This window comes from Arachis hypogaea, chromosome 20 (genome assembly GCF_003086295.3).
Source record: "Arachis hypogaea cultivar Tifrunner chromosome 20, arahy.Tifrunner.gnm2.J5K5, whole genome shotgun sequence".
NCBI classification, from domain to species: Eukaryota; Viridiplantae; Streptophyta; class Magnoliopsida; order Fabales; family Fabaceae; genus Arachis; species Arachis hypogaea.
The window spans coordinates 130,778,737-130,922,915 of NC_092055.1; the positions used below are offsets into that span (position 1 = coordinate 130,778,737).

A 144,179-nucleotide genomic window follows, 5' to 3' on the forward strand; every position below is an offset into this window, starting at 1 on the left:
CGGGAAAAGGCAGGTTACCCGCTATCTGTACGTGTCCCATAGCAGCCTGGATGTATCGGGGCAGGTTGAGTGCTTGCTCTGTCAGGATGCACCAGATAAGGACAGCCATGTCTGCTGTGAAGGTCGACTCGTGAGAGCTCGGAAAGACATGGTGGGACATAATTTGTGCCCACACGCGAGCCTCCAGGGTGAGTGACTGGGCTGAGATGCTCTTAGGTCGAGTCCCATACTGTCCGTAGATCCACTTGCTGTCAGGTTGAGCTATGACACCAAGGATGCTATTCCAGTCGAACTGGTATGTCTAGCGCTTGAAAGAGGCCTCTTGATAGGCGTCTCATCCCTCTGGGTTAGGTGGAAGATCCAGTGCTCTCTGTATGGTACTCTCGGAGATAGGGACTTGCTGATGACGAACGTAGACAGTCTGCTGAGTAGGCGAGTGGAAGTTTGAGTAGAATTCAACTACCCATGATAAGTTGGCCTCTCGCGGCTGCCTCCTCAAAAATCCCCACTGTCTCCTCTCAATTCGGGGCTCCACAAAATCAACAAAATGTGTTGTGACAATGAGCAGATGCTCATTATTGTAGTTCCTCTCAGCTAGGATGGGGAACATCTGTTCGCAGTAACGGTTAGCAAACCGTGTGGAGTCTCGAGCGGGAAAAGCTTTTTCTGATTCATCAACTTTAATAATCCTCTTCACCCGCTTTGTTGGTGGCTTGACACTGGTAGATGGAAGTGTCTTTGCCAGTGTTCTCTTGGTTCCTCTCATTGCTGGTGTCTTGTCAGTGGCTTTCTCTTTTCCTTTCTTGGTATCCATGTCTAAAGAAGAAAGAAAAGGGAGAATATTAAATATAGATAACTAAAGAACCGAAAGAGAGAAATTCCAGGTGATAATGAATGTCAAAGGAAAGATGTTAGCTCAAATACATGGTAGTTACAACATGTAGGTGAGACCTCAATTAAGATAAAAAAAAAAGGCAATTCATAATAATTAGATGCAAGAGGTTAAAAGCATGCAAAAAGGGGCATGAGAGGCATAACTCAAGCATCAAGTAATAAATGTGCCAAATTAAAGAGCATGTGTAATGATGACAATTGTGAATGATATTCCCAAACACATGTGGGGTGCAAGTGATGTGAAAAAGAGACATTCAAGTAAAAGAGTAAAACAAAATAGAGTTCAAGATGCCATAGGTATTTTTTCACAAACACTTGGTGAGCAAGTTAAAATTGGAATGAAAATAATGTAATCCAAATGTATATGAGAGCCAAATTAAAATATCAATTGTCAAATCACTCCTCATAATATCCACAAGTTTCATTATAGTAAGGTAATACCCAAATAAAACTCTAATACCAACATAAGAATGCATGAAAAAGAAAAAGAAACCATAAATAATGAATTTAAGAGAAAAATAAAGAAGAAAGAAAAATAGATACAAGAATGGACGAGTAGAAGGGAAGAAGAAAAGAACCTTGATGAAGAAGATAAAGAGAGAAAGAAGAAAGTAGTAGAAAGTAAGAAAGAAGGAGGAAGAAGAAAGAAAGAAAGAAAGAAGAAATAATGAGGATTGAAAAGAATTAGGATTGGAGGGGAAGTGGAATTGAAATCAGGCGCTGAAGTGGATTAGTTGTGCGTCGCATGCGACGCGTACGCGTGGTTTGCGTAATTTCCAAGCAACCCGTAAGCGTTAGGAACGCGTACGCGTGACATGGGTGGTGCAATTGGCACGAAGGCAGCATCGCGCGCGCACAACTCTCTGTTTGTTGTGCGCATGGGACCTAAATCTCATATGACGCGTGCGCGTCAGGCACGCGCACGTGTGGATGGCGAGTTTGGGAAAAACGACACGCACGCGTCAGGGACGCGTACGCGTGATAAGGCTTGTGCTCCCAGCACAGTTCCAGCCCCACACCATCATAACTCTCTGGCCATACACCCATTTACGCCGATTTGCATGGTCACGCGTACGCGTGAGGGATGCGCACGCGTGGACTGGTGATTTCGCAAGCGACGCGTACGCGTCAGGGACGCGTACGCGTGGGCTTGCTTGTGCCTATAGCACGCTTCCAGACCTGCTCCCGCGCAACTCTCTATTTCATTCCACTTTATCTCATACGCACATATGACGCGGACGCGTCAGCGACGCTTGTGCGTTGTGCGTGTTGTTTTTTTTTAATATGCAGAATGCAAAATGTAGAATGCAGATGAATAGGCAGAAATTATGAATGACTACTGCGAAAATTAAAATAAAATAAAACTAGGAATGAAAAGGGACGATCATACCATGGTGGGTTGTCTCCCACCTAGCACTTTGCTTTTATGTCCTTAACTTGGACGGTGCACAAGCTCAATCTTCTTCTATTGATGGATCCTCCAAGAGGAAGATCTTTAGCTCCTTGTTGTTCTTCATCTTCTCACCATGATACAGCTTTAAGCGATGTCCATTGACCTTGATGAATTTGGAACTTTAAGGATGACTCAGGTGGAAGACTCCATATGGCTCTGCCTTCTCTACTCTATAGGGGCCTTCCCATCTTGATCTCAGCTTGCCTGGCATGAGCCTCAGCCTTGAGTTGTAAAGGAGAACTAGCCCCCCAGGTCTGAATTCTCTCTTCTTGATGTGCTTGTCATGTACAGCCTTCATCTTCTCTTTGTATCGCCTGGAGTTGTCAGATGCTTCTAGGCGAAGGTTCTCTAATTCTTGTAGTTGTAGCTTCGTTTCAGCTCCGGCCTTCTCAAATTCCATGTTGATTTCTCTTACTACCCAGAATGCTTTGTGCTCTACCTCTACTGGGAGGTGACAAGCTTTTTCATAAACCAGGCGAAAGGGACTCATCCCGATTGGTGTTTTGTATGCTGTCCGATATGCCCAAAGCGCATATTGTAGCCTGGTACTCCGGTCCTTCCTATGAGGCTTGACAATCTTCTCTAGGATACGCTTTATCTCTCTGTTCGATACTTTGGCTTGTCCATTAGTCTGGGGGTGGTAAGTCGTCGCCACCTTGTGAATAATGCCGTGTTTCTTCAGTAGTCCTGCTAATCTCCTGTTACAAAAGTGAGTGCCTTGATCGCTCACGATTGATCGTGGTGATCCAAAGCGACAGATAATATGATTTCTAACAAAAGAGACAACAATGTTAGCATCATCAGTACGGGTAGAAATTGCTTCCACCCATTTGGAAACATAATCAACAGCTAACAATACATATGAGAAACCATTAGAGTTTGGGAATGGACCCATGAAGTCAATGCCCCAAACATAAAAAATCTCACAGAACAACATAATTTGTTGGGGTATCTCATCCCTCTTGAATATATTACCAAACCTATGGCATGGGGAACATGATTTACAGAAGGCATTAGCATCTTTAAAAAGAGTGAGCCACCAGAATCCACAGTCTAAAATTTTTCTAGCTGTTCTTTGAGGGCCAAAATGTCCACCACTCTCAGAGGAGTGGCATGCCTCTAAAATGGACTGGAATTCTGATTGAGGCACACATCTTCTAATTATCTGGTCAGCACCATACCTCCACAAATATGGGTCATCCCATATATAATATTTGGACTCGCTTTTTAGCTTGTCCCTCTGATGCTTATTAAAATTGGGAGGGAAGGTATGACTAACTAGATAGTTAGCTATAGGCGCATACCAAGGAACTACTTCAGATATTGCATGCAAGCTATCAAATAGAAAAGCATCATTGATAGGAGTAGATTCATCCTTAATGTGCTCAAGGCGACTCAAGTGGTCCGCCACTAAATTCTGGGAACCACTCATATCCTTAATTTCTAAATCAAATTCTTGCAGTAGCAATATCCAACGTATTAGTCTTGGTTTGGACTCTTTTTTAGCTAATAAATATTTTAGAGCTGCATGGTCTGAGTACACTACCACCTTAGTACCAAGTAAATAGGCTTGGAACTTATCCAAAGCAAAAACAATAGCCAGAAGCTCTTTTTCAGTGGTGGTGTAATTAGATTGAGCAGCGTCTAATGTCTTAGAAGCATATGCAATTATGAAAGGATCCTTACCTTCGCACTGAGCCAGTGCCACTCCTACTACATGGTTGGAGGCATCACACATAATCTCAAATGGCTGGCTCCAGTCTGGTCCTCTCACAATCAGAGCTTGAGTCAAGGCGATCTTCAGCTTATCAAACGCCTCCTTGCAATCCGCATTCAGCTCGAACTCAACATCCTTCTGCAGCAGTCTGGATAAAGGCAATGCTACTTTACTAAAGTCCTTGATAAATCTCCGGTAGAAACCTGCATGACCAAGGAACGAACGGACTTCCTTCACGGAGGAGGGGTAAGGCAAACTAGAAATCACATCTACCTTTGCTGGATCTACAGAAATACCAGTATTAGAAACATGTCCTAGAACAATACCCTGTTTAACCATAAAATGACACTTTTCAAAATTCAATACAAGGTTTGAACTAACACACCTGTCTAATACTCTAGCTAAACTATCCAAGCAAAGGTTAAATGAATCACCATATACGCTAAAATCATCCATGAAAACTTCCATACAGCTCTCAATAAGATCAGAGAAAATGCTCATCATGCACCTTTGGAAAGTAGTCGGTGCATTACATAAGCCAAAAAGCATCCTTTTGTATGCATACGTTCCAAAGGGACATGTAAAAGTAATCTTCTCCTGATCTTCAGGAGCTATATGAATTTGAAAGTAGCATGTATAACCATCTAAAAAGCAGTAATGTGATTTACCTGACAGGCGATCAAGCATCTGATCAATGAATGGTAAGGGGTAATGATCCTTGCGAGTAGCTTGGTTGAGGCACCTGTAATTAATGCAAACTCTCCATGAATTCTGCACTCTAGTTTCCATGAACTCTCCATGCTCATTCTTCACTTTTGTGACTCCAGACTTTTTGGGCACCACTTGTACTGGACTGACCCATTCGCTATCTGAGATTGGATAAATGATATCAGCTTCAAGTAGTCTGGTCACTTCCTTCTTGACAACTTCTAAGATGGTGGGATTCAATCTTCTTTGAGGTTGATGGACAGGCCTTGCTCCCTCTTCTAAAAATATTCTGTGCTCACAAACTTGAGGGCTGATGCCTACTCTATCCGCCAAGCTCCACCCAATTGCTTTCTTGTGTCTTCTCAGCACACTAAGCAGTTGCTCCTCTTGTTGGGAAGTGAGTTCCCTTGCAATGATAACTGGGAGCTTCTGATTATCCTCAAGGTAAGCATACTTGAGGTGGGGTGGAAGGGGCTTTAACTCCATTTTCTGCTCATGGCTGGGCACTTGATCATTTGGAGCTAGTGATAATGGCAAAGTGTCCTCATTGTGTTCAGAGGGTTTCCCCACACTTGGACCATGCTCCACGTGCATCTCTTCTATTTCTTCTTGGTGGACTGCAGCCACAGTCTCATCAATGATGTCGCACTGGAAGATGGAATGATCTTCCGGAGGGTGCTTCATAGCTTCATCCAAGTTGAAGCTCACTGCTCTGCCATATATCTCAAAGGAGTAAGTTCCTAAGAAGGCATCTAACTTGAACTTTGAAGTCTTCAGGAAGGGCCTTCCAAGCAGGATGGATGATGGTCTTCCTGAGTCATTAGGGGGCATCTCCAAAATATAGAAGTCAATAGGAAATGTGAGTCCCTTAATGCTCACCAGCACGTCCTCAGCAATTCCAACCACTGTGATGATGCTTTTATCTGCTAAAACAAAACGAGCTACCGACCTTTTTAAGGGAGGGAGCCTCAAAGCATCATATACAGACAATGGCATAATACTCACGCACGCTTCTAAATCACACACGCGGTTAGAAAATATTACACCCCCTATGGTACAGTTAACCATGCATGGACCTGGATCACTACATTTTTCAGGTATATCCCCCATTAAAGCAAATATAGAACTACCTAAAGGTAGGGGTGGCAGGACTACCCGAACCCGCGGGTACCCGACCTGCCCCTACCCGGTCGGGGCGGGTTATTACCCGCCCCGGGTGCGGGGCGAGTTTTGTCGGGGCGGGTGCACTGGCGGGGCGGGGCGGGGTCGGGGTTAGGGTGAACCCGCCCCTACCCGCCCCGGAGTATATATTATATATTGTAATATAAAATAAAATATATAATATAAATATATAAAAATTATTAAATATAAAAAATATATAAATGACTTTTAGTTGTGCTAGGGTTCATTTGCGAAGTTTCACTCTTCACTCTTCAGATTCACAATTAAACCCAACTCTTCTTCTCCAATTGAGCTTCTTCTCCAAACCTGCCGGCTGCCATCGTTTTCAGTCTGAGAGAAGGGCTTCGCCTCCGTCCGAGAGCAGAGCTTCGCCGCCGTCTTTCGTCTGAGGGAAGAGCTTCGTAGCCATCCTCCACTTGAGCATAGAGCTTCGCCGTCCTTCGTGTAAGCTCGTCGCCGTCGCAGTGAGTCGGTCGCCGTTGCTGTTGTTGTGAGTCGTCGCTGTCTCTGCGTCCTGCGAATCACTGGATCTGTAAGTTTCTCTTTCTCTTTCTCTTCTATTGTGAATCTACAACTAAACCCTCGAACTAGAACACTAGATCTGTAACTAGAACTCTATAACTGTGAGTTAATTTCCCACTATTTGATATTGATGGGTCAGATTGTTGTGTTTATCTGAGTCATGTTAGGAAGAGTTTGCAACATTCATACTTATATTGTTTCTAACCTGTGGCTGGATATATAATGTTTATCCTGGATTTCCTAATTTTACATTAAAATTTTCTAGTCATATATGCAATGGCTGCAGAACACAGAGGGAGAGGGATGTCTCTACCCACACTCACACGGACAAAGAACCTTTTTCTTTTTTCTTTATTAATAACTGTTAACTTATCATTTCTATACCTATTAATGATTAATTAACAATATACATTATTCTAAATAAATAGCTGATGGATAGGGATGAACTACTATTATTGTTTTCTTTATATAATGAGCTCTGTTATTTTACTTTTAATTTATTAGTGTTCATCACTCTATTTTTTTATTTTTCCCTTTTGGCTTCAATTTAATTTTCATCTATCAATTATTTAAAGCAAAGTTTATGATGTACATTGAGACATCCAGTTTGCACAAGGGCCTCTGTTTTGTTATCTTGTGCCTTTTATCTCTTGGCAGAAAATCATTACCTTTTTTTTCTTTCTTTTCTTCTTCTTCAATGACATTATAGTTTCTTCTTTTAATAATTGTCACTCCTACTTCAATAACATTAGTTTTGTATAAATGACAATAACAATCATATTTTCATTCAAGAATGATATGCATCACAGGAAGAAAAGGTCCTTCTTATTATTGACAAATCATGTGCTTATGAATTATTATTATTCTATTTATATGATTCATGTGCTTATGAATTATTATTGGTAACTGAGTCCTGGTAGTTATTCATTCTAATAATTTAAAGTCTTATATTATAATAGCACCTAATTATGTTTTTTCCCTCTGCTTTACATTTACCACTCATGTGCTTGAATGACCAAATGCTTATAATCTATAGTACTATATAGTGGTGTGCTGTTTTATTATTTGTTTCAACTCATGATGGGGTGCTGTGTTATAATTTATAGTACTATATAGTGGTGTTCTGTGTTATAATTTATACTAAGTATTTATTTAATCTTTATTTATGTTCATTTTTAACATAGTACCAATTAATTTGTTAATTGTTATATCTTTTGATTTTCAGGTTTAAATCTTGATTTGCAAACTTTTGATGACGAAGAAGATGTGGAAAGTGATCAAGAATAATGATTGAAGGCTATTTTATATCTAATATTGTAGTTTCTTTATTATGTTGTTAAATTTGTAGTAATCTAACATTAGCTTTTTTTTTAAATTCAAGTTATTTTAGCTAATGACATTATTGTATGAATTTTATGTTTGTATTTTAATTTATCTATGAATTTTAAATTTTTGTCTTAATTTATATATGTAAAAATTAAAATAATATTTTATTTTTATAGGGGCGGGTACTCGCAGGGGCGGGTTAGGGTACTGCAGTTTACTACCCGCGGGTAGTGATGGGGCGGGTAGTACCTGAGTAAGAGGACGGCGGGGCGGGGTCGGGTAGGGCGAAAACCCGCCCCTACCCGCCCCACTGCCACCCCTACCTAAAGGAATAGTTTCTAATTCATTAATCTTATCCTTATGCATGCATAAATCTTTCAGAAACTTCGCATATTTAGGTACTAACATAAAAAAGGAGAACAGTTACCTCAACCTTTTTGAAGATTTCTACCATTTTGGGATCGAGTTCCATCTGCTTTCTGGGCTTCCTTGCAAGGTGTGGAAATCGGATAGGAATGGCGTCTCTTATGACTTCAGTTTCTTTTGGTTCTCCATTTCTTGGTTGAGTTGCTTCTTCTTCAACCATGTCTTGTACTTCATCTTCCTCTTCAACATCCTCCACTTCAACCATGTCCTCATATGGGGCGTTTTCTTGCAAGCTTGGCTCCTCATGATTCCTCTCTTGTAGTATGGTTCCGGACCTCAAAGTGATGGCATTGATTCCATCTTTGGGGTTGGGTATAGGTTGAGAAGGAATTCCATTGGAGCTTGAAGGTTGATTGTTGAAGACAATTAGTGAATCCATCCGAGAGATGAGAGCTTGTATGGTGGAGCTAAGACCATTTATGGAAGAGTTAATTGAATTCTGAATGTCTTGTTGCCCTTGCTTCATAGTGCGAAATATCTCATCATTAGAAGAAGAAGGGGGGGTAAGTGATTTGAGGGGCCTGCTGTTGGTTGTTCTGAGGCGCTTGGGATGGCCTTAGGTGAGGTGCTCTGTAAGGCTGGTTTTGGGTCTGCTATTGATAGAAAGGATTCTGCTGATACCGATTGTGCTGATTGTTATTATTATTCCATCTCTGATTTCCCTGGTTGTCTCTGCCTCCTCTGTTATAGTTGTCCCTCCATCCCTGGTTAGAGTTGTCTTGCCAACCTTGGTTATAGTTCCCACCTTGGTTATAATTGCCACCTTGCTGATAGTATCCTTGATTCGGGCGGTCATAGAAGTTATGAGTAGCTGCCAAGGTGTTGTCTTCTTGTTGGAGCTGCAGACACTCATCAGTGTTTATAATCGGCACATATCCCGCACACTCTCTGAAGAACCAGTTGTTGACTATGTTATGGTGAGGGAGGCTGAGATTGTTTACTATGTTGTGGTGAGGGAGGCTGAGATTGTTGTTGATTCAGTTGGAGCTGCTTCAATATGTTGGTCATCTCTCCCAGAGTCTGTGTGAGAGCAGCAGTCTCACTGCTAGAGGAAACCTCTGCAACAGCCTTAGGATGGTGGGTTCTATGCCTAGCATTCTGGGTAGACTCAGCTAGATCGACGATCAGCTACCACGCTTTTGTCACCGTCTTGTACTTCTTCAGAGAGCCATTACTTGCAGCATCTAATGTAGTCTTATCCTGAGGCTTCATGCCTTGTGTGAAGTAGCTGATCAACACCATCTCATCAATCTTGTGGTGGGGCACGAATCTAAGAGGTTCCTGAAGCATTCCCAATATTCATAAAGGGTTTCTGTTTCTCCTTGGATAATGCAGGAGATCTCTTTCCTTAGTCTGTTTGTAACTTCAGCTGGAAAGTATTTGTCCAGGAACTCCCTTCTGAGCAGATCCCAGTTGGTAACGACTGCTTTAGGTTGAGTGTAGAACCACTCCCTTGCCTTTCCCTCAAGAGAAAACGAGAAGGCATACAGCCAAATAGTAGTTTTTTCTGCACCATGACGCCTTGTAGTAGAGCAGAATGTCTGGAAATCCCTAATGTGCTTGATAGGCTCTTGAGCAGGTAAGCCATGAAACTTGGGCATTAAGTTGATTAGCGCAGTCTTCAGTTCAAAATCTGCAGCCAGATTTGGGTGACGCGCTTGATACGGTTGCAGGGTAAAGTCAGGAGCTCCTGCTTCCTGTAGAGTAATCCTTTGGGACTCCGCCATATGACCTGCACGTGTATCAATAGAATTAGCAGGAAAGGAGCTTGTTTCTTCCTCAGATGGCGCTTTAGATTTGCCCTCAGATGAGACTGGTGAATTGATAGTAATCACTTCACCACCCTCAGAGGCTAACCGACGCCGAGCTCGCCTAATACGTGAAAGAGTTCTTTCAATTTCAGGATCAAACGTGGCTAAGCTCGGATCAGGCAGCAAACGCGTCATTCAATGAAAGAAACATACAGCTCATGGTAATAAAATAAAATAAAATACGCAAAAATTAAAAATATGTGCACCAACTAATAATTTAGCACGCAATTACAACTCCCCAGCAACGGCACCAAAAATTGACGTAGCGGAAATTAGCCGATTAAGAAATTAATATAGAAATAACGTTGCGAGTACAGTTCTAAACCAGCAAAAATCCGCTTATCAATTTAGAAAGAGTTGTCACAAATTTTAGAATAAAATACTGGGAGTATGAATCCCAGGTCGTCTCCTAACGAGTTGACAAAAGAGTGCTATTTTATTAGTCAGGAATTTTTCGAGAATTTTTGAAGAGTTGGAGAACAGGAAATTAAATGATTGTAATTTAAGGCAATAAAAATTAACGAGAGAATTTATATAATCAAATAAATGCCTTGATCGGGGGAAGATTAATTGAAAGTTCTATCCTTATTGGAATTTCCCAAGTGTAATAGTAAAAGGTTATTGTTCTACTTGGTCATCCTTTACAGAATAAAGGAAAGTCAAGCAACTAACTAACCAACTCTGAATCCCAAGTCCTAATCCTCTCCTAAGGAAGGATTAGAGTCAGAGGCCAGAAAGTTAGCCAACAACTTCCAATTTAACTAATCACTTGAGCATTCCAACTCTAGGGTCTCCTTTCAATCAACCCCCAAGTCAAGTTGGGAGTATACTCCATTGACATGAAAATTACTTGCACATAATTAAAAAGGGAATAAAAGGAAGACATGATAAACAACAACTGAAAATTAATTAAAAGTAAAAATAGTTCTTTGCATTAATAAATCCCAAAATCATAAACATACTTATCTGAATAGAGTTAATGGACAATTAAAAGAGTAAAGGAATAAGAAAACAAACTAAAATAGCAACTTCAACGGAGATAGTGACTCTTCTCAATATCCAAAGCAAAATCATAAAACTAGAAATCTATGAATGTAAAGGAAACCTAGAGGAAGTAGTAATTTCTCTCTAATATTCAAAACTAAACTAAAAAATATGCGTAATGTGAATGTGTGTTGAGTCTCTGCTTGTCTCCTGGCTCTAGTCTGTGTTTTTCGGCCAAAAACTGGATCCAAACTTGGCCCAAAATCGCCCCCAGCATTTTCTGTGATTTCTGCAGGTCGCGCATGTCACGCGTACGCGTCAGTCACGCGTACGCGTCATTTGGCGATTTTCCTTGTCACGAGTACGCGTCAGGCACGCGCACGCATCGCTGTGCGAACTCCAATTCATGCGCATGCGTGAGCCATGTGTGTGCGTCGCTCCTCGCTGGTTGTCTCATTTATTTCTTGTGCTCCTTCCATTTTTGCAAGCTTCCTCTCCATCTTCTAAGCCATTCCTGCCCTATAAAGCCTGAAAACACTTAACACACAGATCACGACATCGAATGGTATAAAGGGGAATTAAAATACACAAATTAAAGCCTTAGGAAACAAGTTTTCAACCATAGAACAAAATTAGGAAGGAATTGTAAAAGCATGCAATTTGTATGAATAAGTGTGCAAAGACTTGATAAAAACCACTCAATTCAGCACAAGATAAATCATAAAATAGTGGTTTATCACACATTCATACCACAAGCATATGACTAGGAAAATAACTCCTTGAACTTTTAATCATATTTGACCTTCTTAGCCATTGATGCTCAAAGTCTTGGACCTTGTTTTTTATTTTCTTTTTCTTTTTGCTGTCTCTTATGCTTCAAGGATTAATTTCTTGTTCAGTTTAGAGAGTGATAAACCACTATTTTATGGTTTATCTTGTGCTCAATTAAGTGGTTTTTATCAACTCTTTACCCATTTATTCATACTAATCGCATGCTTTATGTTTTCCTTCCTGATTTTGTGCTATGATTGAAAACATGCTTCTTTGGCCTTTATATTGCTAATATTAATCCTCTCTTATAACCATTAGATGCCTTGATATGTGTGTTAAGTGTTTTCAGATATTACAGGGCAGGAATGGCTTAGAGGATGGAAAGAAAGCATGCAAAAGTGGAAGGAATACAAGAAGTTGGAGAAACTGCTAAGCTGTCCAGCTTGACCTCTTCGCACTCAAACGACTATAACTTGAGCTACAGAGGTCCAAACGACGCGGTTCTAGTTGCGTTGGAAAGATAACATTCAGGGCTTCAATTTGATATATAATTTTCCATATCTGCCCCGAAGTTAGGCAACGCGAATGCGTGAATGACGCGCCCGCATTGCATCTGCAAACTTCAATCCACGCCACCGCATGGACGATGCCTCCGCGTCACCTTCCCGCGACCTGAACGTAACAGAAATCACAGGGGGCGAATTCTAGGCTGTTTTTGACCCAATTTTCAGCCCAGAACACACATATTAGAGGCTATAAAGTGGGGGAATGCATCCATTCATAAACAAGCTTTCACATTCACAATTTTAGGAGTAGATGTAGTTTTTAGAGAGAGAGGTTCTCTCCTCTCTCTTAGGTTTTAGGATTAGGATTAGGATTTCATCTTCTACAATCATAGGTTCAATATTCCTTTTATTTATTTTCTCAATTTAGTTTATGAACTCTTTATGTTTGGATTGATTTTCTTAATTAATGCTATTTGAGGTATTTTCAGATTTGATTTGCTTTGCTTTATTTATATGAATGCTTTTAATTTAATTTAGATATTTTTCCTTTTGGCTTTGGTTAAATAATTGGTGACTCTTGAGTTATCCAACTTGAGGTGTTGATTGAAAATTGTAATTCTTCAAGAATTAATTCGAGTTCCACTAACTCTAACTTTTCTTAAGGAAAGACTAGGACTTGAGGAATCAGAATTAATTCATCCACTTAACTTACCTTCATAGTTAGAGGTTAATAAGGTGGAAGAAAAATCTAATTCTCATCACAATTGATAGGGATAACTAGGATAGGACTTCCAGTTCTTCATACCTTGCCAAGAGATTTTATTATTGTTAATTTATTTTACTTGTCATTTAAATATACCTGTGCCCATTGCCCAAACTCCAAAACCCCAATTTACAAACTCAACCAATAATAAGAACATACCTCCCTGCAATTCCTTGAGAAGACGACCCGAGGTTAAATACTTCGGTTATCAATTTCAAAGGGGTTTGTTACTTGTGACAACCAAAACTTTTGTAAGAAAAGGTTGATTGCTTGGTTTAGTAACTATACTTACAACGAGAGTTTTCTATAACTTCTAAACCATCAATTTTCAGTTCTTCAGAGAGTCCATAATATTTCTCTAAATTCTTATGCCTCAAGAATCAATAATCTCAACCTCAATATCAATTATGCACTATTCATTTCATGCATTCAGAACCACAGATAGCACCACCACTACAATGTAAATAAGACACTTCCAAAATATATAACTCAAATTTCATGCATTATACTATTTCTTTTCTTTTTCTTTTGAATTTTCAAGTTTAGTGAGTAATACATGAGACCTCTTTTCAAAATAAGCAAAAATTAAAGACAATTAAGACTACTAACTATAACTAGAACTAATGACTCTAAACATGATCATGCAAAGGATACTAATAACTAATAAAGGCAACATGAGACAATAATAATAATAAAGCTGAAATAGAGAAATAAGCATAAAAAGAACTGAACCACCTTAGGTGTCATGGTGGCTGCCTTCTCCTCCTGATGGACCTCTTATGAATACTTTCTGAAATCTGAAGTCGCTCCTCAGCTGTGAGAGCTCCTGGCACTGACTTTGTTGCACCTCTAAGATATGTTGCAATATGGCAGTGTGGCCCTCATGGATGACCCTCAGCTAATCAATAGAGGAGTTCAGCTGCTCCCAATACTCCTGCGGAGGAAAGTAATGTCCATGAGGCATCATGGGCTGCTCTGGCTGTGGTGGGGGAACAGGCTCCTCCCTCAGGGCTCTCGCATACTCGCGAGCATACTCCATGCTCCTCTTGGTGATGGGTCTCTCAACGGGGATGAGAGTGTCATGATCAATTCGCACCCTAGTGGCCTCGCACAGGCTGTAAATCAAGTGCTAAAATGCTAGTCTGGCATTGGTGGAGGCATTGGAAGCAACGCTGTAGATCTCCTGTGGAATCACCAGCTCTACCTCTACCACATAACCGAGCATGATACAGTGAACCATCACTGTTCGATCTATAGTCACCTTCGAGTGGTTGCTCGTCGAGATGATAGAGCGCTGGATGAACTCCAGTCATCCCCTAACAACCGATTTCAGGTCATGCCGGCCCAACTAGTAAGGTTGCCCTTTGGAGTCAAGCCTCCATTGTGCTCCCGGGAGGCAGATGAACGCTAATATTTGCTCTAGCCTCTTATCTCTGTTGACCCTTGCAGTGTATGACTCATCCTCCTCCTCCACCTGAGGAAGGCAGAGTGTCTCTCTAACGCTCTGTAGGCTAAAATCAATAACTCACCCCCGCACCATGGTTCTCCAGTTCTTGGGACTAGGGTTTACGCCCTTGATATGCTTGTATGTCCCCCAAGCATTCGCATAAAACTCTTGGACAATCAGCTGGCCCACCTCTGTAACTGGGTTACACGGTGTTCCCCAGCCCCTTCTTTGAATCTCAGCTGGGATTTCTGGGTATTCATCCGGTTTCAGATCGAATCGAACCTCCGGCATCACCTTCTTACGCCCGGTGATCTCATGAAAATGGTCCTCATAAATCTTAGAACTGAACCAGTTCGCATCAAAAGGACCGGTCACCAGGGCTTTCTCCTTTCTCTTCCTAGAGGAAGACTCTCCTATTTTGGATGCCATCATTGATGATAGAGAAGAAATAGTGGCGTGGCTACACCAAACTTAGAATTTTACTTGTTCCCGAGCAAAGAAAAAAATTGAGAATAAAGAGGAGAAAAAGTGGGTAGAGGATAAAGGGAAAGAAAGAAGGGGATAAGAGAACTATGTATGTGGAAAAAGGGAATGGAAGGAATATTTAGTGGGAAAAATAAAAGAGAAGAGGGGTTGGTAATATGAAAAAGGGGAGGGTGGGAAGAAGGGTTGAAGAAGGAAGAAGGATAAGTAATTGAGTTGTGGTGAATTTGGGTGGTGAAAGGGTGTATTTATAGGAAGGAAAGGGGAGTGGGTAGGTAAAAAAAAGTTAAAGGGTGGGTTAATGGAGGAGGGGTAACGGTTAGGAGGGGAGGGGATTTGGAATAGTGGGGTGAAATGGGATTGGTGGGTGTGGGTGGTAGTGGGGTCCACTAAAGATTTTGTTTCAAAATTTGAAACCCCATTCGAAGAATCTGTTCCGACGCAGCTGGCGCTAAATGCTAGCTTCGGCGTTTAACGTCGCAAGCACGGTAATTTTTTTTTTTGAAATTTAAATTTTCAATTTTTTCCTGCGCTAAACGTCGCTCCTGGCATTTAGCGCCACTGAGGCAATGACTTCTTCTTGAATTACGTGAACTTCGGTGCTAAATGCCCAGGTCCGCGTTTAGCACCAAGTGTATCGTGACTCTGCTTCGTTTTTCGTGTCCTCTGGCGCTAAACGTCCAGTGTGGCGTTTAACTCCACCTAAACAGAAATCTCCCCTTGAATTTGTGCCTCCTCCGCACTAAACGCCGCTCCTGGCATTTAACGCGACCCAAACAGAAAGCTTCTAGAGAATTGTGCCATTTTTGGCGTTAAACGCCCATCCAGGCATTTAGCGCCAGAGCACCCGAATGAAATGCTCTCCAGGGTGTTCTGTTCTTCCTCCAGATTCCTTCTGTTCCTGCTATAAACACCTTGAAAGACCACAAACACTATTAACCCAAGGAAAACTAAGAATAATTATAAAAAATAAGTAAAAAAAAAAACAAATGATACTGAGAGTTGGATTTCCTCCCAATAAGTGATTCTTTACCGTCACTAGCTTGACAGTCAGTTCTGCTAAGTAAACAGATGAGTGGACCTTTGGCAATCAATCTCACCTCCAAGATAATGCTTTAACCTCTGGCCATTGACTGCGAATTTTCTATCTGAGTTCTCTTCCTGAAGTTCCACATGACCATACGGTGACACTCTGGTTATCATAAAAGGTCGTAACCACCGGGACTTCAACTTCCCGGGAAAGAGCTTGAGCCTCGAATTAAACAATAAGACTTGCTGGCCTAGCTCAAAAGCTCTTGTGGATATCTTCTTGTCATGCCACAACTTGGTCCTTTCTTTATAGAGTTTGGCATTCTCACAAGCTCTTGTGGCACGAATTACGACGTCTTCCGCGCTAAACACCAGAAATGGTGTTTAGCGTCAGCTCCACAAAGAGCTTGCATGCAGTACGAGGCGTCTGGCACCAAACGCCCAATAGTGGCCTTTAGTGCTAGCTTGACAGCAATGAATTTCATCCTTTTTCTTCTGTACGATCTCTGCCAAACTTGCCCGGGTTTTTCCTGAAACAATTAAAACCATAATGCACCTCAAAGTAGCATCCAAGTAGGCTCTAAATACTAAAAACTCAGCAAAAACTCAATAAATTCATATCTAAAATAATAAGAAAATAAAGAAAAGATGCTCATGCATCACTCGCCAAGAATCACTTTTCCTCGAATCAATTTCCTTTAAAACCAAAATCCGCTTTTGGTAACATTCTCCATAAGCCCCAAAAAACTTCAAAATCATATCAATTACAAATCTCTTTGAAAAGACTAAAAAATTATTCATTCTTAAATCATTCGCTTAAATACTTTAAATAAGAAGTTATTAATTAAACTCCATGGCAAAGCCTCAAAACTTTAGGGGAGAACAGCCAATCTCATTTTTTTAAATTCATTAAAGATTCTTAAAATCATAGCTTCTTAATTTGAATCAATCAAAATAAAATTTAAACCAGAAGTCCCGAACCAGTTTCAAAACAAAACCAATTCATTTAAATCAAAACTAATTTCAGTTTCATTTTTAAATCTGAAACATTCCCAAAAGCTCGGAAATTGTTCCGTTTTACTAAATCAAGGTTTAAAGAATACTTTAACTTTTTTCAAGACGTTGCAAAACAAAATTATTCCATAAAAATTCAATTACTTGTAAATTCACTAAAACTCCTCTGAATGTAGTTTTGTAATCAAATTCAAAACATAAGTCTTTTCATATTTAAATCGACCTCAAAAACATAATAATTTTCTTCAATAAATTAAAATCAAAAGATAATTCTTTTCTAAATAAATCGAACACAAAATAGTATAATTCTTTCCTCAATTACTAAATTGAATTCAAAACATAATACTTTTCTTAATAAATAAAACTCAACTTAATGCCTTTCTCTATAACTCAAAGTCATAGATAATTCCTTCTTTTCTAAGAAAATCAAAATCAGATAATACAATTTCTCAAAATCCAAATTTCTCTAAATAACATTTCAAACAAAGTCTTAAATTTTATAACAAAATTTTGGCAGCACCTCCGCTAAAACTCAGACTTTGCTACCCTTCTTAGGTCCCAACTAAACCATTTCCAAATCAAATCAATTCCAAAATCAAATCAATTCCAATAGATCAAACCCATTTTCAAAACCCTAGAAAATCAATTCAGCAACCGCCAGTTTAACAAAATCAATCAGTAATTCAATTAAATAAACAATCATATTCATTCAAAACAGACCAAACAATCCATAAGACTTACATAATCACCAAAAAGGTATTTCTCACATCAATATCCATTTATAACAATTCCGAAATATAAAATAAGGTTTTAGAAAAATCCCTACCTCAAAAAGTCAAAACCCATAAATCAAATTCGTTAAAGAAACCCTTTTCTCTCAGTTTGAAATTAGCGGCAGCTGCAACCACAGCTCTACTTACTTTCGCAACAACAGAAACGGCTTTAATCGCAACATGCAACCTCAATAAATCAATCCTAAATCATCAATGTCGCGAAATCCTTAATAACATATAACATAATACTAACGACGAGGGTTTCCGAGACAGATATACTTACTGTAATAAAAAAAACGAAGCAGTAGTGACCTCCGAACCAGTCCGCTAGCCGCTCCGACAACTATCTCAAGCAACAGCGGCGACCAGAAGCTCGGTGATGGCAGCTATAACAACCATGCATCGACGATAACATTCATTAAATCCAAAAGAACGAAAGTCAAACACAAGACCCTTACCAGCAGTGGATCTCGATGATGGCAACGCGGTTTTTTGGCGACTCCTCTCCCATCTGTGACCAGCCTCGATGATGGTGGAAGCTGGCAGCGATGATGACGGTTCGAACGAGGACGACGCCGATGACTTGGACCTCTGTGAAGACGACGATGGAGCAGAATGCGGTGGCAACGACCAGATGCAGGTCTCCTCTCTCCTCAGTTGAGCTCCTTCACGCGTGCTCTTCCTCTCTCTCCCGGCGACCATGGCGATGACAACAAGCTTGGTGGTGGCGGCGGCGGTAAGACGCGACGGCAGTAACTCCTTCTCCTCTCTCACGCGCTCTCTCTCTTCTCCGTCCGTGCCTTTGGTGCACAACTCTCTCTCTCCTTCGACGGTAACACGACGGCTTGGCGTCAGAGATGTCCGCCGGTGCCATCCTCCTTCTTTTCTCTTCTCCCCCGTCGCAGCTCTCCCTCCCTTCTTCTTTCTCCCTTTTCTTTCTTTCTTTTCTTCTAAAGGGGGCGGCTAGGGTTTCTTTGGATAAGAACTCATGTCTTGGTTTTCTTAAGAGCTTGCTTAGTAATTACATTCCTCCAACAATCATGAAGAATAACATGTTCATACATTTATGGTTCTATGTGAGAGGAGATAGCTAAAGACAATACTTTGTGAGAAGGAGACATTTTTTCATAACTTACATAATTAGAGATTTGGTGAATTTTAAAATTGTGAGATGATGAAGTTGCTGACGTAGATAGCCAATTAGTCATTAACAAGCTCCAACAGCTACAATTTAGAGTTTAAGATCTAGAATTGGAGCTTGTTTGAAAACCATTTAACATGAGAAAAGAATTCTATTTTTTTAAAAAAGAATTTATTTTTATTTAAAACTTAATTTTATAATTTGGAATTACTATAATATATTAATGGAATATAATTCAAATTTAAAGAGTATGCGAGTGAATTTAGAAATTAGACCTCTTTCAGTCTGATTTACAAATGAAGAAAAAATGAGAATTGAAATTCTCAATGGAATTCAAATTATTTATTTTTAATTGTTCTAAAGTAAAAAAAAAAAAATTCAACTCTTGAGTGAATTCTAATTTCTAGTATTCCAAACAATCTCTTAAAGTTTAAGGTAGCGTTTGTTTGCAGAGACTAGAACTGAGACTGGGGGACAAGAAGTCAGTATTATATTTGTTGTGGTAGAGACTGGCACTTAAATTTGTGTCTCTGTCTCAAAAATTTCAGTATTTCAATACCTCCAAAAAGTAGGGACACTAGAGACTGAGATTTTTAAAGACAGAGACAGAAACTTTAATAATATTTTTGTACCTCAAATACCTCTATTGTAATTAACTAATGCCAACTTTACCCTTTCTTGAAATCATATTAGGGCTTCAGTGTGAGCAGCCCTCACTCCATTTTTATCGTTCGTGCTTCAAAGTGTGGCTTCCATCTTCTGCGTCGCCATTGCAAGCACAGCCCCGTTGTCACCGCCGTCATAACCACCGCAAGGTAAGTGAGTCGCAGTTGAAGTTCCTCTTCCTAGGCTGTGAGTTCTCATGCCTTCATTTGCTCCTTCATAGGATAACGTACGAGGAACCCAGTTGAGAGAGTCTTCGCTGTTGCTGTCACTGTCGTGTTCATCAGAATTTGTTGTTGTCATCACAATTTGCATAACCTAGGTTAGTTGGGATCAAATTTCTTTACTGGTTTGGATCAATTTTTTTATTTCGCGAGTTATGCTCCGTGGATTTCGTTATAGAAAGCATATGGGTTTTTCTCTCTTCACTTTGATTTGGATATTTGTTCTGATGTATAGATGCGTATATGTTTTCATGCCTTATTTCTTTAATTTCGTTTGTGATGTGCTTCTTATGAATTGGTTTTGGTCATGCTTGGTTATTTACGTTTTGCATTCTTATACATCTTTTGATTCTGAATTCTGGGATGCTCTGTTTGCTTAATTTATGTATGTTTGGTGTGAGAATGTGTAAATTATTTTGTGAAATCTATGATTGTTGTGGCTATAACCAGCGCACTTACTGTAATTTCTGAAATCGTATTGAAGAGGAATTTGTTAGTTTAGTATGGTAATATTAAATTTTGGCAGATGATTTGTTCTATTTCTTCATCCCCAATGTTTCTAGCTTGAATGATATCTGGTTGCTGAAGCTATATTTGTATCATATGTAGAGTTGAAAACCTAATGGACTTATGTACTCAGATTCTGATTAAGGAGGAAAAAAATACAATTAATTCTTTTGAATTTTAGCTCCTATGCACTTTACACCACTAAAATTTCAAAATCTGCGATTTTTGACACCTTGAGGTTGTCAAATAGTGCATAAAAAGCCTTTTTATTAATAAACTTCACAAGCCAAAGTTCAAAGGGGTTAATTGTATATTTGTCTTATTAATTAAACTAGGAAGTATTGTGGTTCCTACAATACCAGAGTTCTATGAGACTTCCACTGTGAGAATAATAAGTATCTGTGTCTCCTTAGCTTTTGTGTATTAAAACATTATATTGTACTTTATATTTTGAAGTTTGCCTTCTATGGCATAGGCCAAAATAATAGTATTCTGATGAAAAATAATAATGAGATGTACTGATTTAAAATCCAATCTTGCTCTGCAATTATCAAGAATCATCAATGCATGATCAGTTTGCAAATCAAAAAATGCTAGCCATAACTTTCCATTCATAGAGATTTGCCTTCTAGTGCTGGTGTTGCTTAAGTTCTATCTTGGTTCATAAGGTGTGAGAATTTTGCATTTAAGACCTACAAGATATTTTGGGTGGATATTGAGATTACATGCTATTTCAGAAAATTATTTGGGATCTAAAAAGGCCAGTTCCCATGAATCGGCTACTTCAGGTTGTGATTTTGATTAGCTTGCTTTTGTATTTGAATAATATTATATCCCGTTATAACTGTTTCATTTTTCATTTGCTTCCTATCCTATTAACACATTTTAAGTACCTTTCCTCTTTTCAAGCTGCCATAAAACTGATTTAGGACAGCAGAGCAGTGTAATTATGCATAGTTCCCTAGTTTCTATTCCATTTGTGTTGATATGTTCTGATTGGCTAGTTATTTTTGTTTTATCTCTGTAGTTAGGAAAATATTTACTTTCTGTACTTGGAGTGGCCTTTTATGTGTTAGGAGGTTCATTGTCTTGACATATTTTCTCATTTCAATATTTTCACCTACACTGAATCTCCTCAAACCAACTGTTGATTTTAAGTTGATAGTTCATTGTCTCGATTTTGAAATGTAACATTCTTTTTGAAAAATAAGTACATGTTAGACTATGAATGGTGTTTTCTTTTTTAAAATATTGTAATATCACATAATTTAACAGTTACATTGATCAAGTTGTAGGAGTGTGTGTAGCTCAAATACAATTATTATTATTGTTATATCACATTTTTCTATTGAGGCATTAATAGTTGAAATGAAGACTATGGCAGCAGCTCTTTTGTTAATTCAAGCCTTTTGTAGAAATTAGTAATTAGTTAAGGAGTATAATTTTTTAATTAATTTAAACATGGTCAGTTGACAGCACTTATCTTCCACTCCAAATCTAACACAAATCAAAAAATTTTTATATACATACTCTCTATGCAAACAAATGCTATATTATATCATACTCTCTTTATTTACATACTCTGTTATGATAAACTTCAATATATATGATTAGATCTAGATAGTGTTAACTGTCTTTTGGTTTCAGTTTCTTGATCTTGTTTTTGGTCCTAAGATATAGCAGATTTTGCATCAACTATTGTTAGATTTCTTTAAATGTTTATGTATTTTTTGATGTAATGATTTTGATAGGAAGAAATGGAGCGGTCGGAAATTATTAAGCGATGCGTGTCTTTTTATGAAGAGATGAGATCTAACCATGAAGACTTGATGTTGTTCTTTGTGCTTACGCTATTTGTTTACTTTAGGGATAGAACTAGTGGTCAATTATCGTTAGGTGGAAGAATTAATAGTAGAGTTAGACGTGAGGCTTTAGAGCGTATCGTTGGTGAGGGTGATAGGAATTGTATCTGGGAGTTGAGAATGAACACAAATGCCTTTGCTAATTTGTGTGAGTTGCTCCAAGTTCAAGGAGGACTTACCGAGGATGGTCATGTAAGCCTGCCGGAGCAGGTTGTGACTTTCTTAATTATCTTAGCACATCACAAAAAAAAAATCGTAGTCTGCAGGTTAGATTTTGTAGGTCCTGCGAGACAGTTAGTAAGTATTTTAATAAAGTTTTGAAGGATGTGATACGGATTCAAAGCATTTTGTTTGCCAAGGCTACACCAGTTGAAGAGGATTGTCTTGACCCCACATGGAGAAGGATTAAGGTAGAGCTTATTCGATGTTGTGTATGTTTGGGTATTTTTTGAAGGATTCAATATCTGAGTATCATAACTTTCTATGGATGATAGGGTTGCTTGGGAGCATTACTTGGCACTTATATAAAGGTGACAGTCCCCGAGTCGGAGAAGGCCAGATACCGAACAAGAAAGGGTAAAATCTACACCAATGTCTTAGGTGTGTGTAACCGGGAGATGGGTTTTGTCTATATACTCAGTGGATGGGAGGGATCGGTATCTGATTCACGGGTACTTCGAGATGCAATAACTCGTCATAATAGTCTTAAGATACCCCACTGTAATGATGCCATCTTTGAAGTTAAGCTTATACAATTACCTTGAGTTCACGATAGCCAACGTCTTACCTTGTTTACATTACTCGTCTATAGGTAATTACTATTTAGTTGATGCTGGTTACACAAATGGTCTGGGGTTTCTCGCACCGTATAGAGGCACTCGATATCATGTAAGAGAGTGGGCCCAAGGAGCACGTGCACCGCGCAATTACCAAGAATATTTTAATAGGGTTCATTCTTCCACAAGGAATATCATTGAGCGATGCTTTGGTTTGCTGAAAAAGAGGTGGTCCATCTTAAGAAGCCCTAGCTTTTACCCTCTAAAGACACAATCTCAGATAATTATTGCCTGTTGTTTGCTGTAAAATTTCATTCGAAAGAGTATAGAGATGGATCCGGAGGAGGAAGGTAGCATATTGGATGAATTTATGCCTGATGGAGACGAAGAACAAGATGGAATGATTGATGTGGTTGAAAACACGAACGAGTGGACTCACTGGCGTGACAACATAGCAACTGAGATGTATGAAGAGTGGCGTCCAAGTCGTATGGAATAGTTAGAGTAGTGTAAAACAAACCCTGTAAGGGATTGAGTATTGTTGTAATGGCCACATTTTAATTTGTATGACTTGTTGAGACCGGAAAATTTGTAATAGCACATCTTCATTTGTAATGGCAACTTCTTGTTTGTGATATTGTTTGCTGTTTTATTATCATATGTAATGCCAACTACCTGTTTTAGAATTTTTACTATTTTGTTATTTTTTGTTGTTTCATTTGTAATTGCAATGACCTGTTTTATTATTTTCACTATTTGTGTAATTTTTTGTTGTTTCATTCATAATGGCAACTACCTGTTTCATGTTAAGTAAATTTAATTTAGATAATTTATGCACAGTTTTGATTATCTTAATTTTGGTAGGTGAATATGGAGAACAAGCGCATTTGGAGTGATGAAGAGACTAATGTTGGGAATAATACACCATTCCCCCTTGAGAAAATACCTTTCACAGAGAAATAAAATAGACACAATCACAACACAGGAATTTAACGTTGAAACTCCAATTACTGGAGAAATAACCACGACCATTGTCAAATGACAACCAGAGAATATCACTATGTGAAAATTGTTACAACACATAGACTTCTCTAACACCGGCACCCCAGTACACCCACACTCTCAAAGCAAATATTTAACTACACCTCACAACACTCTCTAATCAAAGAGTATAGAGGAAAAGAAAAGTCAGATACAAGCTTTAAGTGTTTCCGACTGGTGCAAAAAATATGGAGAACTTAGCCTCATATTTATAGCCTAGGCCACCCACTCCATTTGCTATCCTAAGCAATGTGGGACTAATTCAACCAAATCCTAATAATCTCCATCTTGATTGAAATAGTCACACATCTTCAGCTTCCATAGTCAACACCGACAATTCTTTGCTGCCATTGTCTATACCGACAATCATAGTTCAGAGAACTATCATACTCCACCATGAAAGTATACTCACTTGGAATTAGACCACTCCAAGCATTTCGCCTTAGTACAGATTGAAACCTTGCTGAAAATTCATGGTGCAACTTCCAAATTGGCTTTTCCTGGAAGTTCTTCAGCCATCGACATAACTCCGCCACACACTTGCATCTCAACGCCAACCAATGCCCGTGTGCAATTGTGGACCCGATTGCCACAACTTATCCTTATCCATGGCAGTGCGGCAATACCATGAGGATACTTCTTGTCTTCTAGAGAACATCATCTTCTCCTTCAACGCCTTGTGCAAACCTGATTGTATCAACACATCCTTGACTTGTATTTGCCACAAGCCAAAATTGATTCTTCCATCAAATTTCTCTATTTCAAGCTTCACAGAACTTGAATATCCTGATATTGTTGCAATCGTATACTGGAATAGTATAACTCAACTGTAGACCGTGCACTAGAAAGGGTCCCCAGGAAAGAGAGGTGGGTCACAATGGACACACTTAAATACCAAGTCTTTCCTTAGCCAGAACCTTTCCAAACTGCACTCTCACAGTGTCACACTGCCTTCCAGCAACAACAACAGCAACCAAAGATCAACTTCAAGCCACAGGACAAAATTCTTTTCTGATGTGGAAGGTCAGACTAGGTTGCAACCACAGAGCATACTAAGAATAAATCCCACCGAACCAAAGCTCTGATACCACATGTTGGGAATAATACACCATTCTCCCTTGAGAAAATACCTTTCACAGAGAAATAAAATAGACACAATCACAACACAGGAATTTAACGTGGAAACTCCAATTACTGGAGAAAAAACCACGGTCGTTGTCAAATGACAACCAGAGAATATCACTATGTGAAAATTGTTACAACACATAGACTTCTCTAACACCGGCACCCCAGTACACCCACACTCTCAAAGCAAATATTTAACTACACCTCACAACACTCTCTAATCAAAGAGTATAGAGGAAAAGAAAAGTCAGATACAAGCTTTAAGTATTTCCAACTGGTGCAAAAAATATGGAGAACTTAGCCTCATATTTATAGCCTAGGCCACCCACTCCATTTTCTATCCTAAGCAATGTGGGACTAATTCAACCAAATCCTAGCAACTAGCACTTTTGTTGGCTTCATGGAGGAGTTTGTCATAGACGGTCAGAGGGCTGATTGTGGGCAGTTTAAACCTGGAATATTCGAGAAACTGGCTCTGAAGATGCTGGAGGCCTTCCCCGATTGTACACTGACCGTGAAGCACTGCAAGAATAAGCACAAGCAGTTAAAGGAGAAGTATCAGTACGCCGCTGACATGCTTGGTTGTAGCGGATTCGGCTGGAACCATGAGAAATAATGTGTGGAGGTTGACAGCAAAGATGTCCTTGATACATGGTTGAAGGTGAGTGTGATTCATATCTTTGTTTAGTCTGAGCCACTTTGTACTTCTTGAACAAGTCTAGTTGAATAATGTTGTAATAATTCAATCTATTATCAAGCTTTATGCTAGTATTCTTCTGGTATAGAGAACTTTAGACTTGGCTTATTTTGTTAACTTGATAATACATCATTTGTGATTTCCACCATTCAGTTTGAGTGTGTTCAAACATGTGTTAGTCTGATATTGAATTTCTATATATATTTAATGGGAATATCATTCTTTTATATTTGTTGTGTGAATAATACAATTTCACAAACTCTAATTACAATAAGATCTGGAGTCAATGGATCGAATTGACTGATGAATGAATTTACGTGACAACATAGGCAGAATTATTTCACTTTTGCATAATTTACCCGATCTAGTAGTTAAAATTTCCTGCAGTCTATGACTTGAATGAGTTTGTTGGTACTTTGTTGTTTCACTATTTATTTGGACACTTGTTCACAGGCAGACTTGTCCTAACTATGATTCACTCTCCTACTTTTTGCATGAGTCTACTTGCATGCTTTTTTGGAGTTTTTTTAATGAATTTGGAAAGGGTAAAAAAAGAAAAGAGAGAAATGGGTTCAGGTTCAAAGGCAGGGAATAGCAGCTTTGATTACTTGTATTAGGTGTTATTCATCGGTGACTCTGGTGTTGGCAAGAGCAGCCTCCTTCTCTTCTTGCTTTCACACTAAGCAATGGAACATGCTCTATAATATATACAAGCCTCAGCCATTCATGTTTTCCTTTTTTTTAAATATTAACTTCATAAAAAAATTGTTAAATGCGGTTTATTTTTTCACAGGCACATCCGACCAAGTTCTACAGTCCTGGCAAGCCATTTCCTCTTTTTCACCGGCTGGAGGGTATATTTGGCAGGGATAGTGCCACAGGAGCAGCAGCAGTTAGTGGTTTTGATGCGGAGGAACAGGTTAACGAAGAGACAGAAGACACTGCAGTTGGATTTGATGAGTTTGATATGTCTCAACATCCAGACAACGGCGGAAGGCCAGCAATGCAAGGACAAGCATCACAATCTGAAGCAGGTGCGAGTGCAGGAAGCACAAGGCAATATGGGAGAAAGAGAAAACAACTTGACGTACTGGAGAGGATGGCCGACCATATTCAGCAATTTTCAGCTGACCAAAGGAAGAATGCACAACTGATAGCTGATGCCATTGTTGGTGTGAACGAGAAGTGGAAGGTTGGCGAGAAGCTCACACAGCTTGGGTTCGGTGATGATGAGGTGGTGAGGACGATTTTGAAGTTTGCTGAAAGTCCTAACATGTATGCACACTTCTGGGGCTTGTCAGATTCACAGATGATTGGCCTTGTCCGCTCCATTATATGAAGTTGACTGTTGGTTAAGGGTATTAGGTTTGGGCTAGGGTATTAAGTTTTTCACTGTAGGGTTTTAGGATTTTGGGAGTTGGTTATGTTTAAGATGATATAACGTACAAACTTATATTTAGTATGCATTTTGGATAGATATTTTGGAAACGCCTTTATTTTGCCCTGTTCAGAATAGGTGTAGGTTCTTTGTACAGTTTTATTGGTATTGTGGTATGGCCTTTATTTTGGTAGTTTGAGCAGGAATTTGTTACTAAGTACAATATTTATGGTCATGATCTTGTTAATGACAATTATCTTTTAGTTTTTGGTCATCAACTGTCCCATTCTTATAATTTGTGGTTCTCAGTAATGCAGTTCTTCTTCTAGTCTTTGCTTTTGTTAATTACAGGATCACAACACCAAGAACAAGCCTTTTCATTTCTTTATGGAAGAAAAAAACTTATTTTTCATTAACTCTTTAAATATTGGTTTAAGATGAGAATGTCATCATCTCTGTTATTCAAGAAGAAGTAGTGGTAAAATAAGATAAATAATAATTTATTTACATAGAATGGTAGTTTTTTGTTAATTTATTTACATAGAAGTAGTGGTATAATAAGATAAATAATATGATTTCTCAAACTAGTTATTACAATTTCTCGTTTACCTATTTGAGTTTAAAGGTCATACTAAAACTTACACAACAATAAAATGACCAAGACAACACAGACTACAAAAACAAGAAGTTGAAGGAATGCTAACAATTTCAGATACACAACATGAGTATGAAGATTTTCCACTCGTTCGCTCGTCTTCAAATTAGAATTCACTTTCTACCCGGGTTGGCCATGCTATTCGAAACTTGTAACGGTGCTCTTAAACCACACGCACAAAATTATTCTCCCGTTACGTTGCCACTGACATACAAACCACTTGTGGATCTTCTACTTGTGGAAGCCATTGTTAACCAGGCTATACCTTTAACAGTAAGCAAAAATCATTTAGCAGGTTAACAACAAATAGTAACACAATACAAGAATGAATCAACTAATTGAAATAAAATGCATCAACGAATCTAATCAAAACAAATTTTCCAATTCAATATATCTCATTGCAATTGGCAAGAACGGGGAAGACCACTTCTGCCTACGTCCACCCTTCAATTCCTCCCAGAACCGCTAATGGAGAACAGAAATCCCAAATGGTAAATTAATACAAAAGCATAAAAGCTAAAATATTAAGAAGAAGCACAAAAAATGCAACAGACCCAACAAAGAATTACAAGCCTAATTAACAAATAACGCTAAAGTCCATGCTTTTAAAATGTACACGATGTCAGTACTAATAGCAACTTTTCAAACCATGTTTGTTAATACACAATAAAACAACACGTGTATTTAATACAACCAATTATTTGACAGTAAATAGCTATCAGGAACACTTTCGAGGATGAAGAGAAAGAAAATGTGATCAAGACTGAATGCTTGTCAATTCATTTAATGAAAAATAGTGGTTGTTACAATAAGAGCAGTACCTAGATTTTGTGAATTGTAATAATGCTATTACTGTGGATAGATAAAGTGTGCCTCCAAAACAAGGGAGAAACACACTAGGTGGTAACCATTAACATAAAAGCACTAGTGTATAAGAATCTGCAACTCTTGACAGCAAAAATACAATAAACAATTGTGAAAATCAGATTGAGAAGTCAAGAAGGAAATAACAAACTTCACTAACTACTAACTCAGGCAAGATACAATTAACAAACAAACTAACTAATGTCTAATCTTTTGTATTTAAAATCAAATATTGGTGCCTCTAGCTTTTCCAATAAATTTTCAGACACTCGTGAGTACTAATTTCGATAACAAAAAAGGGTCACAACAGGAACATAATTATGATATACAGCTCTCAAATCATCTTCTTTGATTTTCTATACAGTAATCGTCAAAAATAAATTTTAAAAAATAACAATCACAGATTTACAAATCAGCAATTAACAACCACAAGTAAGCTGAAAAAAATTTATGATACATAAATAATGGAATCAGCAATCAGCAATCACACATTTCCGAATCCTTAAAAAAGATGACACAGAATTTATAAATCTGCAAATGAGGCCAAATAAGAACTCGGATATAACAACTTCAGAAATCTTCAACATTTGAAGAAGCACAAATCATCAATTTTAAGCAAATCAGGGCAAATCTCAATTCATCGAACGAGGAATTTAAACGTTCTCATCAACATGCGGACAAATCATAAGGTAAGGGTCTCACAAATCAGAAAATGGGGGAATCAAAAATCCCTCTTGAACTTCACAAAATTAACAAGCAAATAACATAAATTGAAAGAACATACCAGCTCCGTTGACAGAGAACCAGCAGAGACCAGACGCACAGCTCCGAGACGGTGGCGACGCAGACCCACCGGCGTGGATACACCAGCAGCGTCACAAACCGAGGGTGGCAACTGGGGCCACGAAGATGAACCAACGAGAAATGGAGAGGCGCCGCGGTGGTTCCCACCATTGGAGGTGCTACCGGCGGCGGGTCAGGCTCCAGGAGTTCACGGCAGAGGAGAGGAGAAAGGGTAGAGAAGAGGAAAAAAGGGGTTAGGGTTGGATGCTGATGAAAATGAAATTGTATTTGGGGGTTAGGGTTCTTAATTAAAATTAAGGGCATTTTAGTAATTTTAAATATTTAGTCTCCAATTTTTATTTCGAACCAAACAGGATACTGAGACATAAATCAGTCTTGTACACTTTCACACCAAACACAATATTAATATTTATTTTTGTCTCTGTATCTTGATCTCTGTCTCTCTGTCTCTGTCTCTTGGTCTCTGTCTCGCAAACAAACGCTGTCTAAGAGATGATAAATTTTAATGATAACATTAAAAGGATGAACTAAAATCAAATTCTAATATTAGTATGTGTGGCATGTGTATTGAGGGCAATTTACATAAATCACGCCAATTTAGCTATAAATTCTATTTAGATCACTTGATATAAATTTATTTAATCTGTATGTCTATAACATGTCTTATCTATTTTAGAAAAGTATTATGATGATTATCAAAAAATAATTTTGTTACTCATTTTAGATATAATTATTTAATATTTTAAAATTATTATTATTATATTATATTTTTTTTGAATATGTTATCATATTTTTCTGACAAAAATTTTAGAAGATATGTTTCAATTTCTGTCGGGCAAAAAACCATATTAAGCCACATGCAGAAATGTTTAACCAAAATACGCCAAACAGAAATTTGTTTCAGCAATAAGCCAAGAGGCATATTTATATAAATCGAACCACCAAGGTTCGAACTCTATTAGCAAGTAATTCGAACCATCTAAGTTCGAACTACTACTGGAAAAATGTAAATAATTCGAACCGGTTAGGTTCGAACCAGGTGACCATGTAATTCGAACCGGTTGAGTTCGAATTATGTGGAGATTAGTTTAGTGTAATAAATCGAACCAGATTGGTTCGAATTATGGGGAGAGAGGTTGATTGTAGTAATTCGAACCAGGTTGGTTCGAATTACATGTATCATGGTTCGAAGCAGGTTAGTTCGAACCAGGTTGGTTCGAATTATGGGGAGGGAGGTTGATTGTAGTAATTCGAACCAGGCTGGTTCGAATTACATGTATCATGGTTCGAACCAGGTTAGTTCGAATTAGTAGGACTCAGAGCTCTATATAAACCCTGTAAACGTGATTTGCTCTCATTAGAGGACGTAAGATGGCTAGTGAGGAGGAGAGTTTTGCTGTTTTGGTACACCACAGAGGATACATCAAGAGGAAAACTCGGTCCGGAGTGAAGTTCACAGATAAGAATCTTCTCTATATTGTGGTGAATCGAACGACAAGCTATGATGACCTGGTTAGATCTGTGCTGATGAAACTTGGCCTGGAAGGTGCGAAGCGGATTAAGAAGTTTTTCTATCGCATTCCAGTCACGATCCTGCACGATACGGTGAAGTATGATTGTCTCACGATTGGTAGTGATGAGGACCTCCAAGTCATGTTTCTTTGTCGGAGGCAGTTTCCGGAGGTCCGCACACCAGAGTTGCTGGCAAAGCTGGTTGATGTGGTATCCAGCTCAGGGGGTTCGAACCGGAATACCACCAATGTAGCCACGGCAGCTGGCTCCAGTTCCATGGCTGCTGTGGCTTCTTCCTCCGTCCCAGTTTACGAGGCAGCGGCCCAACTTGTCGCCTCTCCGTCATTTGCTGTTGATTTGAATGACGGCGTCCGCGACGAGGTAGGATCCTTTGATGTTCTGCCAAACGCTTTACACGGCGTTCCACCGGTTGGCGTCGGAGACGGAGAATTGGGTGATCCTGATGAGGACGACGTTCAGCCCGAAACGATTGAGGATGATAGCGGGGACGAGGTTGTAGCGGCTGGGCCTGCATTGGCTGGCGGTAGTTCTAGCTCTGGCACACAGCAGTATCCACCATATTTTTCTTCGCTGGACCTGGACGCCATGACGCATGAGGGTGCGCTAGGGCACCCTGTTGGATTCGGAGCTAGAGATGCGGAAGGGAATGCTGGTCTCACAGAGTTCCAGGTTGGTCAGCAATTCCAGGATAAAGATGAGGCGCTGTTAAGTGTGAAGACTTACAACATCCGGCGAGGGGTACAGTACAAGGTGGTGGAGTCCGATCACCGCCGGTATGTGGGCAAGTGTTCCGAGTTCGGGAATGGGTGCACATGGTTGATTCGACTCAGTCTCCGGAAGCGCAAGGGCATTTGGGAGGTCAAACGGTACAATGGCCCTCACACTTGCCTGGCCACATCCATATCAAGTGATCACAGAAGTTTGGATCATTCTGTGATTTCGGCGTTCATTATGCCAATGGTTAGGGCTGACGCATCGGTTAGCATCAAGGTGCTCCTGAACACCACGGCAGCGCATTTTGGTTTTAGGCCGACTTACAGGAGGGTATGGATGGCGAAGCAGAAGGCCGTTGGCCTCATCTACGGTGACTGGGATGAGTCATACAGCGAGATACCTAGGTGGGTGTTGGGTGTCCAGCTGACGATGCCTGGTACTGTTGCGGTCCTCAGGACGAGCCCGGTTCTAGTTGGAGGACAGGTGGACGAGTCTCAAGCTTATTTCCACAGACTTTTCTGGACTTTCCCTCCGTGCATCGAGGCATTCCGGCATTGCAAGCCGCTAGTCAGCATTGACGGCACACATCTATATGGTAAGTATGGGGGAACGTTGCTCATTGCGATTGCACAGGACGGGAACTCCAACATTCTACCTGTCGCATTCGCACTAGTAGAGGGTGAGAATGCGGAGTCCTGGACATTCTTTCTCTCGCACCTTCGGCAGCACGTGACCCCGCAGCCCGGGCTGCTGGTTATATCGGATAGGCACAACGGCATCAAGTCTGCGCTTGAGGCCCCGGACGGAGGTTGGTTACCGCCATCTGCGTACCGTGCATTCTGCATACGACACGTAGCGGCTAATTTCGCCCTTACCTTCAAGGGCAAAGACGCTAGGAGGCTTCTCGTGAATGCAGCGTACGCGAAGACTGAGGTTGAGTTTGATTACTGGTTTGATATACTGCGGTCTGAAGACCCGGCGATGTGTGAGTGGGCGAACCGTATTGATTACTCCTTGTGGACGCAGCATCGCGATGAGGGAGGAGATTCGGTCACATGACGACGAATATCTCCGAGTGTGTGAACTCAATCCTCAAGGGTGTAAGAAATCTTCCTGTATCATCCCTGGTGAAGGCAACATATGGTAGGCTGGCCGAACTCTTTGTTCGCAAGGGGCGAGAGGCTGAGGCCCAGATGGGCACCGGACAGCAGTTCAGTCAGCATTTGGTGAAGTGTATTGAGGCCAACTTGAAGACGGCCAGGTGCTTCACGGTGACGTTGTATGACTGTGATAACTCCGAGTTCACCGTAGCGGAGACCACTCCGACTGGTACTTTCTCATTGGGTACTTACCGAGTATCGCTTGCCTCCCGGACATGTGACTGTGGGTACTTTCAGGCGCTTCATTTCCCGTGTCAGCACGCACTTGCATGCTGTGCCTACGCACGTGTGAGCTGGAGCTCCTATGTTCATAGCGTCTATCAGATTAGCTCGGTGTTCAATGTCTATCGGATGGGATTCACACCTCCAATCCCGGAGGGCTTCTGGCAACCCTACGATGGGCCCACCGTGATTCCGGACCCAAACAGAAGGCGTGCGAGAGAGGGGAGGCCTAGATCCACAAGGATACGGACAAATATGGATGAGGCAGATCCAAACAGGCCAAAACGGTGTGGCCTTTGTCGCCAACCCGGACACACTAGACGTAGATGCCCACAGGTAGTAGGATCGTCTCAGACAGGGCGAAATTAGCTTCCATTATGTTATTCTTAGTGTTATCTACATTTAAGTTGTCTTGTTAGATGCATTGCTTGACCACGTATGTAACTTGTTGAGATTAATGCATTGTACTTTGGTATTTGCGAGTAGTAATGAATATGTTGTCTTTCATTACAAGTAATGCTACAGGACTCGTTGATCCTCATTTTAATAACTAAACGAAATCATTATACCTTGTCATGTATCATTTAATACAAATAGTCAACGTCCCCGAACACAAGTTACGAATAACATACATAAACAGAGCACTACATAACAAGAAAAGTACACCTAACTATCATACATGACTGAAATAGAGGAAACAAAATACATGAAATGTGACTCATCTAAACAGATGCGAACCAGTACCACAGCGACGTGCTACCCGTGCCCTCTGACCTCGACGCACAAGCGACTCCTCATCCTCTATCTCATCCTCCTCCTCCTGCGGAGCAGGCTGTACTGGTGGCGCAACACGCAACGGGGCTGCCGACGATCCTGCGATAGACTCTGATGCAGCGGTGAAGGCGGATGTAGGGGTACCTCCAAGACGAAACTGCTGACCAGCGGATGAGGATGGAGGCTCGTTCAGATCAACATCTAAGGGGACCTGGATCCCTGAGGTCTGGCCAGCTCTGCGGGGGGTCACGTCACCCTGCATGATGGCGGTGATCTCATCTAGGAAGCGTGGACTCCCGAAGTCCCCAACAAGCGAGTCTGACCCAACAAAGTCTGCCCACTGTGATCCTGATATGCGCCAAGGTGTACCACTCTGCTCAGCCTGATCATCCGCTGGCACACCAACGAAGTAATCTCCAAGAGGGCCCGATCCAGGTCCAGCGTCACCAGTGTCAGCCCCGTCACCGAGCCCTGTGCCATACCACTCACCTCCATGACCGCCATCGTGTGTACTAGTACCTCCATCGTGTGTGCCTCCTCCAACGTGGCCAAGCTGGTCGTCATCGTCGTCCACATGGTCAGCACCCCTCCTCGCCCTATGATTCGGCCACCTCCACTGACGCTGGCTCCTCCGTGTCCCTACACCCATCCTCCTCTCAACCCTGCGCCTGTCAGGCACGTCATCCGGAGGATCCATGTCAGGCACTCGCCCCGGACCCCGCTGTGAGGACTCAACTGGTATAGGAACTGATCTCGGATCCCCCAGCTGAGTGTCCGGGGCCAAGAACCTCTTCCCATGCTGACTCCACCACTGAAGGAACTGATGAGACGGTCCAGGGTCGGCAACAACGTCGAACCTCAATACACTGTCCTGACGAGCGTCCCAGTATGCATGCCACTTCCGCATGGAAGAGGGGAACCATCGATCGCCGCCTCTCCCGTCCTTGGACATCAGAAAGTCGATGTTCAAGGCGGGACGCGGAGGGGCCTGTACCCCTCCAAACTGAGGAAGAACACGATCTATCTGATGCCACTCTATGACAGCAAAGTAGATCAGCGCGGTCACAGAGCGCCACACCGCCATGTGCCGAGGCTCCAAAACCTCCGGATGCAACACCTGAAGTACGTCGAGGCTACTGTACGGCATCCATATAAACTGCAGAACGAACCCACCCTTATCAGGGCAACTGTACGACCCAAGTGTAAAATATTTAACTAAAAGAGCATCAGTTATTAATTAGAATACTAACCTCCCTGGACTGTAACCGGTCTATCCTAAGCCTCCACGTCTGCACTCTCGGACCCTTCTCGTTACCGGAAGGGTTGTAACCTGTCCATCTGCACCATACACATGAGTTACATATACTAATATCTGTGTTTACATTATGCAATAGAGTATTAACATACACGCAATTCTGTAAGTTATATTGAAAAAGAATAGGCCCAGTATAGTACCTCGACGCCAACGGCCAGCTGAAAGTCTCATATCCTGCAGGCCTAAACTGAGAAAACCGCCAAAAGATCCAAGACTGCAGTAGCTGAAGCGGGCCCGCTAACTTCACAACATGTCTGTTTGCCACTCTGCACATGCACCGGTACAACCAGGCCAGTGCTGCCGAACCCCAGCTGTACGTACCCAGCTCCTCCAGCCTCGCTACATATGGAAGCCATCTAATGTGAATCCGGTTGCCAGACTTGTCCGCAAACAGCTGCGTGCCCAGCAACATCATGATGTACGCACGGACATATCGGCGAACAGTGTCATCATCTGCATCCTCAGGGCACTCACCAAAGGTCTCCTGAAACCAGCTGCAGTTCACTGCGTACTTCTGAACCTGACTGGGAGGAGGTATAACTCCTAGCAACTCCTGGAACCAGACCCAGGGTGGACGGCCGCCATCGATGTATATATGGAACTCTGACAGGCACCCGCTCACGTAACGGCCATCGACTGGCAAACCCAGCTGGTATGCCACGTCCTGGAGTGTGATCGTGCACTCTCCGAACGGCATATGAAAAGTGTGCGTCTCGGGACGCCATCTCTCCACGAATGCACTAACGAGCGCCTCGTCTACCCGGAACCACCGGTCGTTCAGCCTTGCAAGATGGTATAGCCCTGCCATCTGCAAGTATGGAACGTATCTGTCATCAAGACGCATGCCCTGTTGCCGCCTCATGCTCCTAATGCATCGCTCGGGCTGCGCATGAAAAGAACCGCATACTGAGATATATAACTACACAGGTTTTACAGTAAACCGGTTCACATAAATCGGTTTACAGTAAACCGGTTTACATAAACGGGTTTACTAAAACGGTTTACATAAACCGGTTTACATTAACCATTTTGCTAAATTAAACAGCATAACATTACATGAAAGATAACTAACTGGAAAACAAACCCTAAACCACACAACTAAACCGCTAGCATATACCACAATTAACGAGAGCCATTAACAAGAAACAAATTCAATAAACCGGCTTACTTAAACCACCTAGCATTAAACAACTACCCTAAACCACATATAAAAACCGCTTGCAAAAACCGCTAACAAAAACCGCTAACATAAACCACCAACATAAACCACTACCAAAAACCACTGACTTAAACCACTAACAAAAACCACTACCCTAAACCACCACCCTAAACCACTAACATAAACCACTAACTTATACCGCTAGCTTAAACCACTATCATAAACCACCTACATAATCCCCTCACCTAAACCACCTACATAAACCACTAACATAAAGTACCGTCTAACCAAGATACAAAACTACTAAGGCACAACTAACGCTTGAATCAAAAATATTTCCGTACTAACCTCGTCGTTGATGACCCCGGCTATATGAGCGACTCCGTCCAACCGATATAACCGTGCCGGATCGTCCCCCATCAGCAGAGTAGTCCGTTCAGGTCTTCCTCGGAGAGAATCTGGGTCGTTTTCTCTGAGATTTTGTGGGGTAGGGGGGAGGGAGAATGGTTCGAATGAGGGTGATTCGAACTCCTTATATAGTCGAATCACACCTAATTCGAACCAGCCTGGTTCGAATTATGAAGGAGTGCACTAGGAGTAATTCGAACCAGCCTGGTTCGAATTACATGGAATCGAGTTCAAAGCATAATTCGAACCACCCTGGTTCGAATTATGTATGAGAGAAGTTCGAACCTTATTGGTTCGAATTATTCAAAAACGTTCAACACTAAATCGAACCATGTTGGTTCGAATTATGAAGGAGTGCAATTCGAACCAGCTTGGTTCGAATTATATTAAAATACACTTTGGCTCATTGCTGAAACGAAATTGGATTTGGCGCATTTTGGTTACAAGATTCTGGCTTTGACTCAATATGGTTTTTTGCCCATTTCTGTCACCTTATAGTTAAAAGATAACTCTAGATATTTATAAGAATATTCATCAAATATTTCAAAAAAAATTTGATAATTGTAAATACACAATTTTTTATTTTTGTTTCACTAATTTCTTTTATTTTTAATTATGATCTTTAAAAATTAAAAGCTTTTGCTTTTGATTATTTAATCAAAACAAAAACTTATTTAAATCATCTGATCGTCAAAAAAAATTCATCCCTCAATCTTAAATTAAAAAGTTTTATAATTTGTATTAAAAATTTAAATTATTAGATAAACTTTAAAATAATTATATATATTTTGAATTTATATGAATTTTTTATTTTTTTTATTTCTCTTAGAATAAAGTTTTTATTTAAATTAACAAAAATTTAATTTTAAATTTTTATCATAAAATTTTTAATATTACATTATATAATCACTTATATTGTAGAGAAAAAAAGAGACAAGCAAAAAGTGATAGGGAGTAATTTCACATTGTATAGAGAGATCTGACTAAAGATGTCTTACTTAATAAATTTTTGACCCTGCCTTCTTCAGGAAACTCAATTTCATATTGCGATTTATTATTTTATTCTCTTTATTTATTGTAGCAGTTTATGGGCTCATTTTTTTCCATATGAAAAAATTATGGTCTAGTGCAATAAAATAGATGTGTGTTAAAAATTTTTTGATGTTATGGTGTCAGTCTAAATCGTAATTTACGTTTTACCCTTTTTATTTGTTTTTTTATCTTTTTATGTTTATCAAAATAATCAATGTAGCCCGTGTTTTAATCTTTTTAGATTTTTCAATTTTTTTTATTTCTTTTTGACCCAAACGTAGCCTGCATTTATGGATGGACAATATTTAAATTTTTTAGAAACTCCAAAACGTAGCTTGCGTTTTTAACTTATTAGAATCTTTTTTTTCGAAAGCTTCAAAACGCAGGTTGCGTTTTGTGTAGAAAAAAATATTTTAATCGAGAACCTTGCCTGTAAATACGAAATATGATTCATCCGAAGTTCCTCACTTCACTTTTATTCCTATTGCTCTTTCTTGCATATATGTCATAGTTGTGAGTTTTTTTGGCAATTAGTTGTGTCAAAAAAATCGAGTTAGGTGAAGTTGAGGTTATGGAAGGTATTGTAAATTTGAGAGTGTATTATAATGGTGAGATTATACCAAACACACACGAAGGAGTGACTTTTGTTTGTGAATGTCCCTTTTCATTTGCTATTCCATGCACCATGAGATTTGTAGAGTTGTAAAATAGTCTTTGTGAATTGTGAGAACATACAAAGTCACATTTCGAATATGGTGAGCAACATTTTGTACAGAAATCATATACAAGTATTTGGTGGGTTGATACAGATTCAACTAATGTCCATCACTAACGACACATGTATGCAGTAGATGTTCTATATTTATCAACAAACCCGATTTTCATGTGCCGATGATAGAGCTGTATGTTGAGTTTGAACAGCATACGGGACTGAACGCGGTTGGCGACGAAGTCAATGTTGATGAGCTTGGGGATATAGATTGGGAATAATATAACAACGACAGTGAAGAGGAGTTCGAAGGCAACTATGAAGTCGATGACGAAAACTTGGCAGGCAATTCGGCAGTGCATAATGAAACGGATGCGATTGTAAGCCAGCACCCCTTTGGTATTCTGTCTTTTATGCGGACTCAGGATCTCGAACCCATGCATTTTCCGGAATTTGCATGGGGCACATCAGACCCAATTTCTTAAGGAGGTTCAAGGCTTCGTATTTGCATAAATTCGTGGTTAACACATGTATTTGAATTCGATGTTATGGTCATATTCATAGTAATTTTGTGGTTTATGCTTATAATTACATGGTTTGTTTAACATGCTATTCTAGTGGACAAAAACTACCAACGACTTAAAGAGTGGGGTGAGACATATACTCAATAGTGCGATGAAATTGGTGTTCAGAGATGAGTGTTGGCATTCGACGGAGGTCATTGTTGGGGACATATGACGATAAACTTGATAGAGTGCATAAATTCTGTCTTGAAGGGTGCACGCAACCTTTCTGTGACTGCCATTGTTAGGTCTACTTTCTATCGGCTAAACGAATTGTTTACTCGGAAGAGCGCCGAAACTCATGAGCGTGTCCGCAACGGATTCACATATTCAAAATTTGCCACCAAAAGAGTTGAAGAAAGTTTTCGACGTGCAGGAAACATTGTGGTCAATCGGTTCGACAGGCGCAATGAGATGTTTGAGGTTCGCAAAATGTAAGATGGTTCCATTTACAATGTTAACCTTGCGCAACGACATTGCGATTGTGGTCATTTCCAGGTTGAGCAACTCCTATGTCGGCACGTCCGTGCATGTTAAACTATCGTCTTAATTGACAAGTATATGTGTATGACATGTACAAAATGTCTGAAATTTGCAAGGTCTACAGAGACGAGTTTGTTCCGATGGGTGACTTATCTACGTGGGTTAGATATAAAGGAGCGAAGGTAATCACGAATTGGACATTCAGGCGTGCGACAAAAGGAAGACCGAAGTCAACTCGCTACTTGAATGAGATGGATTTGCGGGATATGTGTGGTCCTCTCCTGTATGCTTTATGTAAAATTATTTTACACTGATAGTATATTAAAATTAATTTTAAAAAAATATATGAAAAAATAAAAATACTGTACGATTAAAAAAAAAAATCGAAAGTAAGGAAGGAAACTAGGAAAGAGTTCTAAATTTATAATCACGCTCTCTGACTTATTTTTACTTCAGGGCGAATTTAGCATAAACGCTGCCAAAATTATGCATTTCCAAGTTTCCGTCATCTTATGTTCAGAATTCACTTGCTTCTTCGGAGACAAAAACGCTAAAACCGTTCGCTTTCCCGCCATAAAAACAAAACATTAAACCCTCCTCTCCCAGTTCCGAAACCCTAGCTTCCCCATTTCACTGCGAAAACCTCTTCGATCAGCTTCGATTCTCTGCATGAGCACTCCATTAAACCTTCACAGTGCTCCGCGACAATGGCGACAATCGTCACTTCCAGAGATGTTCAAGAAATTGTGTTCAAGCTCACTTCCGATAAAGCCAAAGCTCGCGAAGTAACTTGATTTCTTTTTTATCAAACCTCTTTTAATCGCTGTTCGAAGCACATCATTTGGTGAAATTTTTGTGTTTGAAGAAATGTCTGGAATCTGATTTGGATTAAAAATAGAAAACAGAAACTAAAAGAAAAAGAAGGAAGTTAGTGTGTTTGCTGTTAATGTTGTGCATGAGGCGATGAGTTTAGTGTTTAGATTAATGTTGCTTTGACTGCAATGGATTTTGACAAGCTTATAGTAAATTGAACCGGAGTAAGCAACTTTGATGCTATGATGAGATCACGAGAATCCTTATATGCTAGTTAGAGTAAACTAAAAGAGTGATTCGCTGGTTGATTTAGAGTTCAACAGTTCAGCTATTTTTTAAAACTATAGTTAACGTGAGAAACAATAATGCCTATAAAAGAATGTGAGTATTGAGTTAAATGAGAAACAATAATGTATATAAAAACTCTGAGTATTGAGTTCCGAGTGAATATCATCCTTTTTTACTTTTTGGAATTATTGTTTGTGTTGTCAACCTAAGAAAAAGAGAAACGAACATTTGGAGCAGAGTAGTGTTGGATCATTAAATTAAAAGTTATATTTATTTATGTTTTGCCTCTCATGTTCTGTTCAACTGGTAAAAAAAGTCTGATACTCTGGACTGAATGACTTATATTAATAATACACGTGTGCAATGATTTGATGTTCTTTGTTCCTGGTTGCTGACTGAAATCAGTAAATTCAGGGATAACTAGCAGCCTGTTTTGTCTGGATAGAAATTGTGATACATTTCATTTATTCATTTTACGATATCATGCTGTGTTTTGAAATTGATCCAGCTACACTATATTCACCATTGGATTTCTTTTTATGTGCACATTCTCCAAGAATGATTCATTATTTACTTGGATTTATCATGAGTGTTGTTGTGTCAAACATTATCAGGAAGGGATCAAGTTGTTAAATACTTGGTTAGAAGGGGAAAGATCATATAACTTCTGCAAATTTATTGGATTGAATACTACAAAACTTAGACCTGATGAAGTTCCTCACTGTAAGTTCATTATTACTTGCATTTTGATGCTATACATATAATATTATTGGATCTAAGTTGTAATCTTACTTATGGAATTCTTCTTTTTATTTTTTTAAATTTTATATTGGCAGCTGAAACATGGCCCTTTCTCATATCTTTACTTATTCAATGTGCATCATCGGAAATATCGTCAAGTAAGCGGAGAAATCCAAAGATAATATATGCAAAGACTCTTAGAGTTGTTGTACAACGAGCTGAAGAAGCAAAATATTCAGGTCAGTTTAGTTTAGTTGGTAACAAGCTTAATTCCCCTCCCCCTTTGATGAGAACCTAGTGTGGCTAGAAGACAGGTAAACTCTCAAAGAAGAACAAATAAACAAGGCAATTGTAAGAGATCCATTTTTATATATATTAGGATTTAGAGTTTGTAAGAGATCCATTTTTATATACTAACGAGCTATTAGTATAAGTAAACTTCAAATCATAACCACCTTATGAGATCCTCTCTCTCTCTCTCTCTCTCTCTCTCTCAAATTTAATTTTATTCATCATTGTTTTTTAAAGATTTAAGACATTGAGTAAATTTATACTGCCTTTTCCTAAAACTTGCTTATATTATATTGCTTCGCTGTTTTATATTTTTCACTTCCATCCCTTGAGATGGTTTTTAGTGGGAACTAATTTTGTAAAGTCGTCATGCTTTGATCAATGAGCCTCTTAGAAGCTGGCTTTTTCCATCTGTTTCTATACACCTTAACTTTGTTGGCTATTGGTTTTAAATACCTCTACCATTATCTTCGGAGTTTCAGAACATGAAATGAAGATGTGGGGAAAAAAGTAGCAATGTTGATAATGAGAGTGTCCAAAACTTCATATTATCTTCAAAAGTCTAAATATAGTAGGGGTGTCAAAAACTATTTTCTGGTGATATTTAAGGTTGTAACGAGTGGAAGACTACCCCTAAGAGAGTCATCATTGCTTCTAAGAAATTTTTTCACTCCAAAATAAAAGGACTAGGAAATTTCTCTGCATTTAATGCTGGCCAAAGATATCCCTCAAAACAATGTAAAATGCAAGATTGCAAGAACTCAAGAAATCTTTGTTGCGTTTTTACTATTCTCCTCGTTGTACAATATTGTGGTTTCTTTTAATGCATAGATTTGTTGAAGTCTAAAATTAATCATTTTTAAGGATTCGTTGTGTAGTATTCTTCTGGTAAGAATTTGATTACTGCCTTATCGTTGGACTATGGTTGCTCATTTAAAAGGTGCATTTACTCAATCTGGTCCTTTGTTTTCTAGTTTATAAAAAAGAAAATCTGTGTATGATTTCTCATTTAATGAGTGTTGATACTTTTGATGGTCTATTGTTTTTTAATTGTTTTCTTAATATCTATTGCTACCATTATGGTAAATCTATCTTAAAAATTTTATATTTGAAGCACCTTCCAGGTTTCCATCTCCTTAGTTACTTGTTTTCCTCTGTTTTTAGGAAAAACTCTGCCATTGTCATCTGTGGTTAAACCACTTTTTAACCATGTTTGGGAAGTCCTGAGTAATGTTCCAAGCTTCCAGTCAGAGTATGGAATTATCCTTCGACATCTTCTGGCAGTTGGCGATTATAGTCTTCAAATGAAGAAACGGATTTACTGCAGTAAGTTTCTGTAATTGAGGCATGCGTTATCTTTGCATCTTGTCAACATGATCATTTTAATCTTCTATATTCATTTATTGTTTGTTTTCTTTCTTTGTTTTTTTTTTTGGCAAGACTTGGTGTTTCTGTACATTGAGAAGGTTGAAGCAAGCTTGAATGTGAAAAATATTAGTCATTATACTTCCAAGGAGGAGGTCTTCCGCTATATATTGACGCTTCATTCTCTTTTGGAAAATCCTCCTGGAGACTATCCTGATAGTATAAGAGAAGACCTTGTTAAGGGATTTGTTAGGATCTGTTTGTTGATCAGGTACTCTTAAGTTGCTTCCATTTTATTGTAACTCTGTCTCTACTATTATTTTCTGTTCATCTGGATACAATGTCTTATCTTGGTTTCTTTCTTTAGGGAAGAGGGAAAGATATCACGCAAGCTTGTTGAGTGTATTAATACATATTTGTTAAATGATGGCCCAAATTTGGGCTGTCAGTTGTTAGAGATTCATAATGCTATACAGCAGTTCGTGTTTCGCTGTTGGCTGACAACACATGATCGAGTGCTTAAGGTATCTTATCATTGTATTTAAATGCAAAATACCGCATTAAACTTATAAATTGTTTTTATTTTTTATTTTTTAAACCCAATGTCTGTTACAGGATTCACTTATATTGTATTCAAGGATACAATTAAATTTGATGAGGGGTGCTGCTGATAGTTGTTTACTGGTGGAACAACTTTTGGATGTGATTTGTAAGGATCTTGATCAGGGTAGCATGTCTTGTACTTCAATGCCTAGGTGAGTGTTTCCAAATTCTGATGTTCATATCTTGTATATTTGATGCCTGGTTTTTCTGGTACCCACCAATGATCACAATGAGCTTTCTGACCAGGGGAGATGGAAATAAAGATGATAAACTTGGAGCTTTGACTAGTTCACATTGTGGCTTGGTGGAACTTGCTGCAGTTATATTTTATCGGGTAGTTACTGTAAACTCAGTCATCGTTACCCACACTCTGCAAATTATTTTTTATCTGATATAATTAGTAAGATAAAACACAGCTGTTTTAATTATGCTTTCTTTTCTTGAGTGTGTCTAGTGTGGTTAATGAATACTGGGTTTGCTGTGGAGCAGTTTCTTGTCCTTTGTTCTAGATGTTTCAATAAAGATGAGGCCATAGTATTCTAGCATTGTGTCTTTTAGTAGCAGTGCTTCTGTGTTTGATTGAAGAAGGCACCCTATATGTTAAATGACATTTTTTGGGATGGTATTGTCCTTGTGGAGTTCTCTGGTGCTTTTTTTTTAAACCTCCATATTTTATTTTGTGGTTGATATTCATTTTTATTTGTGGAGAAGCTGAACAGTGTTGCTGTCTTTTTCCTGTTATTATTTATATTTCTATTTCTATTTTGGTGGTTGTTTTATTTTCATCAGTTAAACTTGCCCTCTTTTCTCCTTGGTAACATTTATGTTTTTCTTGCCACAATGTTCTTGAATATTTGTTACCATGATCTTTCTTGTTTTTAGAATGATAACATTTCTGCGTATTATGTAGAGTTATCGACATATATAATTTGCATATAGTGTTTGTGTATAAATTTTGAGCATATTACATTTTTATGTTAGTTGATTTAGTAAATGTGGTATTTTCTTTTTTGGTCTTTTTTGCTATAAGAATTTGCTTATTTTTTGCTAACCCGATTTGTTGATCAGGCTTGCCTTAATACAACCAGAGAATCTTCTAGTGAAAAACGGGTAAAGAGGGAACCTGCTGCTGGGATTATGAGGGAGGCACTCATGAAAGGCAAATGGCTATGGTAATTTATAAGCATAGTTGTCGGGTGCACTCATTTTCTATTTTGTCCCCAAGAAATAGAACATGAATATGATGATTGTTTGACTATGTATTTAATTATTCTCTGTAAATTTATACTTTTATTAACTTATATATGTTAGTAGAATGTGAAGTGTAGATAGAGGTTGTTAGATACGAGCTTTTACATGACAACTTAAGTTTTATGATATGATACTAGAGCCTCTGACTAAAAGGGTCTAGAGTTTGATCCTGCTGCCCCCCATTCTTTTAAATAAATAATAATGAAAATGATTTTAGTATGACATAAGATGGCTTTCTGCACTGTTCATGTTTTAAGCCTAAAAGATGCTCTTGTATGAGGAGACGTGTTAAATATAAATGATTCATGTATTTTTACTATACTTATTTTACAAGAGACGGTTTCATGACAGAGGTAATTAAGCAAGATTTCCCCCCCTGCTGGATAGACAGATAGAATGTAAGAGAGATTACAGAATAAAAAAGGCATCATCACAAGGAAAGTGAAAATTAATAACTGATGTAGATAAATACACCCATCCATGTCCCTGTTTAAATTAATTATCATGATGGTAATTGATGGAGGATATTTGCTCCACAGGAATGCTGCATTTTGTTCTCTTATTCGAAATTACCATAGTTGCATTCCCAAAGATCTTTTTCTCTACTGGTTTGAAGGCATATGGATGACCTTTGACAGGTAATTCGGGATTCACAAGGTAGACATAGTAATAGTTGCTTCAGTCATTTGTTTCAGGTGGAATATTAGCTCCCTCATATTTGCATTATTCCAAAGAGTTTTATATTTTCCTACTCAAAAGGAATTGCATTGAAATGTTTGGACAGTATTGTTCCTGGCATTATTGCCCTCTCTTTTCTTTATATATTTTTTAAACATACACTTTTCAAGATTGAAAGCATGACATGTCTCATTCACAAACTTCTCTATCATGCTGTTTCCTTTGTTATACTATTTTATTTTTTATATAACCCCTCTGTATTTATGAAGAGTTATATTAGCTTGGGAGTATCTCCATGCTCTTGGTGATATTCTTCCCATTTTAATATATAAAGTGTTGTAATTTTGCGCATACTTTGGGAGAATTTATTCTCGACAATTTACTGGTTAAGATGTATTATTTTGAATGCTCAGTTATCTTGGTAATGGTTTGAAATTTAAATTGAATATTTGTTTATGCATGCCATATCTCTGTAGGAAAGAATGGTCATGGTCACTGTTCACTTAACAAAGTTGAGATAATATTGCAGGATTGTGAATTGTGCCAATGTGGAGCGTGCCTATGATGGTTTGTTATGGACTCTGCGGTATGCTTTGTTTTTTGTTGATCTTATCATATGCATGTGAATAAGTTGGCATTGTCCTGTTGTTCTTTACATGTTTTTACTTGATAATAATCTCTAGTTTTATTCATTTCTTTTTGATATCAAACTAGATTTTGATCCGCGTGATGCGCAGAGAATTTGAATTATGATTTTCTTATGATAGTTTTTCTTTATTAGATTTTCTAATATTATTTAAATAAAATAGTGTATATTTATACAAAGAATTTAATTGAATAATGCGATAAATAATGTATTATTGAATTTTTGGTTTAATCATGTCTGAATACATTTAAAATTGTTAACGGTTATAATGTCTTAAGTAGTAAATCAACTAAAGTTGCTCAATATAGTTTTCTACTTATTTTTTTTTTCCGCTTTTGGTGTCTTCCTTTTTCCAGCGTTGCTACTTGTTGGTGATGTTTGTTTTGTTTTCCTCCACTTGAATGTTTGGAGTAAAGTTTGCTCGTCATGAAATTTGCATTTGATTGTCTTCTACTTTTTCTTTGCTACTACTATTTGCTGATTCATTTGTTTCTGTTGTTGCTTGTTGGATTTTTTGCCTTTTTTTATTATGATCTTTTTCCGCCGTTTCAATCTGGCTATTTTGCATAGTAAATTTTGGCGATGGTCATGGATACTAAAAAATCTTTGACCAACGTATTAATTGCACAGGATCAAGCTATGAGCATTCATTTGTTTTGGGAAAGAAGAATAAAATACAATAAGACCACAAAAACAAAAACTCGATTTCTTTAGAATAGTTATACTATGAATGTAAATGGGTGTTCTAGAATTAGAAATATACATTTAGGTGTACACATATTTATGTTGTTATTTGTTATTTGTGACAGTTGTAATCTTTCATAACAATGCATCTATAGGCTACCTTGGGCTCTGTTTTAATATATTATAAATAGATATGTCATTCTGTTCTAGTGGAGTTGATATGTGGGCCCTGATTTTCCTCTTGCTTCTGAAGGAGTTTGCAGGAACTTTCATCTGTTCTGTTTCTTCCAGATTCAATGATGGTGATATCATCAGTGCCATCTTCTAAATTAAATGAGGTCTCTCTCTCTCTCTCTCTCTCTCTCTCTCTCTCTCATGCATGCGCACACACACAAACATGAAAACACAGTCTCACTGGTCCTTTTTGATTTATCCTGCGCTGATGCCTCTAAATTCTAATACCCAGTCTCAACATGACAATAATAGTTGCCATTGATAATGGATGATCATGTGTGAAAATAGTATTGCTTATCTTGAGGATTAATATGCCCTTCAATCCTCTGTTATGTTTTCCTTTATTTGTTGGTTATGAGGATACCTTATCCTCCTCATTCATTGTTATTCTTAAGTTCTGGAGGAGAAATTGGAAGAGAAATGGTAGGTGTTCAGTGTGCATTTAATAATCTGGCGATATATTTTGGTGAATGGGTTACAACATTCAATAAGCCAAGCAATGTTGAGAAAAGTTACTGAATATTAAAGTGACAACAATATACAGTATTGAAATTTACCTTCCATGTCTGAATTTCACCGATTGAAAGTTTTGAATAACCTTTCATTTAAAGTTTGTACTAAAGCATTAAAGAAAGAGACATTACTTAGCAATCACTGAGTTCTAACATTTTTATCATCAAAGATAATTTTTAAGCCTGTCGTAGACAGTTGTCACTTGTCACTATCTTTGTTGCTTTTACGTTTTCTTACTAAATCATACATTAAGTTGGTCAAATGAATTTTTGCAGTTCATCAGTGGTTGGCAACTAATATGGAGTACTTTAGTGCATGCATTGCCAATTTTCAGCAACATAAGCCCTCTTGTAAGTTTTGTTGACATAATCTGGCTCAAGATTTTAATGGTTGAAGTTCTTGTTATATGTAGATATTTTCAATATCTCTGCCTCCTGTATTCTGACTCTATGTACACAAGCTGACCAGCATAATTACATATTTATTCATTTCACCCTGTATTTTTTTTTCAAAAGAAAATTTCACCCTATATTTGTTCCATTGATAGCCTCATGAATCACTTTAGCTAGCTACATCATAATTGCATGCCCTTCCTGTCTCTTCTCATGAATCTATTAATTTCTGGCAAGGGTAATGTAGGTCCTTGGCTACCGTTAGAAACAGCCTGTAAATTTTGCATTTCTAATCTCTGTAACTGGGTAATCAATATTTCACAGATGTTATCTATGATAAACTTACCACTCTAGTTATAGAGTTCATCATATTTTAGGGTATTATACTGATTATTGGGCAGTAAGACACCAAGAATTGCACCCAAAAAAGGAAAATACCTACAAGAAAAAATGATAAATGCAAAGATGAGTTGGTGTCCTGGATGAGTGGATACACCAGACATGAAAGGATTAGGAATGAGTATGAGGGAAAAAGTTGATGTAGCACTATTCCAAAATGGTGAAATTTCACTTAAATAGTTGAGATGTGTTGAAAAGGCCTGCGGAAGCAATAGTAACTTGTGTAGACTAGATGAAAGGTAGCGTAGTAGTTAGAGATGGAGGAAGAAGCTCGGCACTTTTGGATACTTTAGTTAAAGTTCTTTTTCTCATTTTTAGTTTAGCATCTGTCTAGGAAGATTTTTAGGAGAATCACACCACAAAAGAATTGCTTTTGATTGCGGATGGCGGCTTACGGTAAAGAGCCGAAAATCCACCATTGGATAATGGCATATGGTGTTGCAGGAAATGGCGGATGAACTAAAAATACTTGTATATGCACAAAAAATGAAGAAAAACTGCACATGTAATCGATTATAAAATCTTATTATTATAAGCATGCAATAGGCTACCCGCTCTAATCTTAGCTTCTCATCCCCCTTTGAGTGTTTATTTCATACGAAACCTATTATTATGCTCTTAAGGTTTTTGGGTGCGCTTGTTACCCCTATTTAAGACCATATAACAAAAATAAATATGCATTTTGTTCCTCTTAGAATACCTTTTTAGTATACAACCAATCATACAAAGTGGTCAATTGTTTGGATGCTAATGGCAGGTTTTTATTTCAAAGGATATAACATTTCATGAGTATGAGTTTCCCTACAAGGAGCATTCCTCATCATCATCCTCACCCTCCCTCCAAATCATAATGTGTCTTATCTTTCTTCCTCTTACTACTGCTTCTGCATTGAGCCCTGCACCTCAAGACAGGTCTCTCAACATTCACACACTGCATCATCACACTCCCGTTGCATCTTCACATCTACAACACTTATCCACCACCTCTCATTCTCAACCTGCATCTTTATCCTTGCATCATTCTGCATCTCCCCCACCTCACTGTTAGAGAGAGGGCAGCTGGGGTGAGAGGTGGATTTAATGGGCGTGTTGTTGCTGTTGTGGGAATGATGGAGGTGAGTGGCAATGGCGGGAGGATGAGGGGGGTGTGGTGCCAGAGACATGAGAAGATGATGGAGGTGGGGGGAGTTTGTGACACGCATTGGAGGTGGCGGCAAGGTGCAGTGGTGAGGATGAGATGATGATATTGATAATGGAGGTGGAGTGAGGCAGGTGTGGTGGTTGTGGGATGAGTAGTGGAATAGTGGGTGATGATGTTGATGATGGAAGTGGAAAGGTGGAAAGGTTGCTGAGATGGGAAATAAGGAAAATAAGGAAGGATGATATGATGTTGATAATGATAATGTGATTAATTAAAGTTATACAAACAAGAACAACAGAGCATTGTCCCACTAGGTGGGGTCGGCTACATGGATCAAACGACGCTATTGAGCTCTATCATGTATCATGTCTAGAGAGACCGTTTACATGTAGATTTCGTTTGAACACCTCATGGATGGTCTTCCTTTGCCTTTTACCCCTTGTCCATCTTCCATCTCATCCACCCTCTTGACTGGGTGCTCTGTCGGTCTTTTTCTCACATGTTCAAACCACCTGAGATGCGATTTTACCATCTTTTTCGCAATAGGTGTTACTCTAACTCTCTCTTATATCTTTGTTCCTTATTCTATTCAATTGTGGATGACCACTCATCCATCTCAACATCTTCATCTCTACTATAGTTAACTTATGTTCGTGCTTCCTTTGGCCGCCGAACACTCTGTACCATAAAGCATAACCGGTCTGATAGCAATGCGATAGATTTTACCTTTAAGTTTTGAAGACACTTTTTTATTACATATGAAACCAGACGCGCTCCGTCATTTTGACCATCCTGCTTGGATCCTATGATTTACATCATGTTCAATATCTCTATGATCCTGTATGATGCATCTAAGATACTTAAAATTTTAACTTTTCGTAGGGTGTTTTCTCCATTCTTCACCTCTGTATTAGGGTTTTTCCTTCGACGACCGAGCTTACATTCCATATATTCCACCTGACTACGGCTTATTCGCAGACCATACACTTCTAGAGCTTCTCTCAAGAAATCCAACTTCTTATTTAGGTCTTCCCTTGACTCTCTCGTAAGAACGATATCATTGGCAAAAAGCATGCACCATAGCACAGGCTCTTGGATATGCTCTGCGAGTACTTCTAAGACTAATGTGAAAATGTATGGTCTTAAAGATGATTCCTGGTGTAATCCTATACCAATAGGAAATTCTTCTGTCACACCACCTTGAGTCTTCACTCTAGTTGTAGTCCCATTATACATGTCTTTAATTGCACGAATATATGCGATCTTTACTCATTTCCTTTCTAAAATCTTCCATAAGTCTTCTCTTGGCACCCTATCGTACGCTTTTTCCAAATCAATAAACTCCTTATATAGATCTTTTTTATTACTGCGATACCTCTCCATCCTTCTTAACAAGTATGTAGCTTCAGTGGTGGATATACCTGGCATAAAACCAAATTGGTTCTTTGTTACTTGTGTCTCTTGTCTCAGCTTCTGTTTTATCATTCTTTCTCATAACTTCATGATATGGCTCATGAGCTTGATCTCTCTATAGTTTCCGCAAAAAAATTGATTGACAAAAATTTAAGATGAAAGGTAAAGTTAAAACTCATTTCAAACGTTACTGATAAAATTGAATCAAATTAAACGTTAAGGGTATTTCGAAACTTTTCGAAAATGTTAGGGACAAAAAGTATACTTACCCTTTATTTTAATGTTGTTCTCTTATTAGTAAAGTGGAAATTCATTGTTATAGTTTTTGTATGTTGTCATTTTAGATTTTGAATGATCACATTGATGCAGGTCGATGCTGCGTTGGTGCTGCTTAGTTATATAACATCAAGTGTGAGTTGTAGACTTCACAGAGTCAAGCTTCTTGTTAATTCATGAGAAATCTCTATCTCACATGCTTTTATTCAGGATATGATAAATACATGCGTTGTACCACAAGATGTGTGGGATCTTCAGTTATTTAAAAGACCAACTTCAATGTAAGTGCCTTTGTATGTTGAATGATCAGATGAAATGAAAACTGTAGTTTTAAGACTGTAACTGAATAAATAAAGATTTATCATTGAAGGCTGTAGGTTAATTCAGTATACATGATACATTATGTATCCAAAAAGTGACTTGGAGCTTAGGTGCTCATATTACCGTGGTTCTAGATAACTCCCTGATACTATGTTCATGATTATTTAGAAAGGTGGCACTGACTGAAATTGGGTTGCCAGGTCAATATATCATAGAAGTATCCATGAGCTCATTGATACAATAATTGCTTAAATACAAAAAATAAAACCCACTGTAAGCTAGGTAATTACTTGTGCACCAGACTGTCCTTTTCTTTAAGCTAGGTAATTACTCTGCTCAAGATACTAATTTGAAACTCAGCATAAAGGCTACAGTTTTGTGACTAGCATTTCTTTGTTATAATGTGTGAGACTATCCCATATTTATGAATGTGACGATAGAAATTGAAATAAACAATTGTGGTGGCAATGACAAATGTGAAAAAAGAAACAAGTTTTATGCATTAAAAAGTTTGTATCCGGTAGAACATCTTTGTTGAATTTTATGAAGTTGAATGAGCAGTGTATATGAAGCTTTTCATTGAAGATGGGTCATGTGAGCCTCTCTAGTATTCCGAATTAGCCATTCACTCTTGTCCCTTTTTTTTCAGTTCTTTTATGAATATGGTTTTTTTTTTTCATACTTGATATATAATTATTGCATCATTAATTCTTATTATCTCTTGATTTACTTTTAATGCAGACCCATATTGTATTTCTTCTCATGCTACTTCTCAAAGAAAAATTCTCATGTAAGTTGACAGTGAAGTGTCATATATTTTTTATGTAATAATATATATATAATTGATGTTTGACTAGTCGTTATCTTAAAATGATGTTTATATAAGATGGGAGAAGCCTTGTAGTTTTTGAGCATGCAATTTATTTTGCAGAATTTAATTTGAAAATAATTGTTTCTACAAGAACTGCTGATGATTTCAGTCAGTTCTTGAAGTTTAGCTTGTTTTGTAAAATAAGAAAGAGGTCAAACTTTATGGCAACATGGAATCTATGTAATGATATGGTCTTTGGTCGGAACTAAAACCTCATTTTTTATGGAAACTTATATTACATAGGACTTATTTGAGATAAGATTTGGTGGACCTCTATCTCGTGTAAAGCTAACCGCTATTTCTCAGAGTTACACTAAAATGATGTGTTAAGGGATTGGAAAGTGTCACACTGATTTAGGAGTATTCCTCATCTTTGTTGTTTGTAATTATCAGTGTCTAAATTAAATTTTATTTTCCTTACAAAGATAAATTTTTGCAATATATGCTTAGCATTTATGCAAGTGAAATATAAGCAACCTTTTAAGTCTTCATTCTGTACCTTTTTATGTCTTCTTGTATATCCTTATTCTTTACATGGCATTATATATATTGGCACATAATAAAGACAAAGTTTTGCAATGGTTTTTATATGTTGTACATGTGGGTGAATTTCAGGTTTTCATTGGTAAAAATGATAAGTTTGCTACATTGAACCACTTTTATATTTAATATATTGTCTCCGTATTGTGCAGGCTGATTTGCGAGATAGTTTACATTTGAGGAAGAACCTTTTGAGATCAATTTTGAGTGATCTTAATTTGAAGGTGTGTTTGCCTTAAATTGTTTTGAACAAAATATTGTAAATCTCCTGTTATATATTCTGTAATATCTGTTGGTAATAGAGTAAGCTAGTAAAGTATAGAGAAGTAGGAGTTAGTTAGAACTTAGAACAGCAGAGCCAGCTAGGATAGGACAGCTGAGTTAGTTACAGCTGCCATAAGCTCTTTGTTATAGCTTCCACCACAAGCTATCACCTCATTGTATGTAAGATCTCATCTGTGCTAAGCTCAGTAATTAATATATATCTCTGAGTTCTTTCTTTTCTATTAGTTGGCAATATTGCTGGATGGCACATCCTAAAAATGCAGGGAGTGCCTAATGTTCTTCTACTTTAGTTTCAGTTTTCTGTTTGTTGTTATGCAGGGATATTCAACATTGGATGAGCGGATTGTCTTTTTGCTGCCTAGTGCTATGTATGCACTTTGTGCAGGTTGTATTCCTCTTATTCAATACTCTAAAGAATTTCCTCTTGTTTACAGCATTTGCAATACCTCTGAAACTCTAGATGATTATCATAAGGTACAACTTAGTGTCTCCTACCCCTGGGTAGTTTTTGGTTCTAGTGGTTTTTCTTAGATTGAAATCTGATTTTGATTTTGATTCTAGTTAGAAGATCCTAAACACCGAGTTCTCCTTGACTTTTTGGATTGCTCTATGGAAGCTCTCACAAAAACCGACAAAGTTTCTAAAGTTGATGTGGTAGGTCTCATTTAAAGAAGCTTGTAATTTTTATCTTCCATGATTTTAACACAAGGAAAAGTTTTCCAGGGCTCTCGATTTCAAAGTTCTCCCTGTGTACGTGTTCCTCGTGAAATAAGTGATCAGCTGATGCACGAGATGGAGAAAGCTATTCTTGGAGTTTTTGTGACAGAGGATAGCAATGAGAGGCAGTTACCTGATATTTTCTTGATATGTTCTCTCTTGTCTAATGTTCTTTACAGTTCTTTTTACACAAGGTTTGTCACCTTTGGTTTATTTTTTATAATCCTTTTTTTTAATGTACTTTTGATACTGGTGTTATGTTATACATGATGGATGTATATCGGTGAACATGTTATTGCTGTCTTTTTTACCTTCCTGATGGTGTTACCCTTTGCAGTATTTTAGGGTGAATGAAATGGCAAAAGCCTAACGTTATTATATACTTATTTTTTATACCTTTGTGTCATTGTATTATTTAATGTCTTGTTATGCTCTGAATTGATAGTATTAATTCAGAGAGACTTGGAGTCAGCCTCAATATATTATTTTGATAAAAGGTGTTAGCCACAATATTAGCCATTAGCAATTTGAGATTATAATATTTCTGGTGGTTTTGCCAGGGCTCCTGCTGTGTTCAAAATATGTGCCATTAGGAATTTGTGAGCTTAGTTGGTTCGCAAGTTCAAATATCCTGTATTTGACATGTGAGAATTTTAGCATAGAACATATCGATATGTTTTAAATATTTTAACCAGCTAAGTTATTCCAAAATAAACAACTGTATGGTTTAAAATAATACCATATTGTCCACATGTGCATTCACTCACACGACAATTATTTTTCGCCTGATATTTGCTGACAGTTTGCCAACTAGTTTTTGTTTTCTTACATGTGCTTTTGTATTCTTTCAGGAAAATAAATGTTTTATTCCTTTCAAAATTATACAAATGCCTGCAAGAGATGCTTGATATTGCTGTTGGAATCATTCAAAAATATCATGATGAACGGTCTTACAGTTGCTTAATTTGTGATCCTGCTTGTGATGAAACGAGTTCTCTTGCTGTTGCTGTTCATAGTTTTCTCTCCACTCCAATATTTAAAGAATGGAGGGATCTAAATTTGTTGGAAGTTGCCCCATTTGGTGATGTAATCCAATCTGTTGAGAGATTATTGAATGCATTTGTTGATCTATATGAAGGTTATGCTCAGCATGTGATTAACCTTCAGTCTCAGACAGTCACACAAGATATAGCTACTGATGGTATTCAAAGTTCCTGCCTATATGACAGCAGTAAAAGTAGAATTGTGGATGTGGAATTAGATGTTAATGATGATTCCACAGACATGGATAATTTAGCAGTTCAGAAGAAAATAGGCAGTGATGTGTGGTCTTCTGTAGAGAAGTGGAAAATGGGCATGATATTAATTATTTCATATTTCTTCTCTGCTACTCATGCTCTTACATGGGATGTACTCTTCAAATTAGTGGATAAAGAATGTGATCCGAAGGTAGACTTTAAACGCTATAAAATACAAGGTTTATAAAATTTAGGCACTATATAATTGACGTTGTGGAATTTATTAATTCAATGGATATCTACTTCATATTTATGTTTTTTAAACCCATTTTAAACTCAGGTGCGTGGGAAAATATTGTACCATCTTTGTCAACATCCTCGTTGGTCCAAGGCCACAACGTTTCCAGATTTGGTATGAAAATGACGGGGTCTGTATTGTAAATAATTGTTTCATACAGGATAGCTGCCACTGATTGTTTCACTGTGTGTCTGCACTTTTATTTTGCAGGTCAATGCAATGAATAATATCTTTGAGGAGCAAGTTAGACTTAAGCTCACTTGTGGAGACATATTGACTTCTATCCATGCTTTATTGGCTACCTTATCTTCCTGGGACGGTGTTGATAAGGACAAATGTGGCCTACATCTGGTGGGAGCCAAGGCTGAAGAGGTATCTTCAAATTCCAGAAAATTTGGATTGAGGGAATGATCTTTATGCAGTAAATATTACATAATATTTATTAATTGATGATATATAAGAGGGATCCATTGACTCCGAGTGTAAGTATAATAACTTACACTCAATCCTCACCATTTATTTTAAAAAGATTTAATGGATAAAACCAAAAACCTCTTGGTTCCTCTAACATTTAAATTCTTGTTCAATTATTTCTTGATTTTTCTCAGTTTCACCGGTTACTTTTTAGTTCATTCCTCTCCTACTAACTATTCAATTCTACCCTCATGTATCTCTCTTAGTTCTTGTTCACTTTTTAAAGGGTATTTTCAATACAACATTAAAGCAGTCAACTACACAAGCTATTGAACTGAAAAGGATCAGGGAGGAAGAACTAAAAGTCTTTGTAGGCACTGTAGAATTATAGATCGTAGACTTATTGTTTAGAGAGGTATGGTTTGAGCATAAGCCGCAGTGTTGACGGTATATATGGAATGTAAGTTTGGTAGGCGAGGGGGAAACAAGAATACAAAAGTGAAATTGGAGAAAGCATCCTAATCGCAAGTAAAGTATTTTAAGTACGCTGGGTGTATCATACAGGATAATGAAAAAATTGAGGAAGGAGTAAAATATCGGATACAAGCGGGTTGGTCAAAGTGGCGGAGTGCGTCTGGTTTTATATGTGACAAAAAAAGTATCTCTAAAACATCGCACTGCTATTAGATCATCTATATTATATGGAACAAATTGTTGGGCGGCAAAGGATGAGCATGAATATAAGTTAAGTGTAGCAGAGATAAGGATACTTCGATGGATGAGCAGCCACATGTGTATCTACAAAATAAGGAATGAAGATATTAGAGAGAAAGTAGGAGTAGCGCCTATTGTAGAAAAGATGGTAGAATCTTGTCTTAGGTGGTTTGGACATTTGGGAAGAAGATTAGCAAAGTACCCAGTTAGGAGAGTGGATGAGATGGAAAGTGAACAGGTGGAAAATGGTAGAAGAAGATCTAAAAAGACCATACATGAGGTGATTAAAGGAGATCTACGTGTCAATAGTCTCACTGTAGACATGATACATGATAGACATGATACATGATAGGGCATAATGGCATCATTTGATCCATGCAGCCGATCCCACCCAGTGGAATATGGTTTTGTTGTTGTTGTTGTCTTAATTTGCAAAACAAAAAAAGGAAAGGACAAGAAAGAAACATAAAGCAAATTTTCAAATAAATCATGGTCAACAATGATGCACTTTGCCACATATAGAAGAGTGGCCATATATTTATGGAGGTTGGAATGATATCATCAGATCTTTGGTAAATGTTATTTGTACAAGAATGGAAATAATAGTTGAGGCAAAGTAGACTATTGTTGGAAACTTGAGCTAGAGAAAAAGAGCATAATATATATATATATATATATATATATATTTTGATGCACTGACAGTGTAAAATGCTTTATACAGTCGGGCAATCACATTCATTTTTTTAGATGACCATTCACACGGTCAATGTGAAAGGTAGTTATTTTTGTTGATGTGACATTACGTAATTGGATGTACGTGTAAAACTACTTTACACTGACAATGCATTAAAATTAAATTCATATATATATAGGCTATGTTAGTTATACAAGTGTTGTTAAAATTAAAGTCACGTTCTTTTATATTTTGGTAACCCTTTTTTCTTTTAATTTTTAAATTAAAAGGCGTTATTTTAATTTTTAACAACACTTTTTAAGGCACCGCAACAGTCACTAGCGACCACAACACATTTTTAGATTAAGCTGATTCTTTGTTTATTTTGTTATAATCATTAGATCTTGCTAAAACAAATGATGAATATTGAATGTAAGATTTTAGCCTTACTGGAAAGCAGAGATGGAAGACATAAATAAGGAATCTTTTTTTCTTCTACTTCTACATGAATCAGGGAAGAATTGAAAAATGGATTTTAAAATGAGAGATTAAGCTGATTCTTTGTTTATTTTGTTATAATCATTAGATCTTGCTAAAACAAATGATGAATATTGAATGTAAGATTTTAGCCTTACACTTGGTGTCAGTGGATCCCTCATCTCTCTCTCTCTGTCTCACACACACACACACGCTCTAAGTAATGCAATGCAATTTCATGGAAAATCTGAGTTTGTACTTTTCTTAAATGTTGTGTAGAAGTTGTGGAATGACGTTACATTGCAAGCTAGTACGCAGATGTGTTTTGTGTTTCTGTGTCTTATTGAGTTTATTATACCTTGCGAGATTCCCGACTTTTATATTCTTATGGCAGGGCTAGGTTATCAATAGTGTAGTAGTCATACATTTCTTTTTAAAACATCCCTTTTTGTGATGATTTATATATCAGGATCCGATATTCTTATACTAAGTAGCTATTGATTTGTTAATGCAGTGCTTTATGTCGCTAGGAAATTTGGTGCATAAACTTTCAGAAGTTAATCTTGATTGGTTTGGCCGGGTTAAGTTGATTCATTGCATCTGCAATCTCATTTCGCTTAGTCCTCAAATTGGTCAGGTGATTTTTGACACATATCTTGTGAAAACTCCTTCATGAGACAGCTTTTGTCTTAGAAGCATAATAAGGAAAATAACCTAACAAATAAAAAAATCCTGGTAATTGCGCCCAGGTAATTCATATGACTTGAAGAAATGGGCTGGTCGATGTGTAGGGAAAGTTTGTGGTAAATGTACCATATGACCTCTATATAAAGGGGTTTATATTACACTGGCAGATTGGATTACTTGGTTGCTGATATCTTGTCTTTTATTATTAACTATGAAGTTGGTTGCACTTTTCAAAATTTTGTTTGTTGCATCTATTTTAGTATATCTTTCTCTCATTTACTCCTATTTTAATTAAGTTCATGGATTAAGAAAATGACCTGAATAAGGTTTTTATACTTGTTTCTCTCTTCCGATAAATTTAAGTGGATGTACAAAGTTGCCCTTAAGGAGTCTCCTTTTTATACTTATTCTCTCTTCTGATTTCTCTTCTTCATTAATAAGGTTTTTAGTGAAACTGTCAAGTAATATTGACGTAAATTTCCTAATCTAAGAATAATTTTGGCCCAAGTAAAATTAAGAAAATAGGCAATTATTTAGGACTGGAGGGAGTAGTTGTCATAGTTTTTGAAATGGACTTATATGACTGTTCTGGTTCAAAGGCTTATCAATGCCTTATTTTATTTTCCTGTTTTGGCAGACTATGATAGATCCGTTGCTTTTGATGCTCAAAGATACGGATTTTCGAGTTCGGTTAGTCCTGTCAAGGAGAATTTGTGTTCTTTTTCAAACCTGGGATGGTCATGAAGAGCTTTTCCAAGACATTTGGTGGGTTTCACTTTAAATGAACATGTCTCCCGCTCCTCCCATTTTCCCTTTCCTTTTGAATTCTTTTCTGTGTTGATTGTTTTATTGCTAGTCCTTGGTTCTTGGGTTACATTATCATACTTATTGATTTCTTGAAACTGTGGTAGTTGTTTGTTACTACTCTGTTGTAGACTTTTAGCACTTATTTGCAGCATCTTTTGTACAATGTCATCAAATTTGTCCTTGTTTGTCTGATTGGGTGATTGTGAGTATGCTTTCCTTATTGGGATTGATTTATTGATTGTGATTATGCACAATCAAGGGATTAACATGGTTGCATTTATTATTGAGAAGGATTAATTTAATGTTAAAAATATTAGCAAGGCCAAGCTTTTACATTTTCCATTTTATTGGACCTTCATCTTATTTCCCCATTCTTTCTGCTACAAAATCTTTGTACAAGGATATTTGTATTTATTATCATCACGTGTTTGTTTTCAGTTTAAATTTTGGAGTTCATTTCATAGTTTACTCTAAAGCAAAAGTTGTCACTGCCAATGAGGTGCTAGCTGCTGGTCCCCAACCTCAACCTTTAATGGAAACTGTTTTGATTACTCTGATGCATATTGCTTTACATAGCGACAAGATTGAATTGGAGGTATACACTTGTTTCCTGTGCTTTTCTTCCTTTTCTTTTTACCTTTTAGGAGCCCCCTTACATGGTGCTGAATCTTGTATATAGATATTTTGGTGCGAGTATGATGGATAATGTTTGGGACTTCCTTTTTGTTTAGCAATGCTCCCCTCCTCCATTTCTGATTCTGCTCAATACACTTTATTGAGAAGGATACTGTTATGATTCATTATGTCATGTGAGTATGTTCATTTGCATTATAAAGAGTCCTTTGGTTATTTGGTGGTTCTTGGTGGCACGTGCAGGCTGTGTTCGTGATATGTGTGGTTTCTGCCATTGATCCATATCATAGGTAAAATTAACTTTTCTTCTGATTTTAAAATCATTACTTTTGTTTGGTAATTATCAGCAGTTGTGTTTAGGGAATTGGTCTGTGCTGTACTTGACAATCTTTCGAGAGAGCTCCAATACGCAAGTAGAATGAAGGTAACTGGTGTTCTTTTCAATAAGTTTAACTTGTACTCATATCTTCTGGTATATTTCTTCTCATTTTCTCTGTAAAGGGAATTGACGTTCATATCCATTGAATGCCTGGTGACTGTTGAATATGTTCTAGCAACTTTGGTTGGTTCTTGACTTCTCGTTGAACTGGCTTCATTGGTTTACAGAAGAGGAAGGGAGCCAAGAATTGCACCAAGAGTTGTTCTATCAAAAATTGTATCGTTATGCATTTAGGATTAAGAAAGGTCATGAATGCTCAATGGTTTCTTTGACTTCGAATATCTTTTATGCAGTACTTGGAGGAGCTTCTGGGATCAATCCTCTTTTGCTGGGTTGCCTGTGGTGTAAGCATAGTTGCGCTTGTCGAGGTATTTTTATCTCCCTGTTTACTTTAATCCGCATGAATTTTCTATTACTTGGTAAGCACAAAGCAAGAAAGGCTGTTATTCATAAGGATTTTTTTTATGCTACTCGATATATAGCGACATTGTTAAATTTTTTTGATAATTCAAGGCGGAAAAATCCATGGATTGTTAATTCTAGATTTCTATTTGATGCATTGAGTAGTCATGAAAATATTGTTGGTAAGTTGATTGGAAAAAAGATGGAGAACAATTTTCTGAAGTTGGGGACTGTTACCAACATACTTCAGTCTTTCACTTCAGCCAATCAATCTAGAAGCTCAATTAGCTTCATATGTTCAACAAATTAAGGTATAACATGCTCCTCTGGACTCATAACCTCATTAGATGCAAACCTTGGTGTAGCATGTGATCATACCATGGGAACCTCTGGAGTTTCAAAAATTCAATGGTGGACTATAAAATTCTGCTTACTTACTGTTTCACTGAATTTCATATTGTTTTTGTTGTGCTGTGTAATTGTTTTTACTTATTACTTGCCAAGTATGATTCTTGCTCAACTTTTTATTTTATATTATTTATCATATTCATTTTTGTTAGATAAGCTTTTTGATATGCCAGAATTGAAATATATAACCTTTTATATAATCAACTTCTTTATTTGGACAGTGACAAACTCTGTGTATTCTGACAATCTTTGCCCTTTCCCATGAATAAACTGATAACATGACTGTTCTACAGACAAGGCATCTATTTGTACCAGATGCAGAACCTGGTCATTTCCTTAAGTATTGTTGTCAGTGGCTTATTCCTGTCTTGCTTCTTCATGAGAGCAATTCTGACCTCAACTGGGTGGCCAAGGTATGATCACTTCACATTGATGCTATATTTATACTTATATAGAAGCTTATGATTTTCAGTTTCTAATAAAATAGAGTAATAGGTTTTCACAATAAAGGACCCTTAAGCTTTTAATATTACCATTATGGAATGACGAAAAAGTTATTCTCTTTCATTGTGTATCACAGTGTACAACATTGTGTATTACCCTTAACCTTATATTGTTCTCTATCAAAATTTCTTTTTGCAGGTTACATGTCAACCATTGTCAGTTCTAGTAAAAGACCACTTTGCTTCAGTATTTTCAATCTGTATGGCTCTGCGCAGCAGTAAGCAACCTGGGTCAGAGAAGGGAACAGTTGTGCTTCAAAGTTCCCTTCTTCATTTTGCTCATATTTCTGAGACTGAACGGGACAAACTCATAAAGAGACATATGGTCCGTTACTCTCCACTTTAGGGTTTGTTTTTTAGAAGAAAGTAATATTTCTGTAGACTATTCTCCTCCGTATGGTACACCATTCAAAGGAAAATATTTTCTTGATCAGATATTCAGATGTGTGGTGGCTAGCTTTTCTTCCTGATTAAAAACAACAGAAAATGCATAAGTTTGTAAAATAATGTTTTTACATCAAAATAATCTGTCGGAACATACCTGTAGCTAAAATTGCTTTTCAGAAATTGTTGTGTCGTCATACTTTATTACTTGATCCCCTAAAAATGCTGTGTTACAGGAATTTTTCATTTGAAGCTTTTTCCATTAAGTTATTTTCTGTGAAGCTAGTGGACACCTAATGATCTGCTTTTGATTTCTATTTTTCACATCAGCGAGGACCTTTTGTAAACTTGCAAGATGTTAGTTGTTGATATCAGTTTAACTTTGTAGTTTACAAATACCCTTACTGGTTTTAATTTACAGTTGGACTTAAATACTATCCATTCACATTTATATCTAATAGTAACACTTTGTTTATCAATATCGATAGAACTTGCTTAAGCAGATTCTTGTAGGTTAATACTTCATCCTGCTTGTTAAACTCAGGTTTCTATTGTGAGCTGTATTTTATCCTTGTCCTCTTGTTCATCCGACCCTGTAGTCCCTTTCTTTTCAAGGGAAACAGTGTCGTTTGCAATTCGAACAGTTGTTGATGGATTTCTGAACATGTGGGTTTTCTTCTGCCTCAATGTTTTTTCTTGTTTGAAGTTGGAGTTTATATCTTCAAATGTAATATCTAATTATATTGATATGTAGGGATGATAAGCATACCAATTCTGCTGTTGTTGACAAGATCAATATTTTTCGCCCTGATAGAGTTTTCATGGTAACTTTTTGGTGGCATAAAAGTTGACTACATTTAGATATCCTTTACCTAGTCATCATTCTATTTCGTTATTTGCTTGGTGTTTTGATCATTTTTTTTTAATTGGCAGTTTCTGGTTGAAATTCATTATAAAATTGCAGCAGCATCTCATTACAGGCATAAGTGTCATCGGTTGGCTGGAATTGAGGTGCTCATTGGTATCCTTGGCGAGAGAATTTCTGTTCTAAGTACTTCCAAGTAAGCTTAATTTATTAATTTTTTTTTTAATGTAGGGAATTTTCTAGAAAACTTCCTTCAACGCTCCTGCACTTTAGTCCTATTTTCTTAAATTTGTGCAAAATTATTGTTAAAATTTTTATTGTGAACATCTTTTGGGGATTGAATAAGAATTTCATTAAGATGAGGAAAAGAAAATGCCCAAGGATATTTTTTGGGGGGATGGTGGATAGGGTTCCTCTATACGAAAGCAAAAAAAGAAAATTACAAATCTCTCCAATCTCTCAACATGTCAGAGGGAAAAGTTCTCTATAAAGATTTTGACGTTTACACCAAATAGATGCTAAAGCATCTGAGATTTTGGTTGTGTACATTTGAACGTACAATATCCACATAGATCCTTAAATTTTGACCTATATGCCTATTATGTAAGTATAAATCTTATCGTGCTATCATTAGACCAGCTATGTTGTGTTGAACGGAGTGTTGACAGCCGCCCGGGGGGGGGGGGGTGCATGAACAAAAGTTTAGTGTAGCTGAAATGAGGATGCTTCAATGGATTAGTGGTTATACGCATATGGATAAAATAAGAAATGAAGATATGAAATAAAAAGGGTTGAAGTAGTACCTAATGTGAAAAGATGGTGGAATTTTGTGGACGGTGGTTTGGACATGTGTGGAGAAGGTCGGTAGAGAATCTAGTGAGAAGGGTAGATCAAACGGAAAATATGCTAGTTGCTAGAGGTAGAGCAAGATCTCTGTGTGAACGGTTTTACATGATACATAATAAGGCGTAATTACGTTATTCGATCCATGTAGTTGATCCTACCTAGTTGGATACGGTTTTGTTGTTGTATTTTTTAATATACGAGGTTTCCTAATGAGATTGTAGATTTCATGCATGCAATTTTCCGTCAGCAAATGAACATTTGTTATGAAATTGTTATAATTTACAGACTATTTTTGCTTATTTTATTTTTAACTATGGCTTATTTATTTAGTAAGTATTTATTGTCTCGAATTAGCTGCTTATTTTGCTCTTGTCATTCTCAACTGCTAATAGATTTAGAAGTTTATATGTGTATTATTGCCATTTGCTTTGCCTAAATTTTGATATGATGCAGTTATCTTTTTAATTTGATCGGGCCGTTGATTGGATGTCATGCTTTACAAGATCAATGTTGTCGGATACTTTCTGCATTGTTGCTGCGGTTTAAAGATAATCCATCTTCTGATATCACCAATATGCTTGGTGAACAGCTCCAGGTATATATTCCAACACCCCCCCTCTGCTCCCCCCCCCTCTCTCTCTCTCTCTCTCTCTCTCTCTCTCTCTCTAATGTTTTAGCCTTTATTTTTTATTGGTTAAATAGGTGATTAGTTGTTTGTGTTATTTTCAGTTTCTTGTTTCAAAGTTGGTGGCATGTTGCACTCCTAACAGAAAAGAATTGTCTGATAGCAACACATCACAAGTGCTATCTCTGCTCCGTCTGTTAACAGTGGATTCAGATCCATCTATGCATGATTATGTCAAAGTGAGTATTTGCAGTCAGCTATTTTGTTCTCTTAAGGATATGCTATAGTGATTTTGTGAATGCACGATGTTAAATTTCTTGCAGGAGTTGGAGCCATTTCCAGAATTAAAAGTCTTTCATGATATAAGGATGTTCCATGAAAAATTATGCCACAATTACTCTATACGCGACCATTTATTGAAGGTACATAGATAATGTTCTCCCTTGCATCTTTGTATTGTAAAGCATCAAATTTCAATGTGATTAGTTTCTGTAGAGTGTTATCTAATGCATTGTTCATTTTCAGTTTGTAAAGAGATCTTGCTACCTTCCTCCGAGGATACTTTTGTCAAGGTGATTTCCTTTTTCGATAATGGTGGATAAGTTGTCATGAAACCACTTTTGGGGTAATGAATGGTTATATATTGAATATAAGTAAATAAAATAATTAGAAAAAGAAATCTCTCTTAAACGGTATTGTATTCTGCAATTTATTTTCTAATTACTTCCTCAAATTTTCTGGAGGTGCTTGCTTCATGAACCCTGTTTCTTCTTGCAGTCTCCAGGCATTGCACAAGAAGCTATTGATAAGAGAAACCGTTCTGAGAGGAGGGAGAGAAAATTATTCTGAAGAAACATACTGGCATGGTGATCACGAAATAGTGCATGCAGTCTGGACACTTGTTAACATTTGTGGCTCAAATGATGCAAATGGCGTTAGAGAATTGGTGTCTGATTTCGTTTCTAGGGTATCATTCTTATTAAATTTAGTCTTATAACTCTTAAAATATTATCTGGACATGTGCTTGGAGTTGCATGTTCTTCTCTTTCCATTTTCCTTTACCTATAACACCCTTCAGTTTATCATGTCATCATTATTTCTCGTTCAATATGCCACTGCTTACTAATTTTGTTTTTATGATGTACTAATGCTATTTACAGCTTTAGATATTAAGACTTGTGAATATTATCTTTCTCCTTGACACCCCCTTTATGCAAGAGGTACTCAGGCATGAAAGCATGGAAAAAGGATGTGTTTACTAATCTTATACTGAAATTCATCTTTTAATTAGAGGAATAAGAATATTGGGAATTAAACTCTTAGATCTCATGGTAGCTCAGATATTAAATTTTGAATCAACTGTTCCAAAACCTTAAACTATTAATTGATGGCACAGAAATGAATTTTATACTTTATCCTCTCATGTATCCCCATTTTTCTAGTAATATTTCAGTATATTCTGCCAAAAAATTACTGTATGAGGAGGAATACTTGGAAATAAAATGTTAAAAATAATTAGTATATTCTGAATTTTCTAAACTGTAATTACTCAAACATATTATTGTAATTAAATTCTCATGCTAACCTTTGCCCCTTTTGAAGTCTGGTCTTGGTTTGTCACTGCTTTTAGTTGTGTTATCACATATCAAGTTGGCATTTCCTCATGTATGGATTCTTCATTGAGGATGCACTGCTGCAGGTTGGTGCAGGGGACCCATACTCTGTTGTTTTCCATCTTCCTGGCGAGACTAGTCATGTTCGAGTTGGTAAATCTATTGATATCAGCTGTGCTGTGGATATGAGTTCAAGCATAGACACATCCGTGTCCAAAGAACTTTTGGTGGTGGTTCTGAAATTTCTAAAGAAGTATCTGATGGATGATTCTGTGAAAATTGTTGACATGGCTTCACAAACCCTTCGTGTAAGTGCTTCTAACTTGCAATTGGAACTAATGTTACTCCTGTCCTTAATTGTCAAGTCTTCCTTTCAATTTGGCAAGCCGTCTGTGGAGTTCTTCTGTTGTATTGTTCGCATGAAAGTTAGTTCGTTGATGTTTAGCATTCTAAAATGTATTATAATTTACAAAGTATAATATGGTCATTTGGTGTGGAGTTGCATCATTTTTCAATTAGTTAATTACAAACATTGCATTCCATTCTTTGTATATATTAACTGTTTGGATTTATCTGTAGGGAATACTTTCAACTGAAAGAGGCCAAAGTGCTTTACAGTTATTTGATTCGTATCAAAGAACATTGATTGAGGTAATGCTTTAATTGAAGTGTTTGAATGTATTATATTATAAAATGTACAGGGAATCAGCCTCTTTATAGAGGAATTACAGAAATAGAAATAACTAGAAAATAGGAAAGAAGGAAAAAATACTAGCCTAAAATAAAGGAAAGATTTCTAATCATAAAATCCCTAAAATTAAGCTAAACCCAAAAAGGAAAAGATTTATAATTAATTCTATTTACATAAGATTCATAAAAGGAATTAGGAATCTGATTTTGATTTGATTTAGTCAACACTCCCCCTCAAGCTGGCTTGAAGATATCATTCATTGACAGCTTGCTTATTATGCTATCAAAAGTCTTCTTGGGTAATCCTTTAGTTAGAATATCTGCTAATTGTTCCGTGGTTGGAACATATGAGATGCAAATCTGTCCTCTCTCAATCTTTTCCCTGATAAAATGCTTGTCAACTTCAACATGTTTAGTTCTATCATGCAACACTGGATTATGAGAAATGGAAATTGCAGATTTGTTGTCACAATACAACCGCATTGGTGGAGAAATGGAAACTTTTAGTTCTCGTAGGATTTTCTCTACCCATATTGCTTCACATATTCCATGAGCCACTGCTCTAAACTCAGCTTCTGCACTACTTCGTGCCACAACACTCTGTTTTTTACTCCTCCAACTAACCAGGTTTCCGCCAACAAAAGTACAATACCCAGATGTTGACCTTCTATCCATGACATTCCCAGCCCAATCTGCATCTGTATAAGCTTCTACTTGAAGATGTCCATGCTTTTTATAGAGTAACCCTTTCCCAGGCGACCCTTTCAAGTACCTTAGGATTCTAAAGACAGCATCCATGTGTTCTTGACCAGGTGAATGCATAAACTGGCTTACCATGCTCACAGCAAAGGCTATATCCGGACGTGTATGGGATAAATAGATTAGCCTCCCTACCAACCGCTGATATCTCCCTTTGTCCATTACATTTTCTGGTTCAGCTGGCTTCAATTTTAAGTTAGGCTCTATAGGTGTTTCAGCAGCTTTACAACCAAGTAATCCCGTCTCTTTTAAAAGATCTAGGATGTACTTTCGTTGGTTCATAAAAATGCCTTCCTTAGACCTTGCAAATTCAATTCCAAGGAAGTATTTTAATGAGCCAAGTTCTTTGATTTCAAATGCTTTGGCAAGCTTCTCCTTCAAGTCTTTTAGCTCCAAAAAGTCATCACCTGTCAGAATAATGTCATCCACATATACAATTAAGATGGCAGATTTATTAGCTGCTGAATGCTTATAGAAAAGTGTATGGTCAGCTTGGCTTTGAGTATAACCAAGTCCCTTCACCACCATTCCAAGTCGTTCAAACCAAGCTCTTGGGGATTGTTTCAATCCATAGAGAGATTTCTTTAGTTTGCACACTTTATTCCTCCCTAGTTCAGCTTCAAATCCAGGTGGAAGTTTCATGAACACCTCTTCCTCTAGTTCCCCATTCAGGAAAGCATTCTTTATATCCAATTGGTGTAAAGGCCAATTGTAATTCGCAGCAAGAGATAAGAGAATCCGCACAGAACTGAGTTTGGCAACTGGAGCAAAAGTCTCTCGATAGTCTACTCCATAGGTTTGTGTATATCCCCTAGCTACTAACCTAGCCTTATACCTCTCTATGCTTCCATCAGCATTGCATTTGATGGTAAAAACCCACCTGCAGCCAACCAATTTTGTATTCTGTGGCAGATCTACAATCTCCCAAGTTTCATTTTTCTTGAGTGCATGCCACTCTTCCATCACTGCTAATTTCCAGTTGGGATCATCTAGTGCTTCCTCTATGTTCCTAGGCTCAAACAGATTTGTAATTTTAGAAGTAAAAGCTCGATGTTTTTGAGAGAGATTTTGGTAAGAGACATAATTGGAAATAGGATGGTTGGTGCTGGTTTTAAGTACCTTTTTGGTGCAGGTTCTGGTTTCTTTCCTAAGGGCTATTGGCAAATTATTATTAGAAGTGACAATTTCAGATTTACCTGGAAGTTCCTGAAGTACTACAGTTGAGCCGTCTTCCGGGTTTTCAGATTGGGTTGGTACAGAGATGATGGGCTGGTCTCTAGTCTTCTTGGGATATTTCCGAACATAACACCGAAGCTCCTTTTCTTGTGGTATTTCTTTTCCTGTTTGGATTCCAACTAATTCTGGCACAATTTCAGAATTGGTTTTCACATCTTGTTTTGCAATTGTTTCAGAATTTACTTGATTAGTGAAAGTTGTATCCTCAATATGTAAGATAGGAGTAGGTAAAGGTTCATGCAAAAAATTTTCTTCCCTTAGACTCTCCCCTTGAAGAGAATTTTTTTGAAAAAAGGTTTCATGTTCCAAAAAAGTAACATCCATACTTACATGAAATTTTCTGGTGTGTGGATTGAAACATTTATAACCCTTTTGACTTGGGGAATAGCCAATAAAAATGCATTTTTCTGCCCTTGGATCAAGTTTACTTCGATATGAAGGTGTATGTAAAAACACAGTGCAACCAAATACTTTTAAAGGTAAGTCAGAATGCAATCTACATGCTGAAAAATTCTTTTTGAAAGTATCCAACGGTGTGCAGTAATTTAACACACGTGTGGGCATTCGATTTATGAGATAGGCTGCTGTTAGAACAGCATCTCCCCATAAATACTTTGGAACATTACCCTCAAACATAATGGCACGTGCTACTTCAAGAAGGTGTTTATTCTTCCTTTCAGCAATGCCATTTTGTTGGGGTGTATTGGGGCATGTAGATTGATGTTGAATACCTTTCTTTTGAAGAAATTCACCAAGATTTTTATTAAAGTATTCAGTGCCATTATCACTTCTTAATATTGAAATTTGTGTGTCAAATTGTGTTTCTACCATTATCACTTCTTAATACACAGGATCTCTGCACTGTGCCTCTGATTTATAGCTATGGCTGACAGTTCCTCAGTCATTAATCCTGAACAGAAGGAGAACACCACTCCTACTCCATCAGATTTAAAATCTGAGCAACGGATACTAGTTAGTGGTGACTCCCATTCAGTTCAGATCACCACATTTCGACTCAATGGGTCAAACTACCTTAGGTGGTCTCAATCAGTTCAGATGTATATCCGTGGAAGAGGGAAGATTGGATATCTCACCGGTGAGCGAAGCCAGCCTAACATCACTGACTCACAATATCATGTGTGGGATACCGAAAATTCCATGGTGATGACATGGCTGGTGAACTCAATGGAGGAGGATATCAGCAGTAACTACATGTACTATACCACAGCCAAAGAATTGTGGGATAGTGTCAAGGAGATGTACTCTGATCTTGGGAATAAATCCCAGATTTATGAACTTACTCTAAAAGCTAGAGAAATTCAACAAGGGGGTGACAATGTCACCAAATATTTTCACACATTGAAGCGGGTGTGGCAGGATCTTGACCACTTTAATAACTACAAGTGGAATTCAGCCGCTGATGCCAAACACCACCAACAAACAGTGGAAGAAGGGAGGATATTCCAGTTTCTTGCAGGCCTCAACGTGGAGCTAGATGAAGTTCGTGGCAGAATTATTGGAAGAGCAATCCTACCCTCAATTGGAGAAGTATTTGCTGAAGTTAGAAGAGAGGAAACTCGTAGAGCTGTGATGATGGGAAAAGGCAAGACTGAACAGACCTCTTTGGAGTCTAATGCACTTTTAGTGGCACCTGCTGCACTTAAAAGTTCATCAAATCAGAAGCACCCCTCCAATCTTTGGTGTGACCACTGCAATAAACCTCGTCACACCCGAGAAACCTGCTGGAAGATTCATGGAAAACCAGCACACCTTAAAGGCAGCAAACCTGGTCTCAAAATACGCTCTGATACCAAATTGAAGTGTTTGAATGTATTATATTATAAAATGTACAGGGAATCAGCCTCTTTATAGAGGAATTACAGAAATAGAAATAACTAGAAAATAGGAAAGAAGGAAAAAATACTAGCCTAAAATAAAGGAAAGATTTCTAATCATAAAATCCCTAAAATTAAGCTAAACCCAAAAAGGAAAAGATTTATAATTAATTCTATTTACATAAGATTCATAAAAGGAATTAGGAATCTGATTTTGATTTGATTTAGTCAACAGCTTTTATTCTGTTATTTCTTTTCTAGATTGCTGGATCGTTTTAGTCATTGTAGATTGTAATTGTTATTATTTTTTAATGTACCTATTTACATGATTATAAGCTCTGCTAACAAACTCTCCAATCTCTATGCCTCACGTTGCCCACCCTCTGCCGACTCAGCATAAGCTCCTCATAATTTGTCTCCACTGACAATTTGGGCCCTAACCCACCCCACTCCCTTCTTCCTTGCTTACACTTTGTTTGGGCTTACTAGCTTGCTCTTGGGTTTGGGTCTCTAAGATGTCTTACAAATTTAACACGTTTTATTATTTTCAACAGTGGGCAGTTTTTTCGAAACTTATATCCATAGAACACAGTTAGATATAACTGTCTAGATTACCGAGTCTGCAACATCTTGTTATTACTTATGATGCAGTTTGTAACATGTCCTCGTCCATTGTGTACTAATGCAGGTGCACTCCAAAGGTGTTAATATTGAATTTGTGGAAAACTTCCTTATGGACCTGGAAAGGAAGTCAAAAGGTATCTTGAGTTTTGTGCATCTCTTACATAAATGTAGTTGTAAATGTCAGTTATTGATCAACAGCAACTTTTTATCCTGTCAACACGACAATTGGGTTGTTTTTCCCCCTTCTTTTTGAGGCTTTCAAATGCTACTTTGGCAGTTGTAGAGAAATAGCTAATTATTTCTGTCCTCACCTGTCGATAGATACTTGGTCAACAATCTTTCTTGCAAAGGCTCTTTGCTCAGTTCATGCAACTTTGGTTAGCTTTATAAAGTCTACCTTTTTTAAGTAGTTGTGACATGCCTAAACTTTTGTAAGATTTTGTCATGTATTATCTACATAATTTCTCATGTTTTTGTTATTGTCTTTTTTTTGTGTCGGGACATTGTTTCCTTTATTTCAGTAATTTGTTACCGTTTTTAATGGGGATTAAGAGTTTAGTGTTACTGTAAATAAATAGAGGCTAGTTCTTTTATTCTGGTTAGTGCCTTTTTAATTTGCATCATGGCATAACACATCAATATTCATGGTATAATAGTCTCCACTTTCTCTTATCCTTTCCTTCCTAGATCTTTGATATTTTAATAAACATTTAGTATACTATATGAACCAGTATAACCTGAACCAATATAGGTTATGTAAGTGAAGTCCAATTACTAATTCCCACTCAATAATAGGTTTCTCATTTCTCCCCATTCCATGTTTAGTATACCGTGTTTCCTTTTCATTTTATCAGTTGAAGCAGCTTCCTTGGAAAAGTCTACAATATGGGAAACACGTGGTAAATCTTTTGAGATGTGGATTTGTCCATTGGTATATTCACTTATCATCTACTGCAATGACGTCATACTAAGGTATGCTGGTGTGGTCTTACTGAGCTACTTAAATGTTGTGAATGAAAAGGCCATTATTTGTTAGCAACAAGGAATAATTTTACTTTCTGTATTCCTTTTTTCACACACTAATTTCCTAGCATGTTGTACTTCCAGATTGTGTCAAGATATTGTTCTTTCCAAAGCTGAGGTTGCTGAGCTTCTTTTGCCAAGTATTTTTGTCAATATTGCTGCAAGGAAGGATCTGGAGATTGATCTTCATAAGCTAATCTCCCTCCAGGTTGTATTCTAGAGCTGGAAACTGGAAATTTTGGATATCCTTTTTCTTTTTTTTAACAACAGTTGATTGAGTCATTCGTGTTATTTTATATTGGTATGGTCTGGGTGTAGGTTTTATTTAATCAACTCACTGCATTATTATACTGCTATCTATGTTGCTAAAATATGTGTATTTTCAACTTAAAGAACAAATAGCTTATGCTTTCTAGAAATATATTGATATTTAATTGTTGAGTTTGCAGTTGAAGGACCATATATTTACTGAGTCGAATAAGTTGGTCAAATCTATTCAAGTGGTGTTGAATTGCCTTAATGAACTTCGTATATGTCATGTCCAAGAAAGATCTTCTTTGCCATCGAGGCGTGAAACATCCAAGGTAAATATAAAATATTAGAGGATAGAAGTCTGATTAGATCATAAATTGGAACTACTTTGTTATAATCCATTTGAATTATCATTTTGTTTCCAGTTTCTTTTGTAGTTCATAGTCAGAGTTTTTCATGCATGATATTGTTGCACTGTGCGACAAGGCTTTGTTGTTGTTGTTATTCTATTCAAAAGATAATTTGTAGATATTCCAACGGACCTTAAGGATCATAAACCAAGTTAAGAATACTGAATATGTCATTGTTTTCAATTACTTGCTTTATTTTTTGGCAAAAATAGTGGGAGCAGGATGGGCAACTATGATAACCATGGATTTTGTGCAGAATTCTAAACCTTCAAGTTACACCTCAAAAACCCGGTCTACCCCAGCGAAGGCAAGAGAATCTGGTGCTGGTTCAAGTGCACTAGCAAAATCCGTATCCTCATGGGAGAAAGTATCATCCTCTTTGTTATTTTGATCTTTTTAAAACAGTGCATAGTTTTTCTGGTTGAAGTTGACATGATTTATTATTTTGTTTTATCTTCCTAGGTGTTTTGGCTGTCTATTGATTATCTACTTATTGCCAAGTCGGCAATTGTAAGTGGAAAATTTTCTGTACTTCATTTCTTTTTCTTTAACTATTTCCATTTTCCACTTAGAGTCCATTAATCTCTTCTTTTTCTCTTGTTTTATCTTCTTTCTGTGAATTTGGTTGTGTTTGTTTCCTTTTTAGACTTGTGGATCATATTTTACTTCAGTCATGTATGTGGAGCATTGGTGTGAAGAGCACTTTAAAGGTATGACAGTTGGAGGCCCAGATTTCTCTCATAATGAAATGGTAAGTTGTACTGAACATTTTGATGAATGGAGTGCACACACACAATAATCATGCTTGCAACTATTTTTCATGTTTCTCGCTGATTGCTTTGTGCACATTAGTTGCCAGATCATATTGAGATACTTGTCTCCGCCGTCACAAGAATTAATGAACCAGATAGCTTATATGGAATTCTTCAGTCTCACAAGGTAAGCCAGCATCATCTTTTGATTTTGTAGTTGCATCTCTTAGCTTGGTGAATAATATATTGTTAAGTAACAAGAAGACCTAGAAATGGTTATTTGATATTAACATGGATCTTCTGATTAAATTGCCTGACTAAATAAATCTTCTTTTATACTAATGTCTTTGTTTTTTTTTTCTCTACAACTTCTTTGCACTAGCTACAGCTGTAAAGTAAATACCGAATTGTATGTCTAATAGATATAACTACAAAAACCGGGCATGAATGGTAACGGAAACTCAGGCCCTCTTGATCTGGGTTCTTAAATTATGATTGAGTCATAAGAATGGAGGTTTCATGGATCAAATCGATCTTCTGACCACTTGGTCTCTAAGACTATTAGTCAATACCTTTTAAAGGTTTTCTTGGGGACAAAATGACATTGAGAATAAGAACAATTAGTGTACAACTACAGTAGAATCGTAATTCAACACTACACCTATAGATATTATTTGCACTATACAAAGCATTTGAACAACAAAATCCATACGGAGCTGAGATTGTTGCAATTTTTAACACCTTCATTCCCTGATTATTGTCATCCAGTCATCACATGGTTGTTGAACAACTGGCAAATAAAATCATTCATTTAGGTATCTTATTTGGAAGTGGATTTAGACCATTTTTTAATTTTTCACTGTTAATATATTTTGGTTGTGTGACCCTGATTTCTCTCTCGTGTTCTACATGGGCTGATGTAAATAATAGTTGACTTCTCAAATAATCATGTTTGAGCATGAGGGAAACTGGGGAAAGGCTCTTGAGTATTATGACTTGCAAGTGCGATCAGGTGTGTCAGGGCGGAAGAATGACAATTCTATGAGATTGTCACTGGAACAAACTGGAGCAGCAAATCCGTTGCCATTTGCCTCGGACGCATATGAGATGCAGAAGAGCAGACCTTATAAAGGGTTAATTAAATCATTGCAGCAGATAGGCTGTACACATGTACTTGACTTGTATTGCCAAGGGTTGACATCAAGCAAAGACCAGCTTCAGCATGATTTAGAGTTTGCTGAATTGCAGTATGAATCCGCCTGGCGTGCTGGGAACTGGGATTTCTCTTTACCTTGTGTTGGATCCTTTCCTCCTTCAACTGATGATATCAAACATGACCATTTTAATGAAAATTTGCACAGGTAATATGGTTAAGATTTATGCCTATGTTTATTTTAATCCAGAAGGTGTTGTTCTAATTCTTGAAAAGCTCATCTAATTATTCTTTTATTCAGTTGTTTAAGGGCACTCCAAGAGGGTGATTTGAGTGATTTTCAAAGAAGACTGAGGGATTCAAAGCAGGTAATATTTATTTCCTTTATTGTTGTTGTACTTGTGGACTCCATGCAGTTACTAACATTTTACATCTTATAGGCACTTGTGTGGAATATTTCTCATGCAAGTGAGGAGAGCACCGAGTATGTTCACCTAACCATCATTAAACTTCAGGTACTTATTTATACCTTACGTAGATCCTTGATTTTTATCACAACTACATCTATGTTGTCTAGCTCTGTTTTGAATGCATTTTGTATCTACCTTGCAACATTGGTGTATATCAATATCATCATGGCAACCACTGAAGACTTGTTATAGTATGGTGTGAGGAGCTCACAGCTGAGATGAAATTATATATCCATGATTTTCGTGTGTGTTTTTTTTGGGGGTTTGGGGGGGGGGGGTTATGATTCAGTCATGCAGGGTAGAGTCACTCAAGATTAGGTTCATTTAGGTCCAGTTGTACTGGTAGGTTTCACTATTCAGATGCAAATGTGAGCATGTGTATAGAAAATACCTTGGAAGGTGTTTGGAGTGCATGATGGGATATAATCTAAGATGCTCCGACAATCCATTAAGTTGCCATTTCCATGTGTCAGTCACTCACACTTGATGACACTCGTGAAACATGATGGAATATATATCTCCGGACATGCTAGACACACCCTATTACCCTAAGACAGTCATTGTCACATGACTAAACCTTTCTTAACCAAAATATGAAAAAATAATCTTTGTAGATGCCTGAACACGGTCTGGACTGTGTTTGTTTCCTGCAAATGTTTTAAGCAAGTCTCTCCATGTGTTTACTGATGCTTCATAGGATAGAATGAATTTGAATCCCTTTCTTATGTTTGGTACAGTTACATTTTAAATTCAACAATCTCACGATAGACATGATACATGATAGGGCGTAATGGCGTTGTTTGTTCCATATAGCCGATCTCACCTAGTGGGATAAGGCTTTGTTGTTGTTGTTGTTGCTGCTGCTGTTGTTGCTGTTATAGTTTTCTAAATTTCTATCAAGAACTGTTTGACTCAACAAAATATCTTATGCTTATACATTTATTGTTTTTCTCCTTATCTGGGTTTATGGTGTGGAGAACTATAGTTATTCTTGGGACTCGCTTTTTATGCAACCAAAATGATAGGAGTCCTTCTTGAATTATGGTCCTTTTAGGTTTCTAGGCTAAATAAATAGTGATCTTTTGATCCACCTGGATTCCTGACTTGCAAACCTCATCTGCAACTCATAACTCATTCGTTATATATATCCTCTTTCACCTTGATAAACAATTTGGAAGTACAAAGTTTCCGTTTAAAGTTAGAAGCCAGAACATTTATTTGGGCTAGTGTGCTTGATCCAAGAATTATCATCGCCGTTTTCTAGGTTCATGGGTCAGATGAGGCTATTTCTCCTTATAGATATGTATTGCTTTACTCACTGACTAACTTTTTATGGAACTCTTTGTTATGCATTTTTGCAATGTATGTGGTGTACCCTGCTGCCTCTTTTTGTTGTAAGGTGCCATATATGGCAATATTTGAAGTAACATTTTTCTTGCGCTTATGTTGGTAATTCTTGACAAGGTTCTTGTGTGAGATAGGATTGGACAGTTGTGCTTTATAGATGTTCTATTGTTTGTTTCTGCTTTTGCTTATTGTTTGATAGATTTCTTGTCCTGCCATCTTCAACCATTCTTCTCTCAATAGTATTCTCCTTCTGCTCTCCCCACTCCTCCACTCTTCTAAAAAAACGGTCATTGACAGATGCTTCATCATATTGGCATGGCTTGGGATTTACGATGGCAAGATAATAGCACAATGATTAGTATACAGAAGCAAAATGTAACTTTTGAGCCTGTGATACCTTCAATTGAAAAGGTATTTGGTGCATTAGTCTGCCTGGCAGAAACATTTTAGAATTCTGGCAGTTATTTGTTCCTTTCTGATTGTCTATTCATTGATTTTGATGCATTATTATTTTTTCATTGTCAACTAGCTGTCACGGATGGATATGGACTGGCACTCAATTGTGCAACGGATGCAACTTCATATGAATTTGCTTGAACCTTTCATAGCATTTCGGCGAGTTCTACTTCAAATTTTAAGTTGTAGCGATTGTATGTTGCAACACCTACTTCAGTCCGCCTCCACTCTTCGTAAGGTACACTTAAAACCTCAATCACTGTTACAGATTTTAGGTGGGTCTGCATTTATTTAAGTTTAACAATAATGATATTTTGATGCAGAATTTTCTTTCCTCTCCTCAATATAAGCTATTCTTCCTATTTTACAAGAAAATATTAGATGAAAATCATTCATATATATGCTTTCGCTAACAGCTTTAGCTTTTCGTAGAGTTGGTTTACACTATTGAGCAGAGTCAGCATGGTTAACCGTAGTTCTGTTCACTTCCTCTTTAACCTTATTCTCCTCATGCTTGTTGACTAAGGTGGCCCTAAGCATGTTTAATGTTTATTTTCTGGTCCCCATTCTTGTGTGCATTATTTTTGAGCCTACAGCTTAAACCTTTGGGAGATTTGTTTTCTAGCAAAAGCACTATGCCAACTTCCCTTGAGGCTTTGCTTTTGTTTTATTTTTTTTTTAATAAAATATCTAAATTATGTTAAAACATTTAACACTTATATTTTAACTAAGCAGCATTTTTTCCATTAAAAAACTCCTAAACAGATAGCAGCAGTGTGATTTTACTCTATTAACTTTTTCTTTTTAGATATGTGGTCCTTGACATGGTATTTGACCAACTGTTTAGGGATTTGATCATTGTGTTCCACCTGATTCTAAAGTTTAATTTCAGCACAAAAACTTCTCTTGCAATGTTTGTTGACAGTTTAAGCTCAAGGGTTGTTGCATGAGAGGCTATTCTAATTTCTACAACTAAATCATTGATTCTCCAGCTACCATATTGAGCTTTCAGGAGATTACCTTAATAATTATCATGGAATCATGATTCGTTCACATTTTGTTATAGACTAATATGTTACTCAATTTTCAGGGATCTAGGTTCTCTCAATCAGCTGCTGCTCTACATGAGTTTAAGTTCCTTTCCGTTGAAGTGAAGGAGCAAAGTCCGTCCTTATATTGGCTGGGAAGGGTTAGTAGTTGCTGTTTCCGCCCTTGAGTTGGTGGTAGTTAGACAATTACGGTGTGTTTGGTTTGTGTTTTTATTTTCTTTTTTCATTTTCAGTATTTTCTGCTCTCAAAATCTTGTGAAAGAAAAACAGAAAACAGGATTTTATTGTTTTCCTTGTTCTCTTTTCCTTCACAAAATACTAAAAACAAAAAACACTGAAAATGAAAACACAAACTAAACACATCCTTAGTATTACTATTGTCAACCTTGTCAATTATATGTTAAGTATTGTATTCTGGATGGAAGCTTGAAGAAGCAAAGCTTCTGCGTGCTCAAGGTCAACATGAGATGGCTATCAACCTTTCAATGTATATATCACAAAGTTATCATTCTGATGAGGAGGCTTCAAATGTATGTCGGCTGATTGGGAAGTGGCTGGCAGAAACTAGATCTAGCAAGTTATATGACTATGACCTTTCTTCTGTGAAACATCTGAATATTATACTTAATTCTTTTTGTTTCTGGTTCATTGAGTTCCTTTTTTTTTTTGAAATAAAATTACAGCTCAAGAACAATTTTGGAGAAGTATTTGAAACCTGCAGTCTCTATAGCCGATGATGTGAATACTACAGATAAGAAGGCTATGGAAAGGAAATGTCAAACTCATTTTCATCTTGCACACTATGCTGATGCTCTATTTAGGAGTCATGAAGAGCGACTTAACTCCAATGAGTGGCAAGCGGCAATGCGCCTAAGGAAGCACAAGGTTCCTAATTAACTTATCCCAACTACTACACTTACAACAATCAGATAATATCAATTAGGGTAAAGTATGCATTTTTATCCCTAATGTTTGCAAGAAGTTTAAAAGATATCCGTAACGTTTAATTTATATCAATTTTAACCAAAATGTTTGCAATAAGGTTCAATTCTACCATTACACCTTAACTATGTTTATTAATATGGATTAAAATTGTCACCAACTCGAATACCTGTTATCATTTTTGTCCTCAATGTTTGATTTATGTTTCAAAATTACCTAACCAAACTGTCATTAACCGAGGAGTTGATGCATAGGGGTAGTATTAAAACGTATTTCAAATGTTTAGGTTAAAATTGATACAAATTAAATATTTGGGATATCTTTAAAATTTCTTGTAAATGTAAAGGGATAAAGAGCATATTACTGTATCAATTATAATTGGAAATTTGATGATAATTTATATGATCATGATATTTCTCATTTTGCAGACAATAGAGTTGGAAGCGCTCATAAAACGATTAAGGAATTCAACCAAGGTGGTTACAGATCTTTCATAATTCTTTTTTCTCCTGGTTGGTTGTCTGATGCTCTAACTTAAGTACATTACTTAGGGGGAGAGAACCGACTACTCCAGCAAAATCCATGAACTGCAAAAACAAGTAGCAATGGACAAGGAAGAGGCCCAGAAATTACAGGTTTTGTGATATATTTGATTAACCACTACCTATGATGAATTTAATATTAAAATAACCCACAGCTCTCATTTTGAACTTTTTGGTTAAATTACTTGATCCCTATATTTCATTCAAATCTCCGTATTGTACAAAAATTTCAATTAGGTCCCTATATTTTCAATATTTCTAATCAACTCCTGAAATGTAGAAACACTTTTCTATCAAGTCCTTATGTCTTTAGACTATAATCAAACCCTATTCTGGATGGGATAAATAGTTTGGTAATCTTTAAAAAAAAAAGAAACAATTTGGTACAATATAAGGATTTGATCACAAAATTTTTTAAACTGTAGGGAGTTGATTGAAAAATATTTGTACAACATAGTGACTTAATTAGAAATGTTTAAGCCTGGTCATTTTTTTTTTCACAACATATGAACTTGGTTACAAACTTTTCAACTATAGGAACTTAATTTAAAGATTTAGGAAAACTATAGGAACTTTCAGAATAAATAAGCCATTTCTTTTATTTTTCAAATTGATAGGTAAACTCTATTTTTATAATTACACTGCTAACCCCATAACTGATTTATTAACTTTTCCTCTGCCTTTCAACGTTGCAGGATGACCGGGATAATTTTCTTAGTCTGGCTTTGGACGGGTACAAACGTTGTTTAGTTATAGGTGACAAGTATGATGTGAGAGCGGTATGGAATAGATTCTTAGTTTCTTTTGCTATTAGTTGATTTGTGTTTGTACACTAGACACTATTGAGCTGCAAGATGATTGGAATTCTATGTTTTTCAGGTGTTTCGATTAATTTCCCTGTGGTTTAGTCTTCCATCTCGGAAAAATGTTGTAAATAGCATGCTTAGCGCAATTGATGAGGTATGCTATATAGCATCCTATCAAGTAATCTGACTTATTTAACATTGTACTCTTAGCTTTTGTTTTATTATTTATGAAGAAGAATGTTGTAAATAGCATGCTTAGCGCAATTCATGAGGTATGCTATATAGCATTCAATCAAGTAATCTGACTTCGTTACCATTGTACTCTTCCTTTTCTATTATTATTTATTTATTTAAGACTGAATATTCGGTTATCCAAAAATTACAACCAAAAAACAAAATAAAAAAACAAATAAAAAAACTGAGTTTTTGGGTTTGATGTTTATTGTATTTGAATTTTTGTAGGTTCAATCTTTCAAATTTATACCTCTGGTGTACCAGATTGCCTCTAGAATGGGTAGCTCAAAAGATGGACAAGGACCTCTTAGTTTCCAGGTTTGATTCATCAGTTCTAAAAGCTTCCTTTAGATATTTTCTTTTATTTTTTTGGTGTGTTTTCCTTTCTTTTACTTCATGTAAACATGGACTATGCAGTTTGCTTTGGTTTCTCTTGTGAAGAAAATGGCCTTGGATCATCCATACCATACAATACTTCAAGTATGTAACACTTCCTTTTATCTTCTATCAGGCAGTTGTGTTGCATGCCATTTGGATTATATTTTTTATTTGGTTCGCACTAGTAAAAAATTGTTCATATTCTTCTGTGGTTGAGGAACACAATCTACATTACTCTCTGGTTATATGTTTTTAATGCCAAATTTTATATTTTATCTCAATTTTGTTTTCCACTTATCTGGATGTTTGTCTTTCTGTACTGGTTCTAAGATTGATAATCAGATTGATACCAAAGTTCATTTCTATTTTTCTGGTTATATCTTAGCTTCTAGCTCTGGCAAATGGTGACCGTATCAAGGACAAACAGCGTAGCAAAAGTTCTTTTGTGGTGGATATGGACAAAAAGCTAGCAGCAGAAAATCTTCTCAATGAGTTGTCATCTTATCATGGAGGTATCATATGTCAGGTAACATGATAAGTTTTTTGTTGGTCTACTTTTAGTATGTTTTTAGTTAGGTGTAATTCTCAATCAATTAACTAAAACTGTCGCAATCACAGATGAAGCAAATGGTGGAGATTTATATCAGGCTTGCTGAGATGGAAACAAAGAGAGAGGTGGTCGTCATTTTTTTTCTTAGAAAACAAGAGACAAGATATCTATATTTAGTATCCGTTCTTATTGTGACTAGTGATTGTAAATTTATCTCACATCAGTTTCAATGATTTGCTTTCCAAGTAAACCCCACATCCTTATTTTTCTAAACCTTTTGATTGGATTAATTTTGCAGGATACCAATAAAAGGGTGACACTACCAAGGGATTTACGTAATCTCCCAGCACTTGAACTTGTGAGTATAGCACTTGACTTTCTAAATTCCTATGTGATAATGACATTTTCTGGTTGATGTTAATGACTGAAATTTTCATGTGCATGTTCACATATGCTTTGCTAACATGCTATACATATATCTAATTAGTTTGCTATATTGTCCTTTCAAAACTATTTAATATGCTAAACTTATTCGTTTTTCTTCTCCTTTTCTTTTTCTTTTGACTTTGCACTTTCAGGTACCTGTTGTGACGGCTACCATTTCAGTTGATCGTAGTTGTCAATATCCTGAAGGATCTTTTCCTTATTTCAAAGGATTGGTGGATTCAGTTATGTATGTCTCCTTCATTTATAGCCGTTGGTGACGAATTGCTCCTAGCACACATGCAATACTTAATGCTTAAACCTAGTTGATGTTGGTCTGGCGTACAGGGTAATGAATGGTATAAATGCTCCAAAAGTGGTTGAATGCCTTGGTTCTGATGGTTGCCGATATCGCCAACTTGCAAAATCTGGAAATGACGACCTAAGACAAGATGCTGTACGAGTTCTGAACTCTTATTGTGTCCTATCTTTTTAGCTTCTGTTGAAATTGTGTTGGAATAATTTTATTTTCAATCTTTCAAGTCAATTCCCAAGAAAGCATATTTGAGAAATATGCTTTATTAATACGTTTTCTATTTTCTGTTAATTCTTAATTGTCAGTATGATATTAGATTAAAGTATCATCTTAAGGTTAACAATATAGATTTCTTACCTTTCTGATTTGGATTATTTTTGTTCAAAACCCTGATGCCATACATTAGCTGGGTCTTTTGGCTAACATCTGAATTCTTGATAGGTAATGGAACAGTTCTTCAGTTTGGTCAACACATTCCTTAGGAATCATCAAGATACAAGGAAAAGAAGGCTAGGAGTACGGACCTACAAGGTATTTTAATGCTTTTATAAAGTTCTTGGTCTCTAATGTTTGTGTTTGGCAGAGAATTTATTAATCCTGGTGTGTAAACTGCATTGAGTGCTTTTTTTTAGGTGTGTGTATGTTAAGTGGCCATTGATTATTCAGAAAAATCACTTTTTAGGTTTGTGTAGATTTAAGATGTGAGTTGGTAACCACAGATAAATGGAGACTCTAGAAAACATTAAAAGAGATTTAACTATGGGTAAATTGAACATAGATACAATCTATGACAAGGCACTATGGCATGGCATCATTTGATCTATGTAGCCGGCTCTACCTAAATATTTAAGGCTTTATTTGTATCTGGATTTGATATATATATATATATATATATATATATATATATAATAATAATAATAATAATACTAACTTTTTGAGCAGTAAGAGTTGCTTCTCTGAAAGTAAATTTTCAAAATTCATTTAATTATTATTTTTGAAAGTTTTTTATTAGTTTATTGAATGCATCCATGCTGTTAGTTAACAATTTTAAGCAGGGATGTTAATAAAAGCTGGTTTGAACCCAGCTGGACTTCATCCAAACCAAATCTTAGAAAAACTAGTGATTCATTATGATTTTCATCTCATTATTTTCAATTATGTATCCAATATAGATAAATTATATGACATGCTTTAGAGGGTATATTTTGCTGGCAAATGAAATGCTTACAATATCTTTTCATCTTATGTGCAAATTTTATTTTCATGGTGGAAAATGACTTTATTGTTTACCTAAGTTTGTGTCTATTAATTTTTAAGGGACAGGAGACTGAATTCTTAAAATGGTTGGCAATTACTAATTTTGATGCAAATAGGTTGTTCCTTTTACTCCAAGTGCTGGCGTTCTTGAGTGGGTTAATGGAACTCTTCCTCTTGGAGAATATCTCATAGGGAGGTCAGTAAGACAGTTGTTTCTTTTTCTTTTTTCTTTTTTTTTTTTTCAACACGAAATTTCTTATTCTGTTCGTTTTTAAAGTTATTGGTCCTCCTTGAATTCAGTATGAGAAATGGAGGTGCTCATGGTCGCTATGGAATAGGGGATTGGCCATTCCTCAAATGTCGAGAGCACATGGCAAATGTAAGCAAATAACATTTTAAGTTATTTCTCAATGAGTGTAGAAATATTTCTTGAATTATGCTGAGGCATATTGCTGATTCAAACAGTAAATAGAGAAAACAAAAAAAAAGGGAGTGTGGTAGAGGGAACTCCAAAATACGAAAAATAGCCATTCGATAATCTTTTATATGTTGCAAAGCTCTGATGTTCGAACTTTTCTTTAAATTCTTACAAGATGTTTTGTTCTGTCTAGTTTTTCAGAATATTACTGATTTAATCTTGAACATAATTAATTGATGAGATCATTGACAAAATAGAATTGGAGGATTCTGTTACAAAAGCTAGCTAGTTTTATTGAAATTTGGAGGCAAAATAGATTGTATGCACAGTTTAATTATGCTTAATATGGTTAAGTATGTTTTATGTAAACTTCTAAACATTGAATGTATATTTGAATTTACGAGAGCATAAATGATATAAACAATTGCTTTCATTCTCTGATATATTGAACATAATGTGTCTTGTTTTTATAGGAAAGGGACAAACGCAAAGCATTCGAGGAAGTCTGCAGGAATTTCAGGTTTTTTCCTCGCCAATGCTTCTCTTTAAAATGACCTAGGTCACATAACAACTTCGTAGCTTAATGATGTTGCCGTGCAGGCCCGTTATGCATTACTTCTTCTTGGAGAGGTTTTTGCAGCCAGCTGAGTGGTTTGAGAAGAGGCTTGCTTACACTCGAAGTGTAGCTGCTAGCTCCATGGTAGGTGAACTGAACTATACTTTTCAAGCATGCCTATTTCATTGTTTGGACCATCCTGGGGCAATGAGATATCATATCTAAGTATAGTTTGTCATTAATCAAGATAAACTAAAGCACTCATTACACACTTATAGAAATAAAGCAGGTATTGATATCTTCTTGTAAATGATATCGTCCTTATTTCTAACACACACACTAACACAAATAAAATGATAAATTCAAAGTGAGTACTTTATGATACATCATTAGGTTTTATGTGCTATTTTTACCTCCCATGTTGGAAAGCAAACATGTAGCCATTGGTTTTGACCTCTAAAAAGATTAAAAAAAAAAATTCAAATTGAGTACTTTATGATACTTAATTGCCCGTCTTTACTTAATTGCCCGTCTTTGTTATCCTACTCTGCTATTTATTCCACTTTTGTTTTTATTTAATATTGAGTCTTAGAAAAACCTTGCAAACCAAACCCAATCTAAAACTAAACCTTAAGGTAGCGTTTGGTGGAGAGACAGAGACGGAAAGACTGAGACTGAGAGACAGAGATTAAGAGACAGAGATTGAAATAAATCTCAGTATTCTGTTTGGTGCAAAATGAGAGACAAAAATTGAAACAAGACTGGAACTCTAATTTAATTTGTACAAAGGGTAAAATTGGAATTAATTAATTGAAATGAGGGTATTTTAGGTATAAAATGTTATTAAAGTTTCAGTCTTCATCTCTAAAAATTTTAGTCCCATGTGTCCCTACTTTTTGGAAGTACTGAAATTTTAGAGACAGAGACAGAAATTTTAGTCTCAGTCTCTCAGTCTCTGTCTCAGTACTTCAAAACAAACGCTACCTAAGAAACAATTTTTCAAAGAAAATTAAAACACATTGAATTTTGTTCTTTAATCCAATTCAGATAACAAATAAAAAAAATGACAGTGAACCTCGATTAGTCAGACCATTATCCCCCCATGGTTACGAGTACCACCACCTTATCTGCTGCCATACTCACCATAGTTGCCACTGGTGCTGCTTCTATCTTAACCTTGCAGCACCACCATCTCCAGGCTTGTGCGGTTTTGCAAGACAATGAAAAGCATGATAGCAGAGGTGATCTTGTTCTTCAAATCAATGAGATGCTCGTGGTAGCTGCAAAGTGGGCCAACCTTTGCAAACTAGTGGTGGCCCAACCTTTGCAAACTAGTGGGCCATACATGGCCTCATGAGTCACTGGAGGATGTGAACAGAATAGCTAGTCTTAGACTTCTGAAACCATATTAAAATTGGTTCACGTTATTTTTAACCTGTTCAGTAGGTCTCATCTTTTAAACTGCTAAATAGGTTTCCAAAAATAAGTTTAACTGCAATCTGGTTTGGTTCTTGTTTCAGTCAAACCTTGCAACCCCATGTTCGAAATAACTTAGTTTTAAGCATTGTTTAGCTGGAATGTGAGTTATCTGAAATATTACCAAAATCCCCCTACAATTACTTGGTCTATTTAGTAGTTAATTCATATTTCAGGTTGGTTACATAGTTGGCCTTGGAGATCGGCATGCAATGAATATTTTAATTGATCAAGCCACTGCTGAGGTAGTTCACATAGATCTTGGTGTTGCTTTTGAACAAGGCTTGATGCTTAAGACCCCAGAGCGGGTAAGTCTTCAATTTGACCTTGAGGCATGCACTTATTTCCATCACCTTCTAGATTTTTATTTTCTCCTGTAACTTCTGGCAGGTTCCATTCAGGCTTACAAGAGACCTAATTGATGGAATGGGTGTAACTGGAGTAGAGGGAGTTTTCCGAAGATGTTGCGAGGAAACACTGTCTGTTATGCGGAATAACAAAGAAGCATTGCTGACAATTGTGGAGGTAATCATACTTCACTCAATTGTTTAGTATGAATTTGATTTGTTCTATATTTTTCTTCATAAAATATGATTGTCCTCTTCAGGTTTTTATACACGATCCTCTTTATAAATGGGCCTTGTCTCCACTGAAAGCTTTGCAGCGTCAAAAGGTATGTTAAACCATCAATGTTATTTTTCTTTATTCATCCAGCATCCAGCATCCCAATATTGAGGGTTTATATGAGGGCAGCCTAGTTTGGGTGGCTAGCTGAGATAAAATCAACGCTCATCATAAAAATCGGAATTTAAGCAGAATTTTTAACCTTTACCTTTTCCTTTATAATGACCATTAAATTTTTATATGGTTTTTGGATTTTTAACCTTGTGACTGGCTATTTTCACAATGCTATTCTCTCTTTTCTCCACAGGAAATGGATGATGATTTGGATACAAGTTTGGAGGAACCTCAAAATGAGTACGAAGGAAATAAGGATGCTGCACGTGCACTTCTGCGTGTCAAGCAAAAGCTAGATGGGTATGAAGAAGGCGAAATGCGAAGTATCCATGGACAGGTAGTTGGTTAACAAATATATTTTCTCAATTCCTTTACATACATGACTTTCTGCAACTGGTCTAAAACATAAACCTGTCAAAATGCAAGTTAACTGTTAAGGGCTTGGATTAAGTATTCAGCCGGTAACTATAAACAAGTTGCACATTATTTTTACATTAGCAAACAGGTAAATCCATCTTACTGGATTAAATTATTCAGTTAACCAGTTGTCTTGGATTAAAAAATGAAAATAAATAAAACAAAATAAAAAATCTTAAGCTGTCATTATTCTCCAATTACAAAGTTCAACCATTGATAGCATAAACCTTGGCTGAGAAACGCAATATACATGTGATTCTGGTATTTATATTGCAGGTGCAACAACTGATTCAAGATGCAATAGATCCTGAAAGATTGTGCCAAATGTTTCCTGGATGGGGATCTTGGTTATAACTTATAATGGAGTCCATGGCAACCCCTCTTTGTTATCTTGTACAGGCGGCCATTCTTTTGTTCTCTCCATCCACAAATTGCATATTCCGTTTTCTTGTATTATGTAACACTTCATTATTTTGGGGTGAGTTGTAAAATATTTTCTTGTATCATGTAATACAATCATTGTCGTTTCATGTTTACTTACAACGTAGAAGGTCTGATGATCTGCTACGTTCAAGAGCAAGTTTTTGTTCCGGCTTCTTTCCGTCAATAATGTATAGGGAAGAAAAAGCAATATTTATTGAGAGAGAAGTGTAATTATATATATATATATATATATATATATATATATATATATATATATATATATATATATATAGGTTAAATCAATACAATGATTGTGTTGTGGCACAAAAAGTTAACGTCTTCTTAGACTCAAACGTTAAGTTCATAAATATATATATTGTACGTATTAAGAAATTCGGAAAAAAATGTAACCCTCTAACAGCTAAAGTAGATAGCATAAATTAGAACGAAATCTAAACTTGTACTGAACTAACGGGTATCAGTTAATAAAAGCCAGCTGGGCTGTAAACAAATTTAAAAAATCATCTAAAATCAATTGAAAAGACACTTCTAAAATCTGAAAGAAGAAATTTCCAAAATAAAAAAAAAAACATTTAAAATATAACCAAAAAAATTTAAAACCTAACGAAAAGAAATATTCGAAACGTAATAAAAAGAAACATCTAAAATAATTGTAAAAGAACTTTTAAAATCTAAAAAAAAAAAGATTCAAAATATGAACACAATAAGAAATTTTAATTATGATAAAAAAAAGTATTACTTTAAATTTTAGAGATTTCAAATATTTTTCTTATAATGTACAATTAAAAGTAAATAAAAGCAAATTATTAAAATTGAAGGCATCAATTCGAATATATTTTATACCTCAAATGTTTAAATTTTAGAGGTTTTAAATGTTTTTTTTGGAAGTAAATGAAAACAAATAATACTTTTAGATTTCATATGTTTAAATTTTAAAAATTTTAGATGTTTTTTTCTATGATTTTAGATGTTCTTTTCAACGATTTTAGATATTTTTTGTTAAGTTTTGGATGTTATTTTTTAAAACATAAGAAAAAAATATCTAAAGACTAAGTAAAAGAAATATCTAAAATTATGATCTAAAAAAAACATTCAAAACCTATAAAAAAAGACACGTCCAAACCTAAGGAAAAGACGTGGAGGGAAAAGAAAAGAGAGGTGAAGGGAAGTAGGAGAGTGTATATTCTTTTAGTGTAGAACTAATTTTTAGAATTTTAAAATCAAACTATTTTAAAAAAAAAATTGACTATTTGAGTTAGTTTTTATATTTTTCACTTTCAATGTAGCTGAATTATTTACAACAGAAAAATCTTCATTGAACACATTATACTGTTATCAAGTTAAACATCATGCTAAGACCAAGACATTTTACTTCTAAGTTTTAATAGATGCCGCAACCGCATATCAAACAACAAAAATTCTCTTTCAATTATATGCTCTAACATATAATGTTAATTATAATTATATTCAAAATGCACCCAAATTATTAAAAGTAAATGAAAATAAATTATTAAATTTTAAATTATCTGGATTTAAGATGTTTAAACTTTAGAAATTTGAGATGTTTTTCTTGTAATGTACAATTAAAAGTAAATGAAAGCAAATTATTAAAATCGAAGACATTAATTCGGATATTTTTATACCTCAAATGTTTAAATTTTAGAGGTTTTAGATATTTTTTTGGGAATACATGAAAATAAATAATATCTTTAGATTTCAAATATTTTTTTTCTCTGATTTTAGATATTCTTTTCAATGATTTGGATTTTTTGATAGATTTTAGATATTTTTTTATGATTTTAGATATTTTTCTATTAAATTTTTTATGTTATTTTTCAAAACATAAGAAAAAAAACATTTGAAAATTAAGTAAAAAAAATATCTAAAACTATTAGAAAGAATCATAAAAGAATCTAAAAAAAGAACATCCCAAACCTATAAAAAGATATAACATTTCAGTTTTTTAATTATATTTATTACTTAATTAATTAAATTTATAATAATTTGAATTTTAACTTCATAATAAAATATTAGAAGATGTTGGAAAAAACTCAACAAAGGTTCAAAACAAGAACCTGTCTAACAGCGGAATCACCAAAAAATAATTTTCCCACAACATGTGCGATTAAATAGGCAATACTAAAGATACTCCAAGCAGCAAATATAATGACAGAAATTAAATAATCAGACACCAGAATTTTAACGTGGGAAAACTCCCAAAAGAGGGACAAAAATCCCACGGGACCTAGTCCAGAAAATCTTCCACTATTAGAATAATGGGTACACAAACAGTCTTCCTAGTGACACTAGGACATCTCAACAATCGACAAAATACATCATCAAAATTGATGGAATGAACATAAACCCTCCACAAAAGTGGGTATCTCAAATCAGGCAAAAGAGAAGGCAATACAGCTAGTAAGTTATATCCTAATGTTCATCTCTACACCAGGAATAACATACTAAAATTTCATAAGAAATGGAGCAAGTTTACCAAATCAATGTGATCAAAATGTAACTGCCCTTTTCCCCCAAATTCCTTTTCTTCGGCGCTGAAGCTTTGTGCTTCCTTTGCTTTCAATTTCAAAAGAAAGCTTCTCTCACTCTTCTCCCGTGGCAATTAGCCACTTTATTCTTTCTTTTTTTTTTTTTGTTTTAAAGCTTGTAGGCCCCACTTGGTTGGGGATCCACTAACAAATCTCTCCCTCATCAACTCAAGTGGAGATAGACTGCTCCACTAAGTCCGCCTTCTCTTTACCGGAACCAAACTTCACTGCAGGTAAACTCTTAGTCATCATATCTGAACTATTATCATCAGTATGGATCTTCTCAAGTGCATATGACTTCATCTCAAGCGCTTGACGTATCCAATGATACCTCACCTCTATGTGCTTCGATCTGGAATGAAACATTGGATTCTTGCTGAGATGGATAGCACTCTGACTGTCACAAAATAACACAAACTTCTCTTGATTGATGCATAACTCTTGTAGAAATTTCTTCATCCACAAGAGTTCCTTAGAAGCTTCAACAACAGCAACGTATTCTGCCTCTGTAGTAGACAAAGCAACACATTTCTGAAGTCGAGATTGCCACGACACAGCTCCCCCTGCAAAAGTCATCATATAACCAGAAGTAGACTTTCTTGAATCAAGATCCCCAGCCATATCGGCATCTGTGTAACCATCCAACACAGGTTGGCCACTCCCAAAGCATAAACAAACTCTAGAAGTACCATTAAGGTATCTGAGAATCCACTTCACTGCTTGCCAGTGTTCCTTACCAGGATTAGAGAGAAACCGACTAACAACTCCAATGGCATGAGCAATATCCAGCAAGGTGCAAACCATAGCATACATCAAACTGCCAACTGCAGATGCATATAGAATCTTCTTCATTTCCGCTTTCTCTTTCTCACTTGTAGGACATTGCTGCGAACTCAGCTTGAAATGATTAGCAAGTGGAGTACTAACAGGTTTGGAATTACTCATGCTAAACCTCTCTAAAACCTTCTCAATGTACTTCTGCTGCGACAACCACAGTTTTCCATTCTTCCTGTCACGAGTGATACTCATGCCAAGAATTTTCTTTGCAGGACCCAAATCCTTCATAGCAAAGAATCTGTTCAAGTCTTTCTTAAGACTTTCAATCTTCTTAGTGTCATGACCAACAATCAACATGTCATCAACATAAAGCAAGAGAATTATAAAATCACCATCAGAGAATTTCTTAACATAGACACAATGATCAAAAGAAGTCTTACTATACCCATGACCTTCCATGAAGGAATCAAACTTCGTGTACCACTGCCTTGGCGCTTGCTTCAACCCATATAAGCTCTTCTTCAACTTGCATACAAGGTGCTCATTTCCTTTAACCTCGAAACCCTCTGGTTGCTCCATATAAATTTCTTTATCTATGTCACCGTGAAGGAATGCAGTCTTCACATCAAGTTGCTCAACCTCTAAATTCAAGCTAGCTGCCAATCCAAGCACAACTCGAATAGAGGACATCTTCACAACTAGAGAGAAAATTTCCTCAAAATCAATACCTTTTTTTGCTTAAAGCCTTTCACAATCAATCGAGCTTTGTACCTTGGTCGTGAGACATTTTCATCTGCTTTCAACTTGAACACCCATTTATTCTTGAATGCTCTCTTGCCCTTTGGCAACTTCACCAATTCAAAAGTATGATTCTCATGCAAGGATTTCATTTCTTCTTGCATGGCCTTCAACCAATCTTCCTTATGCTCATTAGACATAACTTCCTGGTAGCTCTCCGGCTCTCCAATTTCAGTGTTCATCACATACTCATGAGGAGAGTATTTTTGGGAAGGATGACGCTCTCTAGTAGATCTTCTCAGTTCAGGCTCAACTGGTGGTTCAGGTGGAACTTCAACATCTGGCACTTCAGGTTGAGGTGTAGGTTCATCATGCAAATCATCACCATCATTATCAACTTGTACATCTCCCCCATCAACAGGAGGTCTAGTGGAAGGACCAGGTTCATCATCAGTAGAACGTCTAACAATTATTGTTGGCTTATCTGTCTTCTCAAGGTCTTCAATAGTTTGGTCTTCAAGAAAAATCACATCTCGGCTTCTAATTATCTTCTTGCTCACCGGATCCCATAATCTGTAACCAAAGTTTTCGTGACCATAACCCATGAAAATACACTACTTTGACTTACCATCAAGTTTAGACCTTTCATCTCTTGGAATGTGAACAAAAGCCCTGCAGCCAAACACTCGCAAGTGACTATAGGAGACATCTTTTCCTCTCCAAACTTTCTCTGGAACATCACCATTAAGTGGAACTGAAGGAGAAAGGTTGATCAGATCTACTGCAGTTCTCATCGCTTCACCCCAAAAGGATTTAGGCAACTTTGCATGAGAGAGCATACACCTGACTCTATCATTGATAGTGCAATTCATTCTCTCTACAACTTCATTATGTTGATGAGTCTTAGGAACCGTCTTCTCAAGCTTGATCCCATGTCCTTTACAATACTCTTCAAATGGACCCCTGTATTCACCACCATTATCTGCTCGAACACATTTCAATTTCCTTCCTGTTTCTCTTTCAACACTTGCATGAAAGTGTTTGAAGATTCTGAGCACCTAGTCTTTAGATTTCAAAATAAAAGCCCACACTTTTCGAGAATAATCATCAATAAAAGTAACAAAATGTGATGCACCAAGTAGTGCCTTAGCATCCATAGTGCAAACATCAGTGTGAACTAAATCTAGAACATGTGATCTCCTATGAGGTCTAGAATTATGAAATGATACTCTAGCATGCTTTCCAACAAAACAATGAGTGCAAGTATTTAAAGTTGTACCTTTCACTGGAAGTGAGTGCTTCTTGGCCAAGACGCTTAGTCCTTTCTCGCTCAAGTGACCAAGACGTATATGCCACAAATCAGAAGAGGAATCATCAGCTACATTCACATCTTCTTTGCACAACTTTGCTTGCAACCGGTAGAGAGTAGTGAGACTATTGTCTTCTCTAGCAACAATGAGAGCTCCTTTGGTAATCTTGCATTTTTCACTACCAAAGGAAGTGCAATACCCTTCTTGATCCAATGCCTTCATTGAAATAAGATTGAACCGCATATCTGGCGCATGCCTAACATTCTTCAACTGCAACTTGCATCCCATGTTGGTTTCAAGCCACAAATCACCCATACCAATGATATCACACACTCCTTTATCTCCCAATTTGATCTTGCCAAAATTTCCAGCAGTATAAGAAGTGAAAAACTCACGTTTCAGAGTGACATGACATGAGGCACCAGAGTCCATAATCTAAGTGAAATCATCACAGACAAGATTCACATAATTTTCATCATATGTGATAAGAACATCTTCATAAACAATAGCAGCAGTTTCTTTATTACTATCTTTACCTTTGTCTTCGCTTCTTCTCCTTGATTGTTCTCTTTTCAAGAACCTACAATACCTCTTGATATGCCCCGGCTTGCCACAATGGTGACAAATAAACTCCTTTCTTGGCTTGTACTTTCCTCTTGACTTGCTTCGACTCTCTGACCTGTCAGAACTGTGAGGTTTTCTACTTTGACTTCTCCCCCGTGACTCTGAAACAAGTGCTTCTGACTGCGAGTAAGCATTAGTCAAACCTCGCTCTCTTCTTCTGGCTTCTTCATTCAACATGCTCTCTTTAACCATTGCTAACGTCAACTTCTCATTTGGAGCTGAGTTAGTCAGTGTCACAACCAGAACTTCCCAACTATCAGGCAAAGAGCTCAACAACAACAAGGCTTGCAACTTATCATTCAAAGTGATTTCATTATTTGTCAGTTGGTTCACTATCTCTTGAAAAATGCTCAAGTGCTCCAGCATTGATTTACCTTCAACATACTTCATATTGACAAGCTTTCTAATCAAGAATGCTTTGTTTTGCACATTCTTCCTCTCATATAACTCCTTCAATTTGTTCCACATCTTCTCAACATTCGTTTCGGTGTCAACATGTGGATACACGCTAAGATCAAGCCATTGCCTAATCAAAGCAACTGCCTTCCGATTCAGCTTCTTCCATTCAGCATATCGGATTTAGTACCTTTGGATTTATCTCCCTCCATAGGATCATACAAGTCCTTGCTATACAACATATCTTCCATGAGGGTCTTCCAAATTGAATAATTTTGAGAATTCAATTTGACCATATTCGGTCCATGAGTATTTTTTTTCCATTTAATCAGCACAGAGATAAACAACCAAAGCTCTGGATACCAATTTTTGGCCCAACAGAAGATAATACACTTAAAAAATTAGCATATCTAATTTAAAATTTGAAAATATGAAAATACTAGTTTTAGTGAATTTCTAACCGACAATAAACAACCTTTTAAGATATAGTCATAATTAATTCTATATTTACTTGATTTGAATGATCTTTAGTTACATGAAAAATATAAGAAAACTAGCTTTATTCTTTAAGTTCAGTGCAAAATCAAATTCAAATTAAATTAAGTAGATAAATCTATTACAAGTTCATACTAACAGTATTTCGTGAATATCTCAAGCTGTAGTTATCCGATTGACTTTGTTTAAAGTTCGTTTTAAAGCTAACTCAATTTTCTATAAATTTGCGTCTAATGGCTCTTTCAAAATTCCAAACATAGAAAACTTTATAAAGCTTGCAAAATAACAATTCAGATTAGAGATTTCACCTAAATGCGAGTTAGATTTTCCTAACACAATCTGTACATATCGAAGAGCTATTTGTAGGGATGCCAATTTTTCTCGGCGGGCCGGGTATCTGCGAGAATTTACTCGTCGAGAAGCAGGTTTTAGGGAGCATTTTTCCCCGTGGAGGCGGGTACGGGTACCCGTATAATAAACGGGGCAAGGGCGGGGGAGAGAGGTACCCGTCCCATGGGTATCTGTAAATTTAAAATTACAAAAATATCCTTATATATATATATATATATATATATATGACCTACCCCTAACTCCAAATCACAATCTCTGTGCATCTCTTCTCACTTCCCTCATTATCACACGAGCACGAGCCTCTCTCTCACTCAATCTCTCCAGCACCTCACCACCTCCTCGTCCTTCTTCCAATCTTCTTTCTCACTGTGTCACCGGCTTCCTTCCTTTGAGTCCCTCACGTCGTCATTCCTGACCTTCCTCCGTCGCAGCCACAGTTCACTTTCTTCCTCTCACTGGTCACTCATTACTTGTTGCTCATAGCTTCGCGCCGCCTCAGATCTGCGCGTCGACGGCAACTCTACTTCAGCAACGCCTTTGCTCTATGAGGGCTCTGTATCGCCTCTGTTCAGCGAAGTTGACGACGACTCTGTTCCGTAGCCGGCCACCTTACAATAAGTTGGATATTTCTGACTTTCTATTAAGTGAGAATATATATGTTTTGATTTTTATTTGATAAAATTACTATGAAATTAAGATTAAATTTTGAATTCTGTTAATGTGAAATTGGGTTTAAGTTTAGGGTTTGAATTCTGTTAATTGATAAATTTTGGTGTAGAGTTAGATTTTGTTACTGTGAAACTAAATTTAGGGTTTGGATTCTTACTGTAAAATTGGAACATTAGATTATAATACTGAGTTTATTTGCATGTCATTGTTAATTGGATTTTTATTCCTTTTTATTTTTTTTCTCATTCGTTTCCTCCAAACCCGTGGATATCCGAATATCCGGCGGGTACAGGGTCCCTGTTACTCGTCACGGGGACGGGACGGGAACGGGGAGGGTGTTTGGAGGCAGGGGTTGGGGGCATGTCCCTACCCCCATGAGACCCGTTATCATCCCTAGCTATTTGAGTCCTTTCTTTCTCATTCTATTCCCTGTTTTTTATATAAAACGTTCTAGGTAACCTATCTTCTCTATCTTCTATTATCTCTATAAATTATCATTTATATACTTTCTCCACTTCATTATAAGAAAAACCATTATTTTTTCTCACTTCTTTATTCTCACTCTAAACCCTTCACCAAACTATTCACAAATTTCACTCATATATTGTTCAAGAAGATATCCTCTCTGAACTATGAAAACTTTGGAATATGGAGATTTCATTTCTATCTAGTCAAGGATTTATAACCTACATCAAAACATACGCAAAGTCTAGCCATGGAATAAGTCTCTCTTTGCTAACAAATCATATCTATTTGTATTGGAATATATATAGAATTTCTACAAACTTCACTGGAGGTAAGAGTTTTATACTACTTTTTTATATGTCATATCTTAAATATTTTTTAATATAGATGTTAGCATTGCATGTCATAATATAATGTCTCTCTATTTCATACACATTATGCATTATAATAACCATCTTATATGCATTAAAGAACTGAGAGAATGATCCTTCGATAAGGGAAGGTGACCCCCCAAAGACAAGATAATCGAAATTATCCTTCGGTAAGGGAAGGTGATTGACAAACTATTGGGATAAGAACCTTTGGTAAGGGAAGGAGACTTCCATCAATTTTATATAATAATATCTAGGGTGTAAATTACCGAACCGGACCGAAAAATACTGCAAAATCAAACCGAAAATTACATCAACCAAATGAAAAACCAAAAAAACCGATTTTTTTTGTTTTTTTCGAATTAAACCAATCGGTTTGATTCGGTTTTCGGTTGGCTTGGTAGAAACCGAACCGAACCGAACCGAACCGAGGCAGATGTTCTCTAGTGGTTGTTTTTAATGGTTTACCCTTAGTTTAACCTAGGTATAAAACCCTAAATCTGAAACCCCTTCACTCTCTTTCCCTTTCACTCGCGCAGCCTCACTCACACAAACACCCACTTTCCCTTCCATCTTCCATTCTTCCTCCTCTATGCGGCCATGACTGAGAGAATGAGAGCTTGAGAGAGCCAGAGAGCCAGAGAGCGTCATTCACCATCAAGGAAGCCCTCCACCGTCGCTCGAAGCCGTCGCAAGTCATCCATTCATCTCCGTCGCAGACTCGCAGGCGTAGCAAAGAGCAGCGCCGTCGTGTAGCCAGAAGCCCAGAAGCATCATCCAGTTCACGCCCTCCACCGTCGCTCGAAGCCGCCGTCCAGTCATAAGCCGTGGCAACAAACCCTAAGCGGAGCAACACTCCAATAACCGAGCAACACTCTGGTTGCCGAGCAGCACTCCAGTCGCTGAACCCTCTCCTGCAAAAAGCAACTGAACAAATATCTTCTTCGGAGGTTAGAATTTGTCCTTAGTTATAATTTTTTTTACAGTAATTATATATTATCAATAAACTCACCAATGAAACATAGAGAATAATCTTTTCTGATAAATTTTCATGTCCTAACCTGGGGATGTTAAAATATATTATCGCCTTAAAAAAATCTCTAATTCCGATTGGTGAAAACAAGCTTAATTAAGACCCACATTTCCATCCGCTTGTTATTTGCTGAATTGAATAATTGTTTTGTGTATAAAGATCGTAGTTTGCAATATTTTTTCAACAGAATATATAACTTTAGTTGGATTTTTAGTGATATTTGTACTTGATTTAACCTTAATTATGTTGCCCTTTCATTTTGTACCTCTAATAATAATATAGCTTTTGTGTCCAATCACATTATAATGGAACTAGTTAATTGTTTGATTATTATTATTATTATTATTATTTATACTCAGAACACATGATCATGGTTTAAGATGTCCCACCAATCTTCAATTTGAAAAAAGTATCCAATTTCAATCAAAAGATCAGTTTTCCATAAGTCCTTTATTGTTTGGTATATATAATCATGTAAGTATAGCTGTTTGAATCCAGAATATACATTTAAAGGTCTTGGCTTGCTACTTGCTAATCTTGTTGGATGAGTTTTGAATATTATGTTATTAATTTTGGTGTCTTTTTGCTCTTGTTTTGAATGTAAATATACTGAAAAAAGTTACAACTCACATTGGATTTAAAGGTCATCATCATCATTATTGAGAAATTTTCAATTTATATATAGAATATACATGTCCCTCATTTCATTAATTGTTGTCTCTCATTGTTTATGGTCATTTAAATTCTATTGACTGGCTTTAAAAATGAATTAATTATGGTTCTGTTTATGAGCTGCTTATGAGCTGTTTTGGTTCTGCTTATGAGCTGTTAATCAAATGAATTCTGCTTTGGTTCTTCTTATCATTTTCTTGCTTACTCTCTCTATGCATATATTGATAGATTGATAGATAGATAAATATATTGTAGATGAATAATGAATTGTAATTAACTAATAACTATGAACTTGAGGGAGTTGGATACCTTTTTCTGTCTAAGTATCTTCGTAATTTAATTTTTGGTGTTCTTTTTTCTCTAAGTTATGGATTTGGGATATTTTGGTTAGTCACAAATTTATCTTTTATGCTTCAACCACTGCATTATAATTAATAATTCTCTACTCTGCACATAATTCTCTCTCACACACACACTTGAATTAGGTATGCAAAAAAGAAATTTGTAGTTCCTTTTATGGTTTATGTTTATAATTTATAATCTATATTATGTTTATGTTTATAATCTATATTGATTTTTTTATTTTATTTTTGTAGAAATTGCACCAACTGAAAAAGATGATGATGAGTCTGGTGTGGATTCAGATTAAGCATGATGGCTGTTTGGTTTTATTTGTTTTAAAGTGATTGTTTCGATTTAAAGTGTGTTTATTTTTGTTGTTTTGCTAGACATTTTTAATTGTCTTTGTTTTATGTTTAATTAAGTTGAATTTGTATTGAATTTGAATGTGATATATTCTTGTTATTCTAGTTTATTGATGGTTTTAAACTTCATTTTATGGTAATTTAAATTCTGATTATTAGGTGTAAAAAAATCAAAAAAACCGACCGAACCAAACCATTGTTGGTTCGGTTCGGTTCGGTTCGGTTGGTTTTTGGTCCAAAACCGAACCAAACCGAACCGATTACACCCCTAATAATATCTCTTTGTTGCATACACATTAAGCATTATAATAACCATCTTATGTGCATTAAAGAACTAACGAAATGATCCTTCGGTAAGGGAAGGTGACCCCCAAAGACAAGATATCAACATGATCCTTCAATAAGAGAATGTGATCGATCGAGATGATTCTTCGATAAGGGAAGGTGATTACCAAAATTTTTGGGATAAGAACCTTCGGTAAGAAAAGAGAACTCTTATTTTTTTATATTGGTTTGAGCTCAATACATTCCAAAGTTAAAGTTAAAAGAATGCTTAAGAAAAGTTAAAATCTGTTTCATGCATTGCATAAGAGTTTTTTGGTCATTAAGGGATTGTTTTGTTTTTCATGTAAAGAGAAGTTAGGAGAATATCAAGAGAAGCCAAGTGAAGGTTCATGTGTTTACACTATGTATGATTTAATGTTTTAGGCATTCAGTCACGAGTCACATGTGTACATAAGTAAATGAGAAGCATCTAAAAGTTACACCACTCTGACTAATAAAGACTGTTGAAAATAATAATTGAACAACATTGCATCATCATTGTTTTTATTTTAAAACTCGGAGTGGTTGGGGATGGATACGATAACACCATATAGATAAACTATTGAAAAATTTTTGTTTTTCACCCGTCTCTCTGTACCATCTTCAAGAACGACGCAATACGAAGTAATACACTGCTCGATTGAACTGAAAAGACCAGTGCACTATTATGAGTAAGATATCAAGAACGTATATACGAAACGTTAAGCGCCGACTCAAATCATATTAAGGAGGGAGAATAGACGATTGTTTTAATCATAGTTATACAAATTGAGAGAATTAAAATTTTATGTGTGTTGTTTCATCTTTATTGAGTGACTACAATTGTGGTTATGATATTTCTTTTTTTATAATTATTTAATATGAGTAAAGTTTGTCATTATTTTTACCTTTATAGTTTAGTAAGCCAATTTTTATGTTAATATCTCTAAATCCATTTATATTTTTTAAGTAGTAACAATTCTAATAAAAACTAGCTATCCACTATTTTTTATATATATAAGTTATATTATATAAAGATTTTATTTTTTCAAAAATATCATAAAATTTTAATATCAACGTCCAATATAATTTAAATAAGACTTAAATCTAGTTTAAAAAAATTAGGATATTACAAAAGATATGTCTGAAATCTATAAAAGAGACATGGAGGGAAAGGAGAAGATAAGTGAAAGAAAGTAGGAGAAGGTATATTTTTTTAGTATAAACTAATTTTTAGAATTTTAAAATTAATTTTTTTTAAAAAAAAAAATTGACTATTTAACTGCCTATAGAGTTAGTTCCTATACTTTCTTACTTTCAATTTAGCTGAATCATTTACCACCAAAAAAAAAAATCTTCATTGAACATATTATACTATTACCAAATTAAACATCATGCTTAGGATCAAGACATTTTACTTCTAAATTTTAATAGATGTCACAATCGCATATCAAACAACACAAATTCTCTTTCAATTATATGCTCTAACATATGATGTTAATTATTCAAAATGTACTCAAATTATTAAAAGTAAATGAAAGTAAATTATTAAATTTTAAATTATTTGAATTTTTTATGTTTAAATTTTAGAAGTTTTAGATTTTTTTTTTGTAATATACAATTAAAAATAAATGAAAGCGAATTATTAAAATTGAAGGCATCAATTCAGATATTTTTTATAACTCAGATGTTTAAATTTTAGAGATTTTAGATATTTTTTAGGAAAGTAAATGAAAACAAATAATTTTAATTTTATGATTTTAGATGTTCTTTTCAATAATTTTTAATATTTTTTGATAAGTTTTAGATGTTCTTTTCTATAATTTTAGATATTTTTTTTTGTTAAATTTTGAATGTTATTTTTCAAAACATAAAAAAAAATATCTAAAAACTAAGTAAAGGAAATATCTAAAACCAAGGTAGTGAACTCTTAGTTTTTACCTCGACTCGTTAAGCTAACTCAAAATCGTAATTCGTTGAATCGTAAGACGGAACGTAAATATGACTCGTAAATTATAAAAATTTAGAAAAATTTAATAGCAAAAACTAATTTTACAGAAAATAAAATAAATCTCAAATAAGCTAAATTTAGACGAATTTTCACTTGCATTAGCTTGAGTCAATGCCATTCCTGATAAAAAAAAAATGAAAACAGTAAATATTCAATGAATCAATTCAATATCATAGCAAAAATTCAACAATTTAACAAAAATTATAGAATTGTGTTCAATTTCAATTACAACCATCCAAGTTCTAAGAAGCGTTTAAACAAGGAACATAATCATCTTATGATTCAAGCACAGTACATGAAGATATGTTCAAAATTGCTAAGATTATAGCACATAGATGTTTATTGTATTAGAAGATTCAAGTCAGGAAAAGATAAAGCCCCATCTGATAGCTATGAGGTTAAGAACAGCATATTGAAATCCCTTGCATTCTAGTCAATTGAGTTACAAAACTTAGCTTATTGATTTATTGAGACAAAAAACTCACTTGGAACTTGACAGATCGTTTAATAATTTGCATGAAACATCAAACTTCCAACAAAAATGCAAGGACTCAACAATATCAAAGTAAAAAATAAAAAGTGGCATATATAAAACTAAGATGATGAGGATTATTATTTTCTCAATGTATTGTTATTAAGCACTTATTAGAGGAAACCACTCAACAAAACTATGATTTATGCCTGAATAAGACGGGAAGGAAGCTTAGAAAGAGAATTTGAAATTAGCAAAGTAGAATTGCAGACAAGAACACTAAACAAAACTCGGACTTAAAAACATGAGGAATGAATTTTATATAATAAATTAATAAAATTTTATTTTTATTATCATAGAATCAAGAGAGTCAATTTAGAAATCAATATCAGTTCTAGCATTTACTTTTTTCCAAAACCTCTAACGGCAAGGTTATATACCACATTGTCAATGAAATATGGGTTATCACTTATCATCACACAAAACTTTAACCCAATATACAAGCCTAAACATTTATAAGAAAGACCTCACTTTCCAGAGAACAAGACTATCCAACTATGTAGCAACATTCAAGAAGAAAGCATAGCAGCACCAGACCAGATCAGACCACTACTTTAACTTTTTCAAACTAGGAAAAATCAAATTCAAAATAGTAGAATTCAAGAGGTCTAAACAAGCATAACATAGGCAACCTATATTGATCCAAATCTCTACACATAAATACCCAACCTGAATTTAAGAGGTCTCTAATTATGTTATAACAATGAGATAATTTTATCATTCTAGTCTTCTGCAGCATAATCAATTTTCTCATCCTCAGGCACACCACGAAGGTAAAGAACATTGTTACATCTAGAAATAAAAATAATAAAACAAAACATACTTATTTCCATTCAAGAGGTTTAGTCAAACACAAATCAAACAGGCCACAGCAATTTTATTTTCATGACAAAGTCACAACTCATAAACCTATACTTGCTAACCTCCTTTCTATTAAAGGCAACACAGAAGGTTTGTAAGGTCAAATCACGAATTCATTTATGAGAGGTAATAACCAATGAAGCTATGCTGGTAATCCACAACAATATGATGATGGATGAAATTGGCATAATTAGTCTAATTAGTTAGATACATTGCTTGTACTTTTAACACAAATTAGGATGAAATTTTGCCATATATTGACATAGAACCACAGAAGTAGCGTTCAATTATATTACTAGAGTGAGGAAGTGATATGCTTCTTCTTAAATTACCTGATGAACTAGCAGCAAAGGGGAGGGAAAGAGCAGCGACCAGCGATCTAGATTCCAGAGCCAGAGTCAGAGCCACTGAGCCAGAGAGTCTCAATGTGTTGCAATCGCAAAATGACGCTCACGGCCTCACGCAGTCCAACCACCACCACCAGTCCGAGTCGATAACACCAGCGGCAAACCTCACGGAGTCACGGCGAGTCGGTGACTCTCCAAATTGGGGTTTTGGTCGCACGAAATTCACATTTCAGAGGGGAAGAGAGATAAAGTCAGAGATTGAGACTTGAGATAGGTGAAAATTTGAAATTTTGGCCATGGAGAATTGGAGATAAACTGTAAAAATAAGGGAGATTAAGAGATTAGAGACTGTTATTCTGCTAGGGCTCTTCTTCCATGGTCTTCTATTTAGATTGGGCCATTGGGTTGAGTTGGGCTGCAATCAGGGGTTCAGGGCCAAGAAAGAGAACTTCAACCTGAAACGCAACCACGCAGCAAAAGCTACGATTTCGGCGACTCTGCGATTCTCAACGGCGATTTCACACGGAGCAGCCTGGTTCTGGACGAGAAGCAGAAGCGCAACGGAAAGATGAAATAGAAGCGTATAATCGGACTTTTTTATATAAATAAATATTCAAAAAACATTAATTCCAAAAATACGCATTGCATCAATTTATTCCACAAATACGCAGGGCCAACTCAAGGCTGGCGCCTGCGAAATGGAGTTCCAAGTCAAGACAGGTGTGGTGCCCGCGAAATGGGTCTGGCAGCACCAGGTTCACCTCTGGAGCGGCGCCCACGAAATGATAGCGTAGCCATTTAGTGGCTGACGTCAGCGAAATGAGGATACAAGGGGCGGTCACATGACACTTTACATTATTTTCAATCCCATGAGTTTTTTTGTTATGTTTTTACTAGTGTTTCTTTTTTATTCTCCTAATGAAAGTTTTGTAAGATCATGGGATAATATTCCAAAATCTGATATTAATATGATTGAATTGGCTCTGAATTTGGAGTACTTGGAAGCTGAATTTATTTTGTATAGAACCGAGAGTTATTTTTTAACTATCAATCGGCCAACTAGATAAATAAAAATTAAAAATTTGCATTTTGGATTTTTATAATAGGGAAGGAAAGAGAAAATTAAAAAAAATCTAATTTTAATTTAGGTATATAAAATTAATTTGTTCTCAATCTTTTCTTATTAATATATCAGAAAAATTTAATTCATTATTTTGTATAGATTGTGATTATTGTGTCTTTATTATTGTGAGTATTGCAATCATTCTAAGAGAAAAACATATTTGAATTTATAAATCAAGAAATTTTGCAAAATAAAAAAAAAACTATCGTAAATATATGGTTAAAATTTGTTCATACAGTAAAGAGAAAAATATTCTTGACTCAATTATCAATTATTATAAAATACTACTTGAGAGTAATTAAAGTAGAAAAAATCTTAAGATAGAACTAGTATTTTTATTAAAATTTAGTCAATATTTAATTATAAAAAAATATATAATCTCATATTATTAAATATAATTTTATATTATTAAAAATATTAATGATAATTAATTGATAATTATAAATTACAAAATATGTTTGACGTCTTAGTTAATATGAAAGTACTTAATTTAAGTTTGGTTGCAGGACCGTAAAGAGCACGGTGAGAGGATTTCCAAAGCCATTGCTAAAAATAAGCTCAGAAATATTTGAACAAATAATAAATAATGCCTTTGGTAAAAGGCTGAAGCCACCATTTGATCCCTATGCTAATGACTTAAACTATTTAATTGCATCTTATGTGATTCCTTATGTTGGTCTCAATGGCTATGTTGGTGCCAACCCACTTGAGGTGCTCCACTTCGTGCGCGCCAGGCTTGGAATGAGGCATTTCGCCGACGCCAACCACTAAATGGTTGCGCTACCATTTCGTGGGCGCCGCTCCAGAGGTGAACCTGGTGCTGTCAGGCCCATTTCGCGGGCACCACACCTGTCTTGACTTGGAACTCCATTTCGCAGGCGCCAACCTTGAGTTGGCCCTGCGTATTTGTGGAATAAATTGATGCGGCGCGTATTTTCGGAATTAATATTTTTTGAATATTTATTTATATAAAAAAGCCGTATAATTGTATGTTTCCACAAGTTTATGCGCGATTCTGACTACCTTGTCTAAAACTATTAAAAAGAATTATAAAAAAATCTAAAAAAAAAAGAAACATCTGAAACATGAAAAAAAAAACTCAAAATTTATCAAAAAAATACTTCTAAAATCTAGGAAAGAGACGCAAAAAAAAAAGAAGAAGAGAGGTGAAAGAAAGTGAAAGAGCATATATTTTTTAGTACAAAATTAATTTTTAAAAATTGACTATTTAACTGCATATAAAATTAATTCTTATACTTTTTCATTTTCAATTTAGCTGAATTATTTACGACAAAAAAAGAAAATCTTCATTAAACACATTATAATATTACCAAGTTAAACATCATATTTAAGACCAAGACATTTTACTTTTTAAGTTTTAATAGATACTGTAACCGCATATCAAACAGTACAAATTTTCTTTCAATTATATACTCTAACATATAATATTAATTATTCAAAATGCATCCGAATAATATAAAATAAATTAGATCAACAGGACTTTTATAAATATTTCAATAGTTAGAAGATTAAAAAATTTGTATTATTGTGATAATGTGATTAACCATTTTTTTTATACTATAAAATAAAATTGTGTTTTTTCATGTTATTTAAATAGTTTTATTTTATTTACCATTTAAATATAATTTTATGTTTCTTTATACATTTCAATCACCTATTAAGTATTAATTGCATCTTCTTTTTAATTGTTTAATATTATAACTATAAATTTTTAAAAATACAGATAGAAAATGAAAATAAAGTATATCATTGATTAAGGTATATTTTCAGTTATTATAATAGCAATTTATATTCTAAATTATTTTTGTTTTAATGCAAAATATTAAAAAGTATGAAACTCGTCACCTTTACTCTAAAATCTATAAAAAAAGATAAATCAATAAATCACAACACAAAATTCAATTGACTTATATTATAATTGAAGAAATAACTATGATAGTTCAACTTCAATATTAATCTCTAAAAATAAAAATTAAATTACAATCTCAAATATATTAAAATTTAATGTGGTTATTTTGAACTAGTTACATTAAGTATAAAAATTTAGATTCTAGCCCGCAAATTCAGATCACCTATAAAGTAGGACAATTTTAACTCAAACTATTAATAGTGTTAAACAGATTAACGATTACATGGCTCATATTTAAATGTTTCTTGTTAAGTATAAAGTACTACATATTCTGTTAATTTATTATATTTAAATTTTTTATTTATTATATTTTATTTGAATGATTTAGATTTAAAAAGATAATTTGTTAATTAAGTTAATTATTTTTTTTTATAAATTTTAGATTTTTTTACAGATTTTAAATATTGAACTAAAGTCTAAGACAAAAGAAAAGTATATAAATATTAAAAACATCTTTGTACAAAAAAATAACTGGACTTTAGAATTAAAATAAATAATGCATAAAATTGGAGAGAATTTAAAACATGAGCCTTTCATCTAAAATCATAGTGGAGTTAAGGAGAGATTCTCACACATCAAATTAGGTTTCTTAGTAATCATTCTAATTTGGGGAAGGATGACGAAAGGTACCTGGTGAATCAAGGTATTTCTTTATTGTCGGCGGAGGTCTAATGGAGTCAGCTGACCATGGGCGTTTTTATGGAGACAGGAGTTCTTCTCCCGGATTGGTTTTGCGCTTGGAGTTAGCCCGCCAGCAGTGGACGAACAAGCGTCTCCCTCTTCGATGATAGCGATTTCTCAAGTTTGAAAGATCATTCATGGCAGAGACAAAAGAGAATGGGTTCAAGAGCCTCCAAATCTGTCGCCGACTAGAATGATTGTGGGAACCCTGCCAGTCAACAATAAAGATGTTTAAAGACACCATATGAACAACATAAAATAATGGAGAAGCTTAGTTTTTTTTTTTCTCTTTTTTATTCTATACTAACTTATTCGTTCAACTAATAACAAAAAAAATAAATAAATTTAATTTACGTGATAATCTTTAATAACAAATTAATTTTTAAAAAATTACATTTTTTATTTTATCTAGAGTGCACTAATTTTAGTCTGATTATATCTAATTATATGCTATACAACAACAACAACAAAGCCTTGTCCCACTAAGCGGGGTCGGCTACATGAATCAAACGACGCCATTGTGCTCTGTCATGTATCATGTCTACAGAGAGACCGTTTACATGCAGGTCTCGTTTGACCACCTCATGGATGGTCTTCTTAGGTCTTCCTCTGCTTTTCGCCCTTTGTCCATCTTCCATCTCATCCACCCTCCTGACTGGATGTTCTATCGGTCTTCTTCTCACATGTCCAAACCACCTGAGACGCGATTCAACCATCTTTTCCACAATGGGTGCTACTCCAACTCTCTCCCTTATATCTTCATTCCTTATTTTATCCAATCGCGTATAACCACTCATCCATCTCAACATCTTTATCTCTGTCACACTCAACTTATGTTCGTGCTCCCCTTTAGCCGCCCAACACTCCGTACCATACAGCATAGCCGGTCTTATAGCTGTGCGATAGAATTTACCTTTAAGTTTTAAAGGTACTTTTTTGTCGTATATAAAACCAGATGCACTCCGCCATTTTGACCAACCTGCTTGGATCCTATGATTTACATCATGTTCAATCTCTCCATTATCCTGTATGATGCACCCAAGATACTTAAAACTTTTAACTTTTCGTAGGGTGTTTTCTCCAATCTTCACCTCTATATTGGGGTTTTCCCTTCTCAGACTGAACTTATATTCCATATATTCCGTCTTGCTACGGCTTATGCGCAGACCATACACTTCTAGAGCTTCTCTCCATAACTCCAACTTCTTATTTAGGTCTTCTCTTGACTCACCCATAAGGACGATATCATCAGCAAAAAGCATGCACCATGGCACAGGCTCTTGGATGTGCTCTGTGAGTACTTCCAAGACTAATGTGAAAAGGTATGGACTTAAGGATGATCCCTGGTGTAATCCTATACCAATAGGGAATTCTTCTGTCACATCACATTGAGTCTTCACACTAGTTGTGGCCCATCATACATGTCTTTAATTGCCCGAATATATGCGATCCTTACTCTCCTCTTTTCTAAAACCTTCCATAAGACCTCCCTTGGTACCCTATCATACGCTTTTTCCAAATCAATAAACACCATATGTAGATCCCTTTTTTTACTACGATACCTCTCCATCATCCTTCTTAATAGGTATATCGCTTCAGTGGTAGATTTTCCTGGCATAAATCCAAATTGGTTCTCTGTTACTTGTGTCTCTTTTCTCAACCTCCGTTCTATCACCCTTTCCCATAACTTCATAGTATGACTCATAAGCTTAATCCCTCCATAGTTTCTGCAACTTTGTATATCCCCCTTATTCTTGTAGATAGGTACCAAGGTGCTCTTTCTCCACTCATCAGGCATCTTCTTTGACCTTAAAATCTCATTAAAAAGCTTGGTTAACCAGTTGATGCCTTTTTCTCCAAGACCCTTCCAAACCTCAATCGGGATATTATCAGGTCCTACTGCCCTGCCATTTTTCATCTGCTTTAGAGCCTCTTTTACTTCGAAGTCTCGAATCCTTCGATAATAGTCAAAGTTTTGATCTTCTTCCGTTGTGCATAATCGACCAAGGCTCGGAAGAGTCTTCTGTCCCTCATTAAATAACTCGTAAAAGTAGCTCTTCCACCTTTCATTAATCTTCTCCTCTTGAGCCAACACCTCTCCATCCTTATCCTTTATGCACTTAACCTGATCCAAATCTCTCGTTCTTCTTTCCCGGCTCTTTGCGATTCTATATATATCTTTTTCTCCTTCTTTCGTGCCCAAAGACTGGTAGAGACCCTCATATTCTCTTGTTCTTGCTTCACTTACAGCCACTTTTGTCTCTTTCTTAGCCGCCTTATATTTTTCCCAATTATCTGCATTGCGGCATAAAGACCACTCTTTAAAGCATTCCCTTTTTATCTTTATCTTTTCTTGTATACTCGCATTCCACCACCAGGACTCTTCTCTTAGTCCTATTCCTTTAGATTCACCAAAACTTTCTTTTGCTGTTCTTCTAATAACTTCTGCCATCTCCCTCCACATCTCTTCCGCGCTTCCATTCCCATCCCACTTTGCCTCTTCTCCTACCCGTCTTAGGAAGCTTCTTTGTTCCTCACCTTTCATCCGCCACCACCTCGTCCTTGGGTTCTTCGTATGATGTCTTTTCCTCAACTTTTGCTCAACGTGAAAATCCATGACGAGCACCCTATGTTGTCTTGTCAAACTCTCTCCCGGGATAATTTTACAGTTAATGCAAAATTTCCGGTCGACTCTCCTCAACAAGAAGAAGTCGATTTGAGAGCTTGTCATGCCACTCTTATAGGTTATAAGATGTTCGTCTCTCTTTTTAAAACATGTATTTGCGATGAGAAGATCAAAGGTTGAGGAAAAGTCCAAAATAGTTTTACCATCGGCATTGATCACCCCGAAACCATGGCCTCCATGAATACTCCCATATCCAGTTACTTCTCTCCCAACATGGCCATTTAAATCTCCTCCTAAGAAAATCTTATCTCCCAAAGGTATGCCTTGAACCAAATTCTCTAGATCCTCCCAAAACATTATCTTGTGTTGTTCGTCCGAACCCACCTGCGGTGCATAGGCGCTAATCACATGGAAAGCACCTCCCTCCACCACAAGTTTGATAGAGATGATCCGATCTCCCACCCTCTTGACATCCACTACGTCATTCTTCCACTGCTTATCCACAATTATTCCAACCCCATTCCTATTCTTCACCTTTCCTGTATACCAAAGTTTGAAACCAGAAGTATCCAACTCCCTAGCCTTTGCACCAACCCATTTCGTTTCTTGTAGGCACATAATGTTAATCTTCCTCCTTGTCATGGTGTCCACCACCTCCATTTCCATGTCCCAAATCTCAACTTTCTGTCACTTCGACCTTTACCTTTTACTTTGTGAACTAGTTTATTTACCCTCGTCCGTTCACGAAAACGCGAGAACCCTTGCTCATTTAACACTACATCCGGGCACCGATGCAGCGGCTCTTGCTTTGACACCGTACTCGAGCCATACGGCGCGTTGCTTCTGGGCAATGACCTAGCTTTAGCGCAATAATGTATTTGATTCATGTCATGGGGTTCGGCTATAATTTTATGTTGGTTGCCGAAGACCTAACACAACCCTCCTCCTTTATCCGGGCTTGGGACCAGCTATGTACCACAAGTGTAACATAGGCGGAGTTATCTAATTATATGCTATCTTTAAATAAAAATAAATTGAAAACATGCACTAAAATTCTTGACAACAATAAAATTTTTTGAGTTGTCAAACCATGAGCTGTTATTTAAAAAAGGTTGTTCAATTATGCTAATTTAAAATATTAATCATTCTCGGCTAGACTTTACAATGGAACTAAATTAGCGTCACAATACTTGAAAACAAAATTATTGAAGCCAAAATTTTATCAAAAAACAATGAAGGTAGAAAGGTCTTCATTCCTAAAATGAAATTAACTCCTCATGCAAAATTATCTTTCAAGTTGCAATATAGACAATGTTATCATGCTATCATATACAATGATCATTAAAAAAAGTCAAAGATAATCTTTAAATTATATTGGCTTATTTCTAAATTAACCAGCTTTTATATATGAATAACTCAAAATTGATTGAAAATTGTTATATCTCATGATAATTCTAACAATTCTATTACAATAAATAATGTGATTTACCATAACATTTTTAAGAACATTTGAATCTCCACTGAAAATCAGAAGGCAATATGTTTTTCAAATATTAGATACTAATTTATCTTAATTTTTTTAACATCTACTTATTTAAAAAAATATGAAATGTTATCATTTTTTACTAATGATAATTTTTTGTTCATGATAAAAACATGACCTTAGATTATGTTTAATCAGAAGGCGTACTAAATTGGTCCCCTACATTTGAGCGTAATCTTGTTTTAGTTCTTAAAGGTTTAAAGTGTCCTGTTTAAATCCAAAAAAGTTTTATTTAACTTTAATATAGTCTCATCATAAGGTCAAAGTTAAATAATTAACAGAATGTCATACATAACAGCAGTATAAGAATACGGTCGATAATCTAGAAAACAAGTAGTACAAACTCCAGAAGCACAAAGTCAATCGTAGATGCATTAATACATTTATTTATCATTCTCTTTAGTTCTATAGAAAATATTTCATTTAAATTGTAAGAAGAATGATAAATAAATATATTGATGCATTCACGATTGATTTTGTGCCTCTAGAACTTGTACCTGTTCTCCATATTAGCGACATTGTTCTTGTACTGCTATCATGTAGGATATTCTATTAATTATTTAAATTTAACCTTATGGTGGAATTACATTGAAGTTAAATGAAATTTTTTCGGATTTAAATAGGACATTTTAAACCTTAAAGACCAAAACAAGATTACGTCCAAACGTAAAGAACCAATTTAGTACTTTACCCTTAATTAAAATATTTTTTTATTTTAACCATGTAAGATATTGAAGAATATTCAATAAATTGAAATCTTTTGTATTTATATTTACTAAGTTATATGTTGGCTTAAATTTCTTATGTTATGTAAGACTAAAAGTTAAATTATTTAAAAATATCATGTTAATTTAGTACATAAATCAAATATTTTTTTTTTGTATCACCTATTTCACTATTTTAAATAGGTTATTCCAAAATCTTTGCATCATATATTTTAGCACAAATCAACAATACGTAGATATTTATTGTTGATAATATAATTTATAATTCAAAAGCATCAAATTTGTGAAAAAAATGGTCTCTCGCCCGCATTTATGTACAGACTTTTACCAGGGAAGTTAAAAAGTAAACTAGTGAATGAATTACGTGAACATCCTCTTCTTGTTCCTTGTCTTTATCCATTAGTAATAGTGACCACCTTTGCCACCACCACTTGCCACCAAGCGCCACCATCATCAACCTCGTTTTACATAGGAATAAAGAGAGACAGAGGACATTGCCACCCTCCACCACCGTGTCATCATCCACGCCACCAGAGTTTGTATGTCTGAGAGTGTGTTAATTAGATTAAAATTTTTAAATCAAAATTTGTATTAAATTAATTTTTTAAATTTAATTTGATAAAAAGTAAATTAGTATTAACGTAATTTATATTCGACAATTTTTATATGAAAATAAATTATAATAAAATAAATGGAATTTGAATTATATTATTCAAAATTATGTTTAGATAAAAATTATCAAAAAAAATAAATTTATATTACTTACAATCACTTTTTTTTTAACTCTTTTGGCTGCAATTTTTTTGAAAAAAATTTAAATTTATATGTTAAAATTTAATACTTTTTGTCATAAATTTTTAGTATTCTTTTCTCAATACTATTTTTTAAATTTAATTTGGTCTTTTTAATATAATCAATCATTCATATTATAAAATAATTAACAATGATAAACAAAATGCACCCTAATTCAAGAACCCGCAATAAAAATTATACAAAGTCAAAAAAGAAAAATACAAAAAAAAAATCATAAAAAAGATATTTGTATCAATAAAAATAATTAAAAATTTATATGAACAATAAATACTAAATATTCTATAAAAAAAAGTAACAATATGCATTAGAGAATATTAAAAAAATAAAAAAAATACAAATAACAACAACCATAATATGAATACAAAAATATATAAAAAATTGATTAAAAAAATCAAAACTTAATAAAAAATACTAAAAATGATATTATAAAAAGATTAAAATATTTACTTATAAATTATGATCATGAAAAGGATTAAATATAAGAATTTTTATAATTATTCCTTATGTCTCTTCTTACATATTAGACTGAAGGATAAATGTTGGAACCAAAATTGGTATTGAAAATGATTTTTTGCTATATCTCTATTGGTTTGGGGTGGAATATATACACATACACATATCAGCCTAACAAGCTAACAAACTCCTAACCTAATGAAAAAGATTCCTCTCTAAATAAGGCTAACTAACTGCAGTAAATAAATAACAATTATAACAAGCAAAGCAAGATATCTGCTAATACTCTCCCTCAAATTGGAGAAAAAATGTTAATGATTCCCAACTTGATGATCAAGTTCTTAAACAAGTTCTTAAACAAGGTAGGCTGCACAGCTTTTGTTAAAACATCGGCAAGCTGATATCCTGACTTTACATGCACCAGCTTCACAGTACCGTCTTGTACACGTTCTCGAGCAAAGTGACAATTCATTTCAATATGCTTGGTACACTCATGGAAGGTGGGATTCTCTGCAATGTGGATTGCAACTTTGCTATCACAGAAAATGAAAGGCGGATCAACTTGTATCTCAAAATCCTAAAACAGCCTCATAATCCACACAACTTCAGCAGTGATATTGGCAAGTGCTTGATACTCTGCTTCAGTCGTGGACCTTGAAACGGTGTCTTTTTTCTTCGACTTCCATGAGATTAGAGAATCGCTAAGGAAGACGTAATAGTCAGTAGTGGATCGTCTGGTTTCAGCACAGCTTCCCCAATCAACATCCCCATATGCCTTGACCGATAAAGGGGAAGAAATCGAAAGAAGCAAGCCCTGCCCAGGTGCAGCCTTCAAATATCTCAAAACATGATAGACAGCATCCAAATGGGTAGTGCAAGGAGAAGACATGTATTGGCTCAGCTTGTTCACAGCAAAGCAAATATCGGGTCTTGAAATAGTGAGGTAAAGCAACCTGCCAATCAACCTTTTATATTGTCCCGCATCCTCGAGCAAATCCCCATCAGTGGCAGTAAATTTTATGTTTGGATCCAAGGGTACAGAGGTAGGTTTACAATCCGAAAAACCAGTGTCTTCAAGCAAAGAAAGGGTGTAATTTCGTTGAGACAAACAAATGCCTTCCTTAGATTTTACTATCTCCAATCTAAGGAAATACTTTAAGGGGCCAAGCACCTTGAGTTTGAAAAGACCTTACAAAGTTTGCTGAGTTTGGGCAACCATATCACTAAGTTTACTAGAAACAATGATGTCGTCGACATATACAAGCACCATAACAAGTGAATCACCTGTTCCTCTATGAAATAGAGAATAATCTTATTTGGACTGAGTGAAACTAGCACCAAGCAAAGCAGTGGAGAACTTAGTAAACCATTGCCTCGAAGCCTGTCTCAAGCCATAGATTGACCTGTTTAGTTTGTATACAAGCTTCTCCCCCTGCTCCCCTTTGCTGGCATATCCTTAAGATAGTTGCATATACACCTCCTCATCAAGATCAACATTCAAGAAGGCATTATTAATGTCTAGCTGCAACAATTTTCAATTCTTCACAGCAGCAACAACAAGGAGTAAACGAACAGTGGTGAGTTTGGCAACGGATGAAAAAGTATCCTTATAGTCTACACCAGCTTGTTGAGTGTTTCCTCTAGCAACCAAACGAGCTTTGCATCTATCAACTGACCCATCTTGCTTGTGCTTCACCTTATACACCCATCGACAACTAATACAATGTTTTTCGATCGGAAGCGGAACCACCTTCCATGTGTGGTTATTCTCCATAGCTTGTAATTCCTCAGCCATAGCCTGTTGCCATTGAGGATACTTGGCAGTTTGGTGATAAAATTGGGGTTCATAAAAATCAGAAACTTGCATACAATAATCATTGTATGCTGGACTCAATCTCTCATAAGAACAAAAATGTACCATCACCAAAGGATTCACCACATTGTTGCAATGGTAGTCTGTAAGATAAGTATACACCCTATGGAGTCATTGACTTCTCCTCAACGGCTTTGGGTTCTTAGCTCGTGGCTGTGTCACAATAGGAACAGGTGTACCCAGAGCAACGAGTTGAGGTGTATTAAGAAAAACTTCAATTGGCTTAGGAAGGACATGATCATCAAAAGGATCAGGTAAGTAAGAATAAGTGTTGCCAAGCTTGAAGGGAAAATTTAATTCATGAAAAATCACATCCCTTGAAATAAAGAACTTTCTATTCTTGAGATCATAGAGTTTGTACCCTTTGTAACCTCGTGGGTAGCCAAAAAAAACTGCTGAAATGGCTCTTGGTGAGAACTTATTCCTAGAGAAAAGTAAAGTCGAAGCATAGGCAAAGCATCCGAACACCTTCAAGTCTTCATATGCGGGTGCCTTATTGTAAAGTAATTGATAAGGGGACTTCCAGCCAAGAGTAGAGGAGAGAGATCTATTGATAAAAAAAGCTGCAGTAGCAACACATTCACCCCAAAAATAAATTGGGACACCGGATTGATAATACAAGCTCCTTGCCACATTCAAAAGGTGTTGATGCTTCCGTTCCACCACCGAGTTTTGTTGTGGTCGCTCAACACAACTGAATTGGTGGAGAGAACCTTTTGATTTTAAAAAATTAGTAAGAGATAACTCAGGTGCATTGTCGGACCGAATCTTCTTAATCACACAGCCAAACTGTGTGTGAACCATGGCAAAAAATTATTTAATGATGGTCGTAGCATCAGATTTGGCTTTCAACAAATAAATCCAGGTATATCGACTATGATCATCTACCAAAGTGAGAAAATACCGCTCCCCAAATGCGTGGCAACATGATAAGGACCCCAAGTGTCGCAGTGTATCAATGAGAAGCATTCAGAATCCTGATTATTGTTGGAAACAAAAGGCAACCATTTTTGCTTGGACAAAGGGCATATGTCACACAGTGAATGTTTATTAGAAGATGAAAAATTACAATTTAAAGGCAAAATGTTGCAAAACAGAAAAAGAAAGGTGGCCCAATCTATGATGTCACAATTTTGCACTTATTGCATTACAAGAATTAGAAATGGCTAACGTATTGTCACAATCGGCATTATTACATGTACGTTCATTAACATTGACACCCTTAGTCATAGAAACTGGTGCGTGTGTGTGTGTGAACATACAATTTGTGTTTCAATTTATCTTTTTCAATCATCTTGGAGTTCAGGTGGTCCTGAATTACAAAACCAACATTAGAAAGAAGAATATAAAAACGCTACTTTAACAATAAGGAACTCACTGAAATCATGTTAATTTTGAATGAAGGCACATACAAAACTTCAGTGAGTGTGAGGGTTTGAGATAAAGAAACAGAACTAGAAGCAAACACAGGTATGCGAGTATGATCAAGGAGAACCACAAACTTATTTGCAAACTAAATTAAAGGTTTGAAATTGTCCAAAGTACAGGTCACATGGCAAGTAGCGCCAGAATCTAAGATCCATGATTTAACTCCAAGGACAGAAATTAAAGCAGCAGAGAAAAATTTACCTTTCCCTGTGCTTAAAACTTCAGCAGTGATAATAGGGGGCATTGTGGATGGAACTTGTGTAGGTAAGAGTGATATTAATTGTTGATACTGTTGAGGAGTGAGCTGAAGAGGAATGTCCTGACTTGTGTCTACATGGTTGACCCGAATTGTGGCTAGATTTTGCTTCTTGTAATTAGGTGGATAACCATGTAACTTGTAGCATTTATCCTTGGTGTGGCCGAGTAAACCACAGTGAGCACAAAGCGGCTTATCTTTCTTCCCTGGACGGATCTTGGAGTTATATTGTGTGTTCTTCACGGCAAAAGCCAGCTGCATCTCATTGCTTGTTGGAGGAGCAAGAGTCAGTCCTCATTGCCACTCTTCTTGAACGATTAGCGAGAAAACTTCAGAGATGCTAGGCAAAAGTTTCATCAACAGAATTTGGCTCCGAACTTGATGGTACACATCATTCAACCCCATCAAGAAGACGAGAACATATTCCTCATCAGCATGAGCTAAAAATTCACGAGCACCACCACAATTACAGCGTACTGAAGGTCGAAAATGGCATAATTCCTCCCACACACACTTCAGCTTAGTAAAAAATTGAGAGATAGAAAGAGAATCTTATTTCAGGTTGATTAACTCTTTTCGCAGTTCATAGATTCGATGACCGTTCTTTTACTGAAATCAGTGACCTAGATCTATCCAAATCTTATGAGTAGAACCAGCAAAGATCAAGCTCGATGCGATCTCTTTAAAGACAGAGTTGAGAATCCAGGTGCTGACGATGTCGTTCAGACGACGCCAGCGGAGCTTGGAAGAGTGAGACGCACCTTCCTCAGGTGGCAGAATCATGCCGTCAACGAATCCAAGTTTGTTTTTGCCATTAAGCGTCATTTCCATCGATCTCTTCCATGAAGGATAATTGTCGTCGATGAGCACTTGCGTGACCAAGGCAAAGTTCGGTTGATCGGAGGAATGGAGCAGAAAAGGATCGGCTTCATCGATCGCCGCCATTGTAGAAAAAAAAATTGAAGGTTGGAGAGAAGAGAGAAGAGAAGAAATAGAAGAAGGTTCGAGAAGAGAGGGAAAGTGAAAGGGGAAAAGAAGGTTCGAGAAAGAGGGAAGATGATCAGAGAAGAACACAGAGAAATATGAGAAATTCTTCTGATACCATGTTGGAACCAAAATTGGTACTTAAAATGATTTTTTGTTGTATCTCTATTAGCTTAGGGTGGAATATATACACATACACATATCAGGTTAACAAACTAACAAACCCCTAACCTAACGGAAAAGATTTCTCTCTAAATAAGGCTAACTAACTGCTGTAAATAAATAACAATCATAACAAGTAAAGTAAGATATCTGCTAATAATAAAGTTAACAAAAAAAATAAATTTTTTCTATCATTTTCCAATGTTAATTATTAAATGCAAAAGTTACAATTTATTATTTTAGATAAATCGAAATTAAAACATAAAATCACATTTATATTTAAAAAAAAAATAGTCAAACAAAAAATTTAAAATTTAAAAAAATTAAAATATATATTCATAACTTAAAAGCTAAACCAACACACAACCTAAGGTCTAGTTTGGGTAAACAACTTAATTAAACTCCTTTTGACAAAATAACTTAAACAATAAATAACTATATTAAAAGTAACTTATAAATAAGTTATTTTGTGTTTAGTTTTTTAACTCTAAAAGTGTTTATTTTATAGAAATGTGATAAAAAAAAATAGTAGTATTATAAAAAAAAAAAAATTATTTTTTTAACTTCTTTATAAACTCTTAAATAATTTCTTAAAAAATTACAATTTAATTTTAAAAATTATGTCAGACATTAATATTACTATTTTTTATAAATTAAAAATTAAAAAAAATACTTTTAAAATTTTCCAAACCACCCGTAACTCTTCCTCCCTAAGCCTTTTTCAATACTCCGAGATTGCATTTCACTCAAAAAATGAACCTACATTTTTAAAATCTCTTAGCTTTTTCATGGAGTAACAGTGGTGGTAGTAGTTGACAAAGCAATGGTTGCATTTCGGGGAATAGGATGAAAGTGGGTGATGACTTATGGTTACAACCGTACAAGAATGGAGCATATTGGAAAGAAAAAAATAAGATGGGGTAAAAATATAAAATTAAATAAATATTAAATAATTAATTTATATTTGTATATTTTTTATATATAAGATAATAACTTTATCTAAATCATAGCTAGATTACCATTTTTAATAAGAAAAATAATGTTTACATTAGTATATTTTTTGAAGTTTAATATTTTTTGTACAGTGTGTAAATTCTTTGACATAAATTATTAGTTATATATTATTATATTAGTAAAAATAATATTAAATGTGTCTATTAAAAGAATTATTCAAACACATAAATTTAAATAAATAATTGTATAAAATTTGTTATCAAATTTAGTTTTTTCTAATTGAATAATAGTGTAAAATGTGTTACCAAAATTTAAATTTTTTAATAATATAGAAAATAGAAATATTAAAAACAAATATATTTTAGAAAGAAAGAATCCCAAGTCCCAAGTCGCAACAGAAGTTTAAAAAAATATATATAATGAAATAAAAGAGGAAATAATAGTACAATGTCCCAATTTTCCGCGGAACACTGTGTGTGCTAGATTTGTGAAAACTAGACTGCTATAGTGACTCCTGGTTTCATACTTTCCTTATTGGGATCCAAAGCCAAACCTAGGTGCAAATTGTTACCACTCATAAGCATAACCGTGGCTCAATTCTCACCACCCAATCCAACTTCCAAAGTAGTAATTTAACGAATAATTGAACTCATTTATTTGCACACTACTACAGTCTACAATTCTACATGCATATAACCTATAGGAAATATTTTAAGTGCACTGAAGAATATCAGTGTTTCAATTGTTTTAACCATTGATCTGAATTATAAAAAATTATATAATATATATTAATTAAAATCAACGGTTAAAATAATTGATGCACTGATATTGCTCGGTGCACTTGAATTGTTTCGTAACCTATAACATATACTTGATAGTTGATTGATCAGCATGTACGGACACAAATATAATTAGGACGAAAATAACAAGATTTTTTTTAATCGAAGATATGAAGATTTTAATTCGCAACATTTTATATGAGTATAAAGACCTATATCATTTGAACTATAGTTCATTGAAACGAAAATAACAGGAGTTAAAGTATCTAATTGTAATTAAAAAATAATTAATTTTAGATATATAAAATTATTTTTAATCACATTTTTTTATATTCACTTTTTTATTTATTTCTTCAACCTAAATTACTAGAATTATCAGTAAAAGAAAATTAATATTTAATAATAAACAATAGTACGAATTCAATAAATATTATTATTTTTTATCATTAATATTTTTTTAACAATAATTTATATTTATATTTATAAATATTTTATACGTATATAATTTGTACTTATATTTATCAAAATTTTACACACATAAATTAATATGAATTAATAAAATTTATTTATTAAACATAATTTAATATTTATACTAATTAAATAATAACTAAAAATTACTGACCTCGAAATTTTTTTTATAATAATAAATACTTATTTCTTTCAGGCGAGAGGATAAGATTAACTAAATAAATTTTTTAAGTTATTAAATTAATTAAAAATTAATATATTTTAATTAAAAATAATTTTTTATTTTTTAGTTAAAACATTAATATATTTTATCATAAATATTTAAATATATAAGTTTTTCAATAAATTCAAAAATAAAAAAGGAGATTTAAAATAAAATAAAATGTTAAAACAAAATAACAATGATCTAAGACCAAAAAAAAAAAAAACTTGTGTGCACTACAAGGATAAGAATAAAGAAATAAATAAATAAATAAATAAATAATAGGCATAGCAATAATAATATAAACAATGTCCCACAGGGAGTGGGAAACCCAGATTCCAAAACCAACAGGCTTGTCAGTTGCATGTATATTGCTTCTCTTCAACAAAACAGGGAGCGCCCTCCTTCTCCACACTCTTCACCGCCCATTGCATAAACCTTTTCATTCTTCTTTCTCCTTTTTAAGTATTCTCATTCTCACATCTTCTTCATTCCCTTAACTCAGATCCTAATTTCCCTTTTCGCCTTAAATTAAACCATCACCATACACCATACAACTTTATTTTAAAACAAACATAAGACGCCAACTTAATTAGATCTCTCATCTCAATTATTTCATACCTTGCACTCTTCTTTTCTTTCAACCCAAGTTTTCTTCATCTCCCAAAAATGTATACGCAATTTCTTCTTTTCTAATTCCTATTTGAATTGAGCAATCATTCCTAAATTACATCTTTCTTATTCTACCATTAAGCTATGAACCTTGTAACTTCATCACCTCTTAGCGTAGATTCTTCGTCATCCACCGACTCAGATTGGGATAATGGCGGCGGAAGCAGCAGCAGCAGCAATGGAGAAGAAGACACATCGTGCGTTATCTCCGATTGCGAAAGCTCAATTTCTGGTGCCGATAGAAGAAGAATTATTGGTGAGGTTAGAGAAAACAAGAATGTCATCGGAGGCTTTGTTAAGCTCGAAGAACATGAGGCGGTTTACGGACTCATAAAGACGAGGTTCCTGAAGGGTCTTGGCGGCGTCGGTGAGGTTGTGGCGGTTCACCGGAACCCGTGTGGGAGCCTGGTGGCGCAGGCGAAGGTGCAGAGCTTTAAAGTGTGGGAAAGAGCGGTGGCGAAGTTGCGTGGTGGGAATGCAAATGTGAAGTATGGTTGGTTTGGAACGCTCGGTGAAAATGACGTGAGGGATATTGTTGCTAACGGTTTTGGGCACCGCCATGGTCAAACACTCGTTTTCTCTGCAGATCATTCTCCTCTACAAAGGTTAGTAAACATAAAATTAAGAAAAAGATATTACTTTCTCTCGTGAAAGCATAGCTAGCTACCCATGTGTTGGATTTATTTGCGGTAAAAATTCAGGTACAGTAAAGTTTATATGATTTAACTGAGAAGATTAAATGATTTGAATGATTTGACTAAATTTTTATTTAACGGTTTTTAATTATTAATTTTACGTGTTTATTACTGTTTACTGTACTCGAATTTTTACCTTTATTTATAAGTGCATGTTATAATAAGTATAGAATGCTAGGGACCAGTAACTTTTGTGATTCGTAGCCATCGATGATGGTTTTAATAGTGTGAGATTGGTTTGAGATTTTATCCAATGACTTACTTTTCTTGTGGTTCATTTTTTTTACTGGTTACATGCTGGCCAGAATTTAATAAAATTGTTGGCTCCTAAACTTTTTCATAAGTATATATAATTATCTAATTTATTTAAAAAAATAAAAACTAATATTTAATTTAAAAAATATAAAAAAATTTATTTTTAATATTAAATTTTTTTTTATTAAAGTTAAGTTCGACGAATTCTACACTAAATTCATAGACATTAAAAGATTTGGCTTATTTATATGACTTTTGTATTACTCTCTTTGTTCTGAGTGTGATATTTTATAGATTAAAAAGACAAGGCGTCATTTATATTCTTTTCAAGTTTTTTTTTTTTTTTTTTTTTGCGCCAAAGCAAGTTCTTGTATGCATAAGCTAAGGATAGATATTTTCTAGCTATTTTTAGTAAGTAGTAACAAATAATCTTTTTAAAAAAATTTCTAGAAGCATATACAAGAATATGATTTAGTCACGTTTCTATCTCAGGCTTATCTTGAAAGTCTTTTTCGTTTTGGAATTTTATTGTTCAAGAGCATAATAATTATTTTTCCAATATTAACTGTTACAAATAATCAATGAATCTTTTTGAACGTTGAAAAATTACTGAACAAATAACTATATATAAAAATATCGTTTGATGTGTATATTAAAAATTAATTATTAAATTATTTATTTATATAAAATATATATTAAAAATATTATATATATTTATATATAAATATATATTAGTTGATTTAATAATTAATTTTTAATGTATATAATATTTTTTATAACGATATTTCTATATATAATATTATAAATCATTAAATAATTTGATATTTGATATATTTAATCCAATATTTTTTTTGTAAATTATTAAATCATTAAATAACATTTTAATAAATTTGTACCTTTTTTTTCCTTGCCTTGTGCAGTGTGAAAAGATGTGTTGCAGATAAAGATGGGGTGAGGCACTTGTTGCTATGCCGAGTTATTCTGGGAAGGAGTGAACTTATTATTGATCCTTGTAATAATAAGCAGCAATGCAATCCTTCTTCTGAAGACTATGATTCTGGAGTCGATAGTTTCTCGGATCCTAAGAATTACATCATTTGGAGTAGCCGAATCAACACTCATGTCTTGCCAGCATATCTTATAAGCTACAAACTTCCCTCTTTCAAAGGTTTGGATTTTTTATGACCCTTTTTGTAAGTTTTTTAATTTTTTTTCCTTTAAATATATTATCTTATGTTCATATTAAATTTTGGAATATATAAAAATTTCTTTTGGTTGAGATATGAGTGAAACACAATGTATCATGCCTTCTGCGTAGATAAAGCTATGTTGAAGAGTGAAATTTTGGTAAAAAGTGAATATCTTTTTTTCAAGATGAAAAAAAAATATTTTATGTGCAATACATATATCTTTTAAAATTGAGAAAAAATTTTCATTCTGTCCCAAAGAAATTCTCCTTTTATGTATAATGAATAGTTTCAGAAATTATTTTTAATATGGAGATGAATATGGTATTTTAGTTTAATATTGATATTTGAAATATATTACAGTATTATGATGTCCAGAAAAGATATCAACACGTATCTTGCGTGTTGACTAGAATGTTGACACATGTCTAACATGCACCATATCTGTTGCCAGAATAATGACACATGTCCAATACATAGGGTGTTGCAACACGCATCAAATAATCTCATTTTTAACAAAAATATTAATATTTTTTTCATATAAAAATAATTAGCCAAATAGTTGTGTTTTGGAATTGTGATTGATCATATTTTCATTTACTTTTGTAGTTAGTGAGAAGAGTGGAGAGCAGCCATTGCAGCCATCATCACCTTGGATGCCATTCCCATCTCTGATTTCTGTGCTTTCCAAAAATTTGCCACCAAATGATATTACCATCATCTCAATGCTCTACAAAGATCACAAAGTAAGTGCTTCTAATTTATTTAGTGATTTACCTTTGCATTTTATGGGTTTGAAATTGAACATATTATTCATTCTCTGCTTGTCCCTCTCCTTTTTGTAGGATAATAAGATTTCAAGGCATGAATTAATACAAAAAGTGAGACGTATAGCTGGAGATAAGTTGTTAATTGCGGTAATCAAATCTTACAAAGCCAAGGTACTAACTTATTAAGGATTTTATTTTGATTACTTTCTTTCTCGGTTTTGTAATAGTCTTTTCTTCTTAATCAATTTTGCTTATCCACAAATTTAAATGAAAAATAAATAAGTGACACCATATACAACTTAGGGGGTAAGTGCTCCATTGAAATTTAAATTGACTTCACTATTAATTTATTTAATTTGACTTAACTATTTTAAATTAATATATATAAAATTTATTTTATCAAATTTAAATCTATTGATATGTAATTTATTAAGTTGATCTCACAAAAATAAGTTACTATGTTAAATTCAATTATCTTATGGCTTAATTATTCTGTTTGTTCTCATAGTTTTGTAAAATTTTTAATTAGGACTCTATTTTTTTTTTTTTAATTGAGTCTTTGCATCAATTTTTTTTAATTGAATCCCTACACTTTTTTTTATTTGAGTTCTTGCACCAATTTTTTTTAGTTGGGTTTCTATACAATTAAGCTAATTACTACCAAGAATGACCTAATTAAAAAAAATTTTGGTGCAGGGACCCAATTAAAAGGAAAAAAAAGTATAGCGACTTAATCGCAAAACTATAGGGACTAACAGAGTAATTAAACCATATCTTATTAGTGTCATTTTTAAGTTAATTAAGATATTCTGCAAGTAGTGATGTATAATTTCAAGATAAATCTCAAAGTTTTAGAGAGGTGAATATTGAGTTACATTTTAAAGTAATTTAATTTGTTTAAATTTGAGAAATTTATTTTTAGTATTTGCGAAGTAAAACTTTTGTCATCCAATTATCGACTTAAGAGTTTCTTATTAAATGCAAAATCTAAATAATATCAATTTTCAAAAGATTATTATTTATTTTTTATTATTTTTTTTCTAAAGTTAGTTTTCTCTTTTAGCAATCGCACTAATTGGAAAAACAAAAATTTGATGTGCACATCAAAAATCAACTATCATGTATTTGTGTATATATATATATTATTTAACTTATTTTTAATGTGTATCTTATATTTTATTATGTATTATATATTAATAATTGATTTAATAGCTAATTTTTTATATACACCTAATATTAAAAAAAAATTGATTTTATAATTATGTAAGACATATATTTTTAAATAATTATTTAGTAACATATATAAAAAAATAATTTTTTGAATAATTATTTATTAACATATATAGAAAAAGAGGGATTATACCTTTTTAAAACAAAACGATGGGTAAGGTGAAAAAAACAAAGCTTTAATCATCTTTACATTATGGCAGCAAGATTTACTAAATTTAATAATGATTAGTTATTATTTTCTCAATGTAAATGATTCTTTTAAAAGAAAAAATTTAATTATATTTATAATAAAAAATCGTACTATATTTTCAAAATATAAAACCGAAAAAAAAACTAGTGATATTTTATATTTCTGTTGTTTTAGATTACATTGGGTACATATTCTTATATTTTCATTTACAAATTACAATATTTGAAAACTTATTAAGTGCATGACTACTAATATTTCTTTACTACATACATATTAAATGTGCTTAATGAATATGTAAATATCTTTTCTTAATCTTAATTTTTTTTCTCTTCTATTTTATCTAACTAAATGAATTTTTCTTAATTTTCCAGAGAAAAACATGCAAGATCTTTCCAGAAGTCCAAACATTGCAACATGACAACTAGCTAGCAACTTGTTTAGGAATTGTGTTTTTTATGCTATGAATGAATTCTCCAATATTGGTTGGAGGCATGTACCTAACTTCATAATAACCATTAACCTTACACTGAGCTTTATATGTATAACAGTAAAAGAGTCTTAATTAGAAGCCAGACTCATGTTTTATTTTGAGAAAAGAATCACTTTTTTTTTTTCTTTTCATTTCTGGTTGCAACTTGCAAGTTACACACATGACTTGATTCACTGTACCCTCTTTTAGAAAAATAGAATGTAAATACAAATTTTGTTCTGTCATGAAATTGATTGATTTTCAATTTTCACAAGTGGCAACTAGCAACTTGATTGGTTCATTTAATTTGCTTTAGGAGTCATGGACTAATTAATTGACTGATTATGGGTTTCAGTTTGTGGCTTTGTGCTCTCTTGTGATTACTTTGTAAGAAAATTTCAAAAAAATTTATTTAGTTACTAGTATTGGACAAAATAAATTTCAAAATTTGAAAATCAATTTACTCTTTTTTATTTTATCAAACAATTTGTTCCCCATTTTTCAAGAAATTGGATTATTGAACATTGCTTATACATAGGAAAATTATTGTCACTTTTTTATTTTTTTATGTTTTACTTTTACAAACGATGAAGAACAAATTTGTTTATCTTTATTCTGAGGGATGATTTTGTTCTATGATTTATATGTTTAAGAATTCCAGAAATATATATATTAAGGCTTTGGTGATAGAAGAAATTATTTGACATAAAATTTGTTATATTTACTCAAATATTTTGTATTTGAATTTTAAAAATTAGAATATAATAGGATTAATTAATTTTTATTAGAATTATTTAACATATATGAGTATTTATTATAGAATATTATGATTTTATTATTTTAATTTTCTTAATATTTATAAATATTTTTTTACATTATATTATTTTATACAATTTGAATACAAATAAATCCTTTCTCTATTATTCTTTCTTATCCTTTCTAATATTAAAAAACAGTAATCATCTTTTAATAAATAAAAAATATGATAAAGGAAAAGTATAAATTCTGGCCAGCATGTAACTATCAAAAGAAAAATGAGTAATCCCACACCATTAAAAATATTATTGATAACTATTTGATAACTACAAATCACAAAAGTTATTGGTTTTCTAGCACTCCTCTTAAGTTTTGATAATAAGATTTGAAAAAATAAAATAAAATCCAGTGGACATAGAAGCCAACCAGATTGGTAGCAAATGGATGGATTGTTGCAAGTTGCAAGAGGAAATGCAATAATTCCTGTGGATTAATCACCCTTTTCGGCGTTTTAATTTGGTGCTTTGCATTTTGCTTATGATTTTTCTGCTATTCAAGGGGGATGCTCTTTGTTGCGCTGTCTTGTCTTCATTTCTAATACTTGCCCTGAGCTTTTGCCAAATTAAACTAACATTTTTTCACAATTGCTAAAGTTCTGACAACAAAATAAAATAAAATATTAAAAATAAGATACAAAAATAGATATACAAAAAATAATATTTTTATATTTTATTTGATAGTAAATTGAATATAAAATAAAATAAATAATAAAATATTTAATTTATCTTATTTTTTTCACATAAAATTTAAAATAAGAAAGAATAATAGAAAATATAATTATAAAAATTAATAGTAACAATAAAAAAATAAGTGATATTTTCGATCCGTGTTTCTGTATTTTTTTATTTGTTTTTTTATATAAAAGATATAATGTCACTTTGTATTCATGTCTCTTTATGTCTTTTGTAAAGAAACGTAGCTCAAGTGGCCAAGTCCAATCAATTTTATTTAATCAACTCACTTGTTATGACCCCGACCCCCACCCCAAAAAAAAAAAAAAAAAAAATCACTTGTTGCATTATTTGTTGGATTTTGTTTTCTTTGGGTAAATTTCTATCTGTATCTGAATAATCTGATAGCCACGGATGGTTTTTATATTCATTTTATTTCTTAATATTTAGTATTTCCTGAACAGGGGCTTAGTTTCTCTTCCAACAAGGCATTGGGACCCTAAGTAATCACGAACCAGCAGCTCTACCATGAGCTGCAACCATGGTGTCTTACATATTTATTTAATTAAATTTGGTTCATGCATCACTCCTTCACTCACTTCTTAAACTTAAATCCGTGACCCAATAATTAAGCAGCTAGGCTAGGATGATGATTGGTTTGAAGTTAACAACTCTGCTTTTTTTGGGTTGAAGGGTGTGTGTGTGTCTTTTTTTAAGTGTTTGTGGTTTGTTGGTTACTATTCTACAGTTGTTGCAAAGATATGGTCTAAAAGCATTCTCCCTAGACATTTTAATATTTTTTATAAAACTCCCTTTGATGTTTGGATCGGTTTGAATTTAACAATAAACTTGGCTATACCTAACGAGTAATATGGATAACTTTTTTTATGGTAACTTTTTGGTGGAATTGGACATGGAGGAATAAAGAGGGCCCTTCAATACTCACCAAGGATACCATTTTGTTGATAGTCCTCCTAGGAGTCTTGAGCAAATTATTGAGCGTGCATGAAATATTATAGTTACAGTTTTGGGCTTCAATCTCGTTTCAATGCAAAAAAAAAAGGCCGAAAAAGGGTGCATAGATTGACAACCTCAGCAGCATATAAAGCAGCAAAAAATTAATCAACTTAGGTTAGTCGAGTGTCAGTTCTGTTTTGTACATGCAGCAATTTATTGATTAGCGGCAGATAGATTAGTCCTTAACGTGTCGGACTATGTTAAATGACTTGAATCTTGAGATAACTTATGTACTATTTTTTGTAGAGACTCTCCTTTCTTCTTTTAGGTTAGCTGTTCCTATTTGTTTTTCCTTTTTTTTCACCTTTTTAATCACTAAAAATTCACCAAAATCTTTATTTGGAATGCTAAAAAATTGTACCTAAATCAATTTGATTTCAAAAAGATACGAATGCGGTATCGTGAGTCAAGGTGATCTTTCGTTAATTTTTCCTTGACGTATCACTTATAAGTTATAACTGTTAATGTGTGAGATAAAGTTTTTCACGTTAGGTTTATATAACGTGTCATGTGAGTATGTGACTCTTAACAATATGTTAGCAGAAAATTATCGGAAAAATCAATTTAACTTGTATTGATATTTTTTAAGGATCAAATTCATTAAATTTTTAGAGGCCAAATTCAACGTTAGCTTTATTTTTTCTTTTTCAAGAACTATGATAAATTGAATAAATTCTGTAAGCAACAGTAGTTTTCAAAAGAGAAGTCAAAATTCCAAAGTATGGCAAAAACCAAACCGTTTGTGGGCTTTTAAGGAATGGACCAAATTGATGCCGCTTTCTGTAGCCCCAGTTATCATTTTTTTTCTCTGTTTAGGTAACCAAATCTTAAAGACTTAAGAGAGCTTCAGAAGACCAATGAAAGCTAACGACCGAAAACTCCTTAAGAGGCTATTAGGACTCACAAAAAAATTTGGAGAGGGGGGGGGGGGGGGGGGCGGGGAGGGGGAGGTAAGAAAGAAAGGTTCATGACCCAAAAAAATGCAGAGGTTGTACAAGAAAAAAAAAAGGAAACTAAGAAAGGTATATGATTTTTAAATTCTTAAAAGTATTGAAACTCCCAAATCAGAAAAGCAAACAAATTAAGGGGAAAAAATGAACCCATGACCAAAAAAAAAGAACAATTGAAACTCGGTTGTATAATTTGAAATAGATCAAGATTTTTGCAATTCTTTTTTTTTTTCACCCAACATATGTATATATTGGTGGCAGCGATAACTAAATCTTTTGACACTGAACTTCCTAAAGGGACACAAGTCTTGGTCAAAAACATTTCTCCATACTTACTACCAAAATTTGGACTAAATATCAACTCCACTAGTTTCTCGCTTGGTTAGATCATTCAGATTCAATATACATAGGTTTTGGTGAAATAAACAAAATTTGTGAACGAGATTTAATTCTGTTGAAGTCTTTTTCTTTGCTCTCAAACTCTCCAAGACTAAACTAATTAATAAACCAAAAAGTACAAACCTCGTGTTTCATATTAAGGATTTTTTTTCACCTGTGTACCGTCGGATTTTTTTCGTTTTTCCCACGATAAATCCGATGGTATTCAACGTTTTTCTTGTAGTGAAAGAATAATACAAGAATAGAATTAAGAGGAAAAATTCCTTTCTTTGTTTGTTATAATCAATCATTCGAAACTTAATTTTCATATGAGGCATTGTAGAAACTATCTTTCAGGATTGTTAGTGGTCTTCGACTTCAAGGAACAATCGGAAGACGACAAAAGCATGTTTGATCATAGGTTTTCGCATTCTGAATTACCTTCCTCTTCGAAAGCTTTCATTATTGATGGGTAACTTCTCCTCAGAGCATATTTGCTACGAGTTCGAGCCGAATTCATCTTCTTGTGTATCCCTTCTGTTTTGTCAATTTTTAGCAAATCGATGGTGGTTCGATATCTAATGATCTGGGAGCGAAACCTATTCCTATTTGCAGGTACTAATTTTCTAAAAGTGCATCAAAGCATCTTCGATTAGACACGTAATAGGATAAAAGATAAATTAAAACTTGTAAAGCAATAAAAGAAACAAATGAATAAGGTTTTCAAAAAGAAAATGTACTGAAATCGGAAAAGATTACGTTGAAGTTAAAAGAAAACAGTAAAATGCCTTTAACTGAGTCAAAGGGCTTTGACGTGAAAATTAAAAATGCAGAAATGTAAATTAGACATTGAAAGTAAAGAGTACTTGAAAGATAAATTTGCTTTGTAGAATAAAGTTTACAATAAGATAAATTGAAAAAGTAAAGACATGAAAGGAACCCTACAGAAAAATAACTCGATTGCAGACTCAAGAATTCTCTGGGGATATGAGTGTGCTTGAGTGTTTTCTGAGTTAAAGTTCCAACCCTGATTTCCTAAGGCTTCCTAGTATTTATAGTCTACCTTTAGTAACTAGCAATTAATTATAATTAATTACAATTAATTACAAATTTGAACTTTTCAAATACTTTACCATTGATAACTGCTCCCGCCATTTGATTGAAGACGTTTCCCATGATTTCTTCATGTGATAAAAACCTTTAACCGTTCCACTACCATGACTGCTCGACCTCCCATTCAAATGCTCAATTCGATTTCCCCTCTCGAGAAGGTCTAATCGAATAACAAGTCATTCGAAATCCAACTAATGCTCATTATTCTCGATCCCTGCTTACGCATGCATCTTCTCGAGAAACTGTCTCTGACTCATTCCGAATCGATTTGCTCTTATCGAATAATATATATATATTCGATCAACAAATTGCCCCCTTGAATTAATGTGTTTGCCTTCGATAACATCATTTAGAAGATAAAACACTTAATCCAAAAGTGAAAATGTCAGTTCTCAAATCAATAATAATTACCATTTAAGCTCCCCATAAATACTGACTCACTCGACACGTTTCTTGAAACTTGCGCATTCTCTTTCTACCACTTCGTCTTTTTCACTAAGTTACCTCTATTCATATCCCTTTCATAGTAACTGTTCACAGTAGTACTTTAAATTCATCATTCTCACCTTTGTTCAAAATCTCTCACAACTCATTATCCCTTGAATTCTTCTTACATCAAAGAACCTTTACACAAAAATCCTTAAACTTCCAACCCTTTCTTCCTGTGTTTAACAATGGCTGGTTCCTCTTCTCATGCCACTACTCAAGATAAAGGGTAAAGGTCATGTAATAGCACCGTCATCTCCACCGCCCCTTCGCATTCTTAATCAAGTCAATGATGAAATCATTGACGATCCCCATTTGCAGGTCAATGACACCAGAATCCTAATCCCCTTCACAATCGGTGCAGATACACACTGCTTCCTTGACCCATTGAGACTCTTGAGAGAGCAAACAAAAAATTTTCTTTCTTCCCTAATGTTGAAGGGGAAGATTTATTAATAAACCGAGCTTTTAACATTTCTCACTTCATCAATCAAAAATCCTTCTGAAATAATCCAAAAATCAATCCTCGAGGGTTCGATTTCACAACCTGGTACCAACGCCTCGAACCCACAAAGGGTGCTACCTGGGGAGCCCTAGGAATACAAGAACTACTTAGGCTTTCTCATTTTTCACTCACTACACACCCTTGGATGATTGGAGCAGTGAATTGTTTCTGGAATAGGACAACCAACAACTTCCACCTTCCTTGCGAAATGATCGGAATGTCTCTCCTCGATGTAGCTGCCATTTCAGGACTCCCAATAAATTCTCCAGGTTGTACCCCTGACATGCAATCTACACATCAGTACAATGTTGTCTTCAACACTTCTTATAGTGAATTCATTGCCCACAACATGGGTGAAGATGGTACAGAAATCACAGACAATGAACATGTAGCCTTTTTGTTTTATTGGTTAAATGCAATTTTGTTCTGTTCTCGAAGCGTACAAATGTCAAAGCTTTTCCTTCCTCTGGCTGCTCTTCTACATGAAGGGAAAATTCTCAATTTGGTCAAGCTTCTTCTGGGGCGCATTTTTGAAAAGCTTGGTCAATTTGTCTGTGACCTCTGAGACAATAAAATAATCAATACAGGAGGTCCACTTTGGCTCCTTCAATTATGGCTTAATGCCATTTTTGAAAATTTTATGACAAAACCTGAAGGTGGCAGTACTAATAAACAACACATTAAAGGTTTTCGTTTGTCTAATTACAAATCAAATTTTCCAAACACTCAATCAGATGAAGACAGATTCTAGGCTGTTTTCTCCCTCTTTCATTCTTGCAAAGATTTCGATAACGATCAACTCAATTTTACTCCTTTTTTGCGTCGCAATTGCGGCTCTGCCTGGCTTGATCGTTTACTCTTTCCAAATACTAATGAGGAAAATAAACTCGTAAATCGAACTTGGGCAAACCTGTTGGCTGTTCAGGTGATACCAATAGGGTTGCCACAGTATAGAAAAGAAAGGTTCAAGATAACCCTGTATGCTCCTCACTTAACCGTCAGACAACTGGGATTTTCTCAAGCTATCCCAACACCACAGCCTTGACACAGTGAACCATTATGTCCCATTACTCTGTTATCTCAAGAAGATTTCAACACTTGTCTCTTAAAAAATAAAAAACAAAGAGACCGCTTCAACTTCTTGATCTATGAACGCAGTTCATTCATCACCAAGTCTTGTTTCGAATGGTGGGATGCTTATTATTCAAGGTACACTCGTACCTTAGAAGAAATTCAACAAACTGCTGTTCAAACGGCTATCACTGAGAGTTCCCCAAAAAGAACTCACAAAAGAAAAGCTGATGCTTCTCGACCACCACCACATAAGAGCAGAAGGACTCCTACCAGAACCTCTCGAAGAGTAACTCTTCTATTCATAACTCTTCCTTTGAACTCGAAATGTTCTTCAAATTGTATTTTCTTAACCACAATTGGTTCTGTACTTTTTATCAGTTAGTACTGCCATCATCAAGCGAAAGCGCTGATGAAAGTGAACCAACCAACAAGGACACTCTTGCTGCCTCCTCCCAATCGGAAGATGCAGCCGATTTTGACCCTGGCTCTCAACTAGTACGAAGATCCAGACTTCCTCAGGTAACACAATTATCTTTACACACATTTTACTGAATTTAAAATAAATTTTAAACTCATAACTGTGTACCTTTTGTACTAGCCTATCAATGTTGACCGTTCGGCTTCATCTACTGGGGCTCTTGATCAACCAATTCTGCAACAACAAAATGACCCAGAGCATTCCACATCACATAATTCGATTCAATTCACAGGGCCCATTCAATCAATTCTAGCCGCTTTTCCACCTCCTTTCCATACAACACAGGTGGTTGACCCAACAACAAATCCCTTGCAACATTCTCCGGAAGAAACACATATACTTGAGTCAATTTTACCAAACAATCAAGCTGCATTCTCTGCAGAAAACCAAGCGATGCCAGACTCCGATTCTGCTTTTAAAGCTGTTGACACCACCAATTCAGATTCCTCTCAATCCAAGGTCTTAGAAACTCCTCCAGAGTTACAACCTAGTCCTTCACTCCAAGCTGATCTTCAGACCCCTCCAGGACCAAGACCCAGAACATCGAGTGCTCCTACCACTCCGATCAGTGCTACCTTGGACGACTTGATCTCTGTTTTGAATAAAGTTATCTAAGAAAACAAAGTACCAGTGCCTGTGCCAGCAATCTCAAGACCCACTACATCGAGGCCTTCATTCGAATTAGATCCTGGCACTCGAGAGCAGCTTCGATCACTCATCAAGCTCTTGGATCATCCACCTACCACATGGGTTAATGATCCAATTCTTAACCAACTCCTGGCTAATCTTTTGAATTCTTCTTTTGAACTCCCAACTAACACACCAAATTCTGCCTCAATTCAAGAGTTCAAACAACTTCTCAATGAGAGCGTTACATCTCAATTTCAGCTCCAAGAAACTAAGACTAAAGAAACCAATATCAAGACTAATATTGAAGATTGTCTTGCAACCGCTCAACCAATCCAAGCTTCCCGTGAGGAATTTGGTCTGAGAATTTTCCATGCTATTTCTGTTCAAGCTTTTCATGACCAAGAAGAAGCAAGATTCGAAGCAGAATTAGCTCAGATTAAAGAATAGCTTGCCACAATACGCCAAAATCGAGCCACTATAGCCAAACCTCTGGCAGCAGCCCAACAAGAACAACACCACCTTATCCAAGAACTTGTTTCAATTGATACCAAGCGGGGAGAATATGAAAAACAACTTGAGAAAATCCAAGCTGACAAGTTCAAACAAATTGAAGTGCTTTCAATTCTGGAAAACAAAAGGGCAAAGCTACGCTCCGATTTGGCAAAACTAGTGGCACCTTGAATTCCTTTTTCATTTCTAATTTTATTTTTGTAATAACTTCCATATTTTCTAGACATATGCATGTTAAATTCCTACTTTTGCCAACAATAGTATTGCTTCAAGTATTTTCTATTAACCGAATTAATTACTCTTTCTGATTCAATATCTTTAATCTGGTAAGCATTTCCAGAATATGTTGTCATTATTTGGAATGGACCTTCCCAAGTATGGGACCACTTACCAAGAAATCTTGATTTTTTTTCCATTAGCAAAATAACTTTCAAAACCAATTCACCTATATTAAAAAACTTTTTCTTGATTCGACGATTATAACTTCGAGCAATACTTTCTTTTTGTCGAATCATATTATCAAGTGCCAAAATTCGTTCTGAGTCTAATTCATTCAACTCATCAAACATTGCATTCCAATAATCATCAACTGGCAAATCATTCTGTCTTGATACTCTTAAAGTATTCAAATTAATCTTTAATGACAATATTGCATCATGACCACACACTAACTTAAATGGCGAAGTACCTGTCGAACCCCTCGGTGAATTCCGATAAGCTCATAACACTTGGCTTAAAGTTTCATGCCATGTTTGAGGCCTATTTCCGATATACTTTTTAATCAAACTTATTAAAATTTTATTTGCTGCTTCTACCTGCCCATTAGCCTGTGCATAATAAGGAGTCGAAGTAACCATATTAATATTTCTCAAAGCTGCAAAACTTTTAACCCGCTGACCAGTAAACATTGTTTCTTGATCAGTACTTAATGTTTGAGAAATTCCAAATCGATGAATAATATGTTCCTCAATAAAGTCTATTATCTCACCCTGACTTACTTCAATCAATGGAATCGCCTCAACCCATTTTGTAAAATAATCAATTGCTACTAAGATAAACTTGTGCTGTTTGGATGAAGAAGGATGAATTAATCCAATTAAATCTAAAGCCCAACCTCTAAATGGCCATGGCTTTATTATCGAATGTAATTCGGATGCTGGAATTTGCTGAATCGAACCATGTTTTTGGTATTCCAGGCACGCTTTTGCATAATCAATACAATCTTTAATCATAGTTGGCCAATATACATGATTGCAATATAGCACCCATCTCATTTTCTTTCCAGCCTGATGAGCACCGCATATTCCATTGTGAACTTCACCCAAAGCAATGTTTTGATCACTTTGACCTAAACATCTTGATAAACTCCCATCGATACCTTTCTTATATAATTCATCAGCCATTAAAACAAAATTCATTGCTCTCAATTTTATCTTTCTATCAATTGGAATATTAGGCTCTTTCAAGTATTGAGCAATAGGCTTCCTCCAATCAGTATCCTTCCATTCATCAACACACAAAACTTCCCTTTCACTTGCAGGTACTAAAATCTTATGAATACCTATTAAAGACTCAAGAGTTCCTGAGCCGATTTTATACTTCGAAGCAATTTGGGCTAATTCATTAGCTATTTCGTTTTGAATCCTTGGAATATGAACCAAAGAGACTTTTCAAAAAGAAGTTAACAACTCCCAAGCGATTGTCAAAAACTTTTGTAACCTTTCATTGTTACATTTAAACTCTTTGGATAACTGCTTCAAAACTAACTGGGAATCCCCTAATATCTGAACTTCCGAAACCCCTTTACTAATCAAAATTTCAAGGCCCAAAATTAATGCTTCATACTCTGTCTCATTATTCGAACATAGATATTTTATTTCAAATAGAAATTTTGACAAAATTCTTTCTGATGAAACAATTAAAATCCCAACTCCTGCACCATCTTTATGTTTTGACCCATCAAAATATAACTTCCAATAATCGATTTTTACCTCGATTATGTTTGCCCCCTAGTCATTCATATCTTTCGAATTATCCACAAGAAAATCTGCAATGACCTGTTCTTTCACAGCCTTGGCTGGAATATATTGTAAATCAAATTTCGTCAATGCCAGCATCCATTTTTTCAAACGTCCCCTTAACATAGGGAAACTTAACATATACTTAATTAGGTTAGTTTGTGCTATAACGTTCACCGACTTAGCCACCATGTAACACTTTAATTTCATACAGGCATAATATAAAGACAAACACAATTTTTCGATTGGAGAATACTTTGTTTCGATATCAGTTAATACTCGACTAAGGTAATAAACCACTCGTTCCTGCCCATTTTCATCATCTTGGGCTAACATACACCCTATAGTATCTTCAGATGCTGCAATATATAATTTCAAAGGTTCAGATGGTCGAACATTTGCCATAATTGGGGCTTGAGACAAATAAGTTTTAATCGAATCGAACGCCGATTGATGTTCCGCTGTCCATTCGAAATGTGAATTACTTTTTAATTTCACTAAAGGTGCAAACACCCTAGTTCGATCCGAAAGATTCAAAATGAATCTTCGAAGATAATTCACCTTACCTAAAAATGATTGTACTTTTTTCTTCGATTCGGTGCAGACAATGTCAATATCGCATTTGCTTTATTTTTATCAATGGTAATCCCTTTTTTATGAGCAACAAAACCCAAAAATTTTCTGGCTGACACACCAAAAGCACATTTTAAAGGATTCATTTTTAAACCCTTCTTTCTCATAGTAAGGAATGCTTTCCTTAAATGATCAATATGCTGGCTTACCGAAATCGATTTAACCATAACGTCATCAATATACACCTCCATAAATTTTCCAATAAACTCATGGAAAATAGCATTCATTGCTCGTTGATATGTTGCTCCAGCATTTTTCAAACCAAAAGGCATAACTACCCATTCATACGTACCTAATGCCTCAGGACAACGAAAAGCAGTTTTAGCCACATCATCTTCTGCAATAAAAATTTAGTTATACTCAGAATAACCATCCATAAAACTAAGTATTTCATTTCCTGCCGCATAATCGATCAACATATCTGCAATAGGCATGAAATATTCATCTTTTGGAGTTGCATTTTTTAAATCACGAAAATCGATGCATACTCTCAACTTTCCATTCTTCTTCATAACAGGTACGATATTTGACACCCACTCAACATAGCATGCAGTTCTAATGAATTTTGCTTTTATCAAGCGCCCAATCTCTTCTTTAATCTTTACATTGTTTTCAGGAGCGAAACATCGTGGTGTTTGCTTCACAGGTCGAGCATTTGGTTTTAATGCTAATCGATGTTCCACTAAAGAACAATCGAGACCAGGCATTTCATGATAATCTCAAGCAAAATAATCTTTAAACTCATGTAAAAGATTAAAGAGCTCAGTTCGAAAAGGATCAACAAGGTTTTTACAAATATACGTAATTTGAATATCATCGAGAGTTCCCAAATTAATCTCCGCTAAAGGATCTTGGGATTCAAACCCTTTTGTAATAATCACCATCATTCACTGAGTATTTCTCAAAACCCAATGGTTCGAGATCATAAATGCAATCAAAAGTGAAATCAATAGAGTTATTAGAAACAGAAGAGACTTGATCATGGATAAAAACATCATTATTTTTACTTTATGCACAATGAGGCTCTGCTATTAAATCGGCAGTCCAGCTTACATCATTACTTATATTACAACTCCGGATAGCGTAACTTCACCGAAAGGCCTTCCGAGGACAAGTAGCACCCTTCACAATTATAAGGACTCAGTGATCGATCAACATTTAAAGGCTTTAACTTACGACTATATATCCTGAAATCAACATGAATTTGTTCGACATATAAATTCGAATCTACCTTGATGGTTTCAGGTTTACCCTCCTTAGTCCATAGAAGCACGCTCTGATGCACAGTAGAAGGTACAGCTCCCACACCATGTATCCAATCTCGTCCCAACAAAGCGTTATAGCTCGCCCTCGAAGGGACCACCACAAAGACAGTATTACACTCAGACGAGCCAATATTCACAGTCAGAGTAACCAACCCTCTGGCTGGAGATGAAGTCCCACTGAAATCTGTCACGGCAATGTTTGTAGGGACTAAATCATCAGGATGCTTTCTCACATTGATTAACATCCTCTCTGGCAACAAACTGATTGCAACGCCACCATCAATCAGAACCTTATTCACCTTTATCCCACTTAAGGTAGTTGTTATATAAAGTGGGCGGAGATAAGACATCTGCTTCTCAATAGACCGTAAGAAGTAACCCGACTCATCATCAATTCGGATAAAGAAAAAAGCTTCCTCATCCTCTGAATCATAATCTGCATTGGGGTCACCTTCATATTTCCCCAAATATTCAGCTGGAATGATCGAAATTGTCCTAACCATGTCATCATCAGCCTCATCAAAATATTCCTCATCAACATCAACATCTTTGTTTTTATCAATTCCAGAAGATTGGGCTACTGCTTTGCTTTTTTCCATCTTTGCAGGTGATGGAATCTATTTAGGGTAAGTTTCTCCATCAGAAGAAAAAACAATTCTAGAATGCACAGAAGGCGTTGCCCCCTTGCTTAGTTCCTTGCCTGTCTCAACCGAAAGTTTCTTGTTCTGATTGAAACTTCTCCTTCCTCCTCTTCCTCGTGGATAACCTCTGGCACGACCTCGATAGTAGGAATACTGATTCCGGAAAGGTGCTCGATGCCCCCACTGTGGATTACGTCGATACAAATGATCACGCCTCTGGAATTCTTGGAAATTCCTAATCCATTGAACACCTATGGCCTGAGAATGGCTTAAAGGTGTAGACACATTTTCTTGAGGGATCTTTGAACTAGAACCCTCCATACGCCTAATTGGCTGCCTCTGGCGCACTTGCTCTTCTCTATGAGCCAATTTCTTGTTCATCCTTTCTTTTTCAAAAATTGCTGCTGCTTCAGCATCAAAAACAGCATTGCACCGCGGACACAGAGATACGTCCCGGTCTTTGATCTTTTGCTAAACCAAGAAATCCAGCAAACCATCCCCTGTTCTGGGATATACTAATCTAACCTGTGACTCAAAATTATAATCCAGAGCCACATCAAAGTCATAGGACATGCCCACCATGTTCACTCCAAAGCAAGGTTCAATATAACTGGCATCAACCTCGAAGGGATCCACATCAACCTTCATCTCTTTCTTGCCATCATCGAATTTCAACCGTCCCGCCATTATCGCTTCTTGAATTAAGTCCCTGAAATGGACACAGCTGTTAGTCGAATGACTTATTGCTTGATGAAATTTACAGTAAGGATTTCCTTTTAAATATTTCACAGAAAGCAAAGTTCTACCCTCAGGCAGAATTAATTGTTTATCTTTAAGCAACACATCAAAAATCTGATAAGATTTTGAAATATCAAAACTATATTTCTTTTCCATCTTTGCAGGTGATGGAATCTCTTTAGGGTAAGTTTCTCCATCAGAAGAAAAAATAATTCTAGAATGCATAGAAGGCATTGCCCCCTTGCTTAGTTCCTTGCCTGTCTCAACCGAAAGTTTCTTGTTCTGATTGAAACTTCTCCTTCCTCCTCTTCCTCGTGGATAACCTCTGGCACGACCTCGATAGTAGGAATACTGATTCCGGAAAGGTGCTCGATGCCCCCACTGTGGATTACGTCGATACAAATGATCACGCCTCTGGAATTCTTGGAAATTCCTAATCCATTGAACACCTATGGCCTGAGAATGGCTTAAAGGTGTAGACACATTTTCTTGAGGGATCTTTGAACTAGAACCCTCCATACGCCTAATTGGCTGCCTCTGGCGCACTTGCTCTTCTCTATGAGCCAATTTCTTGTTCATCCTTTCTTTTTCAAAAATTGCTGCTGCTTCAGCATCAAAAACAGCATTGCACCGCGGACACAGAGATACGTCCCGGTCTTTGATCTTTTGCTAAACCAAGAAATCCAGCAAACCATCCCCTGTTCTGGGATATACTAATCTAACCTGTGACTCAAAATTATAATCCAGAGCCACATCAAAGTCATAGGACATGCCCACCATGTTCACTCCAAAGCAAGGTTCAATATAACTGGCATCAACCTCGAAGGGATCCACATCAACCTTCATCTCTTTCTTGCCATCATCGAATTTCAACCGTCCCGCCATTATCGCTTCTTGAATTAAGTCCCTGAAATGGACACAGCTGTTAGTCGAATGACTTGTTGCTTGATGAAATTTACAGTAAGGATTTCCTTTTAAATCTTTCACAGAAAGCAAAGTTCTACCCTCAGGCAGAATTAATTGTTTATCTTTAAGCAACACATCAAAAATCTGATAAGATTTTGAAATATCAAAACTATATTTCTTTCCACTTTTCAGTTTTGAATCATTCGACTTTTCATTACTTGGCAGTTTCTTCAATAAAGAACAAACATATGGAGGACATTTCTTAAGTTTGGCCAAATTGACTTCCGTTTCGAAATCGAATTCCTCCTCTGAGGACTCCATGGTCACATAAGCAACCTTTTCTTTTCGAGTAAAAGTTTTACTCTTTGATCTTTGTTCACTCCTATACTTTTCTTTTTCTTTTTTCATGAGTTCAGTCTGTCGAATCTTTTCAGCCAAATGGGCCAAATCAGGAATATGCACATTGAGCTGTTTTCTGCGCATATAGAATCCTCACCCCATAGTTGCTATTTTCACTACCTCACTTTCAGGTAATGACACACAACATCTACGTCTAGCGTTTTTGAAACGTATTAAATAATCATCGATAGTTTCACCATCTTCACGTTTCAAAGCCACTAAATTAGTAACTGCTACATTCATTTCCCCTCGATAAAATTGAGCGTGAAAAGCAGTCTCTAACTGATTCCATGTTGTAATCGAATTTGGTCTGAGATTCGAAAACCAAGTAAATGCATTCCTCATCAACGAAGAAGGAAACAACTTCATTTTCAAATTTTCATCATTAGCTAAGTTTTCAATCTCAACCAAATAACGAGCAACATGTTCAGTAGCTGATTCTCCAACTTCACCAGCAAATTTTATGACTATTTTTTTATTTTTTACCCCTCTTGGCACTTCAGCCATCTGAAAAACTTAGGGAAAAGCGGACACAAAATGTGGTCAATTCATAAAACCAACATTAAGCCCAACTCAATTTAAAACTTCTTCCACAATTCTAGTAACTTGATAACGTTCATCACCACGATTAGCACGTAATTCGGCTAAAATATTATCAGCATTTTGACCTCGGGGAACTACTTAAGGGTTTCTTAATTGAAAACATTATTTTCATATTGAAAAGCATTTTCTACTCCTTCGTTATTTCTCCTGGCATTATGCCTTTCACCATCATCATAATCAACAATTCGAGCAATCCTTTTGACTTGTCTAGCAAGACGCTCAAATTTTGATTCATGGTCAACCATCATGGGATTTAGAATTGTAGTCATTGACTAAGTCATGGTGATTTTTCTCTACTTGTTGTCGATACACTGCCATTGAATTAGCAGCATTCGAAGTAGAACCCACATTATAATCACGAGAATACTCAAAATATTGCTGTGGGTTTTGAGTATTATTCACTCCATTTGAATTTCCTAAGCGGATAGGTGGAATAAAGCCACCCACCGGAGGGGTATAACCAGGAGGAAGACCATAAGGAGGCCACCCAACGGTTAATGGAGGCTGATACGGTGGCGTAGGGCCACAAGGACGAATATTACGTCCAACATTTCCAGTCTGAATAGATGTGACGGCTATACTTTCGGTTGCAATTGCAGCCTTCGAACGTGAAGACACGTCAGCCTGTTGCACAGATACTGGTATGTTATCATTAGTGGATGAACCACCATTCACAATCGATATCTCATCAGCCATGTAAATGATTTATTCACTTCGTAATCGCATACACTAAGTAATATTGGAAAAAGTTTTTTGACACACTTCAATTTAAAACTATCCCAAAGGGCGTGCCAATTTGTTTTGTCAATTTTTAGCAAATCGATGGTGGTTCGATATCTAATGATCTGGGAGCGAAACCTACTCCTCTTTGCAGGTAACAGTTTTCTAAAAGCGCATCAAAGCGTCTTCAATTAGACGGGTAATAGGATAAAAGATAAATTAAACTTGTAAAGCAATAAAAGAAACAAATGAATAAGATTTTCAAAAAGAAAATGTACTGAAATCGAAAAAGATTACGTTGAAGTTAAAAGAAAATAGTAAAATGCCTTTAACTGAGTCAAAGGGCTTTGACGTGAAAATTAAAAATGTAGAAATGTAAATTAGACATTGAAAGTAAAGAGTACTTGAAAGATAAACTTGCTTTATAGAATAAAGTTTACAATAAGATAAATTGAAAAAGTAAAGACATGGAAGGAACCATACAAAAAAATAACTCGATTACAGACTCAGAAATTCTCTGAGGATATGAGTGTGCTTGAGTATTTTCTGAGTTAAAGTTCCAACCCTGATTTCCTAAGGCTTCCTAGTATTTATAGTTTACCTTTAGTAACTAGCAATTAATTGTAATTAATTACAATTAATTACAAATTTGAACTTTTCAAATACTTTTACTTTGGTAACTGCTCCCGCCATTTGATTGGAGACATTTCCCATAATTTTCTCGTGTGATAAAAACCTTTAACCGTTCTACTACCATAACTGCTCGACCTTCAATTCGAATGCTCAATTCGATTTTCCCTCTCGAAAAGGTCTAATCGAATAACAAGTCATTTGAAATCCAATTAGCGCTCATTATTCTTGATCCCTGCTTACGCATGCATCTTCTCGAGAAACTGTCTCTAACTCATTCCGAATTGATTTGCTCTCATCGAATAATATATATATGTTTTCGATGGGTTTCTGAGGATGGTGAAGGAGGAGTGGAGGAGCATAGGGGAGAGACAATTCTTGGACAAGCTCAAGGCTATGACGATCCCACTGCGCAGATGGCATAGAGAAAATTTTGGAGATATGGATAGGAGGATTGATAGGTTTGAAGAGGAGATCAGGAAAGTCGATGAAATGGTGAGCAATGGAGTGCATGATGGAACAGCGGAAGCAAGGAGGAAGGCGCTGGTGAGCTCATGTAAGAAATGGTATATCAGGATGAAGATCCATTGGAAGCAGATGTCTCGATTCAGACATGCTGAGAAGATGGACAGAAACACTAGGTACTTCCACAATATAGCCTCGGCAAGGAGGAGAAACAATCGGATTGATGCCTTGAGAATCCATGGAAGACTGGTTAGGAATCAACCTCGAATTAAAGTTGCCATAAGAGAGTTCTATAAGGATTTGTACCATCAAGAGACCTCACCTAATATAGGATTTCGGGATGGGCTGGTAAGGCGGATATCTGAGGATGAAGCAGCAAGGCTGGAGTTGATGCCAACTACTGAAGAAATAAAGAATGCCGTGTGGGATTGTGAGTCAACAAAGGCACCAAGGTGTGATGGGTATAACATGAATTTTATTAAGAAGTGCTTGGATAAAATGGGGAAGGAATTCATTGAAGCAGTGTCATGGGGTTCTTTCGGTCGGTTAGGCTGCCTAGGGATTCGAATGTCACTTGGGTGGCTTTGGCACCAAAGTTTGTTGGAGCTACAGAAATCAAAGACCTCAGGCCAATTAGTATGGTGGGTTGTGTGTATAAGGTTATCTCTAAGGTGTTGGTGAGGAGAATGCGAAATGTGATGCCAGGCTTAGTAGGCGAGACTCAGAGTGCTTTTGTGCAAGGCAGGAAAATTCATGATGGGGCTTTGATAGCCTGTGAAACTGTGCAGTAGATCAAGGCAAGAAGAAGAAGCTCAGTGATAATTAAACTGGACTTTCAGAAGGCATATGATAGGGTCAAATGGAGTTTTTTGGATATAGTTTTGCAGAAGATGGGGTTTGGCCAGAAGTGGCGGGACTAGATTAAGGAATGTGTTTGCTCTGCATCTATGTCAGTGCTTATAAATGGATCCCCTTCTAAGCCATTCAAAATGGAAAGGGGTCTACGACAAGGAGATCCGTTATTGCCCTTTCTGTTTGTGCTAGTTGTTGATGTCCTTTATCGGATGATCGGAGAGGCGATAACAAATGGGCGCATTTCTCCACTTTTGGTAGGACGAGATCACATTGAGCTGTCGCACTTATAGTTCGCGGATGATACTATACTGTTCTGCCCTCCAGAGGAAGAGACTATCAGGAATTA

General features: G+C 35.6%; 4 protein-coding genes and 2 long non-coding RNA genes across 10 annotated transcripts in view; 4 read left to right on the forward strand and 2 right to left on the reverse strand.

Moving 5' to 3' along the window:
- The first annotated feature begins 40,022 nt into the window (after positions 1-40,022).
- Positions 40,023-87,806, forward strand: LOC112784601 (serine/threonine-protein kinase ATM). Of its 5 annotated transcripts, none has more exons than XM_025827868.3 (78): positions 40,023-40,403; positions 41,334-41,442; positions 41,556-41,699; positions 42,916-43,077; positions 43,192-43,387; positions 43,484-43,640; positions 43,732-43,871; positions 43,966-44,053; positions 44,788-44,891; positions 45,510-45,608; positions 46,178-46,234; positions 47,232-47,316; positions 48,001-48,075; positions 51,440-51,481; positions 51,557-51,627; positions 52,409-52,457; positions 53,231-53,302; positions 53,682-53,837; positions 53,925-54,017; positions 54,087-54,274; positions 54,932-55,529; positions 55,659-55,730; positions 55,827-55,988; positions 58,409-58,531; positions 59,219-59,346; positions 59,827-59,983; positions 60,265-60,311; positions 60,382-60,445; positions 60,754-60,828; positions 61,564-61,683; positions 61,913-62,098; positions 62,702-62,823; positions 62,912-62,981; positions 63,091-63,218; positions 64,322-64,463; positions 64,598-64,732; positions 64,817-64,915; positions 65,019-65,065; positions 65,271-65,460; positions 66,193-66,414; positions 66,686-66,757; positions 71,315-71,384; positions 72,105-72,222; positions 72,358-72,481; positions 72,723-72,857; positions 73,192-73,302; positions 73,398-73,445; positions 73,582-73,686; positions 73,788-73,874; positions 74,618-75,048; positions 75,142-75,208; positions 75,281-75,355; positions 76,955-77,068; positions 77,187-77,351; positions 78,204-78,302; positions 78,588-78,739; positions 78,846-79,047; positions 79,533-79,580; positions 79,656-79,739; positions 80,342-80,425; positions 80,526-80,606; positions 80,915-81,004; positions 81,104-81,166; positions 81,450-81,590; positions 81,683-81,739; positions 81,913-81,972; positions 82,193-82,287; positions 82,386-82,494; positions 82,795-82,884; positions 83,727-83,806; positions 83,911-83,989; positions 84,502-84,548; positions 84,629-84,728; positions 86,237-86,368; positions 86,451-86,585; positions 86,668-86,733; positions 86,992-87,135; positions 87,492-87,806. In XM_025827868.3, exons 1-78 carry the CDS (start codon positions 40,326-40,328, stop codon positions 87,567-87,569), a joined length of 9,090 nt encoding a protein of 3,029 aa, XP_025683653.1. In that variant the 5' UTR covers positions 40,023-40,325; the 3' UTR covers positions 87,570-87,806. The 5 variants fall into 5 exon arrangements, 3 of the variants coding, with proteins under 3 accessions (XP_025683653.1, XP_025683654.1, XP_072085554.1); XM_025827869.3 differs by having other exon boundaries at positions 82,807-82,884; XM_072229453.1 differs by lacking the exon at positions 58,409-58,531.
- A 9,103-nt stretch (positions 87,807-96,909) lies between these two features.
- On the forward strand, positions 96,910-98,939 carry LOC140182628 (uncharacterized). Its single transcript, XR_011878591.1, has 2 exons — positions 96,910-97,351; positions 98,703-98,939. It is a non-coding gene; the product is annotated as an uncharacterized lncRNA (long non-coding RNA).
- A 2,165-nt stretch (positions 98,940-101,104) lies between these two features.
- Positions 101,105-103,680, reverse strand: LOC112784984 (uncharacterized). Its single transcript, XR_003194114.3, has 2 exons — positions 102,850-103,680; positions 101,105-101,244 (listed from the first exon to the last, which is right to left on the reverse strand). It is a non-coding gene; the product is annotated as an uncharacterized lncRNA (long non-coding RNA).
- A 9,655-nt stretch (positions 103,681-113,335) lies between these two features.
- Positions 113,336-114,553, reverse strand: LOC140183237 (uncharacterized mitochondrial protein AtMg00810-like). Its single transcript, XM_072231262.1, has 4 exons — positions 114,332-114,553; positions 114,234-114,280; positions 114,043-114,139; positions 113,336-113,929 (listed from the first exon to the last, which is right to left on the reverse strand). Exons 1-4 carry the CDS (start codon positions 114,551-114,553, stop codon positions 113,336-113,338), a joined length of 960 nt encoding a protein of 319 aa, XP_072087363.1.
- A 5,469-nt stretch (positions 114,554-120,022) lies between these two features.
- LOC112782760 (probable inactive poly [ADP-ribose] polymerase SRO5) lies at positions 120,023-125,606 on the forward strand. Its single transcript, XM_025825323.3, has 5 exons — positions 120,023-121,141; positions 122,407-122,654; positions 123,283-123,419; positions 123,519-123,614; positions 125,235-125,606. The coding sequence occupies exons 1-5, from the start codon at positions 120,621-120,623 to the stop codon at positions 125,286-125,288; spliced, it is 1,056 nt and encodes a 351-aa protein (XP_025681108.1). The 5' UTR covers positions 120,023-120,620; the 3' UTR covers positions 125,289-125,606.
- Positions 125,607-142,849: 17,243 nt separating this feature from the next.
- Positions 142,850-144,179, forward strand: part of LOC140183238 (uncharacterized) — a 2,855-nt gene continuing 1,525 nt past the window's right edge. Inside the window, exons 1-2 of the mRNA XM_072231263.1 lie at positions 142,850-143,519; positions 143,933-144,087. Of these exons, the coding sequence (XP_072087364.1) occupies positions 142,850-143,519; positions 143,933-144,087 (825 nt within the window). The remainder of the gene's footprint in view (positions 143,520-143,932; positions 144,088-144,179) is intronic.

What these genes read in the sequence shown, in the direction of transcription:
- LOC112784601 (XM_025827868.3), top strand. Translation starts at nt 40,326, where the DNA reads ATGGCGACAATCGTCACTTCCAGAGATGTTCAAGAAATTGTGTTCAAG. An exon ending in GTTGATGGATTTCTGAACAT is followed by an intron (nt 62,824 to 62,911) that starts GTGGGTTTTCTT and finishes ATTGATATGTAG; the next exon opens with GGATGATAAGCATACCAATT. An exon ending in CCGCCTCCACTCTTCGTAAG is followed by an intron (nt 77,352 to 78,203) that starts GTACACTTAAAA and finishes CTCAATTTTCAG; the next exon opens with GGATCTAGGTTCTCTCAATC.
- LOC140183237 (XM_072231262.1), bottom strand. Translation starts at nt 114,553, where the DNA reads ATGGCTGAGGAATTACAAGCTATGGAGAATAACCACACATGGAAGGTG. An exon ending in CCGTTGCCAAACTCACCACT is followed by an intron (nt 114,281 to 114,331) that starts GTTCGTTTACTC and finishes AAATTGTTGCAG; the next exon opens with CTAGACATTAATAATGCCTT. An exon ending in GTTGATCTTGATGAGGAGGT is followed by an intron (nt 114,140 to 114,233) that starts GTATATGCAACT and finishes GGCTTGAGACAG; the next exon opens with GCTTCGAGGCAATGGTTTAC.
- LOC112782760 (XM_025825323.3), top strand. Translation starts at nt 120,621, where the DNA reads ATGAACCTTGTAACTTCATCACCTCTTAGCGTAGATTCTTCGTCATCC. An exon ending in TGCTCTACAAAGATCACAAA is followed by an intron (nt 123,420 to 123,518) that starts GTAAGTGCTTCT and finishes TCCTTTTTGTAG; the next exon opens with GATAATAAGATTTCAAGGCA. An exon ending in TCAAATCTTACAAAGCCAAG is followed by an intron (nt 123,615 to 125,234) that starts GTACTAACTTAT and finishes TTAATTTTCCAG; the next exon opens with AGAAAAACATGCAAGATCTT.